General features: G+C 34.0%; 1 protein-coding gene and 1 long non-coding RNA gene across 2 annotated transcripts; both read right to left on the reverse strand.

Moving 5' to 3' along the window:
• Positions 1 to 1733: 1733 nt before the first annotated feature.
• On the reverse strand, positions 1734 to 120095 carry LOC123684947. The gene is made up of 5 exons (XM_045624478.1): positions 119105 to 120095; positions 110812 to 110964; positions 98603 to 98734; positions 9535 to 9772; positions 1734 to 4077 (listed from the first exon to the last, which is right to left on the reverse strand). Exons 1-5 carry the CDS (start codon positions 120048 to 120050, stop codon positions 3762 to 3764), a joined length of 1785 nt encoding a protein of 594 aa, XP_045480434.1. The 5' UTR covers positions 120051 to 120095; the 3' UTR covers positions 1734 to 3761.
• Positions 120096 to 128819: 8724 nt separating this feature from the next.
• LOC123684948 lies at positions 128820 to 129300 on the reverse strand. Its single transcript, XR_006748212.1, has 2 exons — positions 129119 to 129300; positions 128820 to 129063 (listed from the first exon to the last, which is right to left on the reverse strand). It is a non-coding gene; the product is annotated as an uncharacterized LOC123684948 (long non-coding RNA).
• Between the last annotated feature and the right edge of the window lie 14879 nt (positions 129301 to 144179).

Here is a 144179-nt window from a genome sequence, read left to right on the forward strand (position 1 = left end):
GGAAAAAATTCTGAACTTCTACACGTTGTTCCGGGGTGTTGTGGAATGACTCTATCAAGTTTTCTAACACGAGGACCCTGTGCTAACTTGAGGAGGGCTGAAGAACCTCAACATTTCCGGACTTTTTCAGTTTTTTGCTCATAACCTCCAAACTAAGTAGTTTTCGACCAAAATGTTCATTTTTAACGTTGTAGATCATTAAATTCTCTACAAATTAGTATTCACGAACTTTTTTGTAAACCTAATATGAATTGAGATACAGTCGATCGAAATTATAGTCCAGTAGACAAAGCAAAAAAGGGGGATCTTCGGGACAAAATTCAGAACTCAATGAAACTTCTACAGATTGTTCGGGGGTGTTGTGGGATGACTCTGTCGAATTATTCAACACAAGTCCCTGTGCTAACTTGAGGAGGTCTGAAGAACCCCAACGTTTTCGGACTTTTTTCGGTTATATGCTTATAACTTTTAACTTAATTAGCTTTCGACCAAAACTTTCATTTTCAAAGTTGTAGATAATTGAATTCCCTATAATTTTGTTTTCAGAAACTTTTTTCTAAACCTTTTATCAACCGAGATATAGCCAATCGAAATTAGAGGAATTTTCTCAAAATGTCAAGAATTGTCAGAAATTGGGTGTTGTGGGATGACTCTGTCGAGTTATCCAACACGAGGACCCTGTGCTAACTTGAGGAGGGCTAAAGAACCCCAACATTTTCGGTTATATACAATCATTATTTTCAATTAATTCTTGGTTATTATTTATTGATTTTACCCAGTTCTTCTGATTATTGAGGTTAAAAATAATTATGGGTTGATAGGAATTCATAGTTAGGTGATAACGTGTCACGATAACATTGAAATATCTACTCTTCAATAAACATAGGCTTTTAGTCAAAGCTAACTCCCCCCTCCACCTCCCTATGTTTCAATATGTCGATATTGATGAGAAATTACTATAATCTCCATAGAACAGCTGGTAATTCATAGTTAGAATGTCAAAACCTTTGTTTTTGCAAATTTTGACATTTTGAGAAAATTCCTCTAATTTTGATGGCTACATCTCGGTTGATAAAAGATTTAGAAAAAAGTTTCTGGAAACAAAATTATAGGTTATTCAATTATCTACAACTTTGAAAATGAACGTTTTGGTCGAAAGCTAATAAGTTAAAAGTTATAAGCAACTAACCGAAAAAAGGTATGAAAATGTTGGGGTTCATCGGCCCTCTTCAAGTTAGCACAGGGTCCTTGTGTTGGATAACTCAACAGTCATCTCACAACACCCCCGAACAACCTGAAGAAATTTCATCAAATTCGGAATTTTTCCAGCAGACACCACTTTTTTTGCTTTGACTACTGGACTATTATTTAGTTCAACTGTATCTCAATTGATATTGGGTTTACGAAAAAGTTTGTGAATACAACATTGTAGAGAATGCTTTACAACTTTAAAAATGAAAGTTTTGGTAGAAAACTCATTAGGTTAGAAGTTATGAGCAAAAAAACCGAAAAAAGTCCGAAAATGTGGAGGTTCTTCGGCCCTCCTCAAGTTAGCACAGGGTCCTCGACCTCGTGTTGGATAACTTGACAATGTCATCCCACAGCACCCTCAAACAACCTCTAGAAGTTTCATCGAGTTCAGAATTTTTTCCAGATAAAATGTACATATCTACTGGACTAAAATGAATCAGATATATTTTCAATCTGGGGATAAAAAGACTCATAAACTTCGTAATATTTTATTAACAAAACTTCAAAACAAAACAGTAAATTCATACATCCCTAAGAATGTTAAAATTGTTACGGAGTTAACAAAAAATATGTTCACAAGAAAATATCATTTTACATGCTTCGGCAGAATAACTTGCTTATTTGATTTTGGCGCTCTGGTGCGACGGCTGCTCGTAAAAGGGTGAAGGTCTAAGGGTACAAATATAGCAAAGGCGTAGAAATAGGGGGTACTGGAGGTAATTACCCCTCCAAAATATAAAATTTCTGAATTCTTTCAAAGGCGAAGAAAGAAAATTTTTCCATAATACGAACCAATAATCTTTTACACATTCAGTCATATTCAGAAGAAGATCAGCACATACCTCCCTGTAGTGTATTTGAAACATAGTAAATATAACATATTGCATATTTGCATTCATTTTTAAAAATAAGCAAGTTGCTCTGCCTCACCTCATAATAGGTAAGTAGCTACCCCCTACCCATATATGTGATTGGTGAATAAGTAGGATTTTGAGTATCTTCGACCTTGTATATGAGAGTGAACAATTAACAATTAAATGTGGAATATAATTTATACAACAATACAGAGCAAAAAGTTTTTTAAACATTTTTTTGTACTTAATATGAGTTTTTCGTGTGAAATACATATTCTGGTTTTTCTTTTATCTTGAATTTTTGTTTTCTGATAGAAAAATTATATCGAGAACCAACATGATCGAAGATTGCATATCTTTATTTTAAATTTCACTTTTTATTGCACATGTAGTTTTCAAACAGATTACTGCGGAAAACGCGAAAATGCCTTAAAAAGTGATAGATTCTTTAAAATCGTGGTTTCCAAAATTAAATAAAAGAAATAGAGGAAAATCTTCACTAATTTTCTAACCGACACCTTACTATGGTAGTGTCGAACTGGGCATACGAAACCAGGTGATTTAAAATTTTCATACAACAACATATTCTTGTACATAGGTACCACACTGCCTAAACGGGACTTTTTTATTGAATAAAAAATTTTTTGAAAAGCTCAGCTCAAGCTTCAAACAATTCTTCCTTCTTTCAGAACAACGTTGTTTATTGACTCATGAAGTACACATCCGGTAGGTTATATTGGAATTATGATTTTAAATATACCTATATAGGTATTTGAATCACATTGTGAAATACACCAAATCTCATTTAACAGTTCGAATTTTATTTAATCTTTTAATGTTGACTGCAAGTAAAATTATACCTAGTGATAATGAATACCTAGTTGAAGGTTTTATATGAGGTGAGGTTCTAGCATAGAAATGCTTGGTCTTCCAAATTACTCAAATAATGAATTTTTTCTAATCAAGGAAATGGACTGCTTTTTTAAGAATGATTCCGGGAAAAAAAACTTCACTGGAGTGAATAAATAGCAGTAAACAGAGATAAACTAGAAAAATTATTTGCACACTTTCGATTCGATTCAAAATGTTTGTTGGAGATTAATTTTAAGTGTAAAAACCTTTTGATGATAAAGAGAAACCTTTGAACACCACTTTTTCGATACTCCTTAAGAAAATCGTTCGAAATAAGTACACAAATTTCAAAACCGCATACCTATTCAGAGTTGTTTGTACACTTCAAATAGAGTTTTTTCTGAAAAAAAAGGAAATAATTTATCACTCAAATATACACATAGTATTAATTATCACTGATAACTTGAATAAAATGCCTAAAACGACATTTGAACAAAAACCTTGTTCATAACAGTAAAACTTCAACACTCAGTTTTTTCTTCCGCACCCTCACTACAAAATATATCGCCGAGTAAAATACCTAAATAATGCTCAGATCAATTTTCTGTATCAGGTATTTCGAATATTCTATACAACTGATCCGCCGAATATTTGAGAGATATTGTTAAGTTTCCACGATGAAGAAGCATATCATTTTCATATGGGAAATTATTTCTAAGTACTGTTTTGTTGAATGCGAAATTCGGTGTAATCAGTTGTAAGTAGCTGTAATATTTTATACCGATGTCCAAATCCAGTTCCGGATTATGTAAAGGGGCCTCTTGGGTCGAAACTGCCGTGAGAGTATGGCCAGTAACTTGGAGGAGAGAAGAATCCACTTTGTGAATGTTGCGTAGTGGGGGGAAGGATACTAGGTAATTTCGGGGGTGCAGGAGGTGCAGTGGGGTAAAGAGCAGCACCCAAATCATTCTGGTGTTGTTGGTACTTGTGGTATGTCGGCATAACGTCTGCTTGGCCTTGTCCCTGAGTTTGACAAGCTGCCATGAGACCGTGGAAGTCGAATTTGTAAGCGTAGCGTTTGCCGTGTACCTTCGACATTATGTTCTTGTCATAGTAGTACCTGAAAGGAAACTTAAATTAAGAGATTGATAGGACCAGAGGATTAAATTCAAAGCACCCAGTTGAGTATTTTATTTACGAAAATTAATTCATTTATTACACAATTATCGAATGACCGAAATATATTTTTCGTGAACTCGATCAATTGTCGTGTTTCAATTTTCTTTTTTTTTCCTAGAAAGTTGCTTTACTAACTCAATATCAAGTTAGTGGTACTTCACAGTAATATATAATATATATTGTAATAATGAGCAAAAATTCAAAAAATGAGAAATTCATTTCCTCAAAGATTGCAATTACATTTTGATGAAATTTCCTATACAGGGTGGCCAAGAGATTAACGTCAAAAAGAAAAAAACAGGTCCCTCGTGTCATGGGCTATTCGAATCACTCCCATGTATGTTATGCGATTTTTCAAGGTTTTCAAGTTATGAATTTTTTTATGAACTTTGAGAATTTTTGACTTGACCATCTTAAAAAAAGATATAAAAAAAAGTACAAGACTTTTCTGTGAAATTTTTTTTGTAACTTAATCTCCATGAACTGTACTTTTTTACATAAAATAACCAGTTCCGTAACTTTCGTAAATTATGGAAATTTTGGTCTCAAGTGAAAAAGTTACGTGATTTGGATTATGACCTAAATTTTCGAATCAAAATTAAAAATGTAAAAAGGCTAATTCACGGTTTCTTAGTATGCTTAAAAACTGCGCTCAACGGTCAGCTTTTAGAATCATAAATAAAAAATGGTACTCAACAGTCTACTTTTGCTAGAATTAGCCTTCAATGTCAAAAAAAATTAAAAAAAAACTAGACATTCACTCAAAAATTATTTTTTGCCATTTCAAGATTTTTCTGATCAAGTTATGATAGAAAATACTGAAAATTAATGAAAATTACCTTTAGATGTTGGTCAAGAAAAGTTTTAGATACTTAAAAAAAAGAAAAAGGTATGGCGATAAATCACGTAACTTTTTCACTTGATACCAAAATTTCCATAATTTTTATCAAAGTTACGAAACTGGTTATTTTATGTATGAAAGTACAGTTCATGGGGATTAAGTTACAAAAAAATTTCACAGAAAAGTCTTGTACTTTTTTTCCAATCTTTTCTGAGATAGTCAAGTCGAAAATTCCCAAAGTTCATAAAAAAAAATTATAACTCGAAAACCGTGAAAAATCGCATTACATACCTACATGGGGGTGATTCGAATAGACCATGCATGACACAAGGGAGAGGTTTTTTCTTTTTGACGTCAATCTTTTGGCCAAAAGACCGCACCAAACAGTGACACATTAGGTAAGTATAAAAAGGCTTTTCAACAATTATTCTACTACTATGATGGTAGTGTGAGAGTGCTGTTACGCCAGTGCGATATGGTTAATATAAATTACATAGTTTCCTTCAGGTGATATAGTTCCTGCGTTAGTTACTATCACGATAGTACCTACTATCGTGAGAGACCTATCACCTCAGAGCGGTGTAACATTTCTGGAGGGACGTTATTCAAAAAATGTTTTACCGAATATCCACCTTAATTTTCATCACAGAATCACCCCATATATTTTGAGTGAGTCTTTGACTTGTACAGGGTGGGCAAATAAGCGAGGTAAGCGGCTATATCTCAGGATCCACTCATCGTAGAGACTTACGGTAACAAATTTTACCACTATAGTGTACAAGAGAACACAGTGGAAATTGTTTTGAAGTTCATACCTCTTTCGCTAGGGGGCGTAATAGATACCGTCGAGTAGAAAAATGAATTTTACTCGAAAATGTTTCAGACGAAGTTGAAGAAAAAATATTATCACTGTAATCTTTGGAAAATTCTCTATCTTTCTGAATTGTCACTTTCGATTTTAAGACATCAAATAAGGGTAGGTGAAAGGGAGAAATCTGACTGATTGAAACGCCTGTAACTTCAGTTTGGCTCAACATTTTTGAGCAAATTAGATCTCGTCTGAAAGATAATATTTTGTTGATTGAGGACAAAATATAGCCATGATAAATTTGTTTTTGCTGCTTTCGATAGGGGGCGCTAAGTCAGAAGTTCATTGTTTTGTTCATTTTATTCCGAAATTTCAAATGTAATGATAGGATTTTCTTAACAGAACCAGAAGTTCCATCAAATTTGCATGAAAAAACCTGGAGGTCCCAAAGCGATAGTTTCAGGCTTTCAAAAATTATGGCCGAAAGAAGATATTCTTCAACTGATGCACTGCGAAAAATCGAATTGTGTTTTAAGTTCTGACAGAAACAGAAATCCCATCAAATTTGCATGAAAAAAACAAAAGGTCGCAAAGCGATAGCTTCAGGCGTTCTGGAGTTATGGACGAAAAAAGATATTCTAGAACTGATTCTCTGAAAAACTAAATTGTGTCTTCTTTCGGTCATAACTCCAGAACGCCTGAAGCTATCGCTTTGCGACTTTTTGGTTTTTTCATACAAATTTGATGGGATTTCTGTTTCTGTTAGAACTTAATGACACAATTTGGTTTTTCGCAGTGCATCAGTTGAGGAATATCTTCTTTCGGCCATAACTTCAGAACGCCTGAAACTATCGCTTTGGGACCTCCAGGTTTTTTCATGCAAATTTGATGGAACTTCTGTTTCTGTTAAGAAAATCCTATCATTGCATTTGAAATTTCGGAATAAAATGAACAAAACAATGAACTTCTGACTTAGCGCCACCTATCGAAAGCAGCAAAAACAAATTTACCATGACTATATTCTGTCCTCTATTAATAGGATATTATCTTTCAGACGAGATCTAATTTGCTCAAAAATGTTGAGCCAAACTGAAGTTACAGGCGTTTCAATCAGTCAGATTTCTCCCTTTCACCTACCCTTATTTGATGTCGTTAAATCGAAAGTGACAATTCAGAAAGAATTTTCCAAAGATTACAGTGATGATATTTTTTCTTCAACTTCGCCTGAAATATTTTCGAGTAAAATTTATTTTTCTACTTGACGGTAGCTATTACGCCCCCTAGCGGTAGAGGTATGAACTTCAAAACAATTTCCAGTGTGTTCTCTTGTTCACTTTAATCATAAATTTTTTTTCCGCAAGTCTCTACGATAAGTGGATCCTGAGATATAGCCGCTTACCTCGCTTATTTGCCCACCCTGTACATATTATCTCCAACTCAAAGACTGAACCTGTATATTTGTCAGAAATTATAAAAATGCTTTCATGATTGAAATGCAAGATATCGGAAGAAACCAGGAGATGTCATTAAAATGTGATAAATACCTAAGTATTCATTATGAATTGAGGAACTGGTTTTCTTTGTTTTTTTTGAGTGAATTAGACTTTTACTGAATACTGGATAGTATTGCTAACTTAATATTATTTAAAAGAGCCATCCCACCTAACGAAAAAGTATTTACTTATTTATTTAAGGTAACATGTCTCGGCAGCTATGGCCATTGACACAAGATCACATTGAGGGTAGACAATATCACATTAATATAGATTCAAATAATTGAGTACCTACAGTTCATTAAAGATATTGATACTGACATTCATATCGAATCTCAGAATTTTTCGTTAATAATTCAGCAATAATTTATAGTTTTTTTCTCTCGACTTTTCCCGATGATGTTTAAATTTCCTCAGGATATCTATACCTGAGGAAATTTTTTATATACATACCCATCTGGGTAGGTTTATATTTTGAATTGCATTACTTATTAAATTTGACTTGAATAATTTTAATTTGTAGGTATTGAACGTTGGATGGAACGCAGACATTTTGTGCCAAATATTTCATATTCATATTTTCCCGGACGAAGTAAAGTTTTGAGATTGCGTAGGATTCGTTTTTCTGACTAAATCTTGAATTAAAATTCTCTCTGTGATTCAATGATGTTTGCAGTCCCAGTATATTCTATAGAAAAATATAAATGCTGAAACTATTTTTGTATCTCTCTAAAGATTTCTTTAAGAACTAATTTAAAGTTGAGAAGGAATAATGGTGGGTTTATGCACCATTCCTAAGAACTAAGGACTAAGAACTACGAACTAAGAACTAAACCTAAGTATTTAGTGGCGTTTCTGCACTCTCTTGTTAGTTCTTAGTTAAGGCGTGCGCACTTTCTATTTGTTCTATACTTTGATGTTTGACATTGATCTTGATTGTGAAAAAATTAAATTTAATTTTTTCAGATGCATGTAATACTTTTCATCGATAAACACGAATAACGGAACATAAATAGAACATAGAAACTGGTACTATACTATATTTTACCTGAGCCCTTAATTCTTAGTTAAAAGTTAGCCTGCTAGTGTTAGTTCTTAGGAAACGTGCATAAGCGCCTTCATTGATTTGTTAGCGTTCAATTCTTAGTTCTCAGGTTTAGTCTTAGTTCTTAGGTACAGTGCATAAGCCCACCATAACAATACCTATATACCTATAGGTACTTTCAAACTGAGAATCTTGATTGTTGTGAATTTACAGACATATAATCAAAGTCACAAAATGTTCATAAATTTACAGAGATATCGAAAATAAATAGATGTTATCGGGATATTATTAAAATGAGAATTTTACATACACCACACTATCACATTGTGAAAGCACTTTTTTGAAAAATTTCACAATTATATCTATATTTGAATTCCATATTGTAATTGTACAAAAACCTTCTTTTTCCGTTGCAAATTGACCAATACTTTTGTCAAATTGAATTTTCTTGTTGAAATTCGCAAAATTATTGTAAAATTACATCGAAATTGTGATTTTACGAGTGAATATCTCGCACATCCTTACCTTATCGTATTGCATTAGTTGATGCATTCATGATCACCGCCCACCGTGAATGAACATTGTATCTAGCTAGGTATCTATTTATGCCTACCTTTTTTTGAAATTCCACAACATCTTTTAAAAACACCAAGATATTTGTTGTGCTGTGAAAAAAAGCAACACAACTGTGTACCTAAGTACCTAACTGTAATATTATGTAACTATAATGTATAGTAGGTATACCTAGGTATAGTTAGTTACCTACAGCTGATATAGATAACTATTTCTTGGTTGTATTGCTAACTTATTATTGAGTTAATGGAGCCTTTTAATAGATGTATAGAAAAAAACAATAAAAAATCTACAATTGTTCTGAGTTCCCGAAAGATATTTTTCGTTCATTCGACAATAGGTAGGTACATTTGGGTCATCTTATAAGTAGATATCTACCCTCATATTTTATGCATCTTGATTAAAACTAATGAAACACGTAGCGAACGTAATGTAGCTATCTGATTAAGTATAAACTTAATATCCAAGGACTTATTCATTACTCCAGTGTTGCCAAGAATGCCTCGAATCTCAATCAATCAACGAACAATCCCCAGTGGCACACAACAAGCTACAAATTTCAGCAATCGGTCAGAGTCGTATGTTTTGCCATTTCCGCTTCCCCTAAATCTGCACACAAAACAGACTCAAATTCTTACCTCAGCGCCCTGCTCAGCTTGTCGTAATTCATGTTCGGCTTCGACTTCCGTTCTCCCCACCTCCTAGCCACCTCGTCCGGATCGGTGAGTTTGAATTCACCATTGGTGCCCTCCCAGGCGATACAGGCAGCATTTGACGAATCCCCGAGCAGCTCGAGCAAGAACTGCCACAGTTGTATTTGTCCTGAACCCTGGGCGACCAATCGCGACGAAGCCGAGTTCAGGATATGGTATGGATCTGAAACGGGAACCATGTTTAGTTTGCTTTTCCGGAATCTGGAAACAAGAATGAGGACTTGGGGTTTTAGGTCTGAGTCTTATCTCAGGTAATAGATTCAAATACGTTTCCCACAGTGGCGTGGGAGACTAAGAGAGGCCCCCGCCCTGTGGTGCAGGGGAACCGCGACACTAGATTAAAACAATAGGTAATTCTATTATATTTACAACTTTGTAATTTTTCTGTCCGTATAATGAACAAAATATAGATATTCAATAGTAGCCAATGAAAGTATACATCTACAGACACAAAATGATATAAAAAGCTATAATATGTAGATATGTTAGGTAACCGCCCTCTAACCATAAATAGATACATATCATTCCCTGGGCTCTCCTATTTCTTGCGATTTGAGTCATAAAGTTAGTCACCAGATTTATTGAGCGGCTTATTTAATGCAGATCTGGGATTTTTCAGACGGCTTTTCTGATAATAAAAAATGATATTTAATTTCAGTCCCCCAATTGGGAAATTGTGTACCGAGAATGGGGAAAATATTGCAGGTACAGATTCTTATTTTTATATTTCCCATATAAGCGAATGATTATTCCAAATCACGTTGAGAGTGAAATTTTTTTATTTTTTTTTTATTTCTAGACTTGTGTTATCACTGGTAATCTCTATAGATAATTCCGTAGGTAATTTCTCTCGTATTTTTGAATCTCCATCTCCAATGATATTCGGTAGAAAACAAGTATCTATATCTATTTGAATATGATTTTCGATATTTCTCAATAATGACAAACCAGTAGATACCTACAGTCCATTCAGGAATTATTGACATCCCGGGTGGCTTTGGAAAATCGAAATTAAGTTGGTACTGGCTCATTCAGTAACATTTTGAATTGCAGATTTCGGGGTGGCATTGGAAATGTCATCGACACGAGGTAAGATTTCAGTTTGTTCGTGTTATTGGTTTTGATCGAAGAAATTTTGAAACTTAAAAGTTGTGTCAATTTCAAATACACATTGATTAGTTTATTTGAGTATTTCTCACAGTACTGTTTGAAAAAGAAGAAGGCAAGTCATTACAACCTGGATTATTAGTGGAAGAAAACCTGTGCAATACGATTTCACCTTCAAAGAATCATTGAATGATTTGATTGTTACCAAAAGCCGAGCCAAAAGCAACCAATATATCAGCCTGGATGAAATTTGACCAAAAAGCATCTGGATTTTAATCAATCAAAGACAACATTACATAAACTTAATTGGTTACAAGTTCAAAACAGTTAATAAAAGGAAAATTCTTATTGATGAACAGAAAAATATAATAAGTTGAGTACGATTTTATGGTGAATACAGAGAATGTTTGCAACAAAATGTGAAATTCATTTATCTGGAGGAAACTTGGTTATTTGAAAATGCCAGCATTATTCAACAGTGGACTCTAGAAAGAAAACAAAATGTTTTTCAAGTATATTCAAGGGTAAAAGTAAAAGGAGCACTATTTTGAATGCTGGATATTTGGATTTTTACCTGGATGTTTTGTTTTGACAGTGGTGATCATGAGGATTATATAAATCTATGAAGAGAGAATTATTTTATAATTGGATTGCTAAACAAAGTCTTGGCATTGCATCTATAGTTTATTTATATTCTATATTGAAATTAAGTATTGTTATATCTGTTTTTTGTTCTTCAAAGAGTAATCCAAAAATCAAATAAATTCCAATTGCTTTATAGAATTTTTACTGAGTATTTAATCGAAAAATATATTCAGAAGAGTAACTTCAAGAATTTCTTCACCTCTTACCCACTTGAAGATAATAACAGAATGCAATAAAATTTTAAAATTCACAAATTAAAAATAATTTCATGCAAAAATGCTTTTAGTGAGTGAGTTAAAGCTGTTATGGGCTAAATAATTAATGTAATTCAATAGAAACTAGTATAAAAGCATTTGAATAAAAAACTGAAAACTCGAGTACAAATAGTACCTATATTTTTCATACAAGTTTAATCAATCATTCATGTCATGAACAGTTTCAATAAATAGTGACTTCAGAATAGTTATTTATAATACAAGTGCAGAAGGCATTGGTATTCTTCCACGAGTTCAAAATTCAAAAACGAGCCACGAAGTGGCGAGTTTTGGAATGAACGAGTGGTAGAATGAGCCTTCTGTACGAGTATTATACATTATTTTCTCTAATTCATTGCATTTTCATTGAAATTAATGAAATATTTCCATAAATATAATTTAGTGATTTTTGCATTGAAAAATGTTGATTGGCAGAACGGATTTCTTTAAGGCAAATTGATGAATTGACAGATAAAGCCGTGGCGGAAAGTTCGGAGTACCAACATAGAATAATAAAATATAACCATGAAAACTGTGCGTTTCTGATATATTCTCGCACGATTTTGTTCTACAAGATGTGGAAGAATGAACGGAATAACCACAGAATTAGAGAAAGTAATTTACACATCGGCTGATAAATTGGTTCCAATTTTGAAAGTTATAGTACAACTGTGATGTCAAAATTTTTCATATACTAAATGGATTCTTTGATTTTTATTTCTGTCTTATTATGATATGGCTCTTCCATTCACTAAGCTACACTATTTAAATTTATCAACCAGTTTTTTCTGTTTTCTTCACCAGTTTAGACACCACAGTTAAAATGATCCATAAGAGTTATTTGATAAGAATTTTGCAAGCAGGTTGGTATCCAGTGTCCATCAGTAATGCAACAATTTTTGAAGAGCCTTTGGTGAAAAGGAATATGCATATTTTAATAATCTTCAATGGGATCTTTCATGGGCAACTCTTAAATGAATAGATATCTCTTCATTGGATTTCCTTGAAATGAGATAGCATTTCACTATATTTTTACGTTATATAATCTGAATTTCAATTTATGAAATCATGACTGTATGCGTCCTTTCGTAATAATCGTAATTTCGAAAATTCAGGATCTTTCGGATAAAAAAATGATGAAAATAATTTAAACTGGTTATTTCTATGATAAACCATAGCAATTTTTAGTGATATTTTTGTAACCAGAAATAAAGCCGCAACTAGACGTTCATGGCCTACTTCGATGTCAATAATTCCTGAATGGACTGTACTTTCGAAGGTATGTCATATGTCAACGGAATCGGTTGGGAGTAGGGGTGCTGGGTGGGTACTGACTACTGATATCAGAAGAGGTCAATCGTTTGTGAATTCTAAATTTCTCAATCTGATAGGAGATAGGTCAACGGCGTAGATCTTTCTTTTTCTTGGGGGGGTAATCGAAAAAAAAATTTTGGACAACATTGTTTACTCATATCTATAATGTGAGAAAAAGAGGTTTGATGACGAAGTTTGAAACAAATTAGGTACTGGAAATATTTTTTTATTACCAATTCGATTGTTCTTATATTGTACTGGGTGTTCCTGATGAATTGGAGTTACCTACGAAGACAAATTAGAGATTCCTTGGATATTTTTAAAAATAAAATGGCCCATAAATATGAGCCTGCAAACGCTTTGTTTTTGAGATACAGGGTGTTTCTTGTAGTCCTACTTTTTTGTGATGCTTAACCAGTTTATCGAATCTTATCAATCTTTGCAACCTAACTGGATCTTTATACTAATTTGAATTTCTCTGAGAATTACTATAGAGAGCAATTTGAATTTTTTCTGGAATTCGATTGCATTTACCACAATACTAGAATAAACCAGAAAAGGTAGTACTGAACCAGAGTTTCTTTTTAAGATATACCTACCTATACCAGTGGTTCACAAAAAAATAATTCTGGAGGAAGGAACGGGCACCATTCCAGAAAAAATATTCCCTGTTTATATTTGCATTCAAAATTAGAATATCACAAACTTTATATTGGAATACCTATGTCAATTCAAGTTAAATATCTCTTGAAGGGAAAGTGCTATGAGAGAAAAATTTGAACTTTAATACTTGCATGTATACTTGTATCTCTTGAACAAAGCCTTATTTGGGGACTCATGTTATAGGACTTTTTTTCTTGAAATGATCCGAGAAAGCTGTCATTTTCATTTGTACCTTTAGGGAATTGATATAGTCAATTCAGAACTGATGTCATCACAAATAAATTGCAATTTGAATGAAATACAATAAATTGTACAACATAGCCCAGACAATTCCTCGATGCGAATTACTCAGTTCAGTTCTTTGATAACTACCTACTAATTGAAATTTTGTGACGAGAATGATACAAAAAAAGGGTAAGTGTATACCGATGACGATTTCAAAATTCACAGATGGCAAATAAGGGGCGATGCCGAAAAAGCGAATAGATAAAGGAAAATAAAAAACCTCGGACCAAGACGAGTTCGTAGTGCAATAAAAGTACCTATTCATCTTGAAAAAAGCCGTAAAGGGGTCCGATTTTTTACTGACGTGTCGACTTCAAACGAAAGTAAAATGATTATTATCTACTGGTTCATTTTATGTAGACATTCTCATTCTTCATCTTTGCGAGATTTCTGAAATTTTATATTTCATAAATCTTGAGGGGGGTTATTACCCGCAGAACCCCCTCCCCATTTCTACGCCCTTGAGATATGCATTTTTTTAAGCATGGTGTTATAGCATGTAATGGATTGGAACAACTGCGATTGCTTTTAATATCTATATTTGATTGAAATTAATTCACCGATGACAAGAGATGGTACATTGATAAAAATGTAAGCTCGTCATTTACAAGGTGTTTTCAAATTGCATGTAAATATTTCAGGGGTTAATTTTTGGTCCCATTTCAAAACAAAAAGTTGATATCAACTTATTACCTAGGCAAATATCTTAACTTTTGAGATATAGGGTGGTAATGTTTTCAAAAATTAGAAAGTTACGTATCTAAACTATGAAGTGTACCTATTTTTGAAATCCTTATTCATTTCTAAGCAGATTTGATCGCTACAAAATAAAATTGCATTGTGATATTTTCATATTAACGATATTGTTATGATGCCGAAAAAAGATTTTTATAATTTCAAGCGAAAACTGTGAATCGGATTAATGTTCCTAATTTAAGATATAAAATTTGCTTAGAAATTCCAGGAATAATTTTAATTTCTGTGTCGAAACATTAATGTCTACCCGAATAGGCAGGTGAAGTTCGGTACGAACACCACTGGTGAAAAATAAAAAAATTATGATAGGTATATTTACTGAAAAGTGCCTCTTGATGATAAATACCTAAACCTATGTATGCCAAATTTCATTAGAATATAGGCATCTAAAGTAGCATCATAGATACTAGTAAAGAATTAAGCATTCATTTTTGAGAATTTCATCCCCCTATAGGTACCTAGGACATGGGTGCCTATCTCAAAACTTGAGACGTTTTACATCATACGTTCATTAAAAATTCGTTTTTTTTTCTGAAACGGGTCTGAATTATGTAAATAATACATTTTCCTGGTTTTTAATGTGAAATATAGGTACTAGATTTTTTGGCTCTGCAATGGTCTTTTTTTAATTAAATGAATTGATTCAAAAATAAAATGTAAGCGACAAAACCGGTTTATTTTTTTGTTTCTTTATAGTTTTCTGATTGAATCTGATCTGTTCGAATCATTACTTCTTGCTTAGTTTGTTCGTATTAGGTGCCTAGGCAATCGTCGTTATAATCGCATAAAGTCTCTTACTGAGTAATTAGTCTTTTTAGGTATTTCGTGATATTTCATAATTATCAATACTTACAGGGTGTTGAAACCATTGTTTTTAGGATAGAAAAATTCAATATTATGAAATGGCACAAAATATTCCCATTATAATGACAACAATCAAAATCTGAAAATCCCACTAATGACTGCTGCTAATAGCAGCAGTCATGGAAATAAATTAGAAGTATTCAATATAAATATCCACAATTGAATTTTTGTTTTAACTCACTTAATTCGTTTGCACATTAAAGCAATTATGGCCCTCTTGAAAGTATATCAATAATATGCTCTAGGATTAATTATTCGAATAGCAAAAACAAATAAAATTATTCAATCTCTATCACATCATAAAATTTGTCTAATATGCACCTAGTGGTATGTTTTGATGTACCTAAACTTGAATGACCTGAAGAAGAATACAGAAATGTTTGATAGCAGCCTGCTTATCAATCAAAGACAACATCACATAAAATTAATTGGTTACAAGTTTAAAACCGTTAATTAGGGGAAAATTCATATTGACAAACAGAAAAATATAATAAATTGAGTACGATTTTATGGTAAATACAGAGAATATTTGCAACAAAATGTGAAATTCATTCATCTGAATGAAACTTGGTTATTTAAAAATGGTAGTCTTATTCAACAGTGCACTCTAGAAAGAAAACAATAAGTTATTTGTCAAGTATATTTAAGGGTAAAGGTAGGTATTTTGAATGCTGGATTGATGAAATTTTTACCTGGATGTTTTGTTTTGACAGAGGTGATCATAAGGATTATACTATAAATCTATGAATGTAGAATTATTTCATAATTGAGTTGATAAATTGGTTTCAGTTTTGAAAGTTACAGTACAACTGTGATGTTGAAATTCTTCATATATTAAATGGATTATTTGAATTTCATTTCTGTCTTATTATGATATGGCTATTCCATTGACTTAGCAACACTATTTAAATTTTTCAACCAGTTTTTTTCTGTTTTCTTCACCAGTTTAGCGACCACAGTTGAAATGATCCATAAGAATTATATGATTCGAATTTTGCAAGCAGGTTGGTATCTAGTGTCCATCAGGAATGCAACAATTATTGAAGAGCCTTTGGTAAGAAGGAATATGCATATTTTAATGATATATTTCAATGGGATTTTTCATCGGCGATTCTGCAATAATAATAATGATGATAATGAATTAATATTTCTTCATTGGATTTCCTTGAAATGTGATAGCATTCCGCTATATTTTAACATTATAGAACCTTATTCCAATTTATGAAATCATGACTGTATGCGCCCCTTCGTATAATTACGAAAATTTTGGATCTTTCGGACAAAAATTATGAAAATAATATAAACTGATTATTTCTATGATGGATCACAACAATTTTTAATGGTATTTTTCTAACCAGAAATAAAGCCGCGACTAGACGTTCAAGGCCTACTTTGATGTCAATAATTCCTGAATGGTCTATACAACATAATCGACTAGATGGAAATTTAGTTCAAATATGTGTAATAGTTACTTCTAATGTTCATGTTAATGATATCATTAAAACTCACATCACATCGCATATAAAATGATAGGAGTTCTGTGGTCTCCAAATGAACAATAGGAGTATGCTTAAACGATCTCTCACTAGCTCCCGACTTCACTTCTCATTTTTAATTTTAAATTCTTGATTTTCTGCTCCAAATATTCTGGATCTAGAGCTATCGAGGATCAATGGTTCAACGCGATACTCAATTCAGAAACCAATTTTTCACCCATTCTAATATGTAAATTGTGAGAATATGGACCAATTCCATTGGTTATAATAAACCAAAATTATTTATTATTACTGTACTGTATATCAGGTTAGATTGAACGGGGTTGTTAGTTTTGAATTTTGTAATTGATTTATATGTATAACTGAAATGAAGGCCTTCATTATTATTATATTTTTCCTGTCCTACCCTACAACTGAGTATAGTTTGATCTAGGTTGGTAATTATTCGAAATTTATATATTAGTAGTAGTCGAAGAAACAAAAGTTTCTGTTGCTATTCATTCGCATTTTTCCCTACACAAAATAGAAAGCGTTCATTGAGTGATATATGCCGTTTTCGACTGCCGTAAACAATTCCCCCAGGCCGGAATGAAAAACTGTGATTAATGGAACGATAGTTTCCTGTTTTCTGACCCGTACGTTAAACTTGCCGGAACTAAAACGCCGAATCGACATTTTCAGGATTTATTTCATACCATATTCAAGTGAATATTTGAAGACTATATTAGGTATACCATCTCCTTTATGTCCGCTATTTGGCACTAAAATCCAAAACTAAGATCATGAAGTGCACCTTTTCCGACATTATTGTGATTCGACACAAGAACAGCTTGATGAGGGGACCTATAACAATTCCAGAAGAAATTCTGACCTCAGACTTACGGGTGATAATATGGAGGTAGCCCCAGGAAAAATTAATTAACAAAGCTAAGGTCCATTTGATGGGAGACAAGGATGACATCGTGAATCTCTACCTGGATGATTACCTAGATGTTAGGGATTCATCAAGCCAAGTTGCTTGACATTTCAACCAACTACTTGACTTGAAAATCAAGCTCGTGAAAAATTACATACTTGAGCTTGTCTTGACTTGAATTGATTTCAGATATTTATTGCTTGACTGGATATTAAGCTACTTGATATTACTTGAGCTTGATATGCACACGTCGCATGGCATATATTTCTGCAATCTCGTACGCGCTTCGACTAAATAACGGGATTCCTCGAGCGCCGAGAGAATGAAGCATTCACCAGTGTGACTTTATTAGTAGTTTTCTCACATTTATATTGAATCTATTGGTACATTTTGGTAGTTTCAGAAATATCTATCCAAACTTGGCCGAAATGACCAAGGATTTCTTGACAACGCCAGGATCTTTAGCTCCTGATGAAAGACAATTTTCCATCAGAGCTGCTCTTACATTAACTAAAACCAGCAATAGGTTAGGCGATAAATCTATAAGATGCCTCATGTGTCTTAGATCCTGAATGGAAAATGAAATCAGACAAAGCCTGGAGGTTTCTCAATATTAAAAAAATTTTATTTTTTTTTATTTTGTTATGATTTATAGTGATTCAATTGATGTTTCTTCTTCAAAACAGTTGATATTTTCAGTTCTTCTATTTTTTAATAAATAAAAGTGTTTTTGGAAGGTTCCTTCTCATTTCATCATTTTTCATTGATGTGACACTACCTACACAATAAAAACTGCTAAAATTCTAGACTAGACTGATATGATTTAAGTAGGGGGAGTCCGGGAGAGTTGACCCGCTTCTCACCAAAATACCCATATTTCTTATTGGGTTAAAATATAGCTTTTTCTTGTTGATTTTATATTAAGCTGCACTATTAACCTACATTTTGTCTCAAGGACGAATGGCGTACTTCAAATAATTTAAAAGTTATATACGAATTCTCACAAATATAATTTTGGCTAATATGTCCCACCTAGGTGGGAGACTCTACCCTCCATATGGGGAGACAATACCCGAACTTGAAAAAAGGTAAAAGGATAAGTTAAAATACTGACTGTATTCAAAAATATAATGTTTTAATGTCAATGCACATAGTATAACATAAAAAAGCTTGTTAAAGCTTTTTGACCTTGACAAACTGGTTGCCTCGGGGATTCTTAAGCTAAGTTCAGAGTTTCTTCGCATAAATCCTCTGAACCAATCATTACCAGCACTTTTATTGAAGTCCAAGATTGTGGAACTCTTTTCGAATTAATCTTTGCATACTCGCAAGCCAGTTTCTGAGCCTCTCTTCTAGTCAACCCATAATTCATCTTACTGCAAGTCAGAAGATAGTTTACGAGTTTCTTTTCTTCTTATATTGACAATATTTGGGAAGTTTTGAACTGACTTCCTAGTTCATTTATTTTAGTTAATTTTTGTCTATCCCTGAGATAATTTCGCAATGTATTTCTATCTATTCCATACTCCAGAGCAGCACCTCTAATAGATTTTCCTTTGTCAATATCATCTGAAGCATTTTTTATCACTGATAAATTCAAATTACTCCTGTTCCTTGTTGAATCTTTCTTCTTATACTGGAAGGGCATTTTGAGTGTTCATTAATCTGGAAATATAAAAAAAAATTACTTAACTAGCGAATTGCGGGAGAAATTACCCTGGATAAAGTCTCCCCCTCACATGTGCCTAATGTCTCCCACCCCACACTAATATGTTGGTTATTCAATTAAAAAAAAATTTATGCCACTTTCATAAAAGCTTTATCCTGTTAGTGTTATAAGAATGAATATACTTGCCATATAAATAAGTTACTCACTTGAATCTATGGATATAAAACAACAGCAATGAAATGTTAAAAATCGGAAAAAATCACTCACCAGACACGAAACCACGTTATCACTTCGCATTCCTTAATCCAACTGAAGAGCGCAATGATGTCGCGGGAGAATCTCGGGGTGAGCGTATGACATCCAAGAAGTGGAGCCATCTCTTAATACATAGAGACACAAAGTTTTTATGAGCCGTGGCTATAGTCTCCCTCCTGGTAAACTCTCCCGGACTCCCCCTACTTGATAAATAAATGCTTCACTTGAAAAACTAGCTTGAAAATCAAGCCAAGCCGTGAATCCCTAGTTGCAGTCACTTGCGTGCCAACACTTCTAGAAAGTCACTGTAGTATGTAGATATTCTGTCAGCATTCATTTAATCATTATTGCAAATTAAAAATCAGAATTCAGTAATGAATTGCTATTAGGTTTTGATATTAGTTGTCAGAAACATTGAAAATTTAGAAGTATTGACAATCATGAATCTTGTTACTTGCGAATACAAATGAAAATTATTTACGCCAAATTTAATTCATTCCAAAATGTTCTTACAGCAATGGAATTCAAAAATTATATCTGAAGAAATTTAAACAGCAACGGGAAGAGAAAGTGCCGAATTATAATCGATAATTCCAAGTTTATTTATTTCAGAAATATGAATGTGAGTAGCAACAGTTTTACGACTGGTGCAAGCAAAAAACAGATATGCGATGATTCTTCTTGTAGTGAATCTCTGCTAGCCTGAGAGATGACATCATGGGTTGCACACCTCTCAGAATAACAGCACTGCAAAATTATAAACCCAAGCTTTCTACGGCAGTCACCCACCAGTTTGGACTTCGTCCCAAGCACTCCACCACAGATCACCTGCTCAAGGTGGTAGAATATGTATCGACAGGTTTCTAAGGTAACTGGTACAATATTTCTCGATAATTCTGAGAATTTCAACAACGTATAGCAAGTTTTCAAGATTCATGAAGTGAATATGGTGCTTCCGATATGTCAACTCTTCCGTTCATATCTTCAAAATCGCTCCTTCAGAGCAAAAATCCTAGAGATCTCGAAGCCGTAATCCCCAAGGTAGGGTGTTGCCTCCTCTTCCATATTCGGCATACACAGCCGACATTCACAACTCTGATCGAAGTTCTCCAGCACATACGTAGATGACACTGCTACCATGCGGCCAGGTCAACAAACCCCCCCACCCCCATTACAACCAAATACCTTCAGCCGTCTGAGGGAAGAGTGCAGTCAATGGCTTATCGAACTGAATCCAGGAAATAGTTCAAGGGTGCTGCTCTTCTCATGTCACGAACGAACATTAGTCAAACCGTTCGGTCACGTCAAAACATACGATTGGATCCCAAATGAAATACTTGGGAATAATCTTGGACAAAAAACTCATATTCAACTAGCACCTAGACTATGCCCACCAAAAGGGTAAAATGAGGCTTGACAAATTGTCTTCGCTTCTCTCTCGACGCAAACATTCAGGTCAAGCTTATCTTGTATAGAACCATTGTACTTTTCATTGTAACTTATGCTTCAACGTGTTTGGCTCTCTCGCACTCCACGCCTAAATTTAATAATTTACAAGTCATTCGGAATAAATTTTTCAGGGCCACCTTCAACGCGCCCTGGTTTGTTTCCAATATCCAATCGTGAGGCGAACCTACCATCGTTGATTAAATTTCTTCATGTAATCGCTCTCAAAACTCTCGAGAATGCGATAAAACACCGTAACCGGTTAGTCAGAGAATAATCGAATACGATGGAATCTTCCAACTTCCAAAGCTTGCACTATATAGCGAGTCTTGACCGTCAGTGAATGGTGCACTGCATCACTTAATCTCCCTAAAAGGCCCGTTCAGCCAATGTATCCTTCCTAAAAGAGAAGAATTCATTATCTGCCTCCAAACCTTCAACGAACATCTGTATACATCTCTGACTACGAGAACACTGGTATATTAACATCTGTTCCTCAGCGATTGAGGCAGAAAATTTAGTCGACGCACAGCAGAACTACGTTATACATGAAAATCTGTACATTAGTTTAAAACAATTTTATGCTTTTCCTATAAGCGAAAATATTAAAACAACTTGACGCTGGTTGACGGTGACCGTCGGCTACCGATATGAAGAATACAGATCCTAGTCGATTCGTCGAGGTCTTTCAAGCATTGAGTTCGAAGCATTAACATGAAATACATTCAAAAATCTATCGACATCTATGTTTTCCGTTAAAACTAGACAAGGATAGGGAATTCAACATATTCCTCCCAAATCCTAAAGGTTTTTTGTGTAGAATATTTCCTGTGAGGACATTATAGTAGCATAGCTTCTTCTAACTCCTCATCAGAAGAACTACTGTACATTTTGATTATTATGTACTCGTAATAATTTGTATCATCTATGTATTTTTCACTTTCATTCTGTACCGCTAGGTGAACTGGTAAGCTGACAAAAATGAATTAACGAGTCTACTGGGGCTTCATACCTATGCACACAAGGCCAAACGACGCGTCAATCGGATCTAGCCAGCGTTGCCCGACCCGCTAGACCTAAAAACAAGATCATAGCAAAGTTCTACTTTTCCTCTGCTGGAAGGAAAAGTGTTGCTATGTCAACGATGAATTCGTTTTCCGTCCGCCGGAGGGAAAATTGTAACCTAGTAATGATTAGATTACTATCAACTATTATTCTTCATGTTTGTGGAAATTAATTTATCATGACATCCGAAACTAGACAAATTTTTTTATCAATTAATTAAACGATCGTTATCGTTAATACAAATCTTATTTGAAGTTGGATCTCCAGATTTTTTTGAATTTCAAAACATTTGAAAAAATAACATATTTCATTCAAAAAAGTGTCTTTTCATGGCTTGACTTCAAGAAAAATAAATACCAAAGGTAAGTGAACTTCATTGTCAGATTCAATAACTATTTTTCAGAAATAATTTTACAACAGATTTGAATGAAAACACTCTTCTGTCTCTAGAAAACGAAGTGTTGGCGGATCCATGTTTATAAAACATTTTTTCCGTTTTTTTCAGAAATATCTATTTATGGATTTATGAATTCAAAATAATCGTAGTTTTTAGAGGTTATGATAAAAATCCAACAATCTTTAAAGTGTTATGCATACAATGAAACGTGATAACACGTGATAACTTAACAATTCTTCTATGATTAGCATGTTTCCAATGTTGTGACAAGTCATTTATGTAGATGAGAAAAAATGGGTTTCGATTATTGACGATATCGAGAGATAATAAATTATTGGGATCCCAGCACATAATGTGTATCACCAGTGAACTGCTGAAATACTTAGGAAAGTGTGATTAAAAAACTGAAAATCCTGATCAATAACATTTCACACCATCACAGAATACCCGAAAAATGGAGGATACTACAATACTCTTATTCAAGAAAAGCGATAAAGGAGAGCCGGCTAACTAAAGAGGGATCGATCTTCTACCCACCTCATCAAAACTAACAACAAAAATCCTGGCAACAAAATTGATCAGTATACCTCAATAGCAGATGATTAGCAGGGATTTCTTTCAGGAAGGTCATGCCAACAAATTGAATAGAGACGCCCAGATTTAATGTGTTCCATCGATCTAGAGAAGGCCTTTGATGACATTCAGATGAAAGATGTAACACACCTTCTCTACGAGAGGAAAATACCACAAAAAATCCGAAAAGAACAGCCACATGTCTTAACAGCACCATATGGGGCAACAAACATAATGGGAACTGAAGTTAAATCTAGGATCTCCAAGACCACTGACCAGAACCATATTAACATACACTGAAAAAAACAAAACCGGAAAACGTTAAGACAAAGCAAATCCTAGGAACCACAGAGTTGAACGCATACATATCTTACATTAATGTATGATATGGTGATTCCATAATAAACAACTTTGATCCCCCTTAGAAGTGCCTTATACCCAACCTGTACCTATGTACGATAAGATTGGGACCTGGACGATTCTGCCAGTCACATCATAAAATTAATTTCCCCAAAATAAGAGAGGTACTTAGCAAACCCTCTCATACTTATCTCCAAAAAAGATCGAACAATTCGGCACAATTTCCTTCAAATTTCCAGAAATTTTTTTTTCATAAGAATGAACGAACTCCTAGTAGACCAACTTTAATTTCTAAGAATTAACGAATATCACATCGACTTTAATGGTGAGTCTAAAAAAAGAGACCTTATAGAAATTCAAATGAAACTTTTCGGGAACTAGACTTAGAAAGCTCATTAATTGAAGTTATACATTAGACAACACTAATCAATTTTAATTGAATTTCTAAATCCTGAATACAAGCTCCTTATTAATAGTGAATATACAGTATGTTTAATCGATCCAAAACTCGCATATAATAAGGACCCGGAAAATTTTTACCAAGAAGAGAATACTTTGACGGCTTGTATGGGACAAAATACATTGAAGGAAAAAGTATTAATTCCTTAATTTTGAATGGTCTTTATAGCTGGTTGTGTGTTTCAGCCTTCGAACTATCTTTTCATATTATTAGCAAACGTGGATACAGTTACTCCACGAAAATGAGCATAGTAGAGTATTCCTGAAAAAAAAAATTGCTAATGAACTCTACTACTAATTAAACCAATGTGAACCAAAGAATTGAATGATTCGGCTTTTGATAACAACATATTCATGGCACATTGTGCCTTCCATATGAATGAAGGTATACTATGTAGTATAAGTACTTCGAAAATAAATATGACAATATTGAAAATTTAAAATCACAGGACGAATTGATAACATGGACCCGCAAACACTTTGTTTTCGAGATAAAGGTATTTTTCTTGTAGTCCTACTTTTTTATCTTTATTAATCTTCGCTACAGATTGGATAAATAAGTACCAAAACTTATAATTAATCACAGCTCACTAATTGGATCTTTATAGGTAATAATGTGGATTTTCCTGAGGATTGATTACAAGAGAATTGCTTGAAATTATTTCCTCAAAATCGCAGATAAGAAGAAACTACAATTTTTCAAAACTTCCAGTGGTCCACCAAAAAAAAGGTCTGGATTAAAAAAGCGGGCACTGTTCCCGAAACAAAAATCACCCTGTAGATTCGCATTCAAAATAAGCATATGATGAAATTTTTGAATTGGAATAACTATGGCAAATTCTAGTTGAATATCTTGTGAATGAAAGGTGCTTTGAGAAAAAAACTTGAAAATTTTTTTAACATACTCTAGGTATCTCGAAAACAAAGCGTTTGCGGGCTCATGTTTATAGGAATTATTGTCTGGAAATCATTCGAGGAGTCATTTTCGTTTTTATCTCGGAGTTAGGAAGACTCCGCATACCTAAATATATATAGAATTGTGTCCTCCAAGAGCGCATGAATGACGAGCGCTCAAGAGCACCTTACGCCAAATAAGTGCTTTCCTCGAGTGTTTTTCCTTTAAATACAGGGCAGCGAAGTTGAATAGTTTCTCGAATTACCCTTAGACGAACGGAACGGAATCTTTAAAATTTAACCTAGTGCATTCTCAAACCACCATGAGAATTCAAGTAGCCAGGCCCTAGGTCTGTTCTTCCGAAAGTTATCTTATTATTGAACTGTTTCCGAGCATTATAAGTTTTTCGAATTTAAAGCATGATGTAGTAGTTTTGTTGTAGTTCAAGATTGCAAAAATAATCTAACGTTTTCAATTAAATCAGTACAAACAGCAAACTGCTTAGTTCGCGTGATAAACCTTTGTACTCACCATTATAAAGCATCGTGTTAGTCGGAAGTTTGTGAGAGACAGGATATTGTGAGCCCACATTCAGCCTTCTTGCCACCAAAATATCTTCGGGGCTATAGCCCGGCAGCCTCCACATGGCTGCCATCTTAGGCGCCGGACATCACAAATCACCGGAGAAGAATATAGGAAACAACCAAGATAAAAACACCAAGTGCGAACGAACGTAAAAAATCGACTCCGAAAAATATTCGGATCAAGGACAGAGAGTGTGTGTGGAGTTCCGTTTCCGGCGGATGGATGAGTTGTGGCGTCGCGGCGACGGTGCAGAGCGGTTCTGAACGCAACTAGTTCCGGAATGAGAAGGTCTCATCCCCACCAGCTTTCGCGCAACCCCTCAGGAATCGGATAGAACTGAGGGATCATCCGCCATCCTGCTGCTCGATTGCTCCTTTTCCGAAGTGGAGGAGGAATCCAGTAGGTGGCCGGGAATTACCCTAGATGAGCCCCGACCACATTTTGGGGCGGACTCCTATCTTGTCGCTGTACGATCGAGAAAAAATTGGTACATTTTCGCCTGAATTCTAATATCTCGGGTTTGAATGCGATTCTCTGATTAATTTAAACTTTGGGTATGGTATATTTTTACAATTCAGGCGTGCATTAGATTGCACAGAGTATGAATTCCCTATGAATATGCAGGATGTTTAATGAACTACCGTACATACTTTCAGTGTGAGTGCACAACGAATTGAATACCTAGTTCGAATCAACGTTTAAAAATGTTCTAAGTCTATTTCTCAATAAAAACCAGGATTGAAATTCCTTCTTTATAGGTATCACAGTCATAATCCTAATTCTATCAGTCTTGTAATAACGGTAATAATTTTTTTGATTGATATTCCTCTTGAATTTTCTGTGTCTGGAGAAGAGATCAACATAAAATTAGATTATAAAACAAAGGAAAAAATAAGGACAGTCTCTCACAGAGAAGTACTAACCGAGACACGTGTTTCGGGCTTTCGGCCCTCATCAGTACAATGAACAATTCCCCTCGTTATCCTTTCTACATGTTTTTGTTCATGGACTCGGATGTCACGCAGGTAGCTTTAACTTCCCAAGTGATGATGTTGGTTGTTGCCTGAAAACCCATTGGGTCTTCCTGCTGAAACCACAAATGGACGGCTGGCTTCTGTTGTTGACTCCGTTTGTTTGTTGTTTCCATTCAAGTGTTGCTCACCCTAAGATCAAATTTTATGTTGATCTCTTCTCCAGACACAGAAAATTCAAGAGGAATATCGAACAACAAAATAATTACCGTTTTTACAAAACTGATAGAGTTAGGATTATGACTGTGATATAAAATAGGAATTTCAAGGTGATGATATCATCAGAACCATAAAAATTCCATGAAGGATTAGAAATAGTTTCGTGGTAACAGATCACGTGATTTAATTAGCTCACCGACATTTGCCATATAAAAGTTCATGTAATTTCAACAGAAAAACATTATGGAAACATATGTCCGATTTTAATATTTTGAGGAAATAAATGGCTTCTAAAGTTTAATTCATGTATGTTGATATGATTTATTATTAACAAATAGGTATGCTCAGAAACAAATGTAAATATACTTGTTAATTAATTGTCAGTAGGTAATTAAATTTTTGTGTTCTGTTACACTAAAATTATAGCAGAAAGTTAAAACTTGATACTAGGTTAATAAGTTACACCTTTAAATGTACGCTTACATTACAGCCAGGCCGATATATATTCGTTTATGGTTATTGCAACGGAAACGCACGCAGAATATAAAGAAAGAAATTTATTCGTCATTCAGCGCATCACTCGGTTTTTGGAGAATCTTTCCGACGATTACGATCACGTATAAAGGTTAGAAAGAAAAAATAAGAGAAAACATAAAATTAAGCATAAAACTCGAAATTATCATCTTTCATGCAACTTTTCATTCCAATCGATAGTTTTGACATCATCAGAAGAACAATATTTGATTCGGTGATCTTTACGGATTTTGTCGGATGTTACCTATCCGATCATATCCTGAAAATCACAAGTTTCTAGGGGTTTTTCCGTTCAAGAACTAATGTATTCACGGTCGGCCAGGCTGCCGGATAGACCAGAATTGACTTTAACCAGAACCTTAGTGTTTAAGACTGTTCCCGACCCGAAGTTCTTGATGAAATTATAGAGTGAAATGTTCGGGGAACTACCACTCAAAATACACTGATCAACAATTGCTAGGGATCACTTATGAACTTCTCTTCATTTGTATTTTTTTCAAGTTATCTCGTGAATATCTGTATGTACATTATATGTTCTCTAAGGAAAAAGTAAGATGTTTTGAGTTGATTATATCAAAGTCTTCCTCACTTCATCGGCTCTTGTTCACAAAATCGATTATCTGTAGGCTGTTACAGGTGGAGTGAAAAGCAATGTGGTATTTGTTATTAAATCTGTTTTTTTCTTCAAACACATAAGATGACAATAATTGAAGAAATGAGAACAATATCAGCTTATCAGTCATGCCGAGAAGACGTTTGGCTCCTGTGCAGCTGGACCAAATCATACGGTGGATACAGGAAGGTTTGTCCCAGCGAGAAGTGTCCCGGCGGTTGAATGTTTCGCAAAGTGTCGTGAGTCGGGCTTGGAATAGGTTCATCCAAAACGACTCAGTAGCTTATGTTCATGGGGGAGGTCGGCAGCGCAGTACAACAGCTGCCCAAGATCGTCTTTTGATCCTCAATGCTAGGAGAAATCCCACTTACCCGGCGTCGCGGCTCAATAGATCACTGAGAGTTGCAACAGGAGTTCTAATTTCGAACCAGACTGTAAGACGACGACTACATGTTCGTGGTTTGAGAGCACGTAGGAGGGTACAACATCCCCGTTTGAATAGGGAACACCGGGTTCATCGACGGCAATGGGCTGAGAAGCACCGCAATTGGACACTTGAAGATTGGAGCCGATGTTTATTTACGGATGAGTCTAGATTTCGTTTGGTCAACTCCGATGGACGTATTCTTGCTTGGAGGGATAGAGGTCGAAGGTGTAGTGACTCGGTTTGCTCAGAGGTGGCGCCTTGGTGGTAGTGCGCCACACAACATCGGCCCCAGCGTATTTAAAGGGGTCGACGCGAAGCAACCGATTCACTTCTCACCCAATGGTGTGGGAAGGTGTGTCTTAGGCAGAGATCGCTGGATAGCCTAACTGAAGAGTCCACCAGCGATCTTGGGACGAAACACTTTACCCCCGGGAGAGGGCGCACCTAATTCTTGGCTCGAGAAAGATTCGCCAAAAAGGTATGCAGAACAGTTTATGGTACCCACAACAGCATTTGGCGGAGGTTCTATATGTGTATGGGGAGGCATTTGTTTGAACCAACGCACAGAGTTGGTTATTCTGCAGAACACCACCATGACCAGCCAGAGATATCACGATATGATTATTGAACCCATAATTGTTCCGTTTGCGGCTGCCGTGGGCGAGAATTTCATTTTAATTGACGATAATGCCCGTCCACACCGTAGTCGTCTGGTTAATGAAGCACTAGAAACTCATGCTATTGATAGGATGGACTGGCCAGCTCGCTCTCCAGACATGAATTGCATCGAACATGTCTGGTCTGAGATGTCTAGACAATTGTCAACCTTAGAACAACCGATCAATAACCTGGAGGACCTTTCTAACGCTTTACGGGATATTTGGACGAATTTGCCCCAAAATTTTATAAATCGCTTGATCGAAAGTATGCCTCGTAGGGTAGAATGCTTGAGACGAGCTCGTGGGGGACCAACTAGGTACTAGCTTAACCGAAACTTCAGCCTTCTTGTGGTTTCATCATAAAATTTTTATGTTATTCAAACACAGAATTTTGAGTGTTCCTAATAAATTCTTTTTTTATCTCCAACTTTCCATTTTTTCATTCTTTTCTCAAGTGAACCATATTATCAACTAAAAATACTCTGATATCTGACTAAATTTATAATCTTGGAGCGAATATTTCAGAAATAAATTTAGAACAAGTAAGTGATCCCTATCAATTGTTGAGCAGTGTAGTTACAATCAATTAAGTAAAAAGTTTTTCAAAAAGAGGTTTCTTTTTGATTTAAAAAAAAATTGAAATATTTATTTTAATGTAAAGAGGAAGGTATGCTATTTTGGCGAGTAATTCGAGCCAAATTTGATGGTGCGCCCTCTCTCTGGGGATTGCGGTGGTTCCTTCCGAGATCAATGGTTGGATTCTCAGTTTGGGAACCCAGTGATCTCTGCCAAATACACTTTCCCAATCAATGGAGAGGTGACTCTCTTGTAATGCGGCAGCCACTACAACCCCCCGGGGCCGCCCAGAGTGTGGCGCGAAGCCCCTAACGCCACCATTCGGGCAGACAGAGGCACTACACTATTAAGGATTATTAATCAATCAAGAAATTTTGATTCCTCAGAATGGCATGCAAAATATAAGAAAAGAATTCCATATTCATATTGAATTGTACTCAAATATGTTTGGTGGAGAATGTTTTAATTTTGGTCAATAAATTTATAATGATATCTAATAAAAATAATAATTTAATCACTTCCAACTGATCCCTCTTGATAAATATAAGAAGTTTCATCATTTCATGCCACATTCCATCATTTTATAATATTCTTCATTATTTTACTCGATAACAAATAAACAAAAAAAAACCAATTTTCAAGCTTTTTCTAAAATCGAAACTGAGCTAGGAGCCTGAAACTGCAGGGGCCTCTCTTGAGGGGCGGCAAATAATGGAGGGTGGCATTATCTACATCTGGTATGATCTATTCGAATTTAAAATAATCGTTCATTCGCATCACCCGGTTCCGGTTGTTCAATTCAATCATATCAAAGAAAAAAAAACAAAATGTTCGAGCTTTATATGTAGTCATAACTCAGCAGAAGTATCTGAAAGCTGAAATCAATTCATATATTTAATCATTTATTCATTAGAATTCAATTGAGCACGTTTATTGTTTATTGCATTTCACTTATCCTAAATCAGCTATTGGATTAAAATTTGAATCCATAACAAATAATTACACTCAAAATTAATTTGTTTCCTTCCTAAAATACGGTAGGACCCCGATTATCCAATATTAATTTTTAGCATTCTGCAGAGTAAGCTTCTGTTAGGGCGGCAAAATGGGTCTCTGCCTAGGGCGACAGTTAGCATAGCGACGGCCCTGCTTTAAACCTAACTAAGTCTTCATGCAAATAAAAATATAAAAATTAATGAGATTCTTGCAAAAACTCAAATATGAAGAGATCATGTTCCTCCCAAAAAATTTTTGGTTAGACTGTAATGTCTGAAAGGCTTAGATACTTACTTCAAACGAATGAATTTTATAATCCAACCATGACTACAATTACCTCGAAAAAATGTTTTTACGCCAGAAGGAATTGAGTGGTTATCACACCTGCGAAATCCCTACATATGGGAGGTATTTGAGAGGCAGCTTTAAAATCGACTGAAAATAATTTGAAACAAATTCTAGGTATTGCTTCTGTGGCATATGAGGTGATGTACACAATTTTGACACTGTGTAGTATAAACTATCTAATCTATATTTTGTTATCTATAGTTATTCCATACTCAAAGCCACAATCTGCCCTCCCCCGACGCTTAATTATAATAATGATAATAATAACACACTTTATTTCCAAATGATGACCATGTCATGGGAAATATCAAATAAAATTACAAAAAATAAATATCAAAAAAATATTCAATTCTACAAAATAACAAAATATTAAAAAACAAATCTTCAATTCTGTAATACCATTTCTCCAGAAGAAAATTTTCGAGCTTTTTCTTATAAACAATAATATTTATAGAGAGTTTTAATTTCTTCTTTCAATTTATTGAAAATTTTCACTCCAAATGGCGATTGCCGCTCTATTCGATACTTAAAGTTGGGCAGTACTAAATTCTGATGATTTCGAGTGTAATATCGGTGATAATCTCTATTTTTTTTAAACGATTCTCTATTTAAGAATACAATCGCTGCTAATTCTAAGATGACGATTGATGGCAAGGTTGGTAAATTAAAATACTTAAAAAAAGGTTTTCTATGTGAGATTCCTGCAATACATCTGAACAATTTTTTTTGTGGAATGAATATTTCTCCAGCCGCTGAAGAAACATCCCAAAATACAATTCCATACCTAAGTCTTGAAGAGACTTGTGAGTGGTAAATAAGTAGTAGTAGTAGTTGTTCTGTTGTTAGGACTCTCTTTAAACTTCTGAGTAGGTAGCACACAGAATTTTGCTGACACGCTAGTGCAGTGAGCCTTCAAGTTGAGGTCTTCATCGACCGTTATCCCCAGAAATCTAATGAAGATCATATTCATGTTCACTTTTTCCAGCTGTACCCGTTGACTTTAACATCGATATCTACATTCTTATTATAATTTTTGAATACCAGAAATCCCGTTTTGTTCAGATTGATATCTGAGCAGTTTCTACTAAACCAGTCATGCATATTCATTAAGCAACCCAGCTAATGAGTTCGATATTCAAAACAAAATCCGGGTAGGCCTCTGAATTAATCAACGCTCAAAAGCTCCTGACGTTTTGTGTGAGATAATGTATGTTGAAAGTTCAGATAGAATTAATAAAAAGTGTGAACATCTTATTCCCCGAATTTGATAAGTTCGGTCGTAATCTCGAATTAAAATTGCGTCTTACTGTCGAAAGTTTCAAGATTTGGCGAGACAACCCTCCATCTTTGCTGGCGGGTGCAGGTAATCAAGAAAACAATATCGTGGATGTCCCGCTGAGGTTCACATAAGCCGAGGACGGGATTACCGGATAAGCTCCCGTGGCGGTGGATTATCCACCCCCGAACGCCCTTCCGCAACAATATTGCCCCACGAGGTTATTTATCGCCTCTAATTTAGTCGCTAAGTGTAACGCACTTCATTTCATATGCTAACCTTTCTTTCATTAAGTTTTTTGCATACTCTACTTGTGCCAGATAACTCGTGATTTACTTTGTTTCAACTTTAGCCATATTAAAAAAAAATCTATTCTTGTGGAGACTCGTCGTGGCGATAACTGCTTAATCCTACGCTTTTCAGTTGAACAATTTTTCAGTTCCGTTTTTTAATTCCTAACAGTTGGTATTGTATCGGGTGTCCTGCAACCGCAAGTTTATAAGTTCAACTCTTTTCAAGCTATATGAGAAAATTGGAAAAGGGCCTGAAATAAAAAGTTCTCATAACTTCTTTATTACTGGTGCTATAAACATAAAACAAAAACATTCTACAGTCACTTTTTTCAGTAGAATCCTTTGGTAATTTGTTTCTTTTCACAATTAGATTTGAATATTGATCATATTAGGTGTACAACTTTGCTTCCGCCGTTTTACAATAATTGGCTGTAGCGATGAGTGGTAGTCGAAATGAATAGATCGTAGATGTCATACAATACTTAGGTATTTGTAATTATAACGCCATCGGAATATTAGTCGAATTGTGTCTGCATCATAAAGTTATTCTCGGTTAAACTAGTCAGCTTATGAGCCAAATTCTCGTCATTTGAGGAAGGTTTTAATTTTCTGTTTCCATATGAAGAAATCAGCATCGAATGCTCTCAAATATCCAGCATTTCAAAAAGCCTGAAAGTCATGAGAATGATTCCAAAACAAGGAAATTGGGTGCCGTACAAGTTGAAGCCGAGAGATGTTGAACGGCGTTTATTTGCTTGTGAACAGCTGCTTGCAAGGCAAAGACGAAAGGCATTTATGCATTGCATTGTGACTGGAGACGAAAAATGGGTTCATTGCAATAATCCAAAACGCAGAAAATCATGAGGATATCCCGACCATGCTTGCACGTCAACGGCCAAACCGAATATTAACGGTTCCAAGGTCATGCTCATTATTTGGTGGGACCAGCTCGGCGGAGTGTATTATGAGTTGTTAAAACCGACTGAAACAATCACAAGCGATTGTTATCGAAGCCGGGCATTGAAAGACAAAAGGCTATAATACAACGAGAGAAATGATAAAGTGATTTTACATCATGACAATGTTCGACCCTCACTCTATATCTCCATTACAACCATTTAAAGAAACTATATAAGCCTTTAGAAAGTATGGTTCATTAAATATATACCTACTATGAATTTGGCAAATTTACCTCATATGCTTCAGTGCCTCCGTGAACCACAGAATATGAGAGAATTGAAAAAGCGAATTCCTAAGTATAGTGCTCTTGACTAACGAATATTTCATCTGAAGTTCACAGATTATAATAGATAGGTACTTGGTTAATTTGCCGTGTGAAACTGAAACTTTTAATGATTTTATAATTTCATAGATTCATATAGATATATTGTAAAATATTTTTGAGAAAAAATAAAACAACTTTATTTGTCACTTAAATTTTTATGATTCAGATTTAAAAAACAAAGTTTGTATTATAGCCCCAAAAGTAATTCCAAAAAGAGAAATTATGATAACAATAGATTCTACTGAAAAAAGTGTCTACAGAATGATTTTGTTTCATGTTTAAAACAACAATAATAAATAAGTTATGAAAACTTTTCATTTCACGTCATTTTCCAATTTTCTCTTATTGCTTGAAACAGTTTTATTTATATGAGGTTGCGGTTTTCTCCAAATTAATTCTCTCAAAAATCGAGCCCAAAAATGTACCATTCATTTCTTCATTTTCAAAGAGATCTCAGAAGATCCCTAGACAACAAATTTGGTAGATCCAATAAAGTGTGAAACTGATGTTGATATTGTAGTTTATGATAGGTGAGTGATTAGATGCATAGACGCTATAAGTTAAATCATTTTTGTGGATAAAATAATTTCTTTTGTGGACGGTGTACAGAATGTACGGTAAAGATCAAAACAAATAAAAAAATTTCGAATGCTATTTCGGATGAAGAATTAATTTGTGATTATAAATAAGGCAAATGAATGTTTCATTTCAGAAAAAATTATATTACCTATTCTAACACCAAATCAGTCATCGGCCGAACTCGGACGACCGAATCAAACACATGTAAATGAATGAGAGTGCGTACACCGACCATCTGATGACGCCGGTTGAAATTTGCTCGGCCGTCATCGTCCGAGCAAAATTCAGCCGATGACGGATTTGGTGTGAGCGTAAGATCAAAAAACTACGTATCTGAACTAAAATTTCCAAATAATTTATAGAAAAACTTGAAACAAAATTAACGTGAAGAGACGTCAAGATTTATACATTAATTATTAATCAATTAATTAGGACATAACTTTTCGACTAATAATCGTGACTAACCTTTTGAAGATCAACGTGAGCAAATAGGCATTAGAGAAGAAAAACAAAGCTATTCAATTCTTGAAAACTAACCTTGACTTAATTGTAGATAGTGAGGACCAAGAAAAAGATCCTTATTTTGACGTCAAAAAATGTGAAAATATCTTGAGCAGTGATGAAGAAAATCACTGTAGAAAACAATGTTTTTTTAGGAAAAAAATTTGCCTCACAAAAATACAAGTGTCCAGCCACCAATTTCTTCCCAAAAGCGATGAAATTACCCCGAACTAGGAAATCCAATCCTGCACCAAAATATTAATCCCGCAAACCCGCGGGATAAAAATTATCAATCCCGCGGATCCGCCAGAATGCGGGATGTTAACAATATATATATATATATATATATATATATATATATATATATATATATATATATACTCTTTGTACTCCACCTATTAACCATGCTCATAAGAAGGTCTTATGCTATTAAAAACATACTATAGCATAAAAGTGTTTATTCATAGCAACACCTGACAAGTTTTGCTGCGAAGAAACTCGAAAAATCTGACACAAGATACAAAGATCAAGGGAATGCAAAGCTTCGAAAACTAATTGGGATTGAAAACATTTGTTCCGCTGAAAACATTTGGCATTTTGCAGATACTAGTTCTGAATGCAAAATCGTAGGAAACAATTTCCACATGATTCAAAAGCAAAGATAGTGTTGTTTTTCGTCTTTGTGAAATACATTCATTCCTCTTTCAATTAGGGTAATAGGCGATGCTGTTTATATTGGTTGTGTTGCCATGTGTTATTCAAAAGAGGGCGGCTTAGTAAAGACGGTTTGGAGATTTTTATTGGAGGGAATATTGATAACTGCTGCGGACCGGACCAACCTCATGTTGTTTTTGAGAATCAGACTATATTTTTTTAGAAATATGAAAAGGCGGCCACAAACTGGGCTAATTTTTCACCCCTAACGCAGGCCCTGGTCGAGATATAATGACTTTCCAATTAGCTGATCATGAATCGTAGTGTAGTTTCAGCAGTAACTAGTGTTGAATCTTGGTCCGTAACTTATAAGTGTTTAATTGCTTTCTGGGACGTTTCAAAAGACTGCGCTTTTATTGTCTAAAATGGTGTTTTAATAATGAATCCCGCAGATCCCGCATGGAAATTCCCGCAATGTTGATCCCGCAGAATTTCACAGGGATTCCGTATTTGCGAGATTGGATTCCCTACCCCAACTATCTACCGAATGCAGAAGAAGTAAAGCTTCTAGCTAAGAAAGTCAAGAAAAAGTTAACTGGCCTTCCACTTGGGAAAGATCTATTGCGAAAAAAGAATAAACTATGGAACGAAGGCAAAGAATATATTCCGCTAAAAGTTAGGAGACTACTGAAATCAAGGGAGATCACATTTTCCTGTCATGAGAAATGTGTTCATGAATGTAATCAATAATTTACCGAAGAAGAGCGAAAAACTTTATTCCAGAAATTTGGGGCCTAGGAGACGTCACAAAACAAAGAGAATATATCACTAGGCAATCGACCGTTTTTAATCCTCGGTACTGATACCCTAAAAAAACCATCAGTTAAATTACGCTTTCCATTTTTATCATTGTGAAAGCAAAAAAAGGGTCTCCAACAATAACTGCATTCAAAAAAGGAGTCGATGGAGTAATGAAAGCAGATTTGAGGGGCAAACTCAATAATCACCCGACTGAATTGAAAGGAGGGATAAAAGCCCATATTAATTCAATTCCAAGGATCGCGGGCCACTACCTACGAATGCAAACAAGCAGGGAGTATATAGTATGTGGTAGAACTATTGCAGGGTTGTATAGGGTTTATGAAATACAAGGCGAAGATAAAATAAAAAAAAATTGTAGTTTGTCGATGTATACTCACATTTTTAATCGTTATTACAATTATGATCTCTTTACATACCTAAAAAAGAACAGTGCGAAACATGCACTGTTTAAAATCTGGCAGACGAAGAAAAGAATGAAAATTTAAAAAATTATTATAACTTGCATTTGAAAAGAAAAGAATTGGCTTGGCTAGAAAAAAAATGGACAAACGATAACGTAATTGTCGGTTGCTATGACTTACAAGTAGAGTTTCCATACCCCTCTAAGCGAGGCATCTTTGTTGTACTATATGTATATAAGAGTAAGTTGTCATCATTTATAATTCTCAAAAGATTGTGTTAAATGAACAAACATAACTCATCCTCATTATTAAATTTCTTCAGATAATTTTGAAATCCCATGCGTTAAATAGTCCGATAGACTACATTTCATAACATCTTATGCAATACTCTTTTTTTTTTCTGTTAATGTTCAATGTTCAAAACAGAAAGCTAAAACATTCGAAATCTCAGCTGATAACATCAAATATTATCACGAAAAACATAAGAGAGGAACATAATTTCTTTCGTTTGCTTCTTTTTGAAAAAAGTAAAAATTGATTTCATTACACTGAATTATTTATTTTTGTATAGTAATAACGACATTCCTCTAAAATGTGTGAAAAATATAGATTTCAAAGTCTAAAGGAAAAAAACTCAATAATCTGAGTACTGCCTTGAAAATATCAAAATCACATGAAATGTTTTTGAGGGTGATATGAAGTGAACAAACCCACAAAATTTATACAAAATTGGACTGATGATTTTTTCAATTTATGCCAATTTCCATGAATCACCCTGTATCTCCCAAACTAAGTCTTAGGATATGCAACAAGCTTTTTTTCTGAAATGCATGGATGAGCTGGATTCACACTTAGGCTATTTTGCCAATCACTCATGTTACACCCAGTATTTAAATTCATCAACTATAAATAAATTATCATCATAGTTTCAACTTCTACTTGTATTTCTCAATCGCTGCTTCAACTTTTTGAGTTCCATCGAGCAAATCATTTATGTGAATTCATCGTATTTTACCAAGGTAACTCTAACTGATCTTTGTCCATCTAAGCCCTCAGGAATATAATAATTGAAACTTCTTCGTTGATAGGGAGCCCTAGGCGAGAAAATGCAATGAGATAATTTGAGAGATCCGAAAGGAGCGATAGAAAAACACATTTGCCGGGAAATAAATAGAATCGGAATTGAAAAGATTCCGGATAAAGGAAACTGGCCGTATGGTCAGTGGCAGTTCTCCCTGGTTGGCTCATTATAGCATTTACAATTATCGAGTCAACTGATAAGGACTGATATTTATGTGGAACCTATTTCGTTTCCGAATCATTCTCCTCAGAGATATATTTCCGGCCACTTTGGGAATTGCCAGTGACGTAGATAAGTGTATGAAATATTTATTTCAGGAGAAGTTGAGGATCTTGAACTTTACCTGAACGTCGATTCTATATTTTTTTAATACCGAAATTATCACATGATACAGTATTGTTTCGGTTTATTTTGAAAATAGTTTCCCGAAATTGCCTTGGAAAAATTCGTAATCGATCCATGAATTTTTACAGCTTACGTTTTCGAAATGCGAGGTCGTATTTCGTCCGAATTTTTTGTAGAAAACTTGCGAATCTGTAAAATTCAAGAATAAACATTCATTCATCAATAACATATTTTATTTGTTTGTTTGTTTTGGTGAATTCATTATTTCCTTTTAACACGCATAATATCTCAAATCATTGACATTGTAAAACATCATATTGCATCGATATCATGAAATGCTTCGAAAATTCAGATTTTGCAGTATCTTCTGGTTTGTTATTGTGAACCTTATGAGTGACGAAACGAAAATTCAGGGTTTCTTGATGATTTGAAAGAAAATGAAATGAGTTACTTTTTCCATTTAATTTAGGAAAAAGTGCGGACTTAGCGGTAAATCTGCGATCTGAGTGATCTGACAGCTTAACTTATGGGTGATAATGCTATCGCTGTGATAAAATTGTCGCTTTTCGACATTTCAGCTTTATTCTGCATTTTATGTAAGATTTTCGAGTTCAAGATTGATCAAAAACAGTATTTCAGTCTGTCGAAAAATAACTATAGGGTCTATAGGTAGTGTATAGGATTCAAAATTCAGTCTCAATTCACAACTGATAGGTTCGGTGTTATCTTCATGAACACTTATGATTGCTCTGATATTTTTTATATTTCTAATTTTTTTATAACGATGAATTAAATAAATCTTAATTTTCCTATGGTGATAAAGTGTAGCCGTCATCCCAAGAGTGTCCGAGTCCTAGTGCACAACACCCCTTTCATCCCTTAATACTGTATTTCCATGAAATAATTTTCACAATAAGAACATTGTATTTTGAAAAAAGTGTTGCAATCATTGAATATAGGTTTTCATTCGTATTCCACTGATATTGAAAATTTCATCAAAATTAAATGAGCCATACCAAAGTTATAAATTGAAATACAATTGGTTGAATCGGACAAAATACCATGTAGAGTTTTGTTTCGTCGAAGTAGGTAGTAGATACCATATTATTATTATTATTATTATTAAACAAAATTACAGAGTTGAGGTACATTAAACCTATAAACTCTAACTGAAAATTATCCATAATACAACTGTAGAGAAAGAGAAAAAATTATATGTAGATACCATATAATATGTTCATTGTAAAATGAACTTTGTTTTAGTATAAACATTGAGAATGCATTTACTCATAGAAAGAAACATTTTTATTTATTGAATTGTTCGATATATTATCTTTTTAGTGAACTTACTTTGTTTCAATTCTAGTTCTTACTCAACTACTAGACGCACCATTAATGTGAAGTTAATTTGAAGCCATCAAATGAGAAACGAATTTTAAATATTTCATCCTGTAAGATTCAGAATTCAAATCAATCTGATCAAAATAGCTCGACAAGTTCCCCATATTGAGGTTATGTATGTGAGAAAAAACCTCCATTCGACAGTCAAGAATACTCTGTTTCGTGAATATGCAATAAAGGTAGGTTTTTTCGAATTTTCAGGGGTGTTCAAGGATCTAATGCGGTGTGACAAATAAGAAACCCATACATCCCAGCTGAATAATTTTATCCCATCTATTCTTTCAAGTTCGTCCTCCTTACACATCTTATTCTTCTGGTCTTTTGTTTTCTCTTTGATCAGGGCCACTTTTTCTTTCGATGGAGAAAATGGGATTTGTTTTCCGTAGGAACCTAACAGTGTTGTAAAGGGCGAAAAGGGGAGTCACGCGCCGCAGCCTTTGGCTTATCTCACAATGGGAACAAATCTAAAAGTCAAATACTGTCACACGCACAGTCTCCCAAAACACTGTCGTCAAATCGATATTCCTTCCCTCTCTTTGATCTATCGTAATTGACTGAGTCTCTGGATGTGAAATCGATGTTGATTAAACTGATTTCTTTTCAAACTTAACAATCTTAGGAATATCATGTATTTCGTTCTTTTGCCACAGATATAAATGAAAAAAAAAATTCTTATCAATAACTATTTTATGTAGAATCCAGTGGCGTGCTTGTTTTTTCAAAAGGGTTTCTAATTATGAAGCTATGACCCAAAGTTATTTTTTTTTAAATAGGAACACTACTCAAATCCATCAAAGCTCAAGATTTTCAAATTAGAACCTATATTTTTTATTATTTCAGTCGATTCTACGTACAAAAATAGTGTGGGTTACTTAAGTAAACCCTTTACCTAAATAAAAACTTCAAGAGTTATCGAGGAAGAACTTTAAATGAGGAAAAACCGCTATTTATAACTGTGTTTTACATTTCATGAATTTTAATTTATTTTTCGTTGGGATTGTTGAGAAATCCATAAACCAATACAATTTTCAATTACGAATAATTCATTACAATTCTTGATAATTATGTCAAATTTAGTTATGGAAACATCGAATTTTAGTTTCTTTCTGTGTTTTTCGGAAATCGCAGAATACACCCAGTTATAAATAGCGGTTTTTCCTCATTTGAAGTTCTTCCTCGGTAACTCTTAAAGTATTCATTTTAGGTATAGGGTTTGCTTAAATTAATTCAATTACTTCAAATTAATGATGAGAAAACTATCCACAATAATAATCGAAATGTATGTTTCTAGCAGATTCAACATTGAACACAGTACCATCTACTGCATTACATAACATTGACAGGCCAGATAACATTTACGCTCAAACTTATCGTGAGTTTTAGTCACCTAAACGACAAGACAATTTCACTGGTCCCTTCGGGCAGGATCTTTGATCGAGCAATTCTCGGTACTCTCATGAATTAATATATGTATTATGTAAGTAAGTATAGGTGAATAAAATTTTGCCAATTTTTCCGTTGATTCCCTTTTCACAGAAGAAAACTATAACAACTAAATCCAATTCTTTTTCAGTAAATCTAACTTGAGCGTTCGGGACCATTTTGATCAAAATTCGGAAATAAATCTCATTTGTCAGAATGATAACACATTGAATGAATGCTCAGAAAGTGACTAAACTAAGTGATATTTAATAAAACATTCATCTTATATCTATTTCGATCGGCCAATGACGTCATAAAATAGAGACAAATGAAGCTGAGAAAACAATAAGGAACAGAAAATAACGTACAAGGCTTCAGCAATGGAAAACCCACAAGGTTTCTCGTTCATTTAAATTCTGTCTGCTCTCGACCGTTCGTCGGTTCGATATTCGAAGAAATATTATATGCAGTTGTCGTTAGGAACACCATTTTCCAAGAACTGAAGGTCTTGTTGTTTACGAGAGTTGACTCCGTTTTTCAGAAAATCACCTTGGCTTGAATAGGAGAAAATAAGTGGATTTGCATCCGTTCTTCGCAGATTGGAATGAACTTGAGATGACGATTTATCTTAGAATTATTTGTTGAAAATTGATATCCATCACTCACCCAATAGAATTTTCTTATTTATCAATCTCGATTAAGAAATCTTCGAAGGCAGGTAATAGAGTTAATAACAGTTCACATTTCAAGGAAAAGAATTTAAGAATTCTATTCTTAATTTCAGGTAGGTATACTGAAACCAATTTATATAATAATATAGAAAAAGAGAAAACGATAAACCTACACATGAAATGAACGAATCTATTTCTTACATGAAATATATAGATGAATACGTTATATTTTCTGCCAAAAAGATTTAATGGTTTGTTGTAAAAAAGAAATGATCAATTTGAAAACCGTTTTCCGAACAAGACTGTACACTGGTCAATAAAACTATCTTTGAACTTACAATATGTTTGACAGATATCTGAAGAAGAAATTTCGAGAGGCATTCGTTCATCAATATTGACCATAAAATTTTGAGAGATTATAATCACAAATATAAAATAGGGGGATAATTATGAAATTATAAAGAATAAAATATAAATATAAAGCCTAATATGAGCCGGAAATTTTAATAGGAATTTAAATAAAATTCAGTTAATCAAAAAACATTATTTTATGAGTTGCGTCATCTATAAGCTCATTTAGCAATTTTTCAGAAATTATAAATAATATATACCTGAATAAGATGAGATGCATGCGGATAATCTTTTGTCCCTCCTCTAATCCAATCGAATCTACCTGTAAGAAATATTTTGCAGAAAGGTGGCACAATAATTTCAAGGTTGTGCGTTCAGGACACGTTCAATTTGACTCAACACAATTGTAAATTTTTCAAAAGTTAAAATTGTTTCCCAAGTAACCTTGAATCTTGGCTTGAAAGATTTAATGCTTACCTCCCAAGGTCAGGAGAACTAGGTCGTTTAAAATGCCACTTCATTTGGTCCTCATCAATGAAGTTAACAATTGAAAATTCATTTTCTTTCATGAGATCTCACATTCTTTGAAGAATTATTAGTGCCGACAAAATTAGTTTCATTATGTGAAAAAATCTGCTGGAAACCTTTTCGTGATGAAGATATATAAAAACTAGGGCTGGGAATTTTCGCCTTTTTGTATTCGAATATTCATTCTAAAATTTATTCGATTATTCGAATAATTCATTCGAACAAATATTTATGCTTGATTATTCATGAGTAGTCATGAATCATCAACTATTCGTTGAATATTCAACCAGTATTCATTGATTATTCAATGAATATTCAGTCAATATTCAGTGATTAAATTCATGTTTAAATGAACCAATAAAATCCGCGTGTTTCGCCTCTCATTTCCATAGTAACGTAATTGGACGTTCGCCAAAAAAAAATAAAAGTCAAGCTCGGTGAAATGTCATTGAATTTTTCAAAAGGCAGCGCTACGATTATAGTGCTATTAATAAATAAGAACTTGAAAATTTTATTCATATTTTGATTATACAAACATTACGAACCTCTTCACTCGACGTATTTCGCGAAACACCACTCGAGTTGCGCTCTCGTGACTCGGTGTACAATCGAATATTTTCTATGCTCTTATCATATTATTACTGTTTATTAAGTTGAGTTAATATTAAGTAAATACTCAATGATTATTCAGTTAATACTCATTCGAATAGTCCACTCAAAAACCTAGCCACCGATGATTGGACTAGATTTTCGTTGATATCTAGCAAAAAATATGCATGCATATTTGACAGATCTATTTGACGAACAGGTAATATTGAACACAGTGTCTGATGCATAATTGTAAAAACGTTCGTTATTCTTGGAAAGTCGGGAGTACTCTGGTTTTACCGAAAAAATTGTCAGTTTTATAATCAAATTGTCGTTTGGTAAATGCAGAATAGTTATTTATAATACAAGTGCAGAAGGCATTGATATTCTTCCACGAGTTCAAAATTCAAAAACGAGCCACGAAGTGGCGAGTTTTGGAATGAACGAGTGGTAGAATGAGCCTTCTGTACGAGTATTATACATTATTTTCTCTAATTCTGTGGTTATTCCGTTCATTCTTCCACATCTTGTAGAACAAAATCGTGCGAGAATATATCAGAAACGCACTGTTTTCATGGTTATATTTTATTATTCTATGTTGGTACTCCGAACTTTCCGCCACGGCTTTATCTGTCAATTCATCAATTTGCCTTAAAGAAATCAGTTCTGCCAACCAACATTTTTCAATGCAAAAATCACTAAATTATATTTATGGAAATATTTCATTAATTTCAATGAAAATGCAATGAATTAGAGAAAATAATGTATAATACTCGTACAGAAGGCTCATTCTACCACTCGTTCATTCCAAAACTCGCCACTTCGTGGCTCGTTTTTGAATTTTGAACTCGTGGAAGAATATCAATGCCTTCTGCACTTGTATTATAAATAACTATTCTCTAATTCATTGCATTTTCATTGAAATTAATGAAATATTTCCATAAATATATTTTAGTGATTTTTGCATTGAAAAATGTTGGTTGGCAGAACTGATTTCTTTAAGGCAAATTGATGAATTGACAGATAAAGCCGTGGCGGAAAGTTCGGAGTACCAACATAGAATAATAAAATATAACTATGAAAACTGTGCGTTTCTGATATATTCTCGCACGATTTTGTTCTACAAGATGTGGAAGAATGAACGGAATAACCACACCATTAGAGAAATTATATTTATTACATGACAACGTACAAAATACAATAGATCTTCAAATAGACGCAGTAAAACCTTCGCTGGGATAATACAATCTACATAGATCCATTAAAGGTCTACAGGTACAAAAAGAATGATCAAGCGGATTCTGAGAACATTAAATCCTTCGAGAATACACTTCGTGTTCAATTATAAGAAATTTTCAAAAAACTTTGTTTTCTGATTCAGTTTTGTTAGGGAAGGATGTGTATACATTTTTAGACCTCAGATTTAAAAGAATATAAAGATTTGTCGGTTCGCAATTCAGAATCAAACAATATTTGACTACTGAAATAGAGTAATGTCTAGAAATGGCTTGCATACGGAATAGGAAAGCAAGGTTTCAAATGAAAAACTCTGCAATCGATTGAAAAGACGGCATTAGATTTCGAATGTAGAATCTAATATTATTATTATTATTAGAACTTTTTATTGCTAAATTAATGTGTTAAAATCTTATATTCCATTTTTCATTATTTTTTCATTGATGAAATCCCAATTCTATTAATTTTCGTTCGGATGAATACCAGTTTCTACTATTAAATAAATAATTTTAATTCAATTGTATCTATCAATTTCAATATATGTAGTTTCAAGGAATTTCACTATTAAAAACGATTTATCCATAGTAAATTACAAAACCTTATTTTAATCATTCCTGAATAGTGAGTGAAGTGATCATTCAAACTTTCATTCGTAACTTCACAAATGATTCTTAAATATCCAACTACTCACTGAATAGAAAACTATTCACTGATTATTCATGAATACAAAAGTAGTCATTGATTATTCAACTATTCAGTGAATACTCGACTATTCACTGATTATTCATGAATAGAAAAGTAGTAATTGATTATTCAACTATTCAGTGAATATTCATGAATATTCGAATAATGCAAAATGCAATTATTCGAATAATTATTCAATGAATATTCGAATATTCAAATCATTCATTCATGATTCCCAGCCCTAATAAAAACACATGTAAAGAATTAACATAAGCTTTGGATGGAGCCAGCACTTTAGAGCGGTTGATCGCGGTCAACAACGCTTTCGTATCAAACCAGCGCCAGCGATTTGATCAAGTTCTGGCCCTGATAATCGAGATGAAGAAGGAAAATGAAACAACGAGAATTGAACATCGTAGACAAACTAAAGCGCAACCTCAAGCAATGAAAGTGACTACACGGATGTCACACTCCCTTTCTACAAAGCTCAAAATTGATCAGTTTCGGGATATGGAATTTTGAAAATGTTTTTTTTATTATCATTATCGTTATTATGAATATAACTCTTATTATTACATTGTTTTTTATTGATCTATACTCATTCATTTTGCCAACCTTAACAATCTTATAAATAGACTAGCGGACCCGACAGACGTTGTCCTGTACACACGTCTTTAATTTCATACTTTTTTTAATGATGGCGTCTACATCTAAATTTTTTGCAGCTAAAATAGCTCGCTCTCGTAGCCATTCATGATTTATTTGTATAGTTATATCTTAAATCTGGAAAGATACTATTTATTAATTCATCTTTGGTAGCCACCATGTTGCAAAAGTTCTCTGGAAATTCAATAAATTGGGTATCTTCATACAGTTGAATTTTACCGTTGCCAATGTCTAACAATTGTTCAGAGAATCCTGACGCTAATGGATCATTTTGTAGTTGAACGCGCATATTGATAGTAAGGCTCAATTTACTGACACTCCGCCATAGATAAGATTCCTTCAAACATGCGTTTACTTCGTCTGCATATGTCGCACGTGGAATTACTGGCAATGTTTGCCTGAAATCACCAGACAGTAGCAGTAGAGCACCACCGAAAAGCCTAGTATTATCTTTGATATCCTTCAGGGACCTGTCGAGAGCTTCAAGCGAATGCTTGTGGGCCATTGTACATTCATCCCAAATAATAATTTTGCATTTTCTCAAAACTTCAGCCATGCCGGAATGCTTCTTTATGTTACACATTGCTTCGGGATTTGTATGAACATTCAAAGGTAACTTAAGTGCTGAATGCGCAGTCCGTCCACCATCAAGTAACGTCGCTGCAATGCCTGATGAAGCAATGGCCAATGCAATATGATTTTGTGATCGAATGCGCGCAAGTATCAGTGAGATGAGAAAGGTTTTACCAGTGCCACCTGGTGCATCAAAAAAAAAGAATCCACCTTGTTGTGCTGCAATTGATACGTTAATTTGATCATATACATTTCGTTGTTCAGCTGTAAGCAATTTTTCATTATTAGCAACAAAAGTAGCCAACGAAGTCTTATCAAACTGGTGTTCACGTTGAACATCACTGTTGATGATATCTACTGCTGGGCGGTTCGGCGCCGGCATGCCAAAATGGATGAGTGGCATGTTTGAAATAAGAATACAAATATCCTCAATCATAATTAAAGCCTCATTGTATATTTCTGCGGAGAATTGAATATCAGGATTTTGATTAGTAATTCTAATCCGATGCAAAATATCTTCACTCATTGAGTCTTTATATTTGTTCCAGAGAGCAGATGCTTCAGACGGAAAACACGTTGTTAATATTATTGAAAATAATTGACGAATTTGTTGTGGAAATGAGCTCAGTGCTGCATCTGCAAGTGTGAGATCCCAATGGTTATCATCCTCCAATAAATGTAACTCACGACACGCATCGAAGAAAGTGTCGTATAAAATACCATTGACTTTTCGTAGCACCATCTGTCGGGACAAACTAAAATTGAAATAGAATAATATTGAATGCGATGATAGCGCCGTCCGCCGGATCTAATGTAAAACATTCCAAAATCAACAACTCCTTATAAATAAGAAATTAATTGAAAAAACATTTTCCAGTAGACCAAACTGTAAATCTAAACCATTCTCGAATCTCCACGAACACACACAAAAAATTTCATCAAAATTGGTCCAGTCGTTTAGGAGGAGTTCAGTCACATACACACGCACACAAGAAATATATATATTAAGATAGTATTCATTCGTATGTGTAAACTTTAACGCATAGACAAAGGAAGGAGAAGACTGTCGACTGCGTAAGGTCGTTTGAAATGTTGATACTGGCGACCCGAGGGGCAGGGTTTGAAACTATTGTATCGCTATTTCACACAAAAACATATTCCATTCTTTTCTACTGAAAAATGTTTTGGTGTAAATTCGAACCTTTTTTTTGTGTTTCAGTTCAGTCATTCAGTCTTGATTCTTATTTTTTTGCAGGTTCAATTTTGTTAATTTCCAGTTCTTTCATGAAGTATGATTAGTTTAAATAAAGCACCTTTTGTCATAATTGATCAGCATGTCATCATATCATTATTCATGTAGCATCCCAAATTGTGCGAATATACAGGGTGAGTCTTTGACTTGTACATATATTTTAACCGAAGATTCCTGAGGTCAAAAGAAACACTTTTTTCCTTTACCGTTTTTTCCGATTCGGCTCGGTTAAAAAGATACAGGCTGTTGAAAATCGATAAAAAAATATGATTTTCGGCTATATCTCGTAATGGTTCTATTGAAGGAAATGATTTTTGGAATATAGCTCTTCCTTGACATGACACATCTTTTCCGAACACAAGATTCCATACCCATATTTCAGTTTCTTCATTATGAACATAACATACCATAAAAATACCAGAAATTCGAAGAACCCAACTTTTAAAAGTAATTTGAACGTTTATTCAAGAATATTTGGCTAATTTGAAAAATAACAGTATTTTTAATATTTCCTCCTACAAAGCGTCGTTTTCGAGTAACTTGATTTGAAAAAAAAAATTATCTGTGAAATTCAAAAAATTGGGTACTTTGGCTGAATGCAACTCTGTTCTGTTGTGGAAAAAAACCACAGAAATGAATATTTACTATGATGTCATGTCTCAGATTTTTGAATTGAAGTACAAGCCAACTTAGTTTGAAAATGATGTTATTTGAATAAGCTCACCTCAATTTTTCATTCCTTTATTTGATTACAAATTACTGAGCTTTGGCACAGCTCTGATAATAAGAAGATACTTCATTAAAATCAACATTCTATTTTGAAAAGTGCAGATCAGCCATAAAGCCCATGTTTGAAAAAGTTTTTACAAAATAGTCCCATTATAATGACAACAATTAATATCCCACTAAAGACAGCTGCTATTGAACATTACTGTATTTTTCTTCAGGCCATTCAAACTGACATCGAAACATAACACTAGGTACATACTAGACAAGGGTTCCCAAATATTTTCTTTTCAATTCCTAATCAGAATGTTGATTCCTCAGAATGGAATACAAAATATAAGAAAACGATTTCATTTCATCACTTCCAACTGATCATTTTTAAGAAATATAAGAAGTTTTATTATTTCATACCGCATTCCATTAAGTATATTATAATATATTTGATTTTTTATATCAGATAATAAAATAGTGTTGGGCATGGGCGCATTCGAATTGACTAATGGTTCATCTGCATCATCCGATTGTTTCACTCGATAATCTTAACCAAAAAAAAATAAATATTTAAGCTTTTTCTGAAAACTAAGCTACGAACCTGAAACTGCAGGGCCCACTCTAAAGGGGCGGCATTATCTACTTTTTCTGGGGAATCTGGATTACTGGAAGAACGAATTATGTAATTTTCTCTGATTTAAATGAATTTCACTAATTCGATGGTGAGGAATATCAGTCACAAGGAACAGTTGTATACAATTTATTCAATGGCAACGTTTCTGAGCATTTAGCTCCTTCATCAGGCTAAAAACAAAAACCAACTTATAAACAACGGCATGGATCATATAATTGGTGTAGCAATAAAGATACAAAATACATAAAATGATGTCCCTATACAATAATAAATATGAAATATAAACTAGATGACAAATAACAATGAATATAAATATAAAGCAAAACAACATGAAACAATTAACGCCAGGTCGGCCAAGGAAACAATAAGTTTACAATAAAAAGCGATCTCACCCTATGAATAACGGTTATAAATCATTCGAATACATCGAAATCATCAAATAAATGTCCATAAAATAAAATGGCATTATCAGGATATCATAAAAAACCACATCAAATAAGACGTATAAGTATAAACTAATGTATCAGGCAAGACAGACTGCATTAAAATGTGTGAGACATACTAACACCCGATTCAAAAGGAAACACGAACTACCGCGAAATAAAACTATCTACATTTACCTTATTAATTAAGTTAAAATACACCGAACTCAAACTACCAATATCGGTGCGTGTATTCACAGAATCTTTTATTCTCTTGATAAAAACCATTTCTTTGAATGTTCGTTTAAACCAATTCTTTTCTTTATTTAAAATTTTTACATTATTAAAATCAAAGGAGTGGTCATTAATTTTTGCATGCTGTGATAATGCTGTTGCTTCACTACGATTTTTGCAATCTCTCTCATGTTGTTTCAACCTCGACCCTATATACTGTTTTGTTTGGCCTATGTAACTGCCAGCGCAATCTGAACAATCTATTTTGTACACTAAATTAGAATGTCTCATCAAAGGATTGCCATCCTTTAGTCGACTGAACAATTTGCCCACAGTTTTATTATAATAAAAAACTACTTTGTTTGAGAGATTGCTCATTATCTTGCCAATTGCTGAGAGCATCCCGGTATATAGACTAATTTACAATAATGTGTCGTTTGATCAACATCACTGGATGATCGAGAATCACTTGCACTAATAGACGAATAAAAAATCTTATATATTAAATTACTTGGATAACCATTCTTGACCAGCAGAGCAGCCTGATCACGGAATTTTTTTTCATGGAATGACTCATGAGAGAGGTTTAGAATTTTATATTTTACATTCTTTATTATAGCGATTTTTTGTGTGAGTGAATGCAAAGAATTAAAATGTAACAATCGCTCAGAAGAAACTGGCTTCGAGTACAAATCAGTTATTATCTTATTATCACGACGGATCAATAACAAATCCAAAAATGGAATTTTTTTATCATTTTCTAATTCATATGTGAAATTCAAGTCATTATGATAATTGTTGAAGGCATTCATTACGAAATCAATACTGTTTTTAGGTATGGACATAATAATATCATCAACATATACCCATACAAACGGTATATATATATTGATCACTAATGATTTTTTTTATCAAATTTAGTAACTAATCTTTAAATCTTTGCATCGTGAATATCTGCAACATCAATTCGAATTTAAAATAATTGTTCATTCGCATCATCCGGTTCTTTAATTCAATTCTAAAAAAAAAACGAAACCTTCGAGCGTTATACAGGGTGATTCACCGGGATTGCCTATTAGACGTTCACGGAAAACTATTCATATTTTTGAGCTGAAAATTTGCATATTGGGGGTTGAGACAATGATCTTTTTCCCTGAAATATTTTTTGATCTCTACAACTTCCGGTTATACCAGAAACAGACTACTACTTAGTTTTTTCAAATAGCACACCCAATATATTATTAACTTGGGTAAGAACTCAACGGTTCATAAGTTAATGGGATTCTTATGAAAAAATAGATGACGATGTGAACTCACATTTTTTCAAATTTTTTGTCAGAAAAATCTTTTTTCGAAAACATTTTTTTTCTTTTTCGATCCAGCAAATACGTAGTTTCATAAGCTGTTTGCGGTTTGGACCAAAAATTTACAAATTCATCAAAACTCAAGATTTTCAAATTAGAATATATTTTATCATTTATTCACTTGAATTCAGTTGAGCACGTTTATTGTTTATTACGTTTCACTCACCTCTATTGGATCAAAATTTGAATCCAAAAAAATAATTCCAATACATTTTTTCTTTCCAAAAATACTTTTTATAAAAAAGTGTGGAGTTTTTCATACTTCCACACAAATTCTTTGAAAACAAATTCACCAAACCAACATCCATCCCAAACCCCCCTTCTTTTGCTTAGTACAAAATCCCAAACCTGAAAGGATTCCAATTTTTATTTTTGGCGGAGCGGTAGAAACCTTGAACAAGCGCTGGACCCCGATTATCCAATATTAATTTTTAGCATTCTGCAGAGTTAGCTTCTGTTATGACGGCAAAATGGGCCTCTGCCTAGGGCGGCAGTTTGGCTAGCGACGGCACTGTGCAGTTCAAACACCCACTACATGCAAAAGACACAAAGATTTAAAATTTTCACTGGTCATTACTAACTACTATCTACTCATATCACAATGAATGTTCTAGAAAGAAAACCTTCGAAAATCAAAGAAAATTACGAAGTGCATTTTATGTTCTGAACGATTGAATACTGAGTAACAGAAAAATATTCAAACAATACTCGGTTGCAGAATACGACGCCACTATGAAATTCCCCAACTTTGAAGTGAAAATATTCCGCCTGACATTTATCATGAAGCACCCTTCTCGATATAAACGGTAGGAGGTCTTATTATTCCATAACCGGCACACGACGAAAACGAGGCATTCATCAAGATCGTATTGTGTTTTAATGTTTCGATTTGGGGGAAGCACCTAATTCGAGAATTCATGAATAAGTCATGTCATCTCCATGACAAAAAGTAATCGAGAATCGGCTTGAGTCGAAAAACATATGCTTCGCTTCAGACCCTCGCATAGGACTCCGCATATTGGAAGTGCTCCTTGTATACATTTTCATAACCCGGGATTTCACGCATTAACGCCCTTTTGAACTAAATGTCGGCACGCTCTCGTAAGATGTGTTCGTTTCGTCAATGATCTGAATATTTATGGGCGAAAAAACAGTAGGATCCTTCTTCAATATCCATTTCCATTCTAACGGTTTTTGTACTTTTCTTTTCTTTTCATGAATGAAAAAATCATGAAAATAACAACAAACTGAAGAAACTGACTATGTTGGTATTTCTTCCACCCCTGGTATTCCATCATGTCAAATTAACATGTCTATCTCTTCCTTCGTAGCTGTTAACAAATTAGGAAACAAGGAACCAAAATCTTTATTGAAATGCCTACGTTTCGAACTTACTTTAGTTCTTCATCATGACTATTAAATAGGTAATTCGGTTTTTCTTTGAACTTTTTCCCATGTCATACATTCAAGACTCATTCAGGTCACACAACTTCGTCTTCGAAAAATGCAGTGATAGCAAATGATAGCAACTTCAGAGATTTTTACAATACAACATGGAAGCAAATAAGTGTAAAGAATATAAATGAATTAATTTGAAGCAAAATTAAAGAATAAAAAGTTTTCTAAAACACGTAAAATTAATATGACCAGGATCAAAAAATTAGGACATTCACATGAATGTCCTAATTTTTTGATCCTGGATTTATTTTCATAAATTCCCATGTTCCTTCTACATATAAGCATTTTTCCTCTAGGTATTTGATGGGCTATAGCTTTCTTTATTTCTCTGTTTGTGCAGAAGTGTTCAACCCATTATTCAGTCATTCAGAGTTTAACAGATCAATATTAATAATGACTTGTAGGATATCCTGGACTCAATTCTTCTAATTGTCATTGAAATATATGAAAGCATTCAATCGTTCTATAGGTAGCGGATAAAATTTTTTAATGAAATACACAAAAACCTTGTATCTCATAAACGAATAGATAATTTTCAACACTGATTCAGCCTATCTAAATGGTCCTACATTCGTTCATGAAACACTGTGTATGATCAAGAAATAACAAAATGGTCGATTAGGTGTGAAGATTGATGGACAAAATAGTGGGAGTGAGTGGAAAATATGGACTTCATCTAAACGTGAAAAAAAAATGAAATTCATGATTATATCAAAAAACAACTAACCGCTCGATTGAAGATCCACTTTCCAAGTTTCTCCAAGCTAAAATCCCAAATATCTCCAATAGGACACAGTTGAGTGGTTAGCGTTCTCAGTCAGTTCGTACAAAATATGTTGATTATTTGGACAGTCCTGCCCACTCAGTATATGGGAGTTGCTGATATCCACCTTATCTCTTCAATCAATCATTAATTGATTCACCTCTAGTTGCGAACATTTTTTTTATGCCTCCAATGTAACTCGAATTATCAAATTAGTAACCTAAAGCCATTTTTTAAATCGAATAATTATAGTTTTATCGATTCACCTGACTGCAAGACTAATACTGTTGATGGCCAATTGGCCTTTGGTCAATAAATAGCGTTTGTTGTTGTTATTTATTTGTTTTTTATAAATATAGATGATTTCTGTTTTTTTTTATTCAACTTTTGATACCTCTTGTTGTTTTATTGATAATCAAATAATGTTGGAAGCTCATAATCAGAGTTTAAAAATAATTTCCTTAAAGGAAATGAGGTATTCAAAAAAATATGCGATATTAGGGCATTTTCCTCTATATGTTCATACCACAGAGCTTGATATTTATCATAATAAACCTTAGGGCCAGTTGTACCATTTGCCTAAACATTGATTAAAAATTTAAACGTTGATTACTCTATGATTTTTCAAGAGAAATCAGAAATTTCGACGTTTGAATTTTAATCAATGTTTAGGCAAAAGGTGCAAATGGCCCTTAGTATTATTTTTTTCCTTATTTTCCAAAATCCAGTAGTTCTAATCCTAGCTATTGATCATATTTTAAAGAGGTTTAAGAATTTAGAAGACGTGAGAATAGAATACAAACACCAGAGCCGTATTTAGGTACCATTGCGCCTGTGGCAATATATTAGAGTAGACAGTGCCCCCCATTTACGAAGATTTTTTTTCCATTATATTTTCTTATAGTATATTCTTGTTCATTATTTGAGTTATAAATTTTCGTTCTGCTGATCTTGTGATTATTTTAGGCTTAGCAATATTTCAAATGCTTCCAGGTTCTTTGGCATCTCTCGTTGCGAGCGGTATACATGGAAACTGAGTTGTGATCTTTCGAATTATTTCACCCGATGCTCCAATATTTTTTCTTTTGATAGTGCCAAGTGCCACCTTTGCCACTCCCTAGAAACGGCCCTGACAATCACGTACTTAGTAGTTTGACATATTGCGAGCACCAACAATATTAGAGAGGTTTCTTCCTCTGGTAGAGATGACTAGGTGAGTACGGATTGACTGCAAAAAATGAATTTCTGCTTTTCCCAAGAAAGTAAGAGGGTGAGTTCGCATATTCATGGAAATAATGAAAAATTTGATTTAGTTAGAATATGTACATTTACTCCCGGGACACCCTGTATACATACATGTTACACAGAGGTTCAATTCTATATCTCATAGAATCATAGAATTCGTCAAAACAAAATTCAATAATTAATAAATTTTTTGGTGATATTTAATTAATATGATATTAAAAAAAATAAATTAATAATATTAATTGCCGACTTGATGAATGATTAAATGCAAATGAACAGTTACTTATTATATGGTAAGTATGACATCATTATGACGAAATCAGTGTTGATCATTTCTATAATATGAAACGGGCAGGCAACTACATTCCGAGTTAATCTTTTGTTTTGTTGCCGAATTCGATGCATTAAAGCCACTCGTCGTCTATTCATGATGAGGGTTGCGTTTTGTATAATGACACGACCCTTCAACTCACGAATAAATCCCGACGTCAGGGTGGAAAATATATGAAACGATAATTCATGAACCGCAATCATGGGCATCAGACCTCCACCGCCTTCTAACACTCGTATAATAATTCAATTACTCAGTCTTGCCTTCCGAATTCTTCTCCTCTTCCTTTTGACTTCTGTGTTCGGGAAAACATTATATATTTATCTATTGAACAGAACTTCAGTAGCATAAATGAATGTGGTAACCTCATAGTCGTAGGAAATATTCTTCGCAAAAATAATACCTTCTACAGAAAATCATATACATAATATCAATGAAATGTAAGAGACCTATATTGAAGAGAAGTTTTTGTATATCCTTTGAAGCAGGTTCGTTTTGAAGTATTCGATACTAACATGCTACGTGTTTGTTTGTTCTTTGATTTACATTGAAGGATAAAAGGGAATGAATTGAATGAATTTGAGTTGTCCAAGTTCATGATCTTCTGATAAACACCCTCTACATTTTTGGTCAAAACCGCAATAAAAAAGGTTTTTTCGAAAAAACTTTTTTTTTTTGAAATATAAAAAAGTGAGTCCTCGTCACCACCATTGTTTTCAAAGGAATCCCATTAACTGAACCGTTGATTTTATACCCAAGATGTGACATGCTGAAATTGTCATGAAAAAGCTATCTAGGGAGGCAATAATGTACTGCGTGTGCCATTTGAAATAAGGAAGTAGTAGTCTGTTTCGGTATAACGGGAAGTTGTAGCGATTTGAAAATATTTTAAACGTCTTATTAGACCTTTATGGACGTTATTAGACACGATTATCCATCGCGGTGAATCACCATGTAGGTATTATCAAATGAGAATCGAATGATGAAAAATCGCAAATCTCCCCAGCAAACAATATCACTATATCCAAGTAAGAATTGTGCACAGTTTTGTTATTGGCTAGCCTAGTATATATACACAGTATGAGTTAAATCAAGTTATAGAGAAGGATTGACAATATTGATTCGTTTATCACATTACAATGGATTAATACTCAGCCCTATTTGTTGGAAGCATTCGTCGCAAGTAGGGTATCAGAAATTAGGAAGGCTACAAGTAGGTACCATGAGTTGGGAACATTTATCTTCAGAGCATAATGCCGCAGATATTTTGTCGCACTGGCAAATGCCAATAGATCTCATGAACAATCAACAATGGAAAATAGGACCCCAATGGTTAAGAGGGGTTGAACAGCGTATCCTAAGCAAAGGATGAAGACTGTTTCATCGATTTAATTGAACTGAAACTGAATATTATATTAACAGCAACAGCTGACGATTCTTTCTGTCTAGAATATAATTCTTCATCATTATAAATTTGGGAAATCTGGTTGTAGAAAAAAACTCTCGTGTTTCATGGATTTATGTCCGATATGTTGGTGCTTTGAATCCAATTATAATCCTTTGGAATCGCTGGATGAGAAAACTGCTCCTGAAATGTTCACATTTCGAATATGTAGAATCAAAATCGAATCATAAAAAAAAAAAATAGTCCGTCGTCCAGAGTTTTTCTCCGGAAATATAAGAGCTATCTTGTGTCCGTCGGTAAAAGCATGTTCGGCCAGTGCGGACTCATCTATACTTATTTGACTCATTTGGGAAACTATTAGAGGTCTTGGACTAGGATTTGAATTATTCTTAGGTCGAACTATAGCGATTATCTTCAAGAAAATAATTGAAAAAATGCCATACAAGCTGCACAATGGAATCCTCCAAATTGGATGAGATATGTGACAGACACATTCATAATTTGGTCTTACGACGAGAAACATCTAATCATTCTATTCTTCTTTATTAATAAGCTCTCGAACTTTCAAATCAACATGGAAACTGAAAGAGATGACCCTTGCCATTTCTGGGAGTGCTAAAAGCAAGAAACCAGAAAGGAAACCAGAGCACAGAGTTAACAGAAAACCCAGAGAGCAGGGAGTATTCAAGTCACTTGTTGGGGGAGCTGGAAAGTTTTGCAGTTGCATTAAATTTGAGAACAAAATTCATCATTTTTTAAAGCAAAAAATCAATAAAAGTATGCTACATAAATATTAGTGCTTCTTCTTTTTTTTTCGATTTTCCGCTTGATATTTGTATATTTCTGACGGCTCCAATTCGATTTAAATTTTCAGAATAGGTTCAAATCTCCTATACCTTGCTCGAATTGATTAATGGGCATTCAATTACTGGTTATCTGAATGTGGACGTTCGAAATTATATTTTTCTGTTAAATATTTTGAAAACTGTAGAGTTGATCAAAATGACATTTAGCGTTTGGATTTAAAATGAGACTCTCAAGCTTTGTGCAAAATTTAATGTTTGTATGCCAGGGCCGCCGTAAGCAGGCGTGTAAATCTTGTACCGCTCACAGGACCAACACCCAGGGGGCCGCAAATCGAGCGACTTATCACGTAATTCAAGTTATTCTTAATCAAAACACCCACTTCACCATTAATAAAAAATGTCATAGCATGAAATGAACGATGCAGCAAATGTTACGTAACTGTGAATTTCTTAATATAATTAAAGAAATTTATGTTTTTTTTCATTATCTTCAATAAAGAGGCGGTAATTTCCAAACATTCACCAGATTTAAAATTAAAAGCCGCGCGATAGACCAGCCGAATCGATGGAGTTAAACCATCATGCTATAACTTCGAAAAAATTGCAACGATCTTGCACGCTTCAATTCATGTTAAGCTACTGGAATTTTCAAAGACGCGGTAATTTGACAATTCATCGTATGCCATTGGTCGGGATTCGGATGCGCGTATCTAGAAAAGGAAACAGAGAAATTTCTGAAAGATTTTGAATAATTATCGAGACTTCAGGAAAGATATACGTAACTTGTTTTAAATTTCAGCCATTACTAGTTAAATTTGAGATTTAGAATTTAATTTATCGGCGAGAATGTGTCGTGATTCTCGGTAAGTGTTGACTTGAATATTTGCATTCAACAAGTAATAATGTCACAGGGCGAATTGATTAATTTTGAAACAGTATTTTTTTTAGACTCATCCATCTTGTAGAAACGTATTTCAGATTTGGTGAAATTCTTTTTATGTCATAATATTTCAACAGAACCCTTTCACAGGTTTATTTTATGATAAATGTAATCATTTCTTTATAATTTCTTGGTTAGAAATCCGAGAAGGAGTTGTAAATTCAGGTTAACATATTTTAATATCGTTGTTCATTTTCCCAAAGCACCTCCCGTGGGATTGGAACAACAGAAACCTCTCTTGGGTTAAAAAAATATCAAGAAGTACTTCCTTGAGATATATAAGTTGAAATGGTACGTACGTTGAACCACATTAGTTCCTGAAACTGAGAGAACACCTTCGTAATACCTGGCGTTATTACATCAACTTCGCTGAATGGGAGTTGGAGTAGGTACTATAGCTTCTTGCTAAGATCTGGTGTTCAGAAGGCTGAAAATAATCTACAGAAGAGGTTTCATTTCAATAGTACAGCAATTCATTTAAAAGTGATTTAAGTTAAGTTTTTATTTCAATATTATTCGTTTAGAGTGAAAAGGATCGATCTTTGTATATTTTGATTTTATTAAATTTGTGAAAACCTGGGTAGGAGTTTTGTTGGCAAATAAGCCAAAGCACCCCTAGAGATTAGTCTTTAGAGTCTCATGGACAATTGTAACGTTACAAAATATTTGATGTTTTTTGGAAATATCTGGGGATTCGTCGGAATGGAATTGTGCTAAATTTCACAAATCTAATTCGCTTGCTTTAAGCATTCAAAACTATAGATTTATTTGCTCGGCAATAATTTGGTTCGATATTTCAAACAAAATTAATTCTCTGAGCAAAATGATGCAGAGCTCCAAAATGAATAAATTTGTTGAATAAGTTAATTGACAATTTCAAAGAACACTTTCTCACCGATAAATACAATTCGTTCAAGAAAAAAATCATAGCAATTCCACTATGAACAGAAATGAAGTTTTAGTAGACTCCAAAATCAAATGAAGAGTTTTATTTTGAAATCCTAAATCAGACAATAACCTCTTCAAAGGATAGATTCGAGGAGCTAAAAACATTTACCGACGTATCTGACTTTTTTAGCAATAACTTATTTAAATATGAATGATGAGTTTTCGAAATTAAAAATGATCAAAAACTATATGAGATCAACAAAATATTATATTATATTGTATTATTAATCAAGTACTTAATAAAGTACTTAATTGATTAAAAGAAATGTTTAACGTTTTTCAGTTGTTCTTTTCCATTATGAGAAAACATTAATTATGCTTTTTTCTTGACAACATTTAAAATGGTCTTAGAGTAGCATAATCGGTATTACAAGCGGGCGATTAAATGCTAGCGGCGAGCCTGTAGTACGTCACAAGAACCAGAAAAAATTCGAGAAGTTCGAGAAGAATATCGAAATAATATTATCCATTATTTTCTTGACAGAATATCCGATCGAGTTGAGATTTGGCTTGTCATATATAACAATTTCATGCTCAAAATAAAATTTCATATTTATCGCTTCAGCAGACAATTCGAACAGAATACCAAAAGAATTACCTAATATTTCCATAACCATTGAACTAGGTTGAAATTCAATTAGTATATCTGTGAAAGAGTTCCACCAATATTTCTGCCGAATTTCAGGATTGTATGTATTGTAACCTCTACTAGATGAACTAACCGACAATAAAACGTCAATATAAATAATTTCTTGTACAGACACTCTGGATAAGGGAGCAATAGGTGAATGAACGAGCGCTCAGAACTGACTCACGCTGAGCATAGTGTTTCACTCATATTTATATTTATATTTTGAGTGATTATTTGTTTGTGCAATAATATTTCGTATGTTAATGATTTTGAAGAATGAACAAAAGCTTGAGTGTTTTTTTTTAATTCCGTGAACTCATTTTAGTTAAGGTCAATTCGCACACATGAGTCATGCCACAATTTCGTCACCATGTTGAATCAAAACCGCCACCGGCCAGTCCCAGTCAGAATAGTATATTCTCATCGACCCTTTAGGTTATTTTTACTGTAGTCAGTCATTGTTCATCAAGTGTTTCTAGTACCTTTCACTTTATATCAATCTATATTTTTGATATTACGTTTCCAGAAAACGACCAGTCTGTCATAGAATTCATTTCGGATGGAAAGGCATGGAAAGAATGATCATCAAGGATCATCAAGTTATTTAAAGAATTAATCGACTGAATTACATTTAGATACTCAGTATTTTGCCCATAACAGCTATGTTTCATCCACCAACTAATTAAGGCATTTTTACATTAAATAATTTTTATTTGTAAATTATAAAATTGAATGGCATTCTGTTATTATCTTAAAATAGTTAAGACCTGAGGAAATTCTAAATTTACTCTTTCGAATCCGTTCTTTCAAATTAGTTGGTTTTCAATATAAATTCTCCTAAAAGAATTATTTTCACAATTTCTTGGATCAAAACCAAAAACACAAAGAAACAGAACTAAAATCAGAATATGTATCTTCTGTCAATTACATTTCTGATACCAACTTGAATTCTTCGAATCAAAATATGTATCACTGAACCATAACCAATTTAATAATTTCGATTTTTCACAGATACCCGGGATATCTAGACGCCACTTAACTTTCAATGAACCATATTCTTTTTGACTTCACGGAACTGAAGGAATAGACTAGAAACGTGGTGTCATAATTTACGCCTCAAATTCGCAGTGTACATGTAGTAGTACCTAATATCTCAATAGAAGCAGTTAAAACGTGAATTAATTATCATAATAACACCAGTATTTTAACAAAAATAAAAAAAGAGTGATTTCGGACAAAACCTGTTCAGTCGAGACATTTTCAAACTGAAGCTAGAAGTTCTCTGAAGCACCGTTCAGTAAGAACCACGTATATTTTCAGGGAACGAATCCCGGAGCTCATTCTTGTGTAAATATAAGCAATATCGGGATCCAAGGGGCAAAGGGGAAGAACCGCGAACACGAACCTTGGACCGACGGAGGTTAAGAAGTCAGATCCCACTTGAAATTCAGAGAGTGAGCGGCTATATAAAGGGCAATATATAACCCTGCCCCTACCCCGCTTCCTTCCTTCCTTCCTACGTGCGGAGCTTCCTTCCTTCGACAATGTCGAGTTTCCGAAACTTTCCACATTTCGGATAATGCCTTTTTATTAATGATCGTCGCAAAGAATGAGCAAATCTCTAGACGCAAGGATGGTAATGATCGCTGTCCGGATCATGACATTTCACCACATTTCCTGAAACTCTAATGTAATTTCTCTCCGAGATTTTGTGTGAAAATATCAAATTTCAATTGCAACAGTATAAAAAATTATTACAATTTTGCGAATTAATGTTTCCGATTTAAAATACGACGCCAACTTTCAAGAATAGGGGTTACCAAGGAGGAGCCAGAATTTTTTTAAGAGAGGGCAAGATTTTTGGGAGGGAATCGAAAAAATCAAAGAATAAAGAAAAAACTAGAAGAAAGTACTATATGTATTCATGAATATTTCATTAAATAATAATAATTTCGAATTATAATAAAAAATATAGCCATTCATGAATCACGAGATTATTATATACGATACCAGAAGAAAAAACTAATTCTTGTCACCAGCAAAACTAATGATTATTCGAAAAAAAAATTAGTTTATAAAATCAACAGAATAATATTAATTAATAATAATAATAATCTTTTAGGTATTATGATTTTTTGCCAAGTTCAAGCATCTGAATCAAGAAATGTTTTGCTCTTTCCTTTTCATTACTGAGGAGCATATGATAATCTATCATTAACCATGTCGAAAGCCGGGAAATAATAACTCAGCAGAAACTTACACAAATCCTCCATTGAATTAATATTTCGATTTTTGTTTCTATCAATCAATTTTTTCCATAAGAGACACTCTGCTTTCAATGTTTCAATTGAACAACAATATATAACAACGATATAATTTTTAATCCAATGACACGAAATAACTTTTTGATTTGCTATAAATAACCGAAATAATGAATTTTTACCATTCCGGTAAATATGAAATCTAAGAAAGCCATAACGTTATCGTTGTTGGTTATTTTATGTACATGAGGGGTTTTGTTGATACGAACCTTCTAACTTTCGACACGAACGTACAAGTGATTATTTCACACATTATATACGAACAGAATTTAATTCTAGTTGGATCTGTTACCGAAATATTGGGTAATTTTTTTCGATATTCTGTTTAAATTTATTGTTGTTCTAGTATTCTATCAATAGATATTTCGAACGGACAATTTTTATGCTTTATATCGACGCAAAATTTCAACACGATCGGATTTGATATTATTAAGGAAATATTGAGTAAAGGTATATTTCTTTCACAAAATTCTTCTTGAATATTCTTTGTCCTAGTTGTTTTCGTTCGGGTGTTATAGTGTTTACGGCTCGTCGGATATGACAGAATTTGTGGAGGGATTCATAATCAGTTAGTCGAACTTTATAATGAAATGGTTTAGCAATCAAATGGTTGTATCAAACTACACTGCAACTTGTTCCCTTTGCACTTTTCACATTTCAAATAAATTTCACTTCACGAAAAATATTCTGAATTGAAAAATGCAAAGCAGTGGTATAAGACACTACCTTATGCATATTTTGTGCATTGCCATTATTTTTCACACTACAAATTTGAAAAAATGCAAATTTGCCAAGTAGATTGGTGAAATCTGGTACTATTTAAAGGACGAGCGCTTTAAAGTTCTTGCAATTTTAGATGGCGGGGATGTTAATTCAATTGTAACACCTTTCAATTATGCATGAAAAGCTCCTGTAGACTGTAGACAATCGATTTTCAATACGAGTTCAGACAAGTGTGTTATTCAGCTTTATTGAAAATCAAGAATATAATTAACGATTCTGATGATCAAACAACAAAAGTCAAGTGTGTGGCATTTTTAAAAAGAATCGAATTACCTTTAAAACAAAGTGTCGCTGAACCCCCTCTTTCCACCGGCGTGGAGGACGAAAAAGTAATTCATCGTTGACGTTGACATATCAACACTTTTTCCCCCGGCGGAAGAGAAGTGGAACTTTTCGATGATCTTGTCAGTTAAAATTTGACGTCGTCATTGTACGTTTGAAAAAAAATTGAATAACTTATTTAATTATTGTTTAATTCTATTCTACTCTTTTTCACTAACAAATAAGGTCAACACTAATCAATACTTGACCTTTGAAAGACATGCTGATGAATGTCACTATTTATAACTTATAAACCTAAATATCTTTCTTGAGTACACACATTTGAATTTGAAACATATGAATAATTGCATATTTCAATAACAATAGTGTAACAGTTAACTTAGGATTTTTCAGAACTTATTGTTCTCCATTTCAAAATAGAAATAATGTCAATATACGTATTTAATTCTTCTACATATGTATAAATTCATTAAAGAAATGGGGAAAATATAACATATTTTGATATACAGTGTACTGACTAATGCTGAACAGAAATATACGTAGAATTGATCGGTTTGTTTCTTATTCACTATTAAAACTATCATAATGGTTATATACATCAACCCATTATTAAACACTCATTTTTTTTACCCTTCCGAAAAGCTAATAAAATTTTTCAGTTCAACCATATGCCTTAATACTGGTAAGCAATTATTTTCATTCACATTTGAGATCCGATTAGGTACCTTCCTACTCTATGTCCTACACTACTAAATATAATACCAGCAATGAGAACATTCATATACTATATGCCTCAACAAAACATTCTAATTCTCAGAGTTCATCTTGGTTTACTGCGATTTAGTTAATAATGGCTATATGATTTAAGTCTTCATAACAGGAATAAGACCGTTTTACCACAAGTATTAAAGTGATCAGACCGCAGTTGTACTTCTAGTTTTACTACTATTATTACATTATTTCATTGTGGTTGTAAACCCGTTTACTTGCTTCTGTTAAGTTCTCAATTGCCTCAGTAACTTTTTCTCATTAACTCAGTATCCTCATATGACTGTGTTTGTAACACCGTTTCACTACGTTAGTCATTTTATATAACTGGTTTTGAAACTGATTTCACTATCTCAGTAGACTTAAATAACTGTGTTTGTGAGTGTGTATTACTATCTTAGTAATCTAGTATAACTGCACTTGTAACTTTTTCTCACTATCATAGTAACATTGGATATCTACCTTTTACTGCCGTAGTAAACCTATTTTGTAGTCCTTGTTATCATCATCATCTCATTAATTAATTCTTAACTGCCATGGTAGAATGATTCAATGTAACAGAAAACATTGACCAATTAAATTTTTTCTGTCACATTGGTGCAGTCAGGGCCATTGCAGTTAAATAAATTAACTAAGAGCGGAAGTTGACAAAGGCAGTCGGATGAGTTTAACCATAATATATGAGAGTGCATAAATGATAAAAATATAGTTCATTCTGTGATGAAACATCTACGGATTTACAGATATAAACAATTCACGGATGCGTGACAGACCATTGTCGAACATTAAAACCAACCTGCAAAACATATATCAACTCTATTTTCAAATTGTGATTCTATCATATTGATCAATAAACCATGATGTAAAAATGACCTAAATTGACATAACTTACACTGGAACTTTATTTAATTATCTCGAATTGTTAATAACAGAATTTCAATTACCTGCAAATTGTGCAATTGCTTTGTAAACTGTAATGCACTAAATTTCCAATAATTTTTTGCGCTTTATGTATTAAATCAGCAGTATTGAATTCATTTCATAAGAAGAATATTATCTCCAATGACTACTTCAACATTATTCGGTGGAAATACTAATAAAATAAATAATATTATAACAAGATATTTTATTGTTGCTAATTATCACATTTTTTCTCTGAAAGAATATTTCAAACATAAACTAACAAATAAATTATTTCATAATATAGCGACAAATAAATCCTGAGATTCAACTTGTTCATATAGTCAACATACCTCTACACTGACAAAAAAACTTTCCTGGCACTCGAGTCTTGTTGGTCTCCAGGTTTTACCTTGGTTTCTCAAGGTTATCATGGGATAAAGATATGGCAGCTTCAGTAATGCTTTTGTGGATCTATCTGAAATAATTAAGAAGAAAATTTAGTTAGTTCAGTTCATTTCTTCTTGATACAATATGATTAAATAAATTTGCACTCACCATGTAATTCGGATCCAATATCAATTTTCCTATCTTTGCACTCGTCAATAATAGCTTCCGCTACTTTAGGCCATTCTTTGTATACAATGTCTATTTCTCCAGGGTTTTGTCTATCGAAGTCAGATTCGAACTGTAATAAGTAGACATTTTTTACATTCACTTCAAAATTTATGTCATTTATATAAATGGAAAGAAACATTATTCTGCATGCTGAATTTAAAATATTGAAACTTACCAACTGAATACCGTTCTGGGTTCTCAATATTGGATACTTTATAAGTATATTCAGTATATCTTCTTTAAGAATGAAATCCCTTCTCTCTTCGAAAGTTGCTTTCCACGCCAGCAACAATCTTGGGAAATCAGTTGCGTCTGATTCTAATAATTTCAAACTTGAAATAACTTCTTCAGAAGGTTCTGTCAATAATGATGCATGTTCTTCCGATTTATAATTATTTGAAAATTTTTCGGCCAATCTCAGGCCAGCTTTAACATGAATATATCTCGACCAGAGTTTTCCCCTTGGTGCTTGTTTCCTCAGATTGGAACTAGACTTGGTATATGGCGTAAAATAAACCTCCTGTGCTTCATTGGGGAAGAGCCTTGAAATTTCTTGGGATGCTCTGGTAAATACCTCTGATTTTAAGCTGAAATAGAGCATTGAATTGAAAATATCAAATTCGTGAAAATTTTGTTTTAATATCTTTTTTTATATAAGGTACACTATATGGGACAATGTGTAGAAATATTTAACTCACAAATCCAAATACATTATATCCAAATTTATTCTTGTTTAGAATGTTTGTTATGCATTATTAATATTTTGCAACTCTAATATATATCCCTAATTTAGGGATAATCTTTCGAACTGTTTTAAGTTACATAAAATCACTTCGTTCAGTCCAGTACTAATTCATCTGTTTTTAGCTCGGTTTTTAGTTATTTGAATTACTTTGTTCAGTACGAAAGAACATGCATATTAGCGTTTGATTTTGATATTCGATCTTTCAATAATTACTTATTTAGCCTTTCGAATAGAATTCAATTATCACGGGCTATCAAGCCAAAATGCGATGAGATCAATAGAAATTATAAAATATTAAGTTATTAACTAGCATCCACTCCCTTGTATTAATCCCAAACGCATATCCGCCATATTTTCAAGATCCAACGGCCAACATTGCTACCTATTATGAAAACTCAACGGTTAGTGAATTCTAATTGATGGTCTAATAATATTTACGAATATACCTAACTTACCTGTAAATTTTTCGATGTAATCTTCTAGACCGCAACTTTGTAATAAATTTGCAAAGCGTGAATTCTCCATTGGGAAGTCTCAGATTCAAAATGCGCTGCACAAACACCTGTTCGAATATGTCCCACTGTCCCAGGAATCAGGATTGATGGCAAGCACAACAAATATTCCGGAATATTCAAATGGACACTTTTAACAACACTATGAGGATATGCTTTTGAATTAAATTAAATTCGTTCAATCACTTTGGTTTTATTTGCTCGACTGCCTAAAGACGATTAGAGAACGCTTAGTTGGACAGAAAGCAGAAGATACGCTGATTTCGTTTTCGTTGACGATCGTGTGAGCGGGCGAATCGGGTGGCGCGAAACCCTTCATTCGATCATTATCGCATATATTCGACTGATTTAATGAAACAATATTAACTGTGGCAGAGACAAGTGCGACTGTGGTAGTAAATTTATGGAACGAAGATATCTCTCATAGTAATGCTGAATTGTTATGGGTATTGGGCGACGGTCAGGCAACTTAGGTTTACTGCGGCAATTCGACATTTGAATGTGACAATAAAACACATTCATTGGTTTAGTAAGAAAAACCTAGTAAAATTGATTTAACAACTATAGCAACTCAATTTACTATGTCTATAGGGCTGTTTTAACTGGAGAGTAAGAAATAAATCAGCCCTAGTAAGAATAATTTTGGTAAACCTTTCTCATTGAATCATTTCTTTCAGTGTAAAACCTTAATATGCAAACAAATAAACTGCTCTTCAAAAGTTAGGGAACTCAAAAAATTAAAAAATTGATATAGGTATATACGTGCATATTTAGGTACTCTTTTGAAATCATCATTTTAAGTAGCATAGTAAAGTAAGAAAAAACAACAAAAAATGCCTTGTGTTTTAATACTTAGTTTAGTTACATACACATTCCAGATCCAGAACATGCGTGTGTTGGTCAAAAAATTCAGAGTTCCCTAACTTTTGAAGAGAAGGATATTTAACGCAGGGGCGTGCTACCAATATTTAAAAAAAAAATTTATTTGTCGTACCTAGTGAAATTATTGATTTTTACACATTTTACTTGTTGAATAAATTTTCAATATAATAATATTTTTGTGAGATATAATGACAAATATCGTTCATGGTTCAGAGAAGATTTTCTTGTATTCGCTCGATTTCCCAGGAATTGGTCGATCGCACATGGAAAAGCTCATTTCAGGACTGGTAATGAAAGATACTATTCCGATTGCATCAATCGATATCGAAACAGAATTTTTCTCCATTGTTTCGATGAACAAGATTACAATTACGCTGAAATATCGAATGATAATCACTAATTGGAATTGTCCCCTCGGAATCTACGTCGAACAATGAATTCTGGAATAACCGAATCACTTCCTGGATTACCTGAAAACGATTCGAAATCGTTTTTATTTTGGTGATGAGTCCCTAATGGACTCGGATCGAATTATAGAGGCCATTAATCGAGTTCTCTTTCTTCCCCTCGATTTATATGAACAGGAAATGATGTAGCTCCAGTATAACAGTGGGAGAGCCTCCCTCGCCCATTTTTGCGTCTTGATTTCATTACGAAAACAAATAAATTTTTACTATTCAGAATAAAGTCGTTTCGATCATTGTTGTGATTCCATCTGTATGGATATTTCGAATGCATTGGAAATTATCGTTTATCTACTGCTATTGAATTAAATATTCATTATTCAACTACTTTTGAGCAATCAATAGTATATATTACCAAAAACAATGTAGATAAGTTATAATAACTCACTGCTATAACTCACTATAATATATCGGAAAAGTTGGCTCTAGACTAGAATAGAATAGAATAGAATAGCCGTTATTGGTGATATTGCATAACAATATAGTTGCTTTCACAAGTCATAAACAATACAATTAATAGGTGAGATGAAAACATTCAAAAGATATATGAAGAGCACAAGAGCAGCCAAAAGTCATCCAAATTATGAATGATATAAATACAGTCATTAAACAATATATCCACACAAAAATACACACTATACATACACAATAGTATAATTAATAATAATAATAAATAATATATAAAATTTGCATTTCATAAGAGCTATTCTTGTATTTTAGTATTCATTGTTATAGTCATAGATAGAGTATAGTATTTAGTATTCAACTTTCAATGGTCGTAACTCACTTGATGAATTACAGCACTCGCCTGCGGTTCATGCTACAAACTTCATCTGCGTGAGTTATGACCTACATTACCGCTCGTTGAATAATATACTATTAATAATTTTGAGCAATGTGTTATTGCTTGAGAAGAGGATAGTATTAACGCTTCCTGGGAGAAACTAAAGAACAACATTAGATCAGCCGCCCATGAAGCCCTAGGCACCCGAATTCAAAAAAGGAATAAGAACACTAAAACAGACAGGACCCCATGGTTTCGCCCAGAGATTAAAGAAATGTGTTATTGCTTCCGAATCTGCTGGAAGTAGGTCATAGGAATCAATTTCGCAATGTATAGAAATTTTCTTTTCAGATTGTTCTGAGCAACTTTGTACTTTAGTTTACGTCTATCGGTCTGTGTGTAAGAAAACCTTTAAAAAAATCCTAATGTATATACCATTTTTTATTAATTTCAGACAAAATTTGCTAGAGGTATATTATTCGGGTTGCAGATGGTTCCATATTAATTTTAGCACTTCCAGATATGACGTATCGGGTATCTCAAACTCGTTGTCTAGTGATGGGATCTCAGAATCGCTATTTTTCCTTCGTCAAAAATATACAACATGATATATTAATTTCTTATCAAGCTATAAAAATCATCAGAATTATCCGTTTCACACTGAAAATCAACCAGGTGATGTCTATCTATAATAATCTTCGAATTTCAGATAAGTACTTAATTAAAATATTCGGTGGCCAAGAGCAAAAATTATGACCTACGACCTACCCAAGTGATTTGTATGCAAATAATGAAATAATCTTAGACTATGTATGATAGTATGTCTATGCGCCGACTCATGGGGGCCACCAGCCGAACAAAACTAAACTAAATAAATTTTTGAAAAATATGTTTTTCTTTTCATAATTGACAGCAAATATTGATTTTGTAGACACATATCAATCAGCAAAGTAACAACTTTCCTGCCTAGCCAGCGAAATGATTATTCTTAATCCAAATAAAATATTCGACATTTTCTGACATCAATCAATATTTTTTGCCACCTACCTTATTTCTGGGAGAGTAAATACTTCTGAGTTGCTATCACTGTTCATAATATAAGTATATCCGATATTTTTCCAAAAACTGTCAGATATTGCAAAGAACCATAATTATTATGGACATATACATTTCCATAGCCACTAAGATGTCTAAAAACCTGGTGTATGGACTGATTAGATTTTGTTTTGCCAATTTTGAGAATTTAAGTTAAGTTTCGTTATGTCAACTGTAGGAAGCACTTTAAACAAATTTTGATCGACTCTTGTTATATATTATTTATGAGTTTTGTGATATTTTGTACCTATGTATCTTTTATTATAGTTATAACCTTTTGAAATTGTAATAACACCAATGAACTCTCTCTCTATTTAAATTATTTGAATTCATTCTAGTAAACGTTTTGTGTTTCAAGCAATTTGTCATAGGAATTTGGACAGGAATAAATAATCAGTTATGATTTTGCCAACGTTTCGGAACGTCTTGTTCCTTTTTCAAGGCTGAAAATAAAACATTTATTAATCATAAATAGAAACTTTAAAAACTTGATTTCATACCTCATCATACAATTAATAAAATAAATATTCAAAATAGTTAGTCAAAATGATGAATAATCAAACGGTTTCGACGTATGTCAGTCAATAGATTAAAAACAAAAATCGGAACTGCATATGTTCTGGCGCGATATATCATTGACACATATTTTCAAATTTAGCCTCGGCTTATTCAACTATTCGAACCAGCAAATACACAGCTCAAAAATAAAAACAAACACGAACACAAGAGGCGAACATCAATCTGGCGACAAACACGAAATTGCTATCCATTAGGTACCGTTATCCTGGATATCATGTAGTCATAAACAGTACTCAAGTTATTTGTATACTCTCTATAATTTACACTTTTGTTTCTCCTTATGTATATCATTTCACTTAAAAGACGACTAAAGTAATGTTGTTCTCTATCTAGGATAGTTACATTTTCGAAGTTGAATCTGTGTCCCTCTTGTGTATGCTGTGTGAGGGCAGTTTTGTTATCGGCTTCTAAATGTTTTCCATCATTTTTGTGTTGTCTAACCCTATCTTTTAAGTATTGTTTTGTCTGGCCCACGTACACTTTATCACAATCCTGACATGGAATTTTATATACTAGGCCAGATTGCATGGAAGGCGGGGTTTTGTCTTTTATGTTGGTGAAAAATTTTTATTAATATTTTTATTAATGTTGTAGAATGAGGTCTTGCAACCAAATCCCTTGAATACATTGTGTAGCTTGTAGGATAACCCAGGGAAAAATGCGAGCTTGAAATATTTTAACTTTGCAGTCACCTCAGTCTGTGAGCCAATGTGTATGTTGTTCACCGTATTAGCCATTGTATTGACGTCTCCACTATTGTTAACAAAGCAAACCTGATTCCGCTTGAGTTTGTAGTTATTTATCGCTTTTTTGATGTAGTAACGGGGGTAATTGTTGTTCAAGAGTATGTTGGTTATTTTCATGATGTTCTTCTCCTCAAACTTCTTGTGGCTTAGTGATAGAGCTCTGTGAATTAAATTGGTAGCTATATTTTTCTTTTGTTGGGAACTATGGTTGGAAAAAAAGTTAAGACATCTACCAGAATTAGATGGTTTTGCATACCAATCTGTGATCATTTTGTTGTTTTCTCTTATCACCATAACATCAAGAAAAGGTAGGCACTTATCATTTTCTATCTCTATAGTGAACTGGATTTTCTCGTGAAATGAGTTGAACAAATTAAGTGTTGAGTCAATTTGGTTGTCAGGTACGAGTAGAAATGTGTCATCAACATATATTCTCATGATAGTTTTGTGTTTTGTTTCACGATTTTCCACGATCATACTCGGTTACACATCGCTTTTGATTGGTCAGGGTCGGGTTTTAATTAATCATCCTATCAAAATTAAACGGAAAAAAAACGAAATGACAAGTATGACAGTGCTGCGCCGCCACGTAATAAAACTAATATTCTTAATTTGGTCGAATGTCATTGCATTCGACGAAAACGACGAGTGCATACACCATGTTTTTGGACATCTTAATAGCAACCAACCATTCCAACAATTGCGATTTCTATGGAATTTCGTTTCAGTTTATTACAACAGGAAAAATTAAAAGATTTTGGGAGTTGTAATAATTTTTATAAACAATAACATATAATAATTTTCTTGACCATCTGGTTGATTTGCCGCGTGAAACTAAAATTTTAATAATTTTTCATAAAGAAGAATAAAACATGAAATGGCAAACCAACTGGAATAAAAGCAATGCCAAGATAAGGGCTATCAAAAAAACAGAAAAGAAAGGAAAACGAAGTCGATGCTTCCAACAAAAAAAAAACTTAAAACTAAGAATTGAACGCTAACAAATCAATGAGGGCGTTTATGAAGCACATGGCCTCCGCCAGGACCGACAAACCGGACATTTTGCCGGGGCGCCAAATTTTAAGGGCGCAAAGTAAGTATAAAACAAGACATACTTTTTGATACAAAAATGTTTTCTTAGTGAAAATACCATTTTTTGTAGTAAAATAAAAAAATTGCCAATTTAATTGAAATCGAATAGGTGCTCAAGGTACTGAAATGTACCTTCAAAAACTTTCAACACTAGAGCGTCATACTTGAAAACAATTCAGAGCGGTTTTTGATGAAATCGACAAGTTGTCCTTTGTTATATTTTACAAGGTGATTTCAACTTCGAAATTACGATTTCATATGAAATTGAAGAGATTTCTGAAAATAATAAGAATGGCTCCTTAAAGAAAATCAGATAAAATACGTAAAGCTGGGCGGCAAAATTATTTTTGCTGGGGCGCCAAAATGCCTGGCGGCGGCCCTGATGCAACATTCCTCGGAACTAAGAACTAAAACTACGAGTATGACTACAAAGTTGACCAACTTTTATTTTTCAACGAAGACAAAATAGAAATTCAATATTAACAAATAACAATTTTTAACGTTTCACGATCCATAATTTGTGATTATCGATGAAAAGTGTTCGATATATCTGAAAAAATAAAATTTATTTTTTTCGGCAACCGTCCGGGAAGTGCTCACTTCCCGGACGCTTTTTCTCTGAGAAAGTAGCATTTCCCGGCCTAGTCCGGAAAGTACGTACTTCCCGGACTAGGCCAGAAAAGAATCATAGAATCCATAGCAACCGAGATAACGGCTGACAGTTTATATGAAATTAGTTGTCAAAAATTTGCATGTTTTTTTATCGCAATCGTAATAAAATATGAAAAGCAGCAGCGATAGTGTTATTTTACATGGTTGCCGAAAAAATATTGTACGCAACACGCCCGAAAATGGTTTTTTTGTACTCACAGACTTGCGTATATTCGTCCAAAAAAACCCTATTTTCCGGACTTGTTACGTAAATTACTATTTTCACAATCAATATCATTGTCAAACAGCAAAGAATGTATAGTAGTTCGAACATGAGCACTTTCCTTCACTATCAAGAACCATCAAGAGAGTGCATAAACACCACGTAAATCTTAATTGTTATTTCTTAGTTCTTATTCTTAGTTAATTTTTTTGAGGAACGTAAATCTATCATATATTGCTTGAAGTAATCCTTTATGGGATTATTTTTTAGAATATTATTGAGATCGCATTAGTATGTACTAGTGATCAATTACAGTTGTTAGTGTTATACCCATGGAAAATGTACTCAGACAGTAAACCACCAACGCCATCAAGGAGTTAAATGTCCCTGTTGACATGTTATCTGAAAAACTAGAAATTATAAATTAGAAACACGTGAAGGATACCTCCCTTACCTCTGCAAATATTTTTTTTTCAAACGTACAATAACAACGTCTTTTCTCGACTGACAGGATCATCGAAAAGTTCCACTTTTCCTCCGCCGGAGGGAAAAATACTTTTCCCTCCGGCGGAGGGAGAAGTGGTTGCTAAGGAAATGATTAATTGGTTACTAAGGACAAGAATAAATAATTCTAATTCAAACGTCATTTTTATTGACCAAAGTTGCATTATGAAAATTGAAACCATATAGTAATGGACGGTTAGAATTATGTTCAAAAGTAGATGGCTCAATGTGGTCAAATTTGTGGAAGAGAAAAACAATTCGTTGTATTGTTGTATAGGTACTCAACCGATAACATAATATTGATTTTCGAAATCGAATTATTCGAAATGACAACCTTTATTAAAATCTTTGTCAAGAAAATATATTCCAAAAAAATCTGAGGTTTTAGAATTTGAAGACAGAAAAGTTTTTGAATTCCTCGATGTCAAGATATGTATATCATCCTCAATATTATCACATCTTATCTTTTTATCTTATCTGAATTTTGGCAGGACATGATCATAATTTTGGGACAAAATTGCAGATAATATTAATTATCAGATATTCTAGTGCCTTCAGAAGAATCGAATTGAGCAGTATAACAATAAATAATTATCTACCTCTCACCTGCTAAATAAAGGAGAAAATATAATATCCTTGAAATGACATGGAGGATGGAAGAGCTCTTCTGTTGCTGAAAGTTATGTAGAACTGCAGCACAGAAAAAACTGGATATTGCTAAAATTTTGGCTAGCTATATTTTTGCATCGAGTAGTCAAATTTTGAACGTTCCCATTATGAATACAATTGACAAAGGTGCTACAAACGTAACCACTTCATACCTGGATTATCATTCAATGCAGGGATATATTATGCATTATAATGTAACAATCAAAGTTTTCAATAATTGTACTTTCAAAAATATGGACTGAGAGTTCATTCAATCTTCCAATTATTATAGAATGAATAGAATATATCAAAACAAATCTCATTTATTTTCATAAAATCACATATTAGCACAATTGCAGTAATTCTTCTTTAGTAATCAAAAATATAAGTGCATTAATATTGTTGATGAGAATTATAATTCTCTCAATCATTTACTCTGAACACTAATGATATATCTGCTAAAATTGTTAGGTTAGTTATGTTACAATATATTTCATCAATGCTTTACGATAACTTATCCGTAAAGAAAACATTGTAGACAATATTCTTCATCAAAAATATTTCTAGTTATTTCAATCCTTTTGGATATCCAATGCAGTTATTAAATATATAAATACTTATGTGTGGATTGTACATAATAGTATTTTTCTTTTCACCCTGGAGAGTTCAACAATTCTGCAAAATAAATGTAAATAGTAGCCATACGAGATGTAATAATTTTGCTTGATTCTACCTTCCATTTTATGAAACAACTTCTTCTATACTATTAGATAAGTTCGAGATAACACAGGATCTACTTGATATATTTCTATTTAGGAGAGTTCCAGGAATTTCGATATTACTAGGTGTAGAGTAGATATTGTATTTGTTATTGTTCACGACTTGACTTCTGAGCAGAAATGAAAATAAACGATGAAGTGACAGATAAATCCGTGACGGCTGACGGAGAGTTGGAAGTACCAACATAAAATGATAAAATGTTACCATGAGAGCTGTGCAAATCTGATATATTCTCGTACGATTTTGTTCAGAATTTGATTGTATGAATAACAAAACGTTTGAAAAAAAAATAGCATATTTCATTCGGAGTTGAAGTGACTTTTCATGGCTCGCTTGAATTCCCCGCCGAACGGAGTGAGCTCGCCATGAAAAGTGACACTTCTCCTCCTTGTGAAATAATATGCTATTCTCTAGTGTATGCAGCATACTCGTACGTAGCGTTATGTTATTTCCACCTAGCCTGTTGTGAGAGCTTTTTGCAGAATGCGAACTTTCATTCTAGAAATAATGTAATCGCGTGAATCAAAAATTAAAATTATTAAATAATTTTTGAAATTTGGGAGCGCAGATAATTGAGCGATTTATTTTCTCTTATCTCTGTCAACAATTTTCATTCGATTATAAGTACAGTTTTGAATATTTTTTATCGTTTCGAAAAAATCGGTTCTATTAACGTATGTTTTAAATAGTATCAAGACGATAAAGATACCCGTTCATAGTCTTAAGTAAGAATCAAGATAAATTCATAAGATATATGTGTCATTGCAGAAGGAAATGATCATATTTCTAGCACTCACATTCTCAAGAATTAGACATTCCGGAGTACGAAGTTAGACATATGTTGAAAACACGTGGGTATGAATCATAGGATTAATTCCCAGAAAAAAAATTAGAAATTTTTTCGTGTTTTTCAAATTCGATTGGATTACAGATCATTCAAAATATTTACAACAATGCTGCTAGAATGTATCACATGTTGATTCCAATTGGTACAGGGTGGACATAAATACAATAGTTTTGTGTGTGCTCATAAAGTAACGTGTAACATTCTTCATTAGTTAAATTAACAATATTATCAAAAATACTTATTGTCTAGCGGCAATGGGTTTGAATGTAACACCCTGTAGTTTGTTACATTTTTAGATCAATAAAAATGAGCTGTTTCCAAACATGTTCGGTACTTGTGATCTAGCAGACAGAATATGAAAGAAATTATTCCTTATTTTTATACATTTTTATTAATCTAAAAATGTAACAAACTACAGGGTGTTACATTCAAACCAATTGCCGCTAGACAACTCAGACAAACTCAGCTAGAGTAATCGGAAAATTGAGACAAAATGGGGGTGTTCCATTTAAACAAACATTACGATGACGTCATCACTCGAAAGTAATTCACCCTGTATATTAGATTATTATTTTAAAATACGGTAAATTAAAATAACAAATCGAAATTTTTCAGTATTATTTCTCAAAATGGTCTGTTCAGCTAAAAATGAATTTTTTCCATACTTTACGGACACAGTGTATTCGTAGTACCTTCAGTAACTTCAGATCGTTAACTTCGAAACTTATTTTTTTTTCAAAATCTCGAAAATATTTTTTTTGATGAAATTTGTAAAAAGTGAATGAAATTATCACTATCAGTTTAATTCATTTGTAATCTGAAATCTGAATCAAATTACCTCTACGTAATCCAGTCAATTTGTGCTCACATGTGCCCCTCAAGGGAAAGTTATGGGGTAGTTGTGATTTTTTCGATCGTATGTATTTTTTTGTGTGCTGAATGCGAATCTGAGGTTTAGTACCAAAATTTCGTGACGGAACTTAAAAAAAAATACAGAAAAAAATTTCATCTTCTGGCTTTTTCTTCCATCAAGTTTTTTGTCGATAAACCTGGCTCAAACGATAGTTCAAAATTGGCGTATTTTATCTATCTCTGCTAAAATCCAGTTGATGGGTTAGTTTTGATTTATTCGATTTATTTTCTTTGTTGATGGGGTACAGAATTCGAATCTGAGGTTTGCCACCAAAATTTCATGTTAAAACATTGAAAAAATGCAAAAAAGGTAAAAATTTTCATTTTTTGCCGGTTTTTTGCACTTTCTACACATAAATTTGAATTTGAGCACTCTGTTGTATACTACGACGGTATTTATTTCCTAAATATATTCATAGGAATCGATGTAAAGAAATAAACTAAATGTCAAAAAGTGATTTTGAGAATGCTTTTTTCTCAAAACATACTTGAGAAATGAAACTAGTGAAAATAGACTGAATGGGTTGGCTCTCATGAAGTTGATATATTTGAAAAGAAAAACAGAAGACTTTTCTTATAATATGTAAATAAAATCAAATGTTCTTGTCCTTTTTTGTTTTTCATATGGTTAAATATATATTTTATAATAAATATGATTATGGTTATGTCAAGCACTTTTATTCGCTTCATTTTCTTGAACCAGTGGCATATACAGAGAATGATTTTCATATTTTTGCTATACTATGTATATGTTAGTACAATCCAAACACTCATTCATTTCCATGAAAAAAAATTCTCCCATTATTCTTTCTGTATACGCCTTTGCCTTAAACCCCCCCCCCTCCCGACCCCGAAACTGAAACCTGGCTACGCCCGTGCATCAAAACTTAATGACCTGCTTTCATCTTTAGGTTGGGCATCAACTGGTAAGATGTTGAAAAATTGAGGAATTAAAATAAAGGAAGTTTTTTGTGTACATTTTCTTTTAAGATTATTAGAAATTAACATTAACGTTTTTGGTAGATCTGTTCATCCTAATATTTTTCGGGTTAAATTTCTTATGATTTATGAACATTCTTCTCAAACATAGGTACACTTATAATAGTTTGACATTTAATACTTTTGCTTCCTGATATAGCTTATCGGTGAAAAACCGTTAATTTTTGTCAGGATAATTTTAGCTTTGTATTTTACAATGTTTTTACCGTATTCAATGAGTTGTTAAGGGCCCCATACCGTGATGCAGTAAGACAAAATTGATTCAGCCTAGGAATTGTAGACCATTATGAGGTTTTCCTGAAAACGATGTCTCTCAAAGAATAAAAACTGTGCATAAGTGTCCAGAGTGTACTAACTGTGCATACATGTGATAATTTCACTACTGTTGGTGTGAAGGCTACAAATTTTTTTTTCATCAATATTCAGGGTGAGCTTATTTATTTCGAACCATGTATATATCTCCTATAAATCTCTTTCTGTGGTATGTTTAACGTATCATTAAGGACACAATGTCCTAAAAAATTTAACATATGGACTGTTTTTTTTTTAGAATAATGTTGTAGTACCTCTTATAATTGATGCCAACTTGAATGGGGAAACTTTCTCAGATTTTACCAGATATATTAATCTCAGGTGTACGGTAAAATTTAATGACAATTTCGAAGAAATCTGTTTTCAGTAGGATGGATACCTGCGCATAATTCACGTTTAGTTCTTGAATTATTTTCCTGGACGGTTATAAATGTTATACCCTGGCCAGCAAGGTCAGCTCCACTCTCCTTTTTTTGGTGGAGTTACTTGGCTCAAAATATCGATACATATTTGCTGAAGTATCGTAAGTGGTACCATACGTTTTTTACAGCAACAACCCTTTTTTATTACGACGGGAACCATTTGTGTGAGGTAGTCGCAAATATTTTTAATCCATTAGGAGGCATAATAAGCCCTCCAATTGACTAAATATTTGGAACTGCCTGAATTTTCATAGAATATCAAGCTACAATCATCCAAGTATTCGCCTTTTTGAAATGCACAGCTTCTCTGGTAAAATTTTTTCAATTAGTTGATATTTGATGTATCAAACACTGGATCTATAACAGAAATAGACCAGTTCAAAACACTTTATAATGGAACTGAAAATCAGGATAAATTACTTTGGATAATGTTAGATGATTTCAAATTTATGAAAATTTCCAAAACAAACCCAGGTAAGTAAAATATAACAGGAAAAACGAAAACCAGACTGATATAATAGGAACATTTAACTTCATAACCTGTTTTCAGCTAACAATTAAAAGTTTTATCAATCTTTGGGAAAATTTGAACGCAGAGTGATTTCGTCAAATGGAGGTAAGGCTGTTAAACCAAGATTACCTTGAAAATTTCTTCGGTAAGATAAGGCAGCAAGGAGGTAGTTCAATAAATGATTAATCGACTCAGTTCTTGCATGTTCTCAAAAAATGTTCTTGTATAGATTTACTGAATTGTGTAGACACAATTAACAATTAATTAACAATCCTTGAACATGGTTTGTTGCGATTAGACGTGTGTTCGAGCGCTCCTGCAATTCAATATAATTTGAGTATATAAATTAAGAAAAGTACTTATATATTATTTGCCGGGGGGAATATCAACGAAGATTGGTTTTGTCAGATGAACTAAAATCTACAGTTGAATCTGCAATGTCCAAATTCCTGAAAGATGCAACATTTGTTAAAACGATCACTGACAGTGTCACCAAGGCGGTAAAACTATCCATCGAAAAAAAACTTTCTATGCTGGAAGAGAAGATTACTGACCTTAAAGTGGAGATGAGGGAATCATCAACGCTATGAGAACCGAATAGCTAACCTGGAGACTACAATAAGAGAAATAAATTGTGAAAATTCCCTGATGCATAAAAAAGTCGACATTATAGAACAGGCCACGAAGAAGACTAACTTACGGATTTTCAATTATAAGCAGACTGATGAAAAAAATTTGAAGGAGGACATGGTCAAATTTTTAAAAGAAAAAATGGCAATCAATATAAAAAACACGGATGTCGAATTGTGCTACAGGGTCGGAAAGGGAACGGAGGGTCGAGACAAGACGAGAGGAATTTTTATGAAACTTGCAACGTACGAGATGAAACAAATAATTTATGAGAAGAAGAGATTTTTGAAATGAACTGGAGTCGTTATAAGGGAGGATATGACTAGTGCCAGGTTGAATATTCTTAAAAAGGCTATTGATGAAACATCATTACAAAATGTATGGACAAACGAAGGAAATATTTTTTGTAATTATAACAATAAAATTGGTATCTTGAGATTTGGTGATGATTTTGATAGATTTTTCGGAGAAGAAAACTAAATAGAGCCATTATAATCCCTATTTTGTTCAAGTTACTCTTATTTCTCGTTTCAACGAAACGTTTTTTTGTTTTCCTCTCTGAATGATTGAATAAGTTAAATCACATGCATATTTACTTTTCACTGATACTAATTAAGGAGATATCGAACATGTTTTGTTTTGTTCGATAACACATTTGGAAATCGAACATTTGTTCTGTAAACATTACCTATATTTAGGTTGATTCTGTTTTCTTTTCTTTTAGGAAGTAAATACTGAATTATATATATATATATTTTTTTTTTCTTTTTTCTTTTGAGCAAACACCTTTTTACTATTATATGAATGAATTTTTGGATTTGTTGGATGAGGAGAGAGAGTTTGAGACTGAAGAGTACTGCGATTTTCGGGCATATCTTGGGGAAGTTGGGGACAGGGGAAGTTCGTTGGCTGTCATCCATTTTAATATCAGAAGTATCAATAAAAATTTTGACGAGCTCACTATCTACTTGGATGAGTTAAGGAATCATGTGGATGTAATAATTCTATCCGAAACTTGGAAGATTGAGTCGGTGAGTGACTTTTCAATACCAGGTTACTCTACATATTATAATAATTCTAAGGTGAATCAGAACGACGGTCTATTGGTATATATCAGGGATTATATATCTGCTAATGTCGATGTAATTCCATTAACAGAAACGAATCTAATTCAGGTTTCAATGTCAATTGATGACATTGAGATTGGAATTACAGCTTCTTATAGGTTACCTTCTATTGACACCCAAACTTATATAAATGACTTAAGTAAATACATATCTGATTTGAAAAAAAATTATGTCGACATATTCATGGATGACATTAATATTGATTTGATGGATGAGCGATCTGGTTTTGTCAGTGAATACCTCAATATACTAGCTGAAAATGGTTATTTTTCCTATATCAATTAGCCCGCCAGGGTTACCTCAAATTCAAAAAGCATAATAGACCATATATTTGTTCGCAAACACAGTATTAACCAGAACATTCGATTGGCTTCAGCTTTGTTCCAAAACGATCTCACTGACCACTACCCAGTTACTTGAAATTATCGGGAAAAATGAGACCTCATCACAAAGGTGAACCCAACTTATTCGAAAGTAATAATATTATAGGTTTCAATAAATTGAATATTTTCTGAAAGCTGAAAAATTGGAAGAGGTGTTGAAGAACAAAGAAACGCAGCTTTGTTACAATAAATTCATTGAAAAATTGGAATCTCATTTGAAAAAAGCCTCATGTTCTTATGTTGCACAATACAAAAAATATAAAAAAATAAAACCGTGGATTACCACTGGTCTGATTACCTCAATACGACATAGAGATCGACTGAAAAAAAAATTATTGAATGGATATACTCGGGAGGGGGAGAAAGAATTTAAATCATACAGAAATCGATTGAATAATATTGTAACGAATTCGCAAGCCCTACGCCACTGCCTCTTTCTAGAAGGTACCGGAGGCACCGAGAGCTCGATAGAAAGATCAAGACGCTTCTAGAGAGAGATGCCAGCGGTATACAGGGTGTTTCCTAAACATGCGGCAAAAATTCAGGGGGTTGTTCCTTGGACTATTCTAAGAATATTTTGTCCTTTGATGATTTTTGAAAAACCTATTTGTTTCGAAGATATAGGGGAAACAAAATTTCAGATAATAACATTTTATTATGAAAAATTACATGAAAATTCAACTCAACCTACAAAAACTGTTGAAAATGACCACCTCTAGCCAGCATACAAGCATCCAATCTTCTCCTCATTGACTGCCGAACCCTTTCAAAAACACCAAGATCATTTCTTATTAAGTTACACCCAGCAATGATCCGATTTCGCGGGTCTTCCACATTTTCTACTGGAGTGGTATAAACTAATGATTTTAGATGGCCCCATAGGAAATAATCTAAGGGGTTTAAGTCCGGGGAACGAGCAGTCCATAAATGAGGTCCACCTCTTCCAATCCAGCGATCTCCGTATGTTAATGTTAAAAACTCACGAGCAACCAAACTAAAATGCGCTAGTGCACCATCGTGCATAAACCACATTGCATGTCTTATTGCCAATGGTACATCCTCCAAAAACAGAGGTAACGTTTGTTCTAAAAAGTTGCGATACACGTCCCTGGTAAGTCTTTCTGGTAAAAATATCGGCCCTATTAGGCAGTCACCCACAATACCAACCCAAACATTCAATGAGAACTGATGTTGAAAACGATCTTCAATTACCTCATGTGGATTTTCGTCGGCCCATACATGGTTGTTATGAAAATTTCTTATTGCATTTCTTGAGAAATTCGCTTCATCGGTAAAAAGAATCAGCGTCAGTAATTGAGGAATTTGAACTAATGTGGTTAAAAGCCATTGACAAAATGCAATACGTGGGGGAAAATCAGTAGGAATAAGTGCCTGAACGCGTTGCATATGGTATGGGTATAACAAATTGTCTTTAAGAATTTTCCAAACAGTCTTATTACTCACATTCAAAGTATTGGAAATTTTTCGAGTAGAAGTACTAGGGTCTTCTTCGATCATGTCCAGCACATTCTCTTCCAGTTCCACCGTTCTTACTGTGTTTGGTTTTCCTGGTCCCCCCATTTTTTTTCAATGCGCCTGTTTCATGCAGACGTTGATGAATATTTTGAAACAATTTTCTGTCAGGAATATTACGCCCAGGAAATCGTTCAATGTACAACCTCCTAGCTTTTAATGAATTTCCATCAGCAAGTCCATAAATGAAATGCATGTCAGTCATCTCGGTGTTTGTATAGCGATTCATAATAGTCAAAGATAAAATGTTAATTGCTAATACATCACAAAACGAATTCAAATGAAAACCGTGTTTAATCTGTATTCCTTTACCATCTGCACTTATCAATTTTTAGTCAAAAAACTGGCCGTTTTTAGTAATTGGAATGTTGTTAAACAAATTTAAAAATAAATTGTACCTACTTAGTAAACACAGTGCGGTACGCATTTTTATTTAAACTATTATTAATTTTAAAAATATGAAAAATGTTGTTCGCCCTGTATCTTCGAAACAAAGAGGTTTTTCAAAAATCATCCAAGGACAAAACATGTTTAAAATAGTCCAAGGAACAACCTCCTGAATTTTTGCCGCATGTTTAGGAAACACCCTGTATAACCAATCGAAGTCGCAGAGCAAGCCAGTGCGACGGAATCGGCTGTCAGTGCCGTACACTCAATTAGATATAAGTTGTAGAAATAAATTAATGTAGTAGTGAAAATAAATTAGTGTAATAGTTGAAATAAATCATCTGTAAATAGTTATTTATAGTTGTGTACCTGAAATAAATTAGTGATAGTCAGAAGTACCGATTTAATTAACCGAAAAACGTTACAATTGGTGTCAGGTGTGGGGTTCGCGTGTGTTTTCGAACCGAGAGTTAATTAAATCGTGAACATTTCTGTGGACATTATCGTGGACATTTTTTTAGTGGACATTCTCGTCAAAATTTCTGTGGACAGTAGTGTGAACATTTTTGTGACCATATTTTTTTAATGCCATTTACGAGAATCGCAGTCAAGGAAAATGGATCAGACAACCTTGGATTTCTGTAAGCAAGCTTTTGAACAACTGACTAAGCAAGTGCAGGACTTTAAAACAGAAATAAAGGAAAGCATCAAATCGTTGAGAAATGAAACGAAGGATAATTGTAGAAGAATGATAGATAACACGAAAATGTTAGAGAATACTAGGAATGAGGTTGAATCGAAGAAACTAGAAGATCATGAAAGGAACCAGAATAATCAGGAAGTGTCAAAAATGATGGATGCTACACCAGATAGGAAAAAAGAACGTTTGCAAATGACGGAAGCCAGAAGACTGAAACTGGAAGAATACAGGGCCTTTCAGGAATTCCTGAAGAATGTTTCCAGCGTGGAGATCTGGTTGAAACAAAAGCTTCAGATAGCGGCAGATGAGAGCTATAGGGAACCTCATAACCTGGAAAGTGAAATCCAGAAGCATTCTACATTTGAGGCAGAGGTTATGGACAGCGATGAAAGAGTGCAAAGCGTAATAAACGAGGAACAAGTGTTACTACATTCGAATCACTATGCCAAAGATGAAATAGTCATAAGGCTGAAAAAAATCAAAGAGGATTGGAAGAGACTGTTGGAACTCAAGCAGATCAAACGGGAAAAGCTGAACGAGGCATATCAAGCACTGCTCCTCAGGAGGTCCGTCGAAGAGTTTGAGGTTTGGCTAGGTGAAGTCGAGATTCAAGTTAGTAACGATTTCGGAAACGACTTGGCTTCAGACAACAACATCCTAAGATGCCACTCCGCTTTGGAAAATGACTACCAACAGCACATAGAGAACTACGAGAGCATCACCGAGATAGATGAGGAGGTACAGTGGTTGAGCGACAGGAAATCGCTGGCAGCGTCTTTGGACCTGGGTATCAGTCTTACCGCGGTCCAGAGCTTACAGAAAAAGTATCGGACGCTGGAGGTCGAGCTGAACTCAAGGGAACACATCGTGAAAAGTTTGATGGATAGGGCGGTCAACATGATGAGATCCGGTCATGAGTTCTCCAATGATATCAGTGAGAAGGGAAAGAATTGGAGAATCGATTTGTGATGGTGAGGGATATGGCCAGTGTAAAGATGTTGAGGTTGCAAGATGCCCTTGAATCGGAAAAGTTTTACGAGGAGAGTTCAGAAGCTGAGGCCTGGATTGATGACAAGTTGTTGGCTATGGCAACAAGTGAGGTTGGTAGAGATGAGATTTCCATTCAGATGTTGCAGGGAGAGCTGAGTATAATAACTGCTGAAGTTGAAGCTTACCAGGAAACGATCGATAAATTATCCCAGAGATGTTGCCATCTTGTGGGAAGAGAGCACTACGATGCAGATAACATCAAGAAAAGAGAGGAAGAAATAGTGCACCAGTTCAAGAAGTTACGTCAGCTAGTAGCTCAGAGGGAAGTTTCCTTCTCTGAAGCCTTCCAGTATTTCGGGTTCCTCCAAGAGTGCACCAAGCTCCAAGAATGGATCAAGGACCAGATGATCAATTCCAAAATTGAAAAGCATGGAGTTGATGTCGAGCATGTGGAACTTCTAATTCATGCCTTCGACACTTTTTACGCTAGTTTAATGAATAGCGAGGCAAGGCTCCAATCATGTGTAATCAGTGGAAATGCTCTGATAGAAGATAAATGCAGATATAGCGCCAAGATCCAGGAGAAAATGATTGAGGTCCAGACTCAATGGAAGGATCTCTTGGAGCTGGTAAACGGTCTGAATGAACTCTTGGTCGAAGCAAAACAGGTGCATATGTTCGATAGAAGAGCTGAAGAAATAATCACTTGGATAAGCGAGAGAGAGCTTGACTTGTGCTACGATACCAATAGTCAAGACTCGGAAAGTAACCAAGATTTGCTCAGAAAACCTCAGACTTTCGAAGGCGAGTTGGAAGTGATCGAGGACAAGGCGAACTTTATAGAGCAAGAGGCCAAGAAACTTGTCGAGGAATTCCCAGATACGAATGAGCACGTTGACAGCAAGAAGGAAGATACGCTGGAAGCTTACAAATATCTTGTTGTGTGCGCAGAGAGGAAGAAATATAACTTGCAGCAATTGGAACCATCCCGAGTTTATAAAAACCAAGACATTGACGAGAAGATCGAAATCCTGGAGTTTGGATAAGGGACCTGGGAGAAGCGAGTCTTGCAAGTGGAAGATCCGATCGGGAGGCATTGCGACTTCGAGGAGAGGATCAAAGTTCAAGAGAAGACCGTTGGGTGCTATTTCTGTGAAGAAGGAAATTGCAGAAACGGAGAATCCTGGAGATTCAGCCACGTTGCCGGATATGTTCAGGGACTGAACAGCCTAGGAAGGGGGCAGTGTAACGAATTCGCAAGCCCTACGCCACTGCCTCTTTCTAGAAGGTACCGGAGGCACCGAGAGCTCGATAAAAAGATCAAGACGCTTCTAGAGAGAGATGCCAGCGGTATATAACCAATCGAAGCCGCAGAGCAAGCCAGTGCGACGGAATCGGCTGTCAGTGCCGTACACTCAATTAGATATAAGTTGTAGAAATAAATTAATGTAGTAGTGAAAATAAATTAGTGTTATAGTTGAAATAAATAGTTATTTATAGTTGTGTACCTGAAATAAATTAGTGTTAGTCAGAAGTACCGATTTAATTAACCGAGAAACGTTACAATATGATAAAGCTAACTAAAAATCAATATTACAAGGGAAAATTATAAACAACGAAAGTAAATTGTAAAAAGACATGGGAAATCATTAACGATATAGCAGGAAGGAGCACTACCAATAAAATTGACCTCAATAACATAAATATCAAAAATATAAATGGAGAGCCAATTTTAAATAAACAAAATTATCCTAACATCTTTAACAATTACTTCACTAATATTGGAACTGAAATGTCAAAAAAAATTAAAAAAACTGAAAACTTGCCAAAACAATTTCTTGGAGATGCCACTCAAAGAAACTCGATGTATTTGAAACCCATAACACAAAATGAGCTCATAGATATAATATCCAAACTGAAAACTTATAGTTCATCTGGTCCTGATGGCATCTCCTCGAAACTCATAAAGAATATCCATCCGTTTCTTTTATCTCCACTGGCTCATATCATAAATATGATCTTTAAAAATGGAAAATTGCCCCAACAGTGGAAAGAGTCAATCATCACCCCTGTATATAAATCAGGTAGGCGTGACAGTGTAGGTAACTATAGGCCAATATCCATCATAAACAATTTTGCCAAGATTTTTGAGCATAGCCTGAAGAGTAGACTCACAAATTACCTCAATGACAAACGAGTTCTTACAGACAGACAATTCGGTTTTATAAGTGGTTCCAACACCGAAAATGCCGTTCGTTAGATTTCATGAATGAAATTATTGGTGCCTTGGACAGATCGGAAAAGTGTTTAGCAGTTTTCCTAGATCTGGCGAAGGCGTTTGACACCGTTGATCACGGGATGCTTTTGAATGAATTGCATGATTATGGTGTACGTGGTCCAACTTACAATGTGCTCAAAGACTATCTCACACATAGAACACAGAGGGTCAAGATTAACAGTGATCTCAGTGAGGCAATGGAGGTCAAAATGGGAATACCACAGGGAACAGTGTTGGGGCCAATTTTATTTCTTGTTTATATCAACAGTATTGGATTCATCAACGGGTTTGGGGCCATCTTATCTCATTTGCGGACGATACAGCACTTGTTTTCACGGGTAATAGTTGGAGGGAGGCTTATGAAAAATCAGAAAATGGTCTGAGATGTATACAGTTATGGCTTTATTATAACCTACTAAGTCTGAATGTGAAAAAAACTAAATTTATCACTTTCACTCTATTGCAGAACAACCAACCGTGGCAAAACACTATCCACATTCACAAGAAAGACTGTGTTTGTTCAATGAATTGCAACTGTCCTGCTATCGAGAAGACGGAGATGATCAGGTATCTTGGGGTAATTGTGGATCAACATATGAGATGGGATGAACATGTGGCTTATGTGGTGAGGCGACTCAGGCAATTGATCAGGAAATTCTACGAACTGAGACACATCCTCGAGAACAAAAATCTAACCACCATATACCACTCTCTTGCGGAGTCTGTAGTGAGATACTGTATTGCTGCCTGAGGTGGTACTTTCAATAATTCCCTGAACGTCCTCCAGGTGACTCAGAACACAATATTAAAAATTTTGTTTAGAACCGAGATTGTTTCCCACGGAATATCTGTATAGAGAAACTCAGTTACTGAAGGTAAGAGATCTCTATATAAACCAGTGTTTACTCTGGGTATTCAAGAACGAATCTGTTCTTCAGGAGGAGAAGGAGAAGATTACACGATTCGTGACAAATTCATGCTTAACTCTAACATCCTTCAAAGAGAGTCACACACAGAGGTGTGTTTTCTATCACGGCCCAAAACTTTTTAATCTCTTACCAGTTACCATAAGAAATATTTCAAATTTTAATGTATACAAAAGCTCAATCAAAGCTTTCATCATGCTCAATAAAGACCTTTTCAACTTGTTTGGTTGATTGGGGGTGGCTATGAGAGTGGCAGCTTGTGTTTTTTTCTTTTTGGGTTCTCTCTCTCTCTGCCTCTCTCTCTCTCTGTCATTATTTTGTTTTCATTATTTTTGTTTCTATATTTTGCTCAAAGGATCATCAGACTAAATGTTTGCCTTGGATGTAAGAAAAAGTGTGTTTAATCTCGGTCCTGCAATGCTTAGTTCTTGTAATATCTTTGAACATCCCGAATGGAAGATGGAGAGCACAACACAAGTTGCTACTAAGGCTCGTCCATCCTCACATGAAGGGTAAATAATTTCAGATTGTATGATTGAAATTGTATTTATATTTCTGAGGAATAAAATTTGATTTGATTTGATTATATTTCTGGGGAATAAATTTGATTTGACAATTAATGTGCTACTGATTTGGACAAACTTCTGATGAGTTGTTAAAAGTAGTACTAAAGCCACTAGATCAGAAAATCATGCCCCTAAAAAACGATCCATAGGGCATATTGCCCTTAGCAAATGTATTATGCAATCATATTAAGGGTTGCATTTTTATAAAATTTTTGCTTTTTCCAGAATGACATTTATTTTAATGGCTTTTCTTCAGAATTATATACTTTTTTATCAATCAACAAACATTTTTATCATCAACAACATTCATCACAAAAGTATTTTCTTTGCTGATTTATGTACCTAATTAAATTGATTTGATATATTATATGTGGATTTATGCCTGGTAAGTTAAACATCGTTCTGTGATTCGTTTAATTAATAATTGATTTCTAGATAACAAATGCAGATGTTAGAAGGAATGATTTACCTTGAAAAAAAGTTGAGCATTAGGTACTCTTATTGGATCGTAAAATCAAATTTCAAATTGAATAATCTATCCGAAAATATAAAACAATATAGACGATCCATAACAATTGAGGTCAAATGCTTGGCTAATATGGAAACAAGAAGAATATATGAGAAATACATTGATTGATGAACAAAGTATTATGAAGGTGCTAATGACAATGAGGAAAGAAATGACATTAAAAATAAAATAGAACAAAATACAAATGAAATTAAGAAAAGTATAAAAAGTTTGAAGGATAAAATGGAAGATAATTTACAAAAAATGGAAAGGAGAATGGATAAATAAATTATTGCTTCAAATAATATACAAGATGAAAAGTTAAAAAAAAGAAATAATACTGAACTGAAAATCGAACAAACACAAGAGAAGTTAGAAAATACTGATGAAACGATACGAGCATTTCTCTCTGAAATATCGAACTTTTAATTGAAAAGGACCTTTTTGTCTTTAACCATCATTATCTCACCAATCAATGTTTGCACAGAAAATTTAGGAGATGTTTTGAAATCTTGAATGAATTCTCTACAAGAGGTAGTTACGGTATTTTCGGAAAAAAATCTTCGTTCTCTACATTAATTTGAAAAGTTGATAAAAAAAGGGCTTTTTGGATAATCGAGCGCTGAATTGAAAATATAAAAAAAACGTCAATGTTGAGTGTGCGTTTTACAGTTCAATATCACCACAAAAATCCCAGATAATTCAATTCAATCCATGGAGCGGTTTTTTTGTTTCGTTCGATCAAATTTTCAAAAAATTAAAGAACCTCGCATTCTAACCATGTTAGGAAATCAAAAAAAATTTCAAATTTAGGAAATTCGTTTTGAGAATAAACTGCCTCTTTTCAGCGTTGTAAAAGTTCTATAGATGAAAAGTTGAGATATGCAATTCCTGAAAAGCGAGTAGATCGATTTCGAAATTCCCTTGCATATATCAACTTTATTTCGAATTTAATTTGATTTCTATCATCAAGATCTTGAAATGAAATAACGGAATCGCATTAGAAATGATTATGACATGTTGAGTTGATTTATTTGGAGTCAATAAAAAAAAATTGAAGAAAAAAATTTTTTTTTTTTTATTTTCTAAAAATTTATTTCATGAATTCTGTTATTGTTCTATTCTGTTATTAATAAAAATGCAGATAAAGAAACTTAAAATTTAATTTCTTCATTTTGTTGGAGATTATGAACATTTGAATCGAAAATTATGATCCTTTAATTCTTTGAAAATTCGATCGAATGATACAAAAAAACCGCTCTATGGATTGAATTGAAATTCTCTGGGATTTTTGTGGTGATATTGAACTGTAAAACGCACTCTCAACATTGATGGTTTTTTCGATATTTTCAATTCAGCGCTTGATTATCCAAAAAGCCTCCAAAAGACCTTTTTTTTATCAACTTTTCAAATTGATGTAGAGAACGAAGAAATTTTTTTTCGAAAATACCATAGCTACTCTTTGTAAAGAATTTATTCAAGATTTCAAAACATCCCCTAATTTTCCTGTGCAAACATTGATTGGTGAGATATTGATGGTTAAAGACAAAAAGATCCTTTTCAATTAAAAGTTCGATATTTCAGAAAGAAATGCTCGTATCGAAATTTTGAAAGAAAGATATTGAAGCTGAATGAACAAGTTATCTCATCCATATAGTGGTTAAGTTGGAAAAAAATTTCCAAGTCTGTCAGCCAAAAATAAAAACTGAAAAAATTTCGCTGAAATTTTAGATACTGTTTTCATTAGGATTGAGCGGTACACGTTGCTTGAAGATTTTTTTCATCATGAGATCTCCAAACTATAAACTTCAAAAAATTTTTTTCAAATTGAGATACGACCATTGTTATCGAAAATACAGCCATTTGAAAATCCGCTAAAAATTTAGAATTTCATTTTGATCCCTTAATTTATACCACTAGTATATAATAAAAAACATCAAAATATACAGAAATTCATAAGGAGAATAATTTCAATGATTTTTAAGATAAGTGATTTAATTGTTGTGTTGATATATAGTTTGTTGATTCTAATTTAGAGAAGGTTAATTGTTATTGTTTCTACAGAATTTTTGTGAGCCCAACTGAGAACGAGTTTCGCATATATCTTTTATTGAATTTGAAAAGTCAAAATTGATATTTGTTATTGGATCGAATTATCAAATTTACTCTATTTTAAAATTAAAAAAATATAGTCGATCCATAACAGTACCTTCTGTAAAAATTGTCTGAAGAAGCATTTCTGCTCGACTTGTGAAGAATATTCAAGATCAAATGTAATATTCAATTCTACCAAGTTGTTTTGCCATTTTAAAGATACTTCTTTCATTCATTGTTTCATTAAAACAATTTATATATATAGTGGATGCTATCAAATATGGTGAAGGAGGGGAAAACTTCGCAAAATTGCTGATACCAAAGATTCTGTTATGGAGTATATTGCATTGATGAAGAAAACGATGATGAAAAATACAGCAACAGTCGCATTAGGAAAACCAGCTTACCTAGTTATTTGAAAAGTTGAGAATTGTACCTTTTGGACATCCTTATCCAAAATTCAGGGAATCTATAGGAATTACCGGCCCGGGATTATGAAAACGCAGGCCCCGGCGATTCCGCCATTTTGGGTCGGTCTCTTATAAATTCATTGTCTTTGCTTTTCTTCACCCTTTCAATAGCGGTTTATTACTTCATTCAATGGTAATTTCCTGATATGCATTAAAACTTATGAGGTAGTATTAATCTGCAAATTACATACATTTTTTTATCCACCAAAAACACGAGCATTATACATAGATTGAAAAAATATCATTATAATTTTTTATTTGCATATATGCTTGGAGTATATTAAGAAGATATGTAGTTTTAAATTTGAAATGAATCACAGTAAGGGATTGAATATTCATTTAGGTCAATTTGTACAGGAATGGGCAAATTTCAATGTTTCAGCACTATAACTTTTAAATCAGAAGAGATAGATAAAATCTGATTACTCATTCTCTCATCTTTTTCGGGAAACTGAGTAGTATTAATTTTTGGCCACCTTCTTTTTTTTTGAGTTATAAGCGAAAATTGGAAAAATGACGATATAGAAAAAAAAATTATATCTCCGCCAATACTAATTGTAGAGCTCTGAAATTAAAACATTATAGAGGCACTTTTTTACGTAGAACCCTATGGCGTCCTCGTCTTTTTAGCAGGATTTTCAATTACGAAGCTATAAACCAGAATTTTTTAAATGGAAACACTAGATTTATGTGCCATTTTTTGAATGTTTGATTTTTACTGATTTCAAAAATATACAGCATCGTAAGGTAATAGAAAATGGTCAAAAACCTTCTTTCATCCAAGGTTCTCAATATTTCTACGGTTTCAACTGTTGATGAGCCCAGAAAAATAGAGCTTTCATTTAAAAAGAGCAGCCTTCCAGTTTCCATCAACCCCATTATTCAAATGCTTTTTACTAATTTCTTCAAATTCAGTTATATTTTATAAATTATATATCTCGAAATGGATTCGGAAATAACGAAATGATAAACATGATGTTCCAATCGACAATTGTAATGAAATGGATAATATTATTTTTATAGGTCTCCAGAATTAATACGTACAAGTACCAATCAATTTCGAATAGCATATGAAATAAGGTATATGTATATGATCAAACTCAACAATTATATTGGGAAAGAAACACAGAACAAATAATACTTGAGACTTAATAGTGATAACACAAACCATACGATGTTGTATAATTTTGGAAGCAGTAAAAATTAACCTTTCAAAAAATGGTACAGAAATCTAGTGTTCCCATTAAAAAAGCATAACTTTGGATCCTAGCCTCGTCCGTAGCATAGTTATTGAAAATCTTGCTAAAAGACTAGCCATTTTTTCAATTTTCGCTTATAAGCGAGTTATAACTCGAAAGAAAAGAAGGTGGCCAAAAATGAAGACTACTGTTGTTAGTTTCTCAGAAAAAGAGAACGAGAATATGATATCAAATTTGTTTTATCTCCTTCGATTTAAAATTTTCTCACTCTGTACTTTTTAGTTTATACTAGTCCAATAAGAATTTTGCCGTACCGCAAATATCGAAATCGAATATTCTGGAAGGACTAGAACCTGATACACAGATGTGACACATCTGGTACGACCGTATTGTCTTCGAACTTTCACAACCCCCAGTAAATCTCATCAAGATTTACAACTCCAAAACATATCTTCGACACCTCGAATAATAACACATCCTTTTTACATTATATGTACAATAACAATTCGTTCCCTGTAAATTCATTGAAACTGTCATGCTCTCGACACTTGAAGAAACTAATAGGTCTCCAAGCATCCGGTTGACCATCTCAATTATTTGTTGAATATAAGTTTTATTCTGGAAGCTTAATGGGTACGTTTTAGAATTATTAAATATGATGCTTAACTGTAACGAACTTTATTCAACTCAACTATATACATCAATATGAGCGTTGCTTAAGACTTAACTATAGAATAGTCCAGAGCATAGAACATCTTACCAAGATCAGTGTTACAAACATAAATATAAATGAAACAATGTTGTAAACATTCCAACATTATTTACAGGGAACGATAACTGGATCCTACATTAATGTCTGAAGATAGAGTAGGCAGTCCAAACGATTGTTGCCTTCAGTTTCAAGATACTCATTTAGAGCTCTGGTGCGATGAAATCGGGCATTATCGTCCATAAAAACAAATGAGTCACTAACAGCTGCTCGCCATAATCTCACGTGAGGATGTGGGATCTCTCTGATCCTGTCATGGTTACCTGAATATGGATTATTTATGTGCGGCTATTTGACATAATACCAAAACAAAAACAAATTTTCTTTTCAATTATACTAACATACAGTTTCCTGAAACAGTAATGGATATTCTTAACCTAGGTCCAAAGTTTAATATCCCAGTCCACACAAGCAGATTGAATGTCAATGTAATTAAAGATTTCGAGCACATCCAAAGCGGTCAACCAAATCTCACAGAAGAAACAAAAAATAATCTTTTATCATCTTTTGCTAACATCACAAAAAATCATTGCATTAAAACACGAAAAACTTGCAATAGAAAAAGCATATTTCACAGCAAACTTGCCGCAACGAGAAAATTCCTAAATGACCACCCTACATGTATTGGTATCTAGACCAAAGGTAATAGTACAGTTATAATGCATAAAGACGAGTACATTGTAGCTATGAATGACTTAGTGAAAGACGAAACCACCTATAAAGTCACCAAAAAAGACCCTACCGCTATCTTCCAAACGAAAAATAATGAACTAGTAAAAGAATTATTTAAACAGAATATGATTAGCGACCATACAATGAAAAAACTTAAAATTCACAAAGCGGTACCACCAAGAATGTATGGACTAAGGAAAATCCATAAAGATACTCTCTGCATGAGATCAATCGTTAGTTGTCTAGGTTCACCTACATACAATTCACCACATTTTATCCCCTTGGACCACAACCTTCGACTTCAATGTAAAAAATTCGTTAGAACTGGTTGAATATATACAGACAATACAACACCCCCCAAACTACGTTTTAGTATCACTAGACGTAACCTCATTGTACTCTAATTTATCAAAACAGCTCATTTTGCAGATAATAAAGGAAAACTGGTCACATATTGCAGCTTACACAGAACTAAACAAATCGCTTTTATGTGAGATAATAGAATTCACTTTCGACTCCAGTTATTTTAATTTTTAGGAAACCCTACCAGTGCAACATTAACTAACATAGTAATGAACAAATTTATTTCAAAATGTGTCAAAATTTTGAAATTATACGTGGATGATACGATTATCGCAGTCCCACACGGCAAAATCGGCGAACTTTTAAACACGTTTAATGCTTTTCATGGAAGAAACCAATTCACCATAGAAACGGAAATAGAAAAAAAAAAGTCGTTCTCATATGATCAGCTAACTAGATAAACGACGGGTCAATTTTAACAAACTGGTATACAAAACCCACCTCATCTATATATATATACATATCGGTTTAAAACGTGCGACGACGTTGTCCGATGCCCAGTTCATCTAACAGCATTTAAATTACTTATCGCATCATCCACAAATACTCAACACCAATAACCAATAAACCATAAAAAATCTTTTATTTAGGTGTTACAGTATTAGCAATAGGGAGTACTGGCATAATAATGAAATGAAGATAAGAGAAATTTTAAGAGTAAATATATATCCCAGAAATTTAGTCAACCAAATCATACAACACTACAAATGGAAATTTACGAGAACAGTGTTCGAGAATAACGCGCATCAAAATGAAAGACAGAACCTCACTTGTTATAAATTTCCAAACATAAGAGGAAAAAGTTGAAATTAAGTAAAAAGTATATACCATCATGACAAAACAAACAAAAAACGCCACTAATTCAAGATGCAATAACCGAGGACGCGAGAATTCCGTTTATCAGTATCATATTGACTGACCACGGAGACATACCAACCGAATTAATCAACAAGACACGTAAACAAAGTCGAACTGTTTGTGCTCTAAAGAAACTGAACATCCACCGTATCTTATTACAACTGATAAAATTGGTAAGAATTAAACTAGCACGTCCAAATGTTAAATTAATAATAGAAAAATATATTCAAAAAAAATTACAAATATAATATAAAAACTTGTCAGGAATGTGGACAATGCTTTATTTTTCTCACAAGTTTACTTTTGCCAACGTTTCGAAGGCGATTTCTTCCTTCTTCAGGGCTAAAAACAACAAAAGGACATTTACAAACAATAACAAGGACAGCCTCTGAAACTAACCTCAAGAATATCAAGTTTTCGAGAAAACAACAATCAAGCAATATTTCATAAAATTTGCAGGATTAAATTACAATTAGTTATAATGTCAAACACAAAAACAAAGATAAACATGAAATTTCAAATGTCAGGTATTTGACGAAAACCAAACTAAAATTAGTAATATGTAATAGAAATACGATATCATTAAAAAAATATTATACAGGGTGTCCCGGGAAGAATGCGACAAACGAATACCATGAATTAAAGTCATCAAGGAGGACCCGTATCAAGAGGTTTCAATCGCCTGAGTGCCTTCGTTTGGGATATACAGGGTGATGTTCATCTTATGAGTGAAATTTCACTGTTGAATAACTCTTTAACTAATAGACCGAATAATTTCAAATTTTGAAGTTTTGTCACCCTTTCCTATCGCCTTCCTTCAATATTTCTGAATTCGAGTAAATCAGATCCGGACTAGGAAAATTTCAGACTTTTCCTATTTTCGTGAATATTGGGTCACCCTGTACGTGAACATTATAATTTTTTCCCATTTTCGGAACCAAAAAGAATCAATTCATCATAAAAATTCTAAATCTCTGCTTGGCACGGTCATACAGGGTGATCAATAAACATTCCCTTATGAGTGAAATTTTTTTAGTTCAATAACTCTTCAACAAATCCACGGAATAATTTCAATTTTTGAAGTTTGGTCGCCCTTTACTATCGCCTTCCTTCAATATTCCTGAAATCGAATAAATCAGATCCGGACTAACAAAATTTTAGACTTTTCTATTTTCTTGACTATTGGATCACTCTGTAAGTCAATATCAAATATTTTTCGTTTTCGTAACCACAACGAATTAATTCATAATCAACATTCTAAAACTCAGCTTGCCACCGTCATACAGAGTGACCAATAAACATTCCCTCATGAAAGATGTACAACCGATTCAACCGAATAAGATAGAGAAATCTGTGAAACAACTATATCATATCAACGTGCTCAAAAATGCATTGAAATGAAGGAATATCATTTTGAACAATATCTGCTGAACTGAAAATATTTTATTTTTGATTAATTGTTTTCAAGATCAAATATTTTCAATTTATTTGCTGTTTTTGTTCTATTCTTTATCCAGCTTGTTGATTGAAAGTTTTCCTAAATAATTTGAGGAAAATTTAGGTGAGACATTCGTGAAGGGTGAAAGAACTTCAATTTTCGAGATAATTCTACCGATAAATTCAAGATATCTTGAACTATGAAATTTATTTCATGAAGAAATCTTTATTGATCACCCTGAATAATGGCGCCAAGCAGAGATTTGAAATTTTTATTATGAATTAATTCTTTGTGATAACGAAAACGAAAAAAATCATGATATCAACATACAGGGTGATTCAATATTCAAGAAAATAGAAAAAGGCTTAAATTTTCCTAGTCCGGATCTGATTTACTCGATTTCAGAAATATTGAAGAAAGGTAATAGTAAAGGGCGAAAAAACTTCAAAAATTGAAATTATTCGGTGGATTTGTTGAAGACTTATTGAACTCAAAAAATGTCACTCATAAGGGAATGTTTATTGATCACCCTGTATGACCGTGCCAAGCCGAGATTTAGAATTTTTATATGGAATTGATTTGTGGTTCCGAAAATGGGAAAAAATCATAATGTTCACGTACAGAGTGATCTAATATTCACGAAAATAGGAAAAGTCTGAAATTTTCCTAGTCCGGATCTGATTTACTCGAATTCAGAAATATTGAAGGAAGGCGATAGGAAAGGGTGACAAAACTTCAAAATTTGAAATTATTCGGTCGATTAGTTAAAGAGTTATTCAACAGTGAAATTTCACTCATAAGATGAACATCACCCTGTATATCCCAAACGAAGGCACTCAGGCGATTGAAACCTCTTGATATGACTTTAATGACTTTAATGACTTGATGACTTTAATTCATGGTATTCGTTTGTCGCATTCTTCCCGGGACACCCTGTATAATTACAAATTCCACCTGAATGTCAGTTTCTCTCTAATCCGTGTCCATGTATAGCTCGTTTGTTCATCGTGAAATTTAAAATTGTATTATACATAAACTTGTACTTTTTTACAGAAGATCCAAAAAAGTGTCGAAACGTCAGCGATTAAAAAAAAAGTGTGTATAATTCAGCCCAGAGTCCTGAAGCCAAGAAAATATTTCCCCAATAATACCAAAACAGCTCTTACTCCGGCTAAGAGAGGCACTGGTAAGCATGGGCGAGCTGAGTTGCTTTCATTAGATCTCTCCACACACGAATTCGTTGGCTCTCCTGTATCAAACAGATTCTTGACTTATCGAAAAAAAAATTGAAATTCAAAATTCTTCTAGCCAAGCTCCATGCTCAGGTTGTAGTCGGGGTACTTTCAGTGGTCGATGACACCCCTTACCCGTCACAAATATTCGACTCCGTAATGTAGGGAGACACTTGAATTTCCAAGGCATATGGAAGTGCTGGTAAGGATATGGTTGGTTTCTTCAGGCAGTTAAGTGGATTTAATGGTTTTGTGTGGATTAGTGACACACCTCCAAATTACCGAATATTTCATAAAAATGTAATAATGCTATACTTCTAATCCAAAGACGTGTTCACTATTTTACTCGATTACCTTACATCCATTTTAGTTCAGTGCGTCCAGAGACCTTTTCAGAAGGAAAACTCCTGGAATTCACGTTTCGAATATGTAGAATTCAATAATTAATTTAAAATAAAATTGATAGCTCATGATGACTGTAGACTAACGAATAAGCTATTTAATTTTTTTTTCCAATATTTTGAATGCATGAGTTTTCACCCGATGATTGTAATGTTTTGTATTTTTGCAGATTTCATTTTATTTTAGAACAAATAAACGAAGTTTTAAAACCCTAGCAACAAAAAATAAACTTACCCTTATCTTCCTCGTCTCCAGAATCTTCAAAGACTTTGCATTCTACATTCAGTGGACTGCTGGCTCTCCCTGAAATACTATGCCTCAAATGTGCTATATGTTTTGCTAAAATTTTTCCGCTCCTCTCACTATCTAAAAGAGAATAAAAATGAGATAAATTGAATGAATTCATTGAATAAGTTTTGCTTGTTTGTTTTTATTTCGGAGATTTTTATCCTGACTCCTACTTGCGGGATTCTGTATACTATCATTAGGTGTCCGACTTTGCTTCCGCTGTTTTGCAATTGTTACGTGCTCAAATTTGTTGTGACATTTTCCATCAATTGAGGTTAATGGTATTGTTTATATGTCGAACTGTGTGTATTAGCGCTACCGGTGTCAACGGTCGATCATAAATATTCCAGTGAGAAAAATTGACGGGCCAGGGAGTCTGTGATTATGGCAAATTTGGTTAGGAGCTGATGGTATTCATTGGCGATTTCTCGAATTTTTGACTTAGAGTCATTCATTGTGGGACTTATTTCGTTAAACTTTTTTTGTGCATTATTGACAATCCTAGCGCTTTTTCGTTTTGGAGAAACTGGTATTTTCCGTATTTTTCTCGAAGGAAGCTTATTTGAATATACTACTGCTCTAATTGCATGTGGTGATCTTTGGAATTTCCGACAATCAGGTATGTTTCGTAGTGTATTTTTTCTGCAATGCTTTTCAACATCTTATATTTACTCTTTAATAGTTATTGCCGTATACTGAAATTTGGTTGGAATTCACTGAAAAATTCCACTCAGTGGAAAAGAAGTCTCATTGACTGCCCCCGAACAACTGGGTATATATTGAAAAGTTCCTCGTTCTTTCTTGTGTTTTATATTGATCAATTTCTTTTCTACGTGATAAGGATTAAATTTAACTTAGGTAACTGTCGAAACCTTATTTGCACTCCTTATCTACAGGGTGTTAGTAGAACGTCGTTGTGTCGTAACGTCTTGGTGGAGCACCACGTTTTATACGTGGAACTGTAAGATTATTGAGGAGTTATCGACAACTCTGGAGATCGATTTCAAGGGACAGCTAACTTGAAATCGAGGATATTGGGGAAGTATTGAAGGAGTAGTTCCTGAGAGGAGAGCCATCAAGTTTGATTTCTATCAACCTCAAAAGCAGGCGAGCTTCCGTGCTAAATTCGGAACAAATGGCTATTTGCAGAGCATAAAAACGGTAATTGAAAAAAGCATTGAATACAATAGACTACACTACACTAGTCCTTGCTTTCGTAGACTTTCAAAAGGCCTTCAACACGGTAGAACCGAAGGCGGTCCTCAGTTAATTACAGGAATGTCGGGTTGACTACAGATACTCAAAGCTGATTTACAATATCTACAAAAATGCTACAATAATGGTTAAACTCCATGAGAACACCAAACGCATTCAAATCGGCAGAGGTGTCAGACAGGGAGACACGATGTCGCCCAAACTCTTTATAACGGTCTTGGAGTATGCTTTTAAAAAACTACATTGGGAAAACAAGGGCCTAAATATAGACGGTCGAAACTAAACAAATCTACGTTTTGCGGATGATATAGTTTTGCTAGCAGATAACCTTAGGGACATCAAAGATATGTTACGGGAACTACAAAACGCATGTGCTGACATAGGTCTAAAAATGAATGAATATCTCAAAAAAAAAAAAATATGACAAATTTAGTTCCCAGTGAGCAGATTTTCATTGTTGATGAGGAAGTAGCTTTGGTAAACAAGTATAATTATCTTGGTCATGAGGTCCAAATCTCAAGAGACAACCAAACGTGCGAAATTAAAAGAAGAGTTACACTATCCTGGGCAGCCTATGGTAAGCTTGCGGACGTCTTTAAAAGCGACATACCACAATGTTTGAAGAGGAAGGTGTTTGATCAATGCGTGTTGACGGTCATAACCTATGGAGCTGAAACCTTAACTACAAGTGCAAGCAAGTGGTAACAAACTCATGGTAACACAGCGTAAAATGGAAAGGTCCATGCTCGGGGTATCATTGCGGGATCATATAAGAAATGAGGATCTTCGAAGAAGAACAGGTTTCACAGATGTATTTTTCTAAATTCGAAAGCTGAAGTGGAAGTGGACTGGACATGTGGTACGAACGACGGACAGGAGATGGACGAAGAGGCTGCTCGAATGGAGAATGCGCTTGGATAAAAGAAGCAGGGGAAGACCTCCTACACGTTGGACGGACGATCTAAAGAGATGTGCAGGCAACTGGATACAAAGAACTCAAGACAGGAAGGAATGGACAGAAATAGGGGAGGCTTATGTCCAACAGTGGACGCAGAGAGCTGAGTGATGATGATGATTTGTGAAGAACTTCATTACCACGCATGTTCAAACTGACTTTCAGTTGCATAAAGTTAATATTATCTCATTAACTTCATTGATATACCACTTACAAGTAAGGTTATTTTCATGCAAGTGTTAGAGACAAATTTGTCATTATTATATCATTAGTAGGATTACAATCCTCATTGTCTGACGACATATCGCCTATATATACCGACGATTATCTCATTTGTGAGATATTGATCGAACATATTTTTTTTAGAAATAATTCCGCATAAATTGTTACCATACTACGCGCATGCGGCTCAGCTCAAGCGACGTGACGCGGTTGATATTTGATTTCCTCAATTTCATTTCCTCTTTCTCACTGTTTTGTATCAGTGACCCCCTCCTTATCGTTCAATTGCGACCAATTTGCTCTTACGTCTTGTCAACGCCAATTGGCAGCTGTATCTTGTGCTATCTGTATAAACCTTTTCATCATTACACTCTTTTGGTAAATTTTAGAGATGAAGAAATTTACCTGGCGCCCATTTTATTAACTATTATATCTTACCATCTTGAAGAATCCCCCCGTCTCAACTGAGGCAAGCCGCGGATACCCAAGTAGGTAGTTCATGTGAAAACCTCAGATATGAAGTTACGAAATTCTGAGGTTATAAAATTTTGAGGTTACACAATATATGGCTGTAGCGGTAAATGGAATTCGAATGCTCTCAAATACATATGGTGAGGGCACTAGTAGTGAAACAACGTACAAGAGTGGTTTCAACGTTTCAACAACGGTCAGCATGGAGGCGGAAAAGAGAAGGTTTTTAAAGATGCAGAATTGGAGGCATTACTTGATCAAGACTCATGTTAAATGCAACAAGAATTGGCAGGATCATTGGTAGTGATGCAACAAGCTATTTCAGAAACAAGGAAATTGGGTGCCGTACGAGTTGAAGCCGAGAGTTGATGAACGACGTTTGTTGGCTTGTGAACAGCTGCTTGCAAGGAAAAGATGGAAGGGATTTCTGCATCGCATTGTGACTGAAAACAAAAAATGGGTTCATTACGATAATCCCAAACGCAGAAAATCATAAGGATAACCCGACCTTGCTTCCAAGTCGATGGCCAAACCGAATATTCACGGTTCTAAGATCATGCTCGAAATTTGGTGGGATCAGCTCGGCGTAGTGTTTTATAAATTGTTAAAACCGACTGAAACAATCACAGGCAGTTGTTATCGAAAGCGATTAATGCGTTTGAGCCGAGCATTGAAAGACAAACGGCCGCAATACAACGCGAGACATGTAAAAGTGATTTTTCAGCATGACAATGCTCGACCCTATGTTGCGAAAGTGGTCAAGTCATATTTGGAAACGTTGAAATGGGAATTCCTTCCCCACCCGCCATATTCTCCAGACGTTGCTCCCTCGGACTATCACTTGTTTCGATCAACGGCACATGGCCTGGCTGACCACCACTTCCGGTCTTATGAAGAAGTGTTTTCAACTCAGGATTCGTGCGCTGTCTGAAACATGGGAGAAAGTAGTGGCCAGCTATGGACAATATTTTGAATCATAAATGTTCAAACAGTTTTTACAATAAAGCCTCGAATTTCGGAAAAAAACGACGGAAGCAAAGTTGTACGCTGATGTATATAAAAAATCAGCATTGACTATTAAATTAGACGGACGAACAGAAACTAGATCAATCTTTTTGTGCCACCAACCTCCCAAAAAATAGGTTATCTACCCTTTTAATGGAATGTTCATCGTACAATCCCAAACCTCTTGAACAATCCAATTTCAAGTTGAGCACAATGGAATAGTGGTTTATGAAAAAAACCTCCAAATTGAAAGTTCTCGTTTACTCCTGTAAACTTTCTGATTTTTTCTTCAAAAATCAATGGTCTATACAGCTTTGAAATATATTATTAGTGACCCGAAATTGTGCTCATACATGCGTTGGCGCATTCAGCAGACTCAACGGTTGTCAATATGCTATGAATTTTCTGCTGAATTCATTCTATCAGTTTTTATGCTACGTTTTGGTAACATGTTGAGTAACTGACATTAGTGGCAGTTGTGACAGTGATTTTGGGACGAAATTCAAATTTGAAATATAGCAATAATGGAAATTGCAACATATACGTTTATTAACAGTCTTAAATGTTACTCTGAATCAATTTCCCGTACGTTGAAAAATAAAATACTTATTAACAATACCGAAAGCAAACTTGGAAATTGAAATCGATATTATGTCAGAAAATTGTCTTTCATCATAACATAACCTTCAAGAAGGACCCACAGATTACAGAATATAATACTGTCAATAAAAGGAGCAACCCGTCCAGCAGAGCTACCACAGATTGCGCATAACATAGATGCGACACTTCCCTACCTAAAGGCGAATTAAATAAACTATATTATTATTATTATTTGAGACTTATTTCCCCCTGGCGGTCAAGATCAGAACAAACTCGAAAAAAGCGGGAAATTTGAAGTGAGTGGTTTTCCTATACTTGTTTTGAATTTATTTACGAAATATTGAGCAATTCAAATGAAGTTTGGTGCTGTGATGACCAAAGACCATTTGAATTTTTTTTTAATAATTGGTACAATATGTGATCATATTATTTTAGGCGTGAATAAAAGACGATAGTTGAATAAACATATATTGAATTAGCAGTACCTAACCAAAAATAAATAAATTGACAAAAAATAAATAATATCTGAATAAATAAATCAACAATAAATAAATGAAGTAGCATCTACAATAAAGGAATAAACGAGATTCAACAATAATTTATAACATAACAATATATTACTCATAGGTAAATATTTCGCGCAATGAATACCTCTGTAATCTTTCATGTTTATTTTAAATAAACATTAGGTATTAATATTATTATTATATTATACAGGGTGTTTCCTAAACATGCGGCAAAAATTCAGGGGGTTGTTCCTTGGACTATTTTAAGCATGTTTTGTCCTTGAAAGATTTTTGAAAAACCTCCTTGTTTCGAAGATACAGGGCGAACAACATTTTTCATATTTTTAAAATTAATAATAGTTTAAATAAAAATGCGTACCGCACTGTGTTTACTAAGTAGGTACAATTTATTTTTAAATTTGTTTAACAACATTCCAATTACTAAAAACGGCCAGTTTTTTGACTAAAAATTGATAAGTGCAGATGGTAAAGGAATACAGATTAAACACGGTTTTCATAAGAAATGATCCTGGTGTTTTTGAAAGGGTTCGGCAGTCAATGAGGAGAAGATTGGATGCTTGTATGCTGGCTAGAGGTGGTCATTTTCAACAGTTTTTGTAGGTTGAGTTGAATTTTCATGTAATTTTTCATAATAAAATGTTATTATCTGAAATTTTGTTTCCCCTATATCTTCGAAACAAATAGGTTTTTCAAAAATCATCAAAGGACAAAATATTCTTAGAATAGTCCAAGGAACAACCCCCTGAATTTTTGCCGCATGTTTAGGAAACACCCTGTATATGTATAAATAAATCAAAAATAAATGAAGTAGCATCAACAATACATCATAAACGTTAAATGAACGAATTAGTTTCAATAATAGGAAAATTACCTCCAACAAAAAATAAATAAGATTAAATTAATATAAAAAATTTAAGGGGTTCGAATATGAATAAAATTGAGTAATTCGGTGAAATTACCTGGAATAGCGATTGTAAGTATGGCATTACATCTAAGATGATGGCTTCCTGGAAAGTGATACTTTCCTTCCTACGACTATTGCTAAAATGAATACTTACCATATCTAATGTCTCATCCTAATGGCCAGTTGCCCCATTTGCTTAATAATTGATTGAAATTTAAACATTGATTATTTTCTGATTTCTCTTAAGAAATCAATGATTAAATTTTTAATCAATGTTTAGTCATAAACATTGTTTAAATCAGAATTAGCTACAGCTGCATTTTAACATTGTGCAGTACCTACACATGGAAAAAAATTCAAGGTATTTAAATACGAGTAAAATAAAAGAGTTCGAAAAAATCACCTGGAATACGTATTGTAGGTATAGCATCACAAATAAGACCGCGATAGTTTGCTGGAAGATGCCAATTTTTTGGTTGGCTAGTTTGGAGCCAATTATCAAATGTATCCAAATCACTCTTAGGGAAACGATATCTTGCACTCATCGGTACATCCTTGTACACAGTATTTCTTTATTTAATGCCCGCCACTCACGAAGCGTTTCTTCCAGCGTTTGGTAGCTAGCGTCGAAGAGATTCCAGTCGGGCAGTCAAGTTCATACTCTGATTTACAGTCGTACGGCCGTGTCCCGAGCTGTCTCACTGGAATCTCTTCGACGCTAGCTACCTGATAAAATAATATATGCAAAAAAAATTTTACAAAAAAATTTATGAATTCATTAAAATTTGACTAAGCATTAGATTCGTTGTTGTTCTCTTCTAAGGATGATCTATTACCATTGCATTGTGGGCAAAACGTTCTACATTTTAGTCGCCGTTGCTTCTTTCTTTCTATTCGGTTCTTTCTTTCTTTATCATATTGAGCGCCCAATCTTTAAGTATCTACGTCAATTCTCCTGAGCTTCTATGTTCATTCAATTCATATCGTTCTCAGCAATAATCCATAAATATTATTATTATTCGCAGTTTTTCTGGGAATTTTTCTTTGATAATTTGAAGCCAGTTATCAAAAATATCCAAATCACTCTTGGGGAAACGATGTCTTGCACTTCTTTATTTTAGGCATTCTGATAAAATAATATATGCATTATTTAATTAATTGAAAATGGTTTTATTGAAGCACTTACCTCGAAATTTGGAAATATATTTTTCTCTTCAAATGAATTTCTACGTTGTACGGCAATCTCGTACTTGAACAACTTCAACGACCAACGTCTCATTTCAGCTTTAAGGTGAAGTTAAAATGATTTTTTTTGCAAGAGCAAACCAAACGTAGACAAATGACTAGCAGCCGTTCCAAGCGGCCGGTACCAGAACTAGGTATAACTTAATTTCGGGTGGGGGAAGGCGAGTGTTCTATCTATGTTATCTATGTGTTATCCGTGTTCCGTAATCTGAGGGACCTACTTGGGCTAGGAACATAGTGAGTGAAGCAACCAAGAGGTGCGAAGAGGATAGTAGAGAGGATAGAGGCTAATTCAAACAAATATATTCTAATAGGGTAGTATAGTATATCCAAAGTCACTTGAACTAGTCTATAAAAACGTTTGGCCAGAGATAATTGCAAAACAGTCATAAACACACTTTTCAAACCCTTGAGTTGAAAATAACATTTTTGCGTATGTATGGGACTCAGTCTCAGATGTCGATTCTTTCAGAAAATTTGTGACGTGAGTAGCTTTTGCTGTTACATCAAAAATGATACTTTGTCATTCTACGGTTGTATAATTTGTTTATTTTTTATTCTCGACCTGTAATATACTATCAAGGAACGTTATCAACGATGATGAACTGATCGTTGCATAGAATTATAAGAGCACGAAAATGTTTGAGATGAATTCGGAAATGTTCTGTCTAAAGATAAGACAAACTAGGGTAGAATAGGTGCATGATCTTGAGATCCTTGAATAACATCCAATTTTCTACGTCAAATAAGCAGCTACGTTGACGAATTGAATTTTATTTCATCGTTATTGTAAGGCGAAATTTATGTTCCTCAGTGAAAGCAGAAGGCTAAATGATAATGATGTACAGGGTGATTCACCGTGATGGCCTATTAGACATTTATGGAAAACTGATAATAATTATGTGCTGAAAATTTATACAATTTCCTTTTATACTGGAAACAGAGTACTACTTTCTTATTTCAAACGGCACACCCAGTATATTATTGCATTATCAGATAGCTTGGTCGATGATAATTTCAGCAATATGGCAATACTTGAGTATAAGCTCAACGGTTCATAAGTTAAAGAGATTCCCATAAATATCTTATGAAAAGTTTTGTGGAAAAAACCTATATTTTTCATTCATTCAGTCAATTTTACATAGGTATGAAAAGAGAGGGGTCTCAAGCAAATCCTATACTCAAAGAGATATCGAGGAAAAACTTGAACTAAGGAACACTGCAATTTCTCATTGAATGCAGTAGTCTATGACTTCCAGAAAACATAAAAAGAAACTAAAAAGTCGAAATTTCATGAATTGTAATAAATTATTCGTGAAGATGGTTGAAAATCCATAAACCAATAATATTTTCAATTACCAATAAGTAATGACATTTCATGAAATTTCAAATTTAGTTATTCAAATTTCGAATTTAGTTTCTATGTTTTCCGGAAGTCATAGACCGAGTCATAAATTACTCCACTTAGTTAGAAATTGTAGTATTTCCTCAGTTCAAGTTTTTCCTCGATAACTCTTAAATTTTTCGTATTCAGAATCAGAATAAATATTCAAAGATATATGTAACCATTGAAACATTCCCGACTGATGCCAGGAAATGGTGAAATATTCCTATTTTTTATAAAATACTTTATTGATTTTTCGATCTGGCTGCGTAGCTGCTAATTTGACGTACTAAGAGCCTCAACATCATGTGCCTATTCTACATGATTTCTCAAACCAGTAATAACATTGCTAAAATCAGAAAATTTAATGAATATTTTGTTGGTTAATCTCATTTTAATCAATTCTTCCTTCAGTGGAATGAAGATATTTAGGATGCGAAATCATTTTCTTCAGAATGAAGGAATATATTTCATTGTGAAATATTCGTCTTTTTTTACATAAGTCATAGATTTGTGCCAATCATCGAAGTCGAAATCATTGAAAGCATTAGTCACACAACGAACTAAAACTACGTAAAAATGCTTTTCAATAATGCCCCTTTGGACCACACTGGTCTATGCGAATTATTAGAAAGTAATTAAAAAGTGATAGATGCTGCCAATGAGTGTAACCAAAAACGCTCTCAAAGTGGAAAGGGGAATACGAGGGGAAATATTCAGCCAAAGAGATCAATCAAATCGGGACATTCTTGTTTCCAAGACGATTTGCTAAATACCGGGGTTCATTTGAGAGTATTGATAGCAATATTTTCATAAATTCCAAAGGAATTTCTGAAAACTTGGACAACCCTGGTATAATTGAAATATTCAGGCTTCCTCCAAGTGACTATGGATATACTATACATAGTGCAGCGATCCCGAATGCGGTTGCGCGAGGGGGTTAAGCGAAGATAGAGGCGAGATCGGGGAAGTTTGTTTTCCTTCATCGCCGCGCGGCTGCGCAATTAATGAAAAAAATTGGATATTGACGCAATTATAAGTTCGATATTTGTGAAAAGTAATTTGTGGAATCAGAGAGATGCTTAACATCATAATTGATATATTTTGGACAAGTTATGGGATGCTGTAACGGATGAAATTAAACAAGAAAGTAATTAATCCGTGGGAGTGATAGGGTCGCGAATGAAATAAGTCCAGTTTTTCGTTAATTTGGATTCAATTTTTCCCAGAATGTAATCGAAAATATGAAAGAAATTTCTCTGGATGATCGCTTAATTCTTTATACAAGTGATGAAATTCACCATGTAAATGCACTTTCTGTGCTCAGTATTGAAAAAAAATTTATACAAACTATACCCGATTTTAATAAAAAGGTGATTGAATATTTCACTTCAGAAAAATGTCGTCGCATAGATTTAATGTATAAAAAATCATAAAAATGAACATATTTTATGTAAATTGTTGTTTTGTTGTATTAGAATTTCTAATCTTAATACTTAGTGAGCAAGTAAAGTGCACCACCAGTTCGATGACCCACCAGCCGCCACTGCTTAGAAGTAGCATCAAGATATGACATAAGGCAGCCCTAAATGCCGTCCGTTTCACTCGACGGTGATCTTTTAAATGACGTGAAATGAAAATAAAACCTCGGAAAGAAAACTCAACTAAGATAATCTTGACAGTGTATATAGTTTCAATAGCCTTCCTGAATATTATAGTATTCCTGAGATATACAACAACCCTATAATTCCTATTCCGAGAACCCTGGTTGAAAGTATATTATAACCCTGTATATGATGAGCACCCAAGTCCAGTACATGAAATGTTTTTAAGAGAACGATAACATCAAATTTGATCTTCAGGGTCTGAAGGAAAGCTTCAAATTGATAAAAATTTTCTCACACACTCCTTATGTTGTCACGAAAATTATTCAGTTGTGATTCATTGTTACCAAAACTATAACTAACATCTATGACTTTGACTAAATTCGTCGTAGATGGGGGAGAAAGAAAAAATTTTAGAATTGAAATAGTTAAAAAAAGCACTGAATCTAAAAAATGGCTTGATTCGCCGATAGCCCCAAAAGATGAACACTTTTACCGAGCTCTACCAGAAAGATCATTTTTTTACAATAAAGTTGCATTTTCATAAAAAAAAAACATCGGGCTCTAAGTTGTGCACTTTAGAATGAAAATATGAAATAGATATCTCTCGAACAAAGATTTATTCATCTTATATTTTCATTCTACGCACAGAATCGTGGAAATTCATCATTAGTCTATCTGGGGCTAGAGTTCCAGGAGTCACTTGGGACCTGGGGTGGAAGAATTATATCGATACCGTTTGTGCCAGGTTGTCAACAGCAATTTTTATGATCAGAAGGATGAAGCATGTCTCAAACCTGGAAGTGGCAAAACTAACCTATTACTCTAATTTTCATAGTATTGCAACCTACGGTATAATTATCTGGGGCCACTCAACTGAATCCCAAAGAGTTTTTATGAAACAGAGAAGAGCCTTGAAAACCCTATAAGTCCTAAACAATAAAACAAGTTGCCGAGAACACTTCAAGAAGGAAGGAATATTAACGATACCGTCGTGTTTCATATTCAGTTGTTTGAAATACGTGCACCAGAATGCGGCCAAATATGTTACCAACTCAGACTTTCATGAATACGACACCAGAGGAACAAATAATATAGTTCTACCATACAACCGAATAAAGAAGGCACAGCTAGGCCCCAACCACGTAGCGGTCATATTGTATAATAAATTGACGTTGGACATCAGGAGCTCCACTGCTCCACACCGGCTCTCTTTGCAGGAAAAGTTAAAAACTTTTACTTCAGAAAACAATTTATAGTGTGGATGAATTCCTATCCGATTGACTGAGATTGTCTTCTCTTCTGCTTGTTCGTTTTTATTTACTTGTGGATATTTTATTTATATATGGTTATTTATTTGTGGATATTTAATTTATATATGGTTGTACATTTGGTGATATTTCTCTAATGTATTTACACATGTCATGTTGGCACGAAATCGTAGAGGAAAAACTACTCTTAGATATCAATTAATCTTCAAATTAATTCAAATGAGATATAATTACTTCAAACATAGAACTGCCAACTGACAAGCCATGTAATTGTTGATGGCATTTTTAATATTGAAACTGTGAACTATGTTTATTTCATGATACTTTTCATTCAATTGTACCTATATTCTATTAATATATTCAATAAACAATACAAGAATCAATTTTGACCTCGACTTCTTCATCAGTGAATCGAACTCATTAGTTTAGTTTAGGATCATGTTCAGCTCAAAATTCGAGATATACATATATATTCAATTCAATTATATTATGTATCTAATGCCAATGAAATCGAAAAATTTCGAATAGAATTGATATGTTGTTAAATTGAATAAATGGATCGTGCATTGAATAAAAAAATGAAGAATAATTCATCGGTCCCTGTTGAAGGATATTATTTAATAATAATAATAATAATAATAATGTTTATTGAACTATTTATTTGAAAAGAATTAATTTTTATATATCTTCTTAATGTGTAGCAGATTAGAATGCCTATATTTACTTCATGTAATAACAAAGTCCTTACCAACCTGCGATATTCTCGAAGTCCTGCATCGTCAAATTGCAGAGTTCCTGTCCGGATTCTGGAAACCGGCTGGGATCCGGCTTTGGAGCCAGACTAAATTTCCGGGAGCACCACGTCAACCATGTTGCGATGTGAAGGGAAGACCATTCAAGAGGATCTGAGAATTTGAAAATATTAATCACTACAGGGAATTTTGCCAGTGTTATAATAGAGCTTAAAAGCAAAAGGTGAAGACAATTTTTCCTTCAAAGTGTACTCTTAGGAGATAAGTATCATTGTCATGAATGTTAAGTAGCCGCCTATTTGTAAAAACTTCCTTTAATAATAATAATAATGAAGTTTATTTGCTTTCAACACAACCTAATATAATATTCTAATAAATATTGCAAATGAACACGATGAACAGAGGCTCACTAGAGGTTCGCCTGTTAGTTCTGAAAAAAAAAAATACAAAAATTCTCTTCCTTGAACGTCGTGACAACAGTATACAAAAAAAAACTTTGTTCGGTATAAACAATAACACAAATGGAATCGTATAAAATCTAAAAGTCTATTATCGGTTTGAAACTGTCAAAATCTGGTTCCTAGTTCTGTCCAATTCGGGGTAAAAATGTCTTAATCATGAGTAAATATTTGTCACTATTCTTGAGGGCACTTAATAACTCTCTGTTTAGACATGATGTATATGAATGATAAGGTAAGTAAATCCACATCAACACTCACTGAATTCCCAAATCATTGAATACCTTCGCATCTCCATTCAGTAGCCACAATTTTACCTTCCTATTGAATGATCTACGATTTTTTAGTGTTCTATATTCCATAGGAAGAAAAGCGAACATTTTGGGTGCCAAATACCACCATCAGCATCTCTGACCAACCGTCTTTTGGGTACGTATCGTCTTGAAATTCCTGAGTTTATGTCTAGTAGGGTACTCGTGATTGATCGATTGTAGTCTTATCTTTTCCCTCTGGACAAGACTAGTCAATTTTAAAAAGTAAAGTTGTTGTATGTTCAGAACTCTTGATATTTTGTAAATTTCTACAGAGGGGAACAAATATGGTTTTCCAAATATCGTTTTGAGAATCATCCTCTGAATGACGTGTAGTCTCTCTCCAAATGAACAGCGTGTGCAGCTCCCCAACCAACATTCCCATATGTTAAATGTGACTGCACTAAACCGTAATAAATAGTTTTGAGTTGTTCACTATTCATCTGCTTTCTCAGGTACCTAAATATGTGTAGCAGTCCACGAAGTTTCTTTGCCAAATGTTCACAGTGATAGTCCCATCTCATATGTCTATCTATATATATACCAAGGTACTTAATATGGCCTTCTGTACTTTCATGGATATATTCCTGGTCATCAATCTTCAAAGGACCTAAATCCGGTTGACTGGATTCGTAAGATGTGAAAGGTAAGTAGGAAGTTTTCTTTGCATTTAGGGTCAATCCGTTCTGTCTGAACCATCTTGAAACAACCCTAAGATCAAATTCTATGTTCTCCTTTAGTTTCCCTAATTCTGTGGTTATTCCGTTCATTCTTCCACATCTTGTAGAACAAAATCGAGCGAGAATATATCAGAAACGCATAGTTTTCATGGTTATATTTTATTATTCTATGTTGGTACTCAGAACTTTCCGCCACGGCTTTATATGTCAATTCATCAATTTGCCTTAAAGAAATCAGTTCTGCCAACCAACATTTTTCAATGCAAAAATCACTAAAATATATTTATGGAAATATTTCATTGATTTCAATGAAAATGAAATGAATTAGAGAAAATAATGTATAATACTCGTACAGAAGGCTCATTCTACCACTCGTTCATTCCAAAACTCGCCACTTCGTGGCTCGTTCTTGAATTTTGAACTCGTGGAAGAATATCAATGCCTTCTGCACTTGTATTATAAATAACTATTCTCCCATGTTCTCTCTTCAGCCTGAACTGAGATATTTTTTACCCTTGGCTAAGAATGTTAAATGGTGAAATGATAAATATTGTTTTACAATACATTGATTCCAAGTTCAAATTAATACAAATTTAAAATTATTTGAGATGAATAATGTGTTCAGAACATTTCTCAGTTGTTTTCAAAAATATTACAGTGTGTATTTGGGAGCTCGTTTGTAGTTTTCTCTTTGACATTCTATTATTTATAACACAGTATTGGATTCTTGAAATTTTTAGTAATAGTATTTCAGTTAAAATTAGAGCCAATATTTTTCCGAATACAAAATACAATGTAACATGTCCAGCGTAATTATAAAGATTCAATGAAATGAACAGTAAAAACCAATGTTTTGCCATTTTCAGTTCTATCCTTGTCACAATACACCGATATCAATGTTCTCTCTCTCTAACGTCCAGTCCATGTTATTATAGGTCTATGGTTAGTACCAACCTTAGAACATTAATAATATCTATATTCTAAGGTACCAACAAACGATACGTGTCAAAATTTGGCAGCTGTCCGCCATTAGTTTGTGAGATATTGCGTTGTAAGAGTAGCTACTTTTGTTATTCGAAAAAAGATGGAGAAAAAATACAGTTGAAGCAAAATCTTGGCTTGATGAACAGTTTCCGGGGTCAGGAACAGGAAAATCAACCATCATTGATTAGTATGCTAAGTTTAAACGTGGTGAAATGAGCACCGGAGACGGCGAACACAGTGGACGCCCAAAAGAGGCTGTCACCGACGAAAAAAACAAAAAGTTCACAAACTAATTTTGAATGACCGTAAAGTGAAGTTGATCGAGATAGCAGACATTGTGAAGATATCATTTGAATATGTACAGGGTGGGCAAATTTCGATGTTTTAGCACCACAACTTTTAAACCAGATGAGATAGACAAAATCTGATACCCCATTCTCGGTCTCTTTTTCTGAGAAACTAAAAAGGGTAGTATTCATTTTTGGCCACCTTCTTTTGTTTTCGAGTTATGAGCGGAAATTGGAAAAATGGCGATATCGAAAAACATTTATATCTCCGCTAAAACTGATGATAGAGCTCTGAAATTAAAACATTACAGGCACTTTTTTACGTAGAATCCAGTGGCGTGCTCGTATTTTCAAAAGGGTTTTTAATTACGAAGCTATGACCCAAAGTTATGTTTTTTCAAATAGGAACACTAGATTTTTGTGCCATTTTCTGAAAGCTTAATTTTTCCTGATTTCAAAAATATATAACATCGTATGATTCGTATCAAAATAAATAACAGAAAATGGTCAAAAACCTTTTATTACCTAAGAGTCACTATTTCTATGCTTTCAACTGTTGATGATCACAGAAAAATTGAGCTTTCTATGACAAGAGCTGTGTCCTTCCGACAATCTGATTATTTCTATGCTTTTCACTTATTTCTACAAAATTCGAATCTATATTTATTTTATACAAATATTTCCGAAAAGATAAACGAACTTGGAAAAAGTTTCTTAGGTAGCTTGAACACAGTTTCAAATATTATTCATCTATTGAAATATCGAGAAGAGGTGTCGACTGTGCATTGTGCAATTGCTGTCATTATTAGGTTAATATTATTTCTTGTTTGTCCCTTCATAATTAAATTGTTGAGTTCAATCATATATGCATTGATTCATATGCTGTTTAAAATGGTTGGTACTTGTGCGTATTGATTCTGGAGATCTATGTAAATAATTATTACCTGGTTATCATCCATTTTTATTCAATAAATAAGAAAATATTGGGAATATTGGACACAATTTTATTCTATTGTTTCAATTGTAACAACGCCGACGTTTCGAAACAGTTCGTTTCTTTTTCAAGGCTAGTTACGACAAACAATATTGTACGTTTATTAAAATCATTAAGACAATCTTCAAGGAATCGAAATTCTTTTACACCCCAGATAATCAACATCAACATTTCGATTTCTTGAAGATTGTCTTAATGATTTTGATAAAAGTACAATATTGTTTGTCGTAACTAGCCTTGAAAAAGAAACGAACTATTTCAAAACGTCGGCGTTGTTACAATTTAAACAAAAACAATAGAATAAAATTGTGTCCAATATTCCCAATATTTTCTTATTTATGTAAATAATCTTCTGATACATGCATCTCAATACAACTCTTTCGATTGAAAAATTCGATATTGTGGTTTCTCCGTTATTTCCAAATCAATTTTCAGATAACATTTATAAAACATATCTAGATTCGAATTCTGTAGAAATAAGTGAAAAGCATAGAAATAATCAGATTGACGAAAGGACACTGCTCTTGTTATAGAAAGCTCAATTTTTCTGTGTTCATCAACAGTTGAAACCATAGAAATATTGAGACTCTTAGGTGAAAAGAGGTTTTTGGCCATTTTCTATTATTTATATTGATCCGAATCATACGATATTATATATTTTTGAAATCAGGAAAAATCAAGCTTTCCGAAAATGATACCTAAATCTAGTGTTCCTATTTGAAAAAACCTAACTTTGGGTCATGGCTTCGTGATTAAAAACCCTTTTCAAAATACGAGCACGCCACTGGATTCTACGTAGAAAAGTGCCTGTATAATGTTTTAATTTCAGAGCTCTATCATCAGTATTAACGGAGATATAAATGTTTTTCGATATCGCCATTTTTCCATTTTTCGCTTATAACTCGAAAACAAAAGAAGGTCGCCAAAAATGAATACTGCCCTTTTTAGTTTCTCAGAAAAAGAGACCGAGAATGGGGTATCAGATTTTGTCTATCTCATCTGGTTTAAAAGTTGTAGTGCTAAAACATCGAAATTTGCCCATCCTGTACATCATATTTTCACGAATATTTGTACAGGGTGGGCAAATAAGCGAGGTAAGCGGCTATATCTCAGGATCCACTCATCGTAGAGGCTTGCGGTAAAAAATTTTACCACCAAAGAGTACAAGAAAACACACTGGAAATTATTTTGAAGTTCATACCTCTACCGCTAGGGGGCGTACTAGCTACTGTCGAGTAGAAAAATGAATTTTACTCGAAAATGTTTTATATGAAGTTGAAGAAAAAATATGATCACTGTAATCCTTGGAAAATTCTCTATCTTTTTGAATTGTCACTTTCGATTTTACGTCATCAAATAAGGGTAGGTGAAAGGGAGGAATCTGACTGATTGAAACGCCTGTAACTTCAGTTTGGCTCAACATTTTTGAGCAAATTAGATCTCGTCTGAAAGATAATATCTCGTTGATTGAGGACAAAATATACAACAATGAACTTATGACTTAGCGCCCCCTATCGAAAGCAGCAAAAACAAATTTATCATGACTATATTTTGTCCTCAATCAACGAGATATTATCTTTCAGACGAGATCTAATTTGCTCAAAAATGTTGAGCCAAACTGATGTTACAGGCGTTTCAATCAGTCAGATTTCTCCATTTCACCTACCCTTATTTGATGTCGTAAAATCGAAAGTGACAATTCAAAAAGATAGAGAATTTTCCAAGGATTACAGTGATGATATTCTTTCTTCAACTTCATATGAAACATTTTCGAGTAAAATTCATTTTTCTACTCGACAGTAGCTATTACGCCCCTAGCGGTAGAGGTATGAACTTCAAAATAATTTCCAGTGTGTTCTCTTTTACACTTTAGTGGTAAAATTTTTTACCGCAAGTCTCTACGATGAGTTAATCCTGAGATATAGCCACTTACCTCGCTTATTTGCTCGCCCTGTACATGAGAATACTGTGTGCAAAATGGGTGCCGCGCCAGCTGACAATCGATCAAAAGCAACAACGTGTTAATGGTTTTGAGCAGTGTTTGATGCTGTTGAAGTGCAATAAACCTAAATTTTTGCGTCGATGTGACAATGGATGAAACATGGCTCCGTCATTTCACTCCGGATTCCAATCGACAGTCAGCTGAGTGGACTGTACACGATGAACCGAATCCAAAGCGAGGAAAAACAGTCAGCTGGCAAAGTTATGGTATCAGTATTCTGGGATACACAAAGTATAATATTCATTGATTACCTCCAAAAATGCCAGACCATCAACAGCGATTATTATATAGCGTTATTGGATCGTTTTAAGGATGAAATCGTTAAAAAACGGCCCCATTTGAAAAAAAAATGTGTTTTTTCATCAAGACAATACGCCGTGTCACAAATTAATGAAAACAATGGCAAAATTGCATGAATTGGACTTCGAATTGCTTCTGCATCCACCGTATTCGCCAGATCTGGCTCCCAGCGACTTTTTCCTGTTCTCAGATCTCGAAAGAATGCTCCATGGATAGAAATTTAGCGCCAGTAAAGAAGTAATCGCCGAAACTGAGGACTATTTTGAAGCGAAAGACAAATCGTACCACAAAAATGGTATCGAAAAGTTGAAAGATCGCTATAATCGCCCTCGAAGGCAACTATGTTGAATAATAAAATCGAGTTTTGCTTAAAAGATGTGTTTTACTATGGTAGACCAGGGAATGTTACTTCAAACAAAAAAAAAAATGAATAAATGAATCCATAAAGAAAATTAAAAGTGAAGTTTTTAAGAACTTGGATACCTGAAAGTGGTTTGAAGTGACTTTTAACAATGAATTATCAAAAATATTGAATCCATATTTATTTCAAGATCACTTTGTAATTCATTTTTACATTGGTTTTCTTTTTTATAGCTGTATACTATTTCAGTTTCTATTTATTGAGAATTGAGTTGCATTAGGTTGATATCGTATATTTTGAAACAATTGACCCAATAAATGGTGTATCTCCAGGTATACTCAGGTATAGTATATGCAAAGCCACTTGAACTAGTCAATAAAAACGCTTGGTCATAGATGTCCCTGTGAAGTGGATACCGCGATCCGCTAAATACTAGGGTCTATTTGAAAGTATTGTTAGGCAATAAATTCACTGGCTCCAAGAGAATTTCTGGAAACTTGGACAACCTTTGCCTAATCAAAATATTCTGGTTTCCTCCAAGTGACTTTGGATATATTATACGAAATCGTCATTTGCTTTAAGATGTATGATTGGGCTTAAATATAGAGAATCATGCAGAGGGCACTTTAGACAAAATAAAATAATAATAATAAATTTATTTGTTTTTGGAGTGCATTCTTTTTGTGAAAATAAGTCCCCATTATTTTGAAACTCTAAGAAATATTTTTAACACAAGACGTACCTACTATTGCCTTTCGCTTTCCTATACATAAAATGACATTAGCTGAAATAATACCATGTATATGTGTATTGAATTTTATAATAATCTACCCAAAAATATAATAGACATAGTTGATTTTGAAAATTCAAGAAAGATCTCACAGTCTTGATTATAAATAAACCTTACTCTATTTCAGAAATTTGAGTTATTGTGATATAGATCCTAGGATGTAATTTGAATTTTTTTTCTGTTATTGACGGTTTCCCATTTCTTTGTATATTTATGTTCAGGATTCAAGGAATACAGCTATTGTTATTTTCATGGTATGGCAACTATTCATACTGTAGGCATCTTTCCCAAAAAAATGTGTTCCACAAAAAGCAAAATTCTGCAAAATCTGCAATTGCTAGGTCAAAATATTATCACCACTAAAATGCTATGATAAAACTAGCTGTTTTCATAGAAATCATCAATATAAAATAAATATTTTCTGAATTATGAAGCAATTTCAAATTAATCTGATGATGCTCAATATTTCTGGTAATGCGATCAATTTATTTTTGTTCTGACAAAAGAAAATTGAAAATCATAAAAAAAAACACGAAACATATGGATTTGAGTTTTTGAACGTAGATATAATATAATTTTTTTTTAGTTTCTTCCAAAATTCAAGTAAATCATTTCATCCGAAGCATATAGGTACCTAAATTCAAGAAAAATATTGTTAAATAAATTAAATACCCAATATTTTCGTGCCAACCAATCAGATTTGGTTTAGATTTTGCGTTTATACATACATATGTACCTACTTATATTATAGAATAATAATGTTAAGCTTCATTGTATTCATGTTGTTGTTAGAACCAGAATATCGAAAAAAAATTTGAAAAGTACTGACTTGCGCCAATTGGATTTCGCACCTTTGGATATACTTATATACCGTTCTGTGGTATCCGAGGGCGCAATTGGGTCATAAATGAATGAACACTGAAAGTTCCCGACTTCACATCAGTGCTTTCCTTATTTTTTGTTTTTTATTCGAGTTTGATTCATTTCAGGCCACGAGGAAAATATCAAAATAGTTCATTGTTCATTATTTCTTCTACGAATATCTTTTTCTGATAAACTTCTACCTATTTCGATCTAATTCTTTTGATTTCAAAATTTTTTCCTGGATAAACTTGAAACTACTCACCCGATGGGACCTCCACGTTTGTTTCTGCATCATTCAATTCTTCATCCTCAACCGTAGATTGGCTAGTCACGTTTCGTCTCTCACATTTATCGTCATCCTTCCGCCACTTCGTCACTAAAAGGCTCTTTGAGGATCCGGCATCTGTAAAATCCTTTCGAAAATTGGCACTAACATCACGGTCACTGATATTTTCTGCTGAATCGCTTTCCTGGCTAGAATCTGATAGCAGTTTGAGGTTATGACACAATTCCGTCTCTTCGAGGATGGGTTCCATGGATTCCGTCGGCAGTTCACTTGACAAATCGGGAAAATAATCATATACTGCACATTCGATGTTAAGTGGAGAACACGTTTTTTGTTCGCGCGTCTTTTCTGAAAACGAGCTGTCACTAACACTGCGATAAAAACGTTTCGATAATGACGACACTCGGAGAAAATCAACGAAATCGTCCTTGTTCGAAGTGGAAACTTCATAGAAGGTACCACCGCTGGTATTGAGTTTCCTCGATTTTCTGGTCGATTTCCTTTCGTCGTTCTTTTCTGTCGCGTTATTTCCTTCAGAGCTATCCCGATTGCCATTTCCCATAGGTCCATGTTTATCCGTAACACTTCCACGGGTTGGTACTGAAGCGAACTGGAAGCGTTCTCTCGAACCGAAACCTATTTTATCGAAGTATGAATGATCACAAAAAATCTCCTCGGAACGTGTAGTCACCGCGATTGGCGAAGAACCGGATGAATCACATATCCGTTTCCCGAGAATCGCAACATCCGAGTTTCGTGCCTCCAACAGATGTTTCAGTAAATGGGAACTTTTCGAATTTTCGATCGCTCGGTTCGATGCGTTTCGAATGCCTCTTTTGAAAACGATCGCGTCCGGACTGACAACAGCGGCGCCAGTGATAGTTGCACTGGCCGTTGGCGGTCGGTCGGCGAGCTGATTCATTGAGCAATTTCTAGGAAAAAATGATTTCGGTGTATGATCTCCGAACGTCTTTCTTTGGAATCGAGAGCTGGGTAAAACCCGTGGACGGTGAGGTGTTCAATCTTGGCGCTGTCGCACTTTCTTCGATATTTCTTCGGTAGGGCCGGTGTGCCTTCTAGTTCTTGAATTTGAGTCGTATATACGTCCATGAAATGAAGACGTTCAGCTCTGCGAATTTCGCACTGTGCTCTGAACGGATATTATTTCCATCCTTAACTCATTCGTGTTCAACTAAAGGCTTGGCGCGCTATTTCCCAAAATAGGATGGTCTTTATCATCGACTCCCATTGGAACCAGCTAGTTATGGGCGGCGTTTAACCAATTTTGACTTATTTATTTATGTGAGTTCTTAACGTCTCACCTTGGTGTCCTGAACGAAACAAACCGCAAGATGTCCATATCTCTACCACAAAGATCAGTCGCACTGGTTGACCTTCGAGGAGATTCTCAAAAGCACAGTATACTATATCAAAAAAATACTGGGAATTGATCAATAAATACCTATGTATCAATCATCCATATTTCTTATATGGTTGCATATTGGGCACCTTACTAAATAATACAATTACACCGAAAAGAACCACGTTTCAGGAATCGTGGTAAATTCTCTTTCTCATATCTCCTATAGAGCGAGTGCAAATTTTGGTAAGAAAAAATAACGGCCCTGACTACACAGGGTGATTCACCGGGATGTCTATTAGACGTCTATGGAAAACTAATCATAATTTTGAGCTGAAAATATGCATATTGGGGTTTGAGACAATGATCTTTTTCCCTAAAATATTATCAGATCTCCACAACTTCCGGTTGTACCGGAAACTGACTATTACTTCCTTATTTCAAATGGCGCACCTAGTATATTATTGCATCATTAGATAACTTTTTTGATGACAATTTCGGCAATATGCCATACTTTGAATAAAAACTCAACGGTTCATGAGTTAATAATAATGAGTTAACGAAAAATTATCTATAATTCATGAATTCAGTTATTCAAACATCGAATTTTAGTTTCTTTCTGTGTTTTTCGGAAGTCACAGACTACTCTACACAGTGAGGAATTGCGATTTTTCCTCATTTAAAGGTCTTCCTCGGTAACTCTTAAAGTATTTAATTATAGGGTTTGCTCAAGCAACCCTCCCTTTTTTTTGTACGTAGAATCGACTGAGATAATAAAAAATATATAGTCCATTCAGGAATTATTGACATCCGGGTGGCTGTGGAAAATCGAAATTAATTTGGTACTGGCTCAGTCAGTACATTTTGAATTGCAGATTTCGGTTTGAGAGTTTGTTTTTGTTATTGGTTTTGATCCAAGAAATTTTGAAACCAAAGAGTTGTATCGATTTCAAACACACATTGATTAGTTTATTTGAGTATTTCTCACAGTACTGTTCGAAAAAAGAAGAAGGCAAGTCATTACAGCCTGGATTATTAGTGGAAGAAAACCTGTGGAATACGATTTCACCTTTAAAGAATCGTTGAATGATTTGATTGTTACCAAAAGCAACCAATATATCAGTCTGTATACAATTTAACCAAAAAGCATCTGGATTTTAATGAATCAAAGACAACATTACATAAAATTAATTTGTTTCAAGTTCAAAACAGTTAATAAAAGGAAAATTCTTATTGATAAACAGAAAAGTTTTTCAAGTATATTCAAGGGTAAAAGTAGAAGGAGCACTATTTTGAATGCTGGATTGATGGATTTTCACCTGGATATTTTGTTTTCACAGTGGTGATCATCAGGATTATATAAATCTATGAATGGAGAATTATTTCATAATTGGGTTGCTAAACTGAAATATGTAAATAAGTTATACTTGTTTCTTGCTTTGATTCTAATATGTTCAAGATGAGTTAGTTGATTTTCTTATCGAAATCTATTGCATGTTGTTAATTAAACTAAAAGTACCTAAATGTGATACAGATCCGACCCAAAGAAATTTGGATAAGGGTCAAAATCACCTGAAAATCAACATTGAATGACATCGTATGATATATCGTTGAATTCAGCGTTAAAAGTTATTTCGAAAAGTGTCATAAAATATGCAGGTCCGTATTGAAAATAATGAGGTTGAGGGTGGCCCAGGGAGTACGAAACGTTGGATACGAAATCTGATTACGTCAAATTGAGGATAATTTACTGTCGAATAAAAAATTCCCGAAACATTTTTTGGTAATATTTGAAATAAAGTGGGGAAAAAAGAAAAATCAAAATGACAGAATTTACTTTTTCTATGATATCTCAATAACCGGCCCTGATAATCTCGATTTGTTTGAACTGCTTGACAATGCTCCTATGAATGCAACTTTTTCTTCATTTGACCGACCTTCTAACTCTTATGGTTTAAAAATAAATATTATTATTATTCCGACTTTTGCCTATACGCGTAGGATTTATCCTCGCCGTCGGCTTCTCACTCCTCGCTAAGAGGAACATTCACTCAATCCCAGATATTTAAAATATCAGAAGGGTAGAGCTCGGTCGTGTCCGGTCCTTGTGGTCCCCCTGGTTGTCGTCGAATTTTCTCACCGTCCTTGCAGTACCTAAAAGAACAGCTTTTTGCATTACATTACATATATACTCACTAAGCCCTAGTTGCTTGATATTTCTCTTCAGATTTTTGGGTACTATTCCTGTTGTTGAGATGATAATTGGAATAGTTCTCGTTGATATCATTCCCCACTGGCGCTTTATCTGAAATTCGAGGTCCCTATATTTTGAAATTTTTTCGACCTCTTTTTGACGCAAGTTGTTGTTATTAGGTATTGCTACGTCGATGAGTATAGCTGCCTTTTGATGTTTATCAACTAGCAATATATCTGGCCTGTTGTGAGGGACTGTTTTATCAGTCAAAACTGTACGATCCCAGTACAGTTTATAGCGTTCGTTTTCCAGGATGGTCTCCGGTCGGTACTTGTAGTATGGTACTTTTTCAGATTGAATTAGTGTTAATTTAGTTGCCATTTCTTGGTGTAATATCTTTCCTACTGCATCGTGTCTCTCTTTATATTCATTTCCTGCAAACATCTGACATCCACCCGTGATATGTTGTATTGTCTCATTTGTTGGACACCCATATCGGCATCGATCGTCGGTAATAGTTCGATCCTTTATGATATGCCTGCAGTAATTTCTAGTTGAGATCACTTGATCTTGGATGGCTAAAAGAAAACCCTCTGTTTCTGGGTACATTGCACCTGATGTGAGCCAATAGTTCGACGCTTCAATGTCGACATGATCCTGGTTCACCTCGTTGAAATGTCTTCCATGCAGGGGCTTTTCTCTCCATCTATCCAATTTTTCTTGGTTTGTCTGGTGGTTGTATGAAAATTGCTCCTTGTGAAGTTGTAAAGGTGTTGATTCGTCTGCTTCACACAGTATTTTGTAGAACTCTGATGTACTTGCTTGATCTCTGAAGTATTCCCGTAGGCTTTCTATCTGCCCACTAGCAAGTTCCATGATGTCCGTAAGACCCCTGCCTCCTTTATTTCTCGGCAGTGTAGTCCTCTCAATGCTGCTTTTCGGATGGTGCTTGTTTGCTTTTGTCATCAACGTTCTCATTTTACGTTGCAAGTTCTCGATGTCTGTTTTGCTCCATGGAACTATACCGAATGAGTATGTTAGAATTGAACATGCATATGTGTTGATGGCTCTCGTCATGTTCCTGCTGTTGAGGTTTGTTTTTAAGATTTTTTTGGTTCTCCTAATGAACTCAGTCGTTAAGTCTTGCTTCATTCTTTGGTGGTTGATTCGTCGATTCTGTTTCATTCCAAGATATTTATAAAGATCATCCAACTTCATTGCTTCTATTTGCTGTCCATTTGCGAGAGTGATCGGTTCATCTTGTATTCTTCCTCTCACTACGCTGAGAGTACGACATTTGTCCAAACCGAATTCCATACCTACATCTTTCGAAAAATGTTCCACTAGTTTGACCATAATTTCTAGGTGGTTCTTATTGCCTGTTATCAGTTTCAAATCATCCATGTACAGCAAATGATTGAGGGTGGTAGTATTATTATTTCCTTTAATGTTGAAACCCTTTTCAGTAGCGTTTAGCTGTTTAGAGAGTGGGTTCAGCGCCAAGCAGAACCATAAAGGGCTCATGGAGTCACCTTGGAAAATTCCCCTCTTAATTGGAATCAGTTTGGTTTTTATGTTTGCCGTGGAAAGCTCGATGTTCGTTTTCCAATTGTCCATTGCAAGCTTTAGAAAATTGGTTATAATTGGATCGATCTTGTATATCTCCAAAATTTTCTTCAGCCAGCCATGTGGAAGTGAGTCGAAAGCCTTCTTATAATCAAAATAAGTCATGAAAAGGTTTCTATGTTTCTTGAAGGCTTGGTTGCATATGATGGAATCTATTACCAGCTGTTCCTTCGATCCTTGTGCATTCTTGGAACATCCTTTCTGCTGTGTTGTTATTATTTTATTTTTCTCGCAATGTTTGTAGATACGAGATGCTAAACATGATGTGATGATTTTGTATATTGTTGGTAGGCATGTTATAGGTCTATATTTTGATGGATCCATAGTGTTTTGAAAATCCTTCGGTATTAGGTAAGTGATACCTGTTGTTAAAAATGTTGGCATTTCTGTTGGATTATGTATTATGTTATTTATGTATTCGACTAGCCTGCCGTGCAGACACCAAAACTTCTTCAACCAGAAGTTGTGAATTCCATCTGGGCCTGGAGATTTCCAATTGTGAGTGTTCTTCAATATTTCCTGTAGTTCTTCAGACGTTATTACACTATGTGGCATATTTTCTATGGTCTCACATGATTTCCCCTCTCTTCTTATCCAATGCGCTTTGGAGTTAAAAGGAGTTGGTGTTGACAGTTGATCGGTCCAAAAACTCTCCATATCTTCGGCGCTTGGAGGACTCACTAATTTAGTTGACGTTTGTTCATTAAGCATTCTATAAAAGTTCTTTTCGGAGTTTTCAAAAATCATATTGTCATGTTTTCGTTTATAGCTCTCATTGTATCTTCTCAGTCGTTCAGAGTATACACTTAATTTTTGTTTGAGTGTATCTAGAGTTTCTTGAGCACTTTGATTGTTGGCGTCGTAGTTTGCATGTCGCCTATGGCGATCCATAATTGCATCCACTATTTTCTGTAGTTTTCTCGACGGAGAACCTTTTTCAAATTGTGTTAACCGTGCTATATCTTGTCGGAGGCTATGTACTTTTGCTTCTAGCCTATTTTGCCAATGTGGTTTGTTATGCTGTTTTTTCTGTGCTGGTTGCTCACTTCTAGGTTTTGGCTTCACACCGAGCACTGCTGATATTGTAGAGGCTGCACAGTAGGTAATAAGATGCAATGACTCTAGGTTTTGGTCATTCGAAAAAAACGGTGGAATTATCTCTTTGTTCATTATGTGCAGAATATGTGAGAGTTTTTTCGATGTCTTCAGTCTAGGAAGAATTGGTCGTTTAAGAGGATCAGTACCCTCGAATTCTATAAAATATCTATTCATTGTAACAGATAACTGCTCTAATAGATCTCTTCGACTTTCTTCTCGGTTTTCCATAGTCGCAGTTTGTATATTCCGCCATTGCTCATCTCTTGCTAGTGCCAAATCTCCGCTGTTTTGTTCCTCAGTATTAATTTGTGCATTGATGTTGTGTTGGTTTTCAGCACAATCGTAGTTTTCTTCAATTGTCACTTCGTTGTTAGTGGGGTTCCTATTCTGTAGCCTCAGTTGGACTTAATTTTTTATTGTGTTAAGTCTCTCATCGGGTACAAGTTTATTTCTCAATATGACCCGGTATTGGTCGGCTACTCTTTGTTCAGAAACTTGAAGTTCGGGATAGTTTCTGTGGAATTCTGCAAACAGCTTTTGCCGGTAGCCTATTTTATCCTCTTCCATATTAGTTACTTCATAGTATATGCGCATGATCGTTTCATTTATCGAACTTGTCCATTTCATGCGTCTTCTTGGTAGACCTGCTTGGGTGAGTGCTGGTTGGGGATCCTGCACAGCACCTTCAGCAGTCGGAGAAACTCGTGTTATTCTTCTCCTAGAATGTTGAGATTGTGGAGGCGTAGCATTTTGATCGACAGACGCCCGTCTCCTTAGCACTCTGTCACCGACGTCCCGCATACTGTCATGTCCAGCGCCGGCTCCAGACACGCCCTGACGAACCTCAGGCAGCGGCTCTATATTTCGATTCCTTAAATTCACCATCATTCATGGGTTCCTCCGTGTCGTGGGGGAGACGGCCTTTGATCGCTTTTTACGATCCGCAGAGCTACGGTGGGAGAATTCTTGAGCTGCTTTCCACACGGCTTCGTCCGTTACCCTGGACAGGGACCCTTCGACAGGTTACAGCTTCCCGGGTCAGGGAGCTCCTGGAATCTGCGGTGGGCAGGAGTCGATTCAACTCTCCTGATAGGTGAATCGCTAGGGATTTCCTACCGCTACCCCTTTATTATTATTATTATTATTATTATTAAAAGTTACCAATACAATCCCATTGAAAAAGTGGCCACCCTGTATATATATATATATATATATATATATATATATATATATATATATATATATATATATATATAACAACACAGTTTCGAACATGAGAGATTACCTTCTTTCCAAGCGCTCACCATTCATCCAAGCCATATGCCAGGAGGACGAAAACCTGAGCCCGTTGAACTTGGCTGGCCAACTGGATCCGCCGCGAAGTACTCTTGAACAGCTGTCCCAGGAATGGCGTGGTAAGGCACTGCATGGACGATACCCTGGAAGCCTGGGAAAAAGTGAAATTAATAAGAGGGAATCACTTACCTACCTGAGAGCTGGATACTTGTTTCCCGAAACAGAAGGTAGAATGGTCGCTATCCAAGATCAAGTGATCCCCACAAGATCCTACATTAAAAACATAACGGGACGGAACATACCAACCGACAAATGCCGAAAATGCCTACAAGCGACCGAGTCCGTGCAACACATAACTTCCTCCTGTCCCATACTAGCACCAACGGACTATACACAGCGGCATAACGCGATGGCAAGGGTATATCACCAGGCAATTGCCAAGAGATGTGGGTTGATAAGAAATTTGAAAAAACCATTTGAATACCATCCGATCGGTGTTCTGGAGAATGATAACTTCAAGCTCTATTGGGATACGTTCATCCACACAGACAGGCCCATTAAACACAACAGGCCAGATATCATGCTTTTCAACAAAAAAGAACGAACAGTTGAAATTGTAGATATAACAATCCCTGCCGACGACAATGTATATAAGGCGTATGTTGAGAAGACAACCAAGTACCATGACCTGGCCTTCGAAGTTAAGACTATATACAACCTAAAGTCAACAGCCATACTACCGCTGATAATTTCGACGAACGGATTAGTAGAAAAACATCTGGTTGAGAATACTGTCAAACTAAAACTGGATGTGAACCTCATTAGTACAGCCCAGAGGGAGGTCATACTAGCAAATGTTAGAATAGTACGGAAGTTCCTTACATCTATCTGAAATGCCTTGGCAAATTCTGCCCGGCACTAAGTGATACCAACACTATGAGGTGGAAAAATATATATATATATATATATATATATATATATATATATATATATATATATATATATATATATATATATATATATATATACTGGGACAATCTGATCGTAACAGATAGATCGATACAACATAACAGACCAGACATAGTGCTTTTTGATAAAGAAGAGGGTAAAGTTACCATCATAGATGTTACTGTTCCGGCCGATGATAACATCAGTAAGGCATACACTGAGAAGCTCACAAAATACCATGATTTGGCTTTTGAAATGAAGGAAATGTATAGATTGAACACAGTTCTTATTCTCCCACTGATCATTACCACCAACGGATTGGTGGAAAGTCACCTTCCAGACAATATAAAACTCCTTGGTCTAGACCTTGAGTTGATCAGCACAGCTCAGAAGGAGGTAATACTGTGGACAACAAGGATTGTCAGGATGGTTTTGACAACAACCTAGGAGAGCCTTGGTCGTGAGTCGACCCGGCTCTTTTCTACGGAGCTAACCCATTATGGTGATTGGAAAAAAAATATATATATATATATATATATTTTTTTTTTCCAATCACCAAAAAAAAAAAAAAAAAAAAAAATATATATATATATATATATCAATAATGTCCCATATAAATTAAAAAAAGTTGATGATATTTCCGGTTCAACCGGAAGTATATCATCAATAGAAAAGATTGTTCATCAGATGTATTTTTCGCCATTGTGCAAAATTTCATAAATATTGTCTTTTTCGTTCAAAACATATACTTGGTTCCATATCTGTATAGTTCCCAAATTCGAAGTATGTAAACAAATGTTAGTGATATGGTACAAGCAAAGCTCTACTTTTAATTACAGAAATTCCTTCCATTTTTTCACAGCACTCTTGACCACGAATTTAAATGAACACAAATTTGGGGGTAGAGTTTGATGCATTCGGCAAAGACGATCTATATAAATGAGAAAAAAAATTAATAATTTTTCGACATGATGTATCTGCCTGCTTCTGTGGAATATTTTAATGTTTCTTCTTGATGTTGGTTGATTGTGTTTGAATACCATATCATTTTATGTTGCTAGAGAAATTTTTAAACACCAGGTTTGTTTGCCATGTTTATGTCATAGCTAATATTATTTATATTCATACACGAATAAATGTTTCAGTCTATATAGATCGAAACGTCGATAATTCAACAAGAATTTATTTGATTTGCCCTGTCCTCAAGGCACAAATCTATCATACAAATTTTATATAAGATGTGATTTATTAAGATGTATTTTTTCCGATTCGGCTCGGTTGAAAAGATAGAGGCTGTTGAAAATCCATAAAACATGTAATTTTTGGTTATTTCTCGCAAATGGAATTATTGATAGGATGAATCTTGTCCGAACATAAATTTCCATCAAAGTCCAGTCAACTCCAGAATGCACGCTAAACTGGGAAACAGTCAAATCACAATGAATGGTGAAGGGCAATTTTTTTTTACCTCAGAAATCTTTGATTGAAATATATGTAGAAGTCAAAGACTGACCCTGTATACAGGCCATATCGCAACCCTATAAGTTTTTTCTTCTACATTCTGGTGTCAAGTTTTCAATTTCTTGTTTTATTTCACCACGAGAACACCAAAACGCTGCATTTTGAAAAATTGAATGACATTTCACCGTGCTTGACATTAATTTTTTTTGTTGACGTCCACATTAATATGGATATGATGACAATATGGCAAGAGGTGAAACACCAAAACGATTATACCACGACGTCAAAGATATAATCACTTAACATTACGCCATAACTATGGGAAATTACGCTCGCCGAATCTTCGAAAAACAATGAACTCGGAACACTGAGAAATAAAGTGCAGACAAAAATTATGATATCGAATTTTTGTATTAGCTGATGTGCCGGCCGTAAACAAGATATATTTCGAACGGAACAACCGAAAAACGTAGAAACTTGGTTCAAGAGGTTCAGATCTCGAATGTAGCGGTTCAGCTCGTTAATGAACAAAATCCTACTATAGGGGTTCCGCAAAAATGGCCGTTTGAAATTATGTTTTTCTGATAAATTCGAAACTACGAATTCGATCGAGATGTGTGTATGTATCCTGCATCTAGATGTAAAATAACAGTTTCACGCCTCATGCAGATGGCTACTCACGTTACAAAAACCAGAGAGGAAATAAAAGGAATATCGAAAAAAAAACAATATTAAAGTAACGGATCCAACCGATGACATTTTGCGAGCATATAAAAAATAGCAGTTCCAAATTTGTCGCGAAATTTCTTGTTAATCAGAATCGTTTTCATAGAAAATTCAGGCAGAATATCCAAGAATACCTAATATTTTAGTGACAGCAGATCCGAAGAGTTGAAATTTTGCATGTGGATGAACAATAATAATTTCATACTGAATTTCATATTCATTGTATTTCTATAACCATTGAAAATTCAACCAAAACATCGAAAAAATCCCAATATTCCCATATCCATAGATCTGAGTAGGTTGGAATTGATTTGTATTTGTAAAATAACTACCAGAATCCTCATTCCAACTTTCAATCGTATCATTAGAACACCCTGTTTAGACCAACAAATCGATAACAACTTAAAAATATCTCGTATCACATATAAACCTATATTTTGTGGTCTCAACAGTCCCATGAATGAACAAGCGTTCAAAAACTCTTAATGCTAAGTCGACAGGCTTTTCTTAATTTTTTTAGCCTAAGACATAAAAAATTCGTCATATATTCAACATGGAAGTATCTTCTTAGACAAGTTGGATGTACTCAATTAATGAATTTAAATATCCAGAAAAACAATATCGTACTGATTGTTCAAATAATCAAAAAATAGAACCATCATTTCTCATTCTGTGAAGATATCGTTATATTATTTGACATTTCACCATTACAAGCCTGTTTTGAACTTGACGAAATTCTTAGAAATACTCAAATAAATTGAACGTTGTTTCCTTGGTGAATCATCACTGCGCGGTTTGCAGCTCTGGGAGGTATTAGAAGAGGAAAAGATAATTTCATTGCGATCGTATTATACAGGGTCCTGCAATAGTGCGTTGCGCTTTCATAGCTGCCGGACCAGACATCTTAGCAACTTCGTTAGAAAGCTGGCTGCTTGTACTTTCATTTCTGCATCTGCATAAAATTATTTTTCTCTAATATACAGGGTGTTCCCAGATTTTATTCAAAAAATGGGTGCTTTTTCAAATGGATCACAGATCCTATTTAGAGAAAATTGCAAATGTTAAGGGAACCGATTGCCAGAAGGAAGAGTACCATAAATCAGATCAGAAATTTTTCTAACAGGAAGATTTGCCTAGTCATCGCTCCTAAATGTTCAACCTGTCATATACATGGTGTCCAATATTTATGTCCAAATTATTATTTCTCGATATTTTCAAATGAAACAACCAATATTTTTTTCACAATAATGTAGACAATTGCATACCTTAAGTTTTCTCACAGGTACCGTTAGGGATATTTTCACCCCACCCCTAGTATAAAACTGAAATTAGTCATTTTAAACTCAACATGCCTGGACGAAAAATGAAGACTAGGTTATCCAACAAGCAAAAAAGATGGAAATGAACTTATTAACATTTTTTTTCTACATTCATGCAAAAAGCAAAACTTTATTGAACTATATTTAGTGGAAAAAGAAGTTCTTTATTGCACTAGTGCAATAAAGTTTTTATTGCACTCATCTGTCATTCTACTTCAAGGTGCTGTCACCAATTATTCATTCACTTTCAACATTGAGGGTAAAAATATCATAAAGTTTGAGTTAAATTGTTCATAACGTATTAGTTCCTGTTTCAATGCAAATCGATATTAATACTAAAGTATTCAAGTTGCGCTTTTCATTTTCCTACACCTAATGCCGCACCTCAATAAATCATTTTTTGCTTTTTGCATGGACGTAGAAAAAATGTTGTATGCAACTCGAGCAAAAATAGTTTATTGCACTCGTCGGACAATTTCACGTCGAGTGCAATCAACATTCACTTTTTGCGCTTGTTACATAAATAACTATTATTAACTATTCGGTAGTTCTTACCTTATACTGGGTGTTCCTAATTTAGAGCTTCGGAGGAAAATGAGAGATTCCTTGGATAATTTTAAGAATAAAAAAACCCATAAGCATGAGCCCGCAAACGCATTATTTTCGAGATATAGGGTGTTTCTAGTGTGCCGTACTTTTTAGTGATGCTCATATAAGTTTATCGAATCTTTATTAATATTCGTTACAGAGTGGATAAATAAATACCAAAACTTAAAATTTATAATAATTTGGATCTTCCTGAGGATTACTAGAGAGCTGTTTGAAATTTTTTCATCGAAATCGATAGCAGATACGCCAAAACTGTAACAAACCAAAAAGAGTAGTACTGAACCAGAGTTTCTTTTTAAATTTCTTAAATTACCAGCGTTTCACCAAAAAATGGCTCTGGAGGAAAGATGCAGGCACCTTTCCACAAAAAATATCACCCTGTAGATTTGCATCCAAAATTAGCATATCACATTATGAAACCTTCAAATTGGAATTCGAATTAAATGTCTTCTAAAAGGTTCTATGAAAGAGAGACTTAAACTTAACAACTATATTTCAAAAACGAAGGGTTTAGTGACTCGTAGTATAGAACTTTCTTCTTAAAATGATCCGAGAAATCTGTCATTTCCATTTGATATAGGCAATTCAAAACTGATGTCTTCACAAAAAAAAAATTGCAATTTGAATGCAACACAATAAATTGTTCAACACGTACCAGACAATTATGGGAATTACTGAGTTCAGTTCTTTGATAATTACAGTATTGAAATTTTGTGACGAGAATGATAGGAAAAACCGAAAACAACGGGTAAGGTTATACTGGAAAATAATAAACCTCGGACATAGAGTTGCTCGTAGTGCAATAAAACTAGGTACTCATTTTGAAAGCGGTAATAAACTCATAAACCGTAAAAGAGGCTGATTTTTTACTGCCTTGTGAATTTCAAAGGAAAGTAAAATGGTTATTGATTCATTTTATGTAAAAATTTTTGTTCTTAGTCCTTGCGAGAATTCTGAAATTCCATATTTTGGAAATCTTGGGGGAGGGTGTAATTACACCCATTCCCTCCCCCATTTCTTCTCCCTTGCATTCAAAATAATTTAAGCTTGAGCGGTGAGTGTTGTCAAAATTTGAATTTACAAGAGTTATCGACCGATTTTGATTAGATATCATTGATACTAAAAATCAAACTGATATAAAAAAAAAATTAGAGTAGTCCGGCCAATAACAACCCTCCGGTCCCATTTTTGTAGGAGTTTTTTTTTTTTTAACTATTCGAGGACAAGCTCATTTTCTTTTGTACCTCCAATTTAGGAACAAATGTTATCAACCTTTTTTCTTCTGATAATTCTGAAGGTTCATATTTATTGGAAGTAGTAATCCACTAATAATGGGTATAAATATACAGGGTGTTTCCTAAACATGCGGCAAAAATTCAGGGGGTTGTTCCTTGGACTATTCTAAGAATATTTTGTCCTTTGATGATTTTTGAAAAACCTATTTGTTTCGAAGATATAGGGGAAACAAAATTTCAGATAATAACATTTTATTATGAAAAATTACATGAAAATTCAACTCAACCTACAAAAACTGTTGAAAATGACCACCTCTAGCCAGCATACAAGCATCCAATCTTCTCCTCATTGACTGCCGAACCCTTTCAAAAACACCAGGATCATTTCTTATTAAGTTACACCCAGCAAACGAATTCAAATGAAAACCGTGTTTAATCTGTATTCCTTTACCATCTGCACTTATCAATTTTTAGTCAAAAAAATGGCCGTTTTTAGTAATTGGAATGCTGTTAAACAAATTTAAAAATAAATTGTACCTACTTAGTAAACACAGTGCGGTACGCATTTTTATTTGAACTATTATTAATTTTAAAAATATGAAAAATGTTGTTCGCCCTGTATCTTCGAAACAAAGAGGTTTTTCAAAAATCATCCAAGGACAAAACATGCTTAAAATAGTCCAAGGAACAACCCCCTGAATTTTTGCCGCATGTTTAGGAAACACCCTGTATAAATTATATATTTATAAATTTATTTCAATAGAAACAACCTCTCAGTATTTTCAAACTGAAACATACATGATTCTGATATTATTTCTGTACCTGTTTAGATATAAAATGAACAGTTAAGTCAGAGTTATATATGGTGAATAACCAAATCACATGCATTCAATCCTTTGGCAGTCAACGGTTGAGTTCGAACCATAAGTGAATCAACCTGAATATCTCTAAACGAAATCTCATCTGAAAGAGAAAGAATGTGAAACAGAGTAAATGGTATGGTGAATAAGCTACCCAAGAATTTTCCCAGAGATTGGATGCCCCCAGGAAGTTTGGATACAGAAGTTGATGACTAATAATATAGAAACCGATTATGATCGATTATTGCCTAAATATAAAATAGAGATTATGAGTTCGAAGAAATTATTGCAGCATTTCTTATGTGGTACGTACCGAGAATTGACAAAATGTATTGGTACATTGAGAACGCTACATGTTAAATGATTCGGTACAGCATTTATTGAAAAAACACTGCAAATTTTAAACTATGGTTTATTATTTTCTCTTTAAACATAAAATGTTTAGAGAAGGAAAAAAATATATATGAAATTAACAATATGAAAAACTTTTAATGAGAATCCAATACATCCAATTACAAAGGAAACTTCAAGGATAATTTTAAGAATAAAAAAGTTCCTATGAACATGGGCCCGCAAACGCTTTTTTTTTTTTCTACTTTTTTGTGATGACTATACAGGGTGTCCCGTAAAGACCACGTCAAACCGAGGGAGAATGTAGATCAAAGGATAACCCACCTGTTATGACAAAATTCCCATTATAATAGTCTTACCGTTTTCGAGATATTTTTTTTTTTTGAAAATAATGAATTTTTGCCCCTCTCAATAGTTTTGTCCTTACGGTTGGTACAATTTTACATCTTTTTGGTTAATTTTTTCAGTAAAATATTGCTGAAGAATGATTTTAACTTTTACGTGTAAAACATCCTCCGAACATTTTAAAGGGGGGCTATGAGAAATATTTTTATTGGAAATTTTGGTAGTGGATTATTTTGTTCATGAAGTTTAGCCCATCGTAGTGGAAAAAAAATGTACCGAGCTACTGCTGCACATTACACCAATAAATTGTCTATTTTATAGTGATTTCATAGAGGTATCACACAAGTCATTTGTTATTCAAAGAAAAAAGATATGGCTGTTTTTATCCAAATGGGTACGTTTCTGACAAAATCAAGTTTGTCAATTCTGTTAAGAAATCTTCAAATTGTGGAGATTCATGTACCCATCCTTGGTACAGGGAGACTCTTCGCTCCAAATGATCTTATTGAAAAAATCTGGATCTGCATGATGTTTTCGCAAAATTTGCCGACAAAATTGAATTTCGTTGAGGTGAATAATTATGCGAGTAATATTTTCGCACGTAAACAATTACCATTGTTCACTAAGTAATGCAATATCGAAGATTTCTTAACAGAATTGACAAACTTGATTTTGTCAGAAACGTACCCATTTGGATAAAAACAGCCATATCTTTTTTCTTTGAATGACAAATGACTTGTGTGATACCTCTTTGAAATCACTATAAAATAGACAATTTATTGGTGTAATGTGCAGCAGTAGCTCGGTACATTTTTTTCCACTACGATGGGCTGAACTTAATGAACAAAATAATCCACTACCAAAATTTCCAATAAAAATATTTCTCATAGCCCCACTTTAAAATGTTCGGAGGATGTTTTACACGTAAAAGTTAAAATCATTCTTCAGCAATATTCTACTGAAAAAATTAACCAAAAAGATGTAAAATTGTACCAACCGTAAGGACAAAACTATTGAAAGGGGCAAAAATTCATTATTTTCAAAAAAAAAAAAATATCTCGAAAACGGTAAGACTTTTATAATGGGAATTTTGTCATAGCAGGTGGGTTATCCTTTGATCTACATTCTCCCTCGGTTTGACGTGGTCTTTACGGGACACCCTGTATATCGAATCTATATTAATCTTCGCTACATATTGGATAGTACCAAAATTTATAATTAATTTTTTCACATCACAGCTTACTGTCTGGATCTTCATAATAATTTGGATTCCTGAGGATTACTAGAGGATTGTTAGATTTTTTTTCAAAATCGGTACCAGATACGACAAAGATACAAGAAAAAAAAAGTGTAGTACCTATCTGCTGGACCAAAGTTTCTTTTCACATTTTTTCTAAACTGCCAGTCGTCCACCAAAAAAAAAACATTCTCGATGGAAGAAGCGGACACTGTTAAAAAAAAAATATGGCTCTGTAGATTCACATTCAGAATTAGCATATCACATGATGAAAATGTTGAATTGGAATATCGATGCCAAATTTAAGTTGAATATTTTGTGGAGGAAAAAACTTGAAAAACAATCAAACTTTGAAACCCTGTATCTCGAAAACAAATCGTTGGAGATTTCTTATAGAACTTTTCGTTTGTTTCTCGATCCAATTTAGGATCACCCTGTATACAAAATAACAATTTAAAGCTTCATAATTTGGTGTGATTGTCAGAACCATAGCACTCAATAGCACTTCCTTTTAGACATTTCTGGAGAACGAACTACACTAGGGGAATAAATTGAAGGATCAAAATAAAATTCGAAATTTCAAGCGGTTTTTCAAATGGCTGTATATTCCATAACAATGGTCGTATCTCAATTTGAAAAAAAACTTTTTGAAGCTTGAAGTTTAAAGTTTAGAGATCTCATGATGAAAAAATTTTTCAAGCAACGTGTATCGCTCAATCCTAATGAATACACTGTCTAAAATTTCTGCGAAATTTTTTCAGTTTTTATTTTTGGCACTATATTTTCTTTCGTTTGATTTTCTACACTCGATCGCAACGCGAAACACGCAATTTGACCCAAGAGGAATGTGCCCAAGCGGTAGTTCCGCGAGAAGAAGGTTGAACATACACAAGAATTGCAGAAAGGTTTGGAGTTTCCCATACAAGTGTGTCCAGAATGTTGCAGCGATTCAGGGAGGCAGGTATGAATGTCCGAAGACCAGGACAGGGTAGACCACGGGTAACAACTGCCATTCAAGAACGTTACTTGAGAGTTTCTTCGTTGAGACAACGGTTTGCAACCGCTCGTCTCCTTCAAAATCAGCTTGAGCAAACTCATGGCACTATATGGATGAGATAACTTGTTCATTCAGCTTCAATATCCTTTTTTCAACATTTCGATACGAGTAGTTCTCTCTGAAATATCGAACTTTCATCATGAGATCTCTAAACTATAAACTTCAAGCTTCAAAAACCTTTTTTTCAAATTGAGATACGACCATTGTTATCGAAAATACAGGCATTTGAAAACCGTTAAAAATTTCGAATTTTATTTTGATCCTTTAATTTATTCCACTAGTATATTTGAAATTTGAAAATTCGGCATACGATAGGTACCTATTGTTCGTAAATCTTTGATCAGCTGAAATATTTCCGCAGCGTAGTCAATTTTAAACGTATATAATCTAACGCAATCATAGAAAATAGGATTTTTATTTGAGATTACAAAGTTAATTTTTTCACAATTTTGGGCACTGTATTTGAAACACACTGTGTTGATATTTCTCAAATTCTAGCTATGCACGATATTCCTTCATCATTCTACCTCGAAAAATTGAATCGAGTTCACGCTTAAGATATTTACAATAAAAATAATTCACATAATAGTGACTGGAATTTTGTTTTCAGTTTTTTGTTTATTCTGAAAACTATTAGGACTAACTCAATCATTTGAGGAAGGAGTGATTGAAAGTGTAAATCTTGGTAAGATCTGTGGAATAAAATTAGGAATAAATTATTTTTAATTTTTTAATTCTTGCATAACCAGAGCTTCAGAAATATTTGAGTTGAATAGGGAATTACGAAAAATATCATATGCCGAATTTTCAGATTTTAAATAGGCTTCGTTCTCCAGAAACGTTCGAGTTGAACTTGAAACACCCTGTATAAAAAATGTGGAAAACACTGTCGTGGAGCTTTTGATAGGTCGTCATTCATGTATAACTATATACAGTTCTGTAGTTTCCAATTGGCGAATGAAGGACGAGCGCTCAGAAAAAAATTTTTCTATTCGGAAAAATGAAAACCTCACTGAAGTACTAAGAAGAGGTAAAACTGCAGCATACGAGTTTTGAAAAATGAAATTATACAAGCATAATTGTGCTCCCGAGAACTGAAGTGCTCGCGAGCATTTTTGCGGATTACTAAGCACTAAGCCCTTCCGGATTTTTGACGTAACACTAAAAGGTCTAAAAACCTGGTGTATGGACTGATTAGCTTTTGTTTTGCCAATTTGGTTTTTTTAGTTTAAGCTTCTGATTGGCTAGGATCGGGTTTTAATTGATGTATCCTGTCAAAATCAAAGGAAAAAAGATCGAAAAGAAAGGTATGACATTGCGGCGCCTCCACGATATAAAACTAATATTTTCAATTTGGTCGAATGTCATTCCATTCAAAAATTGACGAGTGCATTCACCATGTTTTAAGACATCTTACGTAACACGAATATGCGCCGACGCCTTGGTAACCTATGTTCGTATTACATAATCTGATTAGTCTTTGATCGTGCACATAGAGAAATTATGGAAAGAGTAGCAACTTCTAGTGGTAAAATAAATAATCGTGATTGTGACGCCCTTATGGGCAGTGTATTGAACTAACGACGCTGATTCTACGCATAAGGCGCCTTAAATCATAATTCCAAACAATTTCACAATTTGAATGAAAACCTTCAGTGAGGTTTTGCATCCAACTTAATTTCTACTAAAGAAATAATACGAATACGAATTTTGAAATACTTTTTATTGCACATAATTAAACAAATTGATATTTGGGAAGAGAAATAAATGAAATAATTGAATCAAATTAGAGATATCGTATTGAATTTTAAAGAAGGAAACATTTCATTTGAAGATTGACAATAAAAAAATTATTTTTGTGATTACTGACAAAAATCCAGGAAATCGAAGGTTTGATTTAGAATGGAAATCTTCAATTCTTCGGCAGAACTCCAACATGAGCCGTTTGAAACCTGGAACAATGTGAAAAATTAATGGTGATCCTGAAGATATATTTATTGAGAGTATATAAGGTGATAACAATAGAACAAAAAGAAGTGAAAATATAGCTCTGTTTTCTCAAAATCCAGACAACTGCTCTCTTCGACATTTTACTTATAATAAAAATTTCTCTCCATGTGAAATTACTTTTTCCCTTAATATTAAGTTGATTCAAAATGCCTAATCTTTTTTTCACAAAAGAGGAAATGGTCACAGTACTCGGTTGGTGATTTCTGATATCTGAACTTTAATCTGTTAAATTAGTAGGTATTAACAAATACATGGTCTACTGGAAACAAATATAATTTTTTTTTCGTCTTGATCATGTTACATCGTTGACGTCGTAACAACTGCCTCAAGCACCTGATGATCGTAAGTTACCTTGCCGAAATGCATAGTGCATGAATAAAATATATAGTGGAATAGACCATTTATTTGTTTATACCTATTATCAATAACTCCACCAATGGACTATTAGCAGAATTTGTTGAACTAGTACTTGGCACAAAATTGAATTATTCTGATCTGAAAGCAGTGCATAATTTGGAAAATCTGGTAGGGCTGAAGCTAAAAGTCTTGTTTTAGGTCTATTGAAAAACTTGTCCTCACTGATATGGTCCTCAAATATTCTACTGTTCATATTAATATTTGCTGGAATGAACAACTTTATTGCTTTATACCATTCAAAAATTCTAGTTGGAGGTCTGGAAGTGCTCGTTCGTGGTTGAACCCCTGTACACAATTTTGGATGCAACATGAATAATGATATGATGAAATGCTGATCAATTATGACAAAAGGTGCTTTATATTTATACTTATACGAAAAAACTAGAAAACAAAGTTGAACCTGCAAGAATCTAAGAATCAGGAAAGAAATTACATACTAAAGAGAGGTTGGAATTTATGCCGAAAATATTTCAACATTCTCAGTAGAAAAGGATGAAATATGTTTTTGTGTGAAATAGTGATTCATTAGTTCCAAACCCTGCCCCTCGGGTCGTCAGCATCAACGTTTCAAACGACCCTACGCAGTCGCCAGTCTTCTCCTTATTCTTATTTGTCTATGATCGTGTATGGAAATTCAATACAGTGACAAACATTTATTGCTTAGTTGTCCTATACAGTATATCAGATTAGTTTTATTATGTACCTTGAAACTTACGTCTTATATTTTTATATTCGTTTGAATTATTTACAAATCAGTTCATTCGTTAAGAAAAAGTTCTAGGTTTTAAATACACAGAGTATTCATTCATACACAGTTTAAGTTTTATAGTTTTAATATAATCTCTAGGATATCTCTCTCCAAGCGAACTCGTAATAGTCGTAAATGAAGGGCTGATTTCTTAGATTAGACATCAGTCATACGCTCTAGATCATTGAAGATATATTCTTGTTCTTTCTCTCGATAGCCCTCGATGACGTCGTAACTCGCTTAACCCTTACAGCGTATCAGAGGTGGCGCTGCAGATGTGGGATAATGTAATGTTGATTGCCTCTCTCGTAATTTGTTCGGATGAAGCTTAGAATATAGATAGAAGGAACGGAAAATAAACATTTGAACCCGATCCCGAATACAAGAGAGATGAAAGCTTAGACGCGCCAATCACAATTGAGCTAGCCGAATTGAAAACGTTGCCAGCTCTATTTTCAGTACGAAGGAATGAACGAAGGAGAAGATCAAAATTTTTCCGACATAAAGGTTTTGTCATTATTTCTCTTTGGGTGGAATCCATCTAACTGTGGTTCTCTTATCTTCGACGCATTGTTTTATGAAATCACCATGTGTTTCAGCCTTATGTCGTCTAAGTCCAGATTTCTCTCTATGTAGTAGATCGTCGTTTATTACCTCTAAACGATCATCGAATACCTTTAGTTTGTGACTACCATCTCTCTTGGTGCAGTCTCCAGCGGGTTTGTTTTGACACCAGATTGTTATAGGAAACATCGTTTTTCCTACAACAAATCTAAGTGCCTTATCAAGAGATATTAATTCTTGACAGGCATCACTCATGACTAGGTATTCGGCTTGACAAGTGGACAATGTGACATAGGTTTGTTTATGGCTTCTCCAAGCTTTAAATCTCCAAACAATCTAATAACATACCCTCTCCAGTCTCCAGTCTATGAAGAGTCTGTATGGTATCTAAAGCTTGCATCGGCAAATGCCTCTTAGACTTCAGTTTGAGCAGTAAATTTAAGTCCTAAATTCACAGTACCTTTCAAATACCTGAAGATTCTCTTTACATCTTTCCAATCAGTTTCGGTGAACTTCATTTGTTTTCTCGCTAATTAGTTAACGGCAAACGTAATGTCTGGCCGTGTACCATTTGGGAGATACATTAAGCTACTAATCGCTTCTCTATAAGAAACTCTTTTCATCTCTTGTTTATCTGAGTCATCTTGTAGATTCTCTGATTGATTTCTCTTAATCCTATTTTCAACCTGTTTGGTTACTATAGGAGTATTTTGGGCATTACAGTCATTCATATTGAATTTCTCTAATATATTAATGGTATAATTTGATTGATCGATTTTTATATACCTCTCTTCTCGGTTCCTCTCTATATTTATACCTAGAAAGCTTTTAGGTTCTCCAAGATCCTTCATTTCAAATGATGCTCGCAAGTGGTCTTTCATTCCTTGCAGCTTTTGTATGTCATTACTAGCTAGCAATATACCATCTACATATATGACTAGTAGTACCACTTTACAATTTCTCCTCCAAGTATATAAACAAGGTTCATGTAGATCATTCTCTAAACCAAGTTTCTTGATCTCTTCGGTGACTCTCTTATTCCATCTCCTTGGACTTATCTTCAGTCCAGGCTTTCTGGAGTTTACATACATGAGATCGTTTGATCTCATTGTCGATGTCTACTCCATCAGGAATCTCCATATAGATTTCCTCCTCAGTCCTCTATAGTGCCATTTAGAAAGGAAGTTTTTACATCTAATTGACAAGCATGTAAATCATACTTTTTAATTATTGCAAGTGTAGCTCTAATTACAGGAAGTCTAGATACTGGTGCATATGTCTCTTTGGGATCATAAATATTTTTGTCCTTAAAGCCTCGTATGACTAATCTTGCCTTGTATCGTGTAAGACCATTTGCCTCTAATTTTCTCTTAAATACCCATTTCGAGTCTATAATATTGGCCCGTTTTCCAGATATTTGAAGATTCTCTTTATCTACCAATATCCAAACCTTATTTTGTATCATGGAATCATTTTCTCCTTTTATAGCTCCCATAATAAACAATGTTAAAGAATTAAATAAGATAAAGGAAATGTCAACTGAAAATATAGTAGAAATAAGTGCAATCGAAGTATATTTGACTAACAAAAAACTGTGTATTATCTCTGTATATCGCCCTCCTCACGGTGAGATATCTCCATTTCTCAAGTCATTAGAAATTATTCTAAATTCAGTCTGCAGAAACGCCAATAATGAGATCATAATTTGTGGAGATCTAAATATCGATAACCTATATATAATATATACCCAACAGGTATATATTATATTTGTGTAAATAATTCAGGTAATGTTTTGAAATGCAACGTTATTTTTAATGGGTTATCTGATCATTCTGCACAAATCTTAACCATAAGCGAAAATATTAATAAACCTGTATTGACGCAATATGCTAGGTCATTCACGGAACAAAATCATCATAGATTTCGATCTTATTTATTAAAGGAAACTTGGAGTGAAGTTTTCACATGTCAGGAGGTAAATTAAGCGTTTTCGAATTTTGTTGGAACTATGAAATATTACACGGATATAACATTTCCACTCAGAAAATACAAGCCAAATCTACACAACAACAAAAAATCTTGGATAACACCTGGCATTCGCACGTCATCAAAACACTTGAAAAGAATATACTGTGAATTATTAGACAGCAACTATGACGATAATATACTAAATTACTATAGAAATTACAAAAGAATTCATTGCAAAGTTATTAATGAAGCAAAAAAGAGGCAGAATATCAGCATATTTCAACGAACTGAAAATAAATCAAAAGCGGCTTGGAAGGTCATCAGCAGTAATATTTCACATAAAAGTAACAAAAATCGTAAAGTAAATAAAATAAGAATATAGAAAATCACACTATTTCGGAAACAAAGGATATTGTCAACTATTTTAATGACTATTTCGTGAATATGCCAGTCGAATTGAATAAAAAACTGCCGCAAACGCCTACAAATTGTGATTTGCCCTCAAGGTTGACTCATTCAATATTTCTTACGCCAGTAGATGATAAAATTGTCAGGGATGTACTGAAATAGTTATTTATGCAACAAGTGCAAAAAGTGAATGTTTATTGCACTCGATGTGAAATTGTCCGACGAGGCCGTTAGGCCGAGTTGGACAACACGTCGAGTCCAATAAACAATTTTTGCACGAGTTGCATACAACATTTTTTCTACGTTCATGCAAAAAGCAAAAAATGATTTATTGAGGTGCGGCACTAGGTGTAGGAAAATGAAAAGTGCAGCTTGAATATTTTATTATTAATATCGATTTGCATTGAAACAGGAACTAATACGTTACGAACTATTTAACTCAAACTTTATTTTTACCCTCAATGTTGAAAGTGAATGAACAATTGGTGCAATTTTCAATATGAATATTTTGTAGTGAAGTACTTTTTAAATCCACTTCTTGATTTGTTACTGCTGTACTAGTACTTGGTAACTGTACATCGTTATTTCCTTCAGGCTGAAATATTTGTTTGTCATGATGACAGCACGTTGAAGTAGAATGGCAGATGAGTGCAATAAAAACTTTATTGCACTAGTGCAATAATGAACTTCTTTTTCCACTAAATATAGTTCAATAAAATTTTGCTTTTTGCATGAATGTAGAAAAAATCTAAAAAATTCGAAAAGCGTTGGAGTGGATGGCATAAATACGGAAGTTTTGAAAAGATGCGCAGATTTGATTGCCCACCCATTGGCATACCTCATAAATTTGATGTTGGATCGAGGTGTATTTCCGGAGATTCTTAAATTGGCGAAAATTGTTCCAATCTATAAAAGGGAGATACAGAAAGAGTTGAAAATTTTAGACCTAAAGCTCTACTGTCCGTCATATCTAAGATAGGTGAAAGAATTCTTTTCGATAAAATTATTTCATTCCTGACAATCCTGACTAGTAACAATATCCTTCACAGTGCGCAACATGGATTCCTGAAAAATAGATCAACCACTACAGCCATTCACGACTTTTTGAGCAAACTATATGACAGTGTAAGTAAAAACATGAAAACTCTAGGAATATTCATGGACTTGAGTAAAGCTTTCGACCTGGTTAATCATGAATTGCTTCTCGAAAAATT

Source organism: Harmonia axyridis, chromosome 7 (assembly GCF_914767665.1).
Source record: "Harmonia axyridis chromosome 7, icHarAxyr1.1, whole genome shotgun sequence".
Taxonomy (NCBI): domain Eukaryota; kingdom Metazoa; phylum Arthropoda; class Insecta; order Coleoptera; family Coccinellidae; genus Harmonia; species Harmonia axyridis.

Excerpts from the sequence above, each read along its gene's own strand:
- LOC123684947 (XM_045624478.1), bottom strand. The coding sequence starts at position 120,050 with ATGAATCAGCTCGCCGACCGACCGCCAACGGCCAGTGCAACTATCACT. Across the intron at positions 110,965-119,104 it reads AAACGTGGAGGTCCCATCGG|ATCCTCTTGAATGGTCTTCC; the intron begins GTGAGTAGTTTC and ends TCAAATTCTCAG. Across the intron at positions 9,773-98,602 it reads TGGAGACGAGGAAGATAAGG|ATCCATACCATATCCTGAAC; the intron begins GTAAGTTTATTT and ends TTCCCGTTTCAG.